At 41.4% G+C, this 115,557-nt stretch overlaps 3 protein-coding genes across 9 annotated transcripts; all 3 read left to right on the plus strand.

Moving 5' to 3' along the window:
- Positions 1–11,741: 11,741 nt before the first annotated feature.
- On the plus strand, positions 11,742–94,546 carry CPEB1 (cytoplasmic polyadenylation element binding protein 1). Of its 7 annotated transcripts, none has more exons than XM_081227336.1 (11): positions 11,742–11,819; positions 67,747–67,935; positions 80,035–80,261; positions 82,023–82,275; positions 84,639–84,752; positions 85,069–85,173; positions 86,050–86,186; positions 89,371–89,569; positions 90,881–90,975; positions 91,579–91,659; positions 93,088–94,546. In XM_081227336.1, the coding sequence occupies exons 2-11, from the start codon at positions 67,782–67,784 to the stop codon at positions 93,196–93,198; spliced, it is 1,476 nt and encodes a 491-aa protein (XP_081083462.1). In that variant the 5' UTR covers positions 11,742–11,819; positions 67,747–67,781; the 3' UTR covers positions 93,199–94,546. The 7 variants fall into 7 exon arrangements, with proteins under 7 accessions (XP_081083462.1, XP_081083464.1, XP_081083465.1 ...); XM_081227338.1 differs by having other exon boundaries at positions 11,744–11,819; positions 85,069–85,158; XM_081227339.1 differs by lacking the exon at positions 11,742–11,819 and adding an exon at positions 66,524–66,618.
- A 1,827-nt stretch (positions 94,547–96,373) lies between these two features.
- RPS17 (ribosomal protein S17) lies at positions 96,374–99,842 on the plus strand. Its single transcript, XM_081227761.1, has 5 exons — positions 96,374–96,496; positions 96,781–96,932; positions 97,512–97,617; positions 98,093–98,158; positions 99,715–99,842. The coding sequence occupies exons 1-5, from the start codon at positions 96,494–96,496 to the stop codon at positions 99,793–99,795; spliced, it is 408 nt and encodes a 135-aa protein (XP_081083887.1). The 5' UTR covers positions 96,374–96,493; the 3' UTR covers positions 99,796–99,842.
- Positions 99,843–104,274: 4,432 nt separating this feature from the next.
- On the plus strand, positions 104,275–105,118 carry LOC308614143 (dual specificity protein phosphatase 22-like). The gene is made up of 2 exons (XM_081228329.1): positions 104,275–104,940; positions 104,974–105,118. The coding sequence occupies exon 1, from the start codon at positions 104,357–104,359 to the stop codon at positions 104,906–104,908; it is 552 nt and encodes a 183-aa protein (XP_081084455.1). The 5' UTR covers positions 104,275–104,356; the 3' UTR covers positions 104,909–104,940; positions 104,974–105,118.
- Positions 105,119–115,557: the final 10,439 nt, after the last annotated feature.

A 115,557-nucleotide genomic window follows, 5' to 3' on the forward strand; every position in this document is an offset into this window, starting at 1 on the left:
GACAGAACACTTAATCTCTTACTACTTAACACCTGTGCTCTCTGCATTCTGGCTTTGTGCTCCTGGCTCTGACACCATCTGTCTCCTGAGTCTGCCCTTTCTCCTGAGACTTTTTTAAGCTGTAATTTTGGAATTGTTTTGAAGCTCAGGAGGTGTTGGAGACCTGTCTGCCTCCCAGGTATAACTTGGAGTTGACACCAAGCCCGGATTATAGTGTCTCAGTATGTTCACGGATGAGGAGAATTAAGCTTAGAACGAAAAATGGTTATTTATACAGTGAGAGGATGATAGAGCCAAAACTGGAACCCAGGTCTCTTTATTTCCAGACTAGTGTTATTTCTGGAATTCATGCAGCTTGCTCTTTGTTATATTGATCTCTCATTATCTTTCATTTTACTTAAAATTTCCACTTGGTTCATAAGACTCTGTGGCTTCCTAGTTTTTCTTCTTTTCTCTGGTCTTTTCTTGTCCTGGCACTCACAGGCTTCCTCCTCCTCCCCGTGGATGCCACATTCCTCGTGGCTCATTCTGTTGGCTCATTTTTGTTCTCTTTTACAGAGGGCCTGTGTGTTCCTATAGCACCAGGTCAAGTTTTAGGTTGAGCTCTTTTTGCCCTGATTGTTCTCAAGAACCATAGTTCTGATTAGCTTACTGAATGAATGTGTCTGTCTGAGGCATATTAAACCTAGAAGATCTCAAAACTACCAATTTCTTTCTTTTTGTCATCTTCTGGGGCTAATCTGATTCTATCCCTTCCACCCGATAACTAGTCAGTTTTCTTCTGACTAGCGTCTAGTGTCCTCTTGGGGGAAAGAACTGTGTTTGGGTGTTTTTTTGTTTTAATTTTTTTTTTAACCCTGAAGGCCCCAGTACAGATGGATGCTAGGTAAATACGTACTTGTAGCTTTTGCTCGGAAACCTCTCCCCAGTTTCTGTAACGATAAAGCCTTGATGTGATCTAACTCTTGTCTCCCTTAACCCCTGTGTATCCTTTTATCCGTTCTCCATTCCCATTGCTACCACTAGTTCAGGTCTCCCTTGGATGAATATTTCAGTCTGCTTTTCCTACCTTCCTCCTTAGTTATTCCTCCTATTCAACACCTACCGCTCTGTGTGGAGCTGTGCCATAGTAATGGTCTTATTGTTCTCAGACACATTCCTCAGGCCCACGGTCCTTGGGCCTTTTTTTATTTTTGGCTGTGTTGGGTCTTTGTAGCTGCGCACGGGCTTTTTGTAGTTGTGGCAAGTGGGGACTATTCGTTGCGGTGTGCGGGCTTCTCACTGCGGTGGCTTCTCTTGTTGCGGAGCATGGGCTCTAGGCTTTAGAGCGCAGGCTCAGTAGTTGTGGCGCACTGGCTTAGTTGCTCCGTGGCATGTGGGATCTTCTCGGACCAGGGCTCGAACCCGTGTCTTCTGCGTTGGCAGGCGGATTCTTAACCACGGTGGCACCAGGGAAGCCCTGGTCCTTGGGTCTTAATGGGTGGTTGTATCTCCCAAGCTGAATAGTGAGCTCTGGATGAGAGGGTATTTTCCTGTATCCCTTCTAATCCCCTACACACCTCTCCACGGAATAAATAGTGAGGTGTTGCTGATTAAATACAGGAATTTAAAAAAATTTAAAAATACAGGAATTTAAAAATCCAAAGTTCCTTTGGATTTTTGGACTTGAAGAGGCTGAATTTGTCTCTGCCGGTCAGGAGCTTACGCCAGCTCCACCATCCTGCTGCTTTTCCTGCTCATATTGCCCTGCCTGAGTTTGGGAGGCTCTCTTAATGCTAAAATTTCTGAATGTGTCAGATGAAGCTGAGAACAGTATTTCCCTGCCTTTGTAAGAGGCTCCCCCCACAGCTTCAGAGTTGGCACAGAGCAGTTCCCTAACCTGGTCTCTCCTCTCCTCCTCTCTTGTTTTTCAGGCTGCCTTGATGCAGAAGGAAGAGGAGAGCCAGGCTGGGATCCTGACTTGAGTACTAGTGCCCTGTTAACCTGGTTGACTTGGGGAAAGATTTTCAGTTTTGCTAAGCATGTCTTTTTCTATGTAATGAGACTGAGATAAGCTCATAAATTTTTTGTGACGAACAAAAGAAACTGGAGGGTCTGGATGGTTGGTTATATAGGCCCTTTTCTTGCCCTCTCCAGTTGGACTTAGCTTCCTTTACCATCCCTCTTTTCCGGTTATTGAAGGATTGTCCTCCTCCCTATTCAAAGAGCAGTTTTGTGTCTTGGTGTCCATCTTCTCTCATACCCTCAGGACCTCTTGGTCAGTTGTCCCTGCCACATCTTTTATCTCTGTCTGTCAACATGGTCATCTCTCTCTCATGTTTAGACTTTTCCTAGTACAATAGCCCCTCCAGCAACTAGCCTCACTGGCTTTTCTTGGCTTCCCCATCAAGCTTTTGTACAGAGTAACCTGTGGCCCCCCGCCCCAGTCTTTACTGCCTCACTCTTTATTCACCTCTTAAATCCTTGAGATCTGACATCATAGGATGCTCTTCCCTCTCACACATTCTGTTCTGAAACTCTTTTTAAAAGCAAATTCATTTTTCCCTATCAAATCTTACAGATGTTTCTTGAGCCTTTCAGGATGTTTGCATTCCTGCCGAGATGTTCTTATAAGATCTTTGAAAAGTGCAAATTGGATCACCTATTCTATGAGGCAGTGGTTCTCAAACATTTTCATCTCAAGATTCCTTTATACTCTTAAAATTTTGAGGACGTCAGGAGCCTTCATGCATGTGAATCATACATGTCAATATTTACCCATTAGAAATTTAAACTGAAAATAAATTTATCCATTAGTCATTTAAAAATAACAAATCTATTACATAGTAACAATTGTATTTTCCCAAACAAAAAAAAACTGAGAAAAGTAAGCATTTTTCTATATGTTTGTTAACCTTTTTAGTATCTGATTTAATAGAAGCTGGATTTTGTTGCCTGCCTCTCTAATCTGTTGCCGTGTGTTGTTTTGGTAGATGTATATGAGGAAAATTTGGTCTCTCACAGACATGTAGTTGGAAGAGGAGAAATATTTTAATAGCCTTTTCAGGTGATTTGGCTATTCCTCTTTGGCGCCAACAAGTGGTAACTTCTTAAAGGTTCCAGTTGTCCTTCCGTATCTATGGGGGATTGGTTCCAGGACCCCCCATGGATACCAAAATCCGGGATGCTCTAGTTCCCTATGTAAAATCACATAGTATTTGTTTATAACCCACGCAATCCTTCCATATACCTCAGATCATCTCTAGATTACTTATAGTACCTAATACTATGTAAGTAATTGTAAATACAACGTAAATGCCAATTAAATAGTTGCCCAGTGCATGGCAAAATCAGCTTTTGCTTTTGGGAACTTTCTGGAATATTTTCCCCTAATATTTTTACCCTGTGGTTAGCTGAATCTGCAGATGAGGAACCCAAGGATCTAAAGGTCCAACTGTAGTTGCAACATGAAATCTGAAGCCGTATGGATGTACTCTCCGTGCTCTGTTATGTTAAAATGCATTGGTCTGTCTTGCACTTTGGATGTCATCTACCCATGTCTGATCTTGTAACATCATGTTTTAATCATTTGACAAATGTTGGTTCACTGAGTTGTGCAGTATTGCAAATACTGGTTAATAGCACCACCAGTCTCATCAGAAAAGTCTTTTAAAGTATGCAGGAAGGTGTCAAGTTCAAGTGGTGGCAAATACAGTTTTTCCAGAATTCTTATTTTTTTCTTCCAAGTTCAAATTTTATCATTAGCAACAGATACTGACAATGATTTATCTTTTGGAACTTCTGGCTTACTTTGTTTTCAAGAGAATGTTTGCCAAATACCCAAAATTGATAACCATAGTATGTCAGTTGTTTCTTCAAGTATTACAAAAAATATTTCATGGGGAAAAAAAAAGAGGCTAATTATTCTTGAAACTCAATCACAACTACTTAAAAAAATTTTTTTTAAAAAATTCTTATTATTTGGCTGTGTTGGGTCTTCGTTGCTGCGCGCGGGCTTTCTCTAGATATGGCGAGCCGGGGCTACTCTTTGTCGCGGTGCGTAGGCTTCTCATTGCGGTGGCTTCTTGTTGTGGAGCACGGGCTCTAGGCTCGTGGGCTCTAGAGCGCAGGCTCAGTAGTTGTGGTGCACGGGCTTAGTTACTCCGCGGCATGTGGGATCTTCCTGGACCAGGGCTCGACCCGCGTCCCCTGCATTGGCAGGCGGATTCTTAACCACTGCACCACCAGGGAAGTCCCCTGTGTCAGAGAATATTAAAAGCACGTACTCAAGGGTTGAGATTTAATAAAATTTTTACTGTTTACCTAAGGACATGGTAAATCTGGCTTTTTCTGGGAATTCATACCATAAGGAATACGATAACTTTTGCTATAGTTTATTGGCGTTGCCTTGATTTCTGCTAAGGTGCCAGATTTACCTACTCCTATTGCTTTTGTATCATCAGTGCAAATGTCATCACAGTGAAAAAATAAACTGATATCTTAGGATTAAGAAAATAGTTTTGACTTCATGGACCTCTGAAAGGGTGGGTGCACAGACCCTGCTTTGAGAACTACTGCCACAGAATAAGGTCAAGTTCCTTAGTTAGTGTGTAAAGTCTCTCGTGGTCGGACTTCAGCTTAGTGGCCAAGTTTGAGCCCTTACTGGTCTATTCCTTGAACTTTTAAAAAATTGGGTAGTAACATACATTCAGTAAAAGGCACTAGGGTTAGTGTATAGCTTGATCAATTTTTACATGTTTATATAGTTTTATGTATTTTTACTTATTTATGTTTATTATTTTTATATATCACAAATCAAGATGCAGAACATTTCCAACTCTGTAAGATTCCTTTGTGCCTTTTACACTCTATATCCCTCCCCCTCTACACACACACACACACACACACACACACACACACAGAGTTAAATACTGTTCTGATTTCTGTTGTCATCAGTTGGCTTTGCCTGTTTTTGAACTTCTTATAACTGAAGTCATGTAGCATGTACTCTTGAGTTTGGCCTTCCCCCCCACCCCAATTTAGTGTCTGTGAGGTTTCTGTAAGTTGCAGTGTAGTACAGAAGTTTTGTTTTTGCTGTATAGTACTACACTAGAGATGTGAATAATTATTCATCTTACACATTACAGATGTGAACAATTTAGACGTACTTATGCTTATGGGTGTGCAGAAAAGAGTTAACATAGCAGGTCTCACTGCTGTCCTTTGGCTGGTGTCTGGGAACTTGCATTTTGAGTTCCCACCATTCCCAGAACTGGTAAGAATGATTTACTCTACATAAACTATATTAGGTTATAGTAAATCATTAGCTTTAAGTATAGTAATATGGTTTAGGTATAGTAATATGGTTTGTGTTGAACATCTGCTTTCCTCTTGGAGTCTGGAATTTTGGTATATTACAGACAGAGGCTGCCTATGTGACCAGCCCTCAATAAAATCCCTGGGTGCCAAACTTCTTTAGTTGGCAACATTTCACAAGTGTTGTCACAGTTTGTTGCTGGGGGAATTAAGCATGTCCTCTGTGACCCGTTTGGGAGGAAAACCCTTAGAAACTTGCACCTGGTTTCCCCCAGGGTTTGCCCCATGTGCTGCTTCCCTTTACTGGTCTTGCTCTGTATTTTCTGACTGAATATATGCTGAATACGCCTGAATGCTGACTCCTGTGAGTTGTCCTAGTAAATCATTGAACCTGGGGGTGGTCTTGGGGACCACTAATGCAACAAGCATTAATTTTTGTTCTTTTCAGATTTTGAGTATAATAATGAAACTGTTGTGACTGTTCTTGAACGTGCCTTTTTATTCTCCTATGTATTCATTTTTCTTGCATGTAGGAGAATGAGTGCAATTGCTGGGTCATAGGATAGTATCCCTTGCATTTAAAATTCTAGCAATAGTGTACTTCTAGTTGCCTAAAAGTATTCCTCTGTTTCATACCTTTTTGCCTTTATACATGTTACTCTTTTTGCCTAGAATGCCCTTCCCATCCCTAATATGCCTGTTTGGCTAAACCTTTTAACCTTTTTACCTACCTACTATCCTTTCTAATTTCTATGCATGTTTATTCTTAGGCTTACGATATAGCATATAACTTACTTGTTTATGTGCTTGTGTTCCCATTAGACTAATTCCTTGGGAGCTGGGGCTGTCTTATTTATCCTCTGTCCCCAGAATAGCTCCTGGTGTATGGTGAGAATGTAATCAGTAAATATAATTTTAATCTTTGGGTCCCCAAGCACGAGGTCATATTGTTCATGGGTTCCTTGTTTTTTGTTCATGTGGAATTGTCTCTGCTCCAAACTTAAAGTCCCAAATCCTGAAATGACTTTGAGTGGCCAAGAGCTTTGACAGTGAAAACAGATAGAATTGATGAGTGAATATTGGTTTTGTTCTTGTCTTAACAACTAAGAAAGGAGTCACTACAATTTATGGAGGTTGTGATGGAGGTGGTAAAAATACCTATGAAATGAATATAATATGGGTCTGCTTTTCCTGTGGTATCTGTATTGAGTGCCTGCAAATTTAGCAGATATTATGTTGGGTGCTACTTCGATAAAGGCCTTGAAAGATCTTACACTTTATCAAATGCAGAGCTAACTATGCATACAGCAGACAGTTTGACAGGTAAGTGTGACAAGAGCTACAGTTATAGTGACCATGTGTTTTACGTATTCTTGAGCAGTCTTGGTATTAAATATTCCCTTAATGTTCTCATAAACCTGTCCTGGAAATTGCAGTATTTCCTTTTCCAGACTGAGTTTATAGAGCGAAAAGAATATTGGGCATTAAATGCATTCTGTAGAAACTGAAGAATAATCAGAAAAGTAAAGGGAGAGCCAGGAGAAAGTGGTTCCTGAATTAAATGAATGGAGAGTAGCTGAGGATCAGATACCCAAAGATGTCAATCAAGTAAGATAGATTTGAGTATCGGTTGGGTTTGGCAACTCAAGTCATTAATGTAGTTTCTTTTGGGGGGAGAAGGACATGCTGGCAGGATATTATGGGTTGAGAGGAAGGATGAACAGGAGGTTCAGAAGTAAATACGGCATATTTTCTAAAAGATTGGTGGTAGAGCAAAAGGAAGAAGGCAGTGGCTTAACAGCGTGTTTTAAGTCAAGGAAGATGTGTTTTTTTTTTAAGATGAGAGAGCCTTGAGCATACTTACAGACTAATGGGAAGGAACCAGTGGAGAAGAGAGAGGGAAGAGAGATCATGAATGAAGAGGAGGTGGTATCTTGAGTCTTGTATCTGGTCTCTTTCCACAGATAAGGACCTGCAGCCTTATCTCCTTTATTCCTGGTGAGCCTCCCTGCCCAGTCTTGTTCCTGCACTCCCTTTCCTTGAATTTACTGTGTTCTGTATCCACTCTGTGCTTGTTCTTTGTCTATTGCGTTCTTCTTCAGACTTGCTTATTGAAATTCTGCTTTTTCATTAATCCCTAGCTTAAAAGTCTGAATTGTTAAACCATTCTAGGTACCTTAAATATACTCATCTCTTCTGTAGTATTTTGTACTTACCTTGATCTCCACTTACCTAGCTGGTTTTCTTTCTTTCTCCCACTTACCTCGTTCTCCCTAGGGCATGGATTATGTTTTACATATTTCACTAGTCTCAACATCTGACCTAGCAGGTTTTTAGTATTTATGAAATATTAGACTATGTGACACTGTCATTTTGTTGGTAGAAGAGGTAGGATATTGACAACTTCATATGGATCAACCTAATAAATTTTTATTCCTTACATTCTTGCACAGAAGACTTGAGGTGGAAGTTTAAGAATGGACAAGCAAGGACCAAGGAGAAAGTTAGAGAAGCATTTCTTAACAGCTGTAGAGTCATTGAAATTCAAACAGAAACTGGCTTTGAGTGACCAGGAGACTAAAGCAAACATGGAAACTTGGCTAGATTTACATTTTCCCATAATGTAAGGAAAACATCAATTCCTTAGGGGAAACTGTAACATTTCCTTATCTTGGTCTGAATGACATTTTTCTGAGTGGGTAGTCATACAAGTGCCGTTCACAATTGTGGTAAACAGTATCCTCAAAATCCTGAGTGTACATGCTAAAGAGGTTTTATTCAGCTTTATTATTACTTACTAAAAAATTAAGACCAAATTGCCAAAGTATGTCTCAGAACCACTTTTTTTGGGATATCTAAGTATATTACTTTCTTTTACTGTACAATAGGTAAAAAAACCAAAATGTTCAAGACCAGTGCTATTAACTAAAAATATCTGATTAATTAGAAAACTTTATTCTCAGAAAAATTTTTAGCATGAACAGTTTTTCAAAGGGAGTCAGTGGATTCCAATCCATGGAACCCCAGGCTTAAAACTCCATCAGGAGGAGTAGATAAACTGTGTCCCATTCAGACAGTCTTCCATAAATCTTTCAGCTGGCTTTTGAGGAATCAGGTAATAGTCTTGAAGTGGTCTGCAGTGTAGATATTTTGTTGTTGATTAAAGGCAAACTTAATGAAAACAAACCCAGAAGGTGGTAGAGTTGGCATTCATTTTTAACAAATATCCACAAACCAGGATTCTGACCTAAAGGAATGGTCATTTCACACCATGTTGATCCTGGGTTATATGGTATTCGAAGACAAGGCCAGGGTTTCCAAAATAGGGCAAATCTAGATTTGTTACGGCATACAAATAGGTATAACATTTTAGGATCTTATTCCTGAACTAGCAAACATAGCTGCATGGTGTGGGTTCAGATGTTAAAGAATTATGAGTGGTAGTTTCAAACCATAAAGGCAAAAAACACTCTAGTTATGTGCTGTAAGCTTCTCTGTGAACTTGATTAGGATAAGTTGAAAGCATACTTATGAGTAACAGTGTTGGAGTTGGGAGACATTTGTCCCTAATAAGTTATTGAGCGTATCCAAGCACTTTAATTTCTCATTACCACAAAGTCTGCAAAGTAGGTGGTACTCCATTTTCTACCTAAGGCAACCAAGGCTCAAAGAAGATAAACTTAAGTAGTAAACTTAATATTTGTACTCCAAAGCATATAGACCTTCTTTCCAGTCTGCTCTCTTCTCCCATACCTAACGCTCCGCCATGCTGGACCACTTTTGATAATGCTGCTCTGTTCTCTGTGTTCTTCAGACCTTCGTCTTACCCTCACTTCCCAGGCACATTCTCTTCCTCTGAGTCCCCTTGGCTCAGAGGACAGTGTATGTTTACAGCATATTGTAGCTTGTGTTGTGATTGTTCACGACATAATCAGGTCTTAGTTCCCTTTCTAGACTTCAAAAAAATTTTTTGACTGAGTCCCTGTCTAACCTGCCTATCCTTAGAATGCTGCTGTAGATAGCAGGCAATTGGTTAATGGTTATTAGGCAGGGAATGAATGAAGCATGTAGCCTTAAGATCCGCAGATTGATTATAAGTGCTTATTATCTTAGCCCTTGTGAAGTTGCCTTAGTGAAGTTGAAAATCATCTTAGAAATCTACAGTTGTGAAAAGGGCCTTGTGTCAGTGGATTTAACCATTCTCGGTGGGACCTCTCTGGAGGGCTTGGGAAAACAACCTTGCAAGCTCTTTCAAGAGCTTGAAAATGATACGGAACTCAAGTTTGTCCCTTTAAGGCCATCCTGCAGAGTTTATAAAATTGTAAATGTTTTGGTCATTCTCATGCTTATACTTGGATTTTAATAGGTTAAACAAAATAACACCAGGCTTTTAAAATTTTGTTTTGAAGTTATCACCTACAAGATCTTAGGTGCTAGTTTCCTTACTTGGTCTGTTTTTTTCCCCCCAAGGTAATTGGGAATGATATAACTGATGAGTCAGGCTCCCCTTAGAAGATTCAGTCTGTCAGCCAGTATCTCATTGCTTATATGTCAGGCATTGGATGTGGTGAGTGAGGGAGACTGAAAAGTGAAGAATGGTACCTAGATTTCTGTCTAGGGCACCTGGAGGATGGTGGTGGTATTTGCTGAGACAGAGAATACCAAAAGAATCACTTGGGTGGGGGTTCAGTTCATGTTTATGTATCTGGGAGTGCTTTTTTCATTCAGTAATGTCTTACCTGAGGTGTAAGTACTTTTAATGACCATGTGGAATTGTATAACTTATTTAAACAACTCCCTTTGGGTGGTGTTTGTACCACTCTTGGTCCTGACTGTGTCTTTTCCTGTGATTATATCTTAGATGTAAAAATGGTAGCTACCATATGCCAGCACCATGCTGAGTGCGGTAAACATCTCATCAAAAGGTTGGTAGGTACTCTTCTCCCATTTCACAAATGGGGAAACTGTGGCACAGAGATTAATAACTGCCAATAAATAGCAGAACCAAACTTTTTAAACAACTGTATTGAGATATGATTTGCATAACCGTAAAGTTCACCTTTCAACTGTAAAGTAGGTGGTACTCCATTTTGTACCTAAGGCAACCAAGGCTCAAAGAAGATACTTAAGTGGTAAACTTAGTATTTGTACTCCAAAGCATATACACCGTCTTTCCATACATATATTTACAGTTTTGTAACCATCACCGTAGTCTAATTTTAGAATATTTTCATTATCTCAAAAAGAAATTTTGTACCTATTAGATACGACCCTCTAATCTGCTCCCCACATCCCCAGTTGAAGGCAGCTAATCAACTTTATTTTTTTAATAAATTTATTTATTTTATTTGACTGCATTGGGTCTTTGTTTCTGTGTGCAAGCTTTTCTCCAGTTGTGGCGAGTGGGGGCTACTCTTCGTTGCGGTGCACGGGCTTCTCATTGTGGTGGCTTCTCTTGCTGTGGAGCATGGGCTCTAGGTGCACAGGCTTCAGTAGTTGCAGCACGCAGACTCAGTGGTTGTGGCTTGTGGGCTTTAGAGCGCAATCTCAGTAGTTGTGGCGCACGGGCTTAGTTGCTCCGCAGCATGTGGGATCTTCCTGGACCAGGACTGGAATCTGTGTCCCCTGCATTGGCAGGTGATTTTTTTTTTTTTTTTTTGCGGTAGCGGGCCTCTCACTGTTGTGGCCTCTCCCGTTGCGGAGCACAGGCTCCGGACGCGCAGGCTCAGCGGCCATGGCTCACGGGCCCAGCCGCTCCGTGGCATGTGGGATCTTCCTGGACCGGGGCACGACCCATGTCCCCTGCATCGGCAGGCGGACTCTCAACCACTGCGCCACCAGGGAAGCCCTGGCAGGCAATTCTTAACCATTGCACCACCAGGGAAGCCCCAACTAATCTACTTTAGATTTGCCTATTCTGGATGTTTCATATAATTGGGCTCATATAATCTGTGGTCTTGTGTGACTGGCTTCTTTCACTTAATGTTTTTGAGGTTTACTTGTGTTGTAGTATGTATCAGTACTTCATTCTTTTTTATTGCGCAATAATCTATTGTGTAGACAAATTCAAGATTTGAACCAGGTGTGTCTGGTTCTTAACGCTCATGTTGCTGCTACCGTGCCATTCTACTTCCTGTACACGTCCCATTATGTTAGAAGGTTCTTGAGGCAGCATCTTACATTGCAGTGTTTTTCCCTCTTACGGTTCTCTCAGGGTGCCTTGCTCAGAGTGAAGTAGTTTAATATATAGGCCAGAAACCCAAGTCCTTGTTACTTTAACTTGTGGTGTCGGATTAGAAGAAAGGAGGTGTGAAGTCTCTATATCTAAACATCTTTTTTCTGCGTCTAGGAGGAAGACGCAGGAAGGATAAAAGATTGCTGGGACAATCAGGAAGCACCTGCGCTCTCCACGTGTAGCAATGCCAATATCTTTCGAAGGATAAATGCCATATTGGATAATTCTCTGGATTTCAGTAGAGTCTGCACTACACCTGTAAATCGAGGAATCCATGATCATTTGCCAGGTGACTTAGATTTGAAAACTTGGATGTGCTAAGCATGTGTACACAGCTGTTTCTAGGCAGCTTCCTGGTGACGCCTATGAAGAATGACCTTGAATCTCTGACAACACTTGCCCCTTTTGTAGTTTGCCTTGTGGATTGGGTCCCCTTTGGGGTGAAGACTTCCTTCGATTATAATACAGAAATCTTTTTTATGATTCACAAGAAGATTAGGTGAAAAAGGATAGGTCAAAGTGACAGGGCTATTTATATATACAATTACAGTAGAGTCACGTATGTTAAGATAGATTTTCTTATAGCTGCATTAGGAAAGTTTAAAAAAGTGTAATACTTGATCTAACCCAACATAGTCAAAATATCGTGTCAACACGTAATCAACATAAAAAACTTTTAATGAGATATTCTTTTTGTTAGTACTAAGACTTCAAAATCCAGTGTATATTTTACATTTACAGCACAGGTCAATTTGAATTAGCTTCATTTCAAGTGCTCAGTAGCCACATGTGACTAGTGGCTACTGTATGGGATGGTGCAGCTCTTCAGTATTTTAATTTCTTTCAAAATGAGTACAAGTCAACAAGCATTTGATTTTTATGATATTTAGTATATTCCACAGAATAGTGGGGGAGAGAGGAGCATGTCCTGAAGATGATTCTTCACAAGGAGGCTTGGGTGTCCTAACAGTGTTTCATAATCTTTTTGTGGGAGTTGCAACATATTATAGGAATGTTGATGGAATATTTTTTGTTTGAATTATTTTAGATGAAAGTGAACATGTTTTTAATTTTTTAAACGGACCTTGAAAATATTTGGTAAAACACAGATTCTCAGAAACAAGGACTGGTAATTGTTGTTTTTTAGTTACAAATTCTTTGATTTATTTTTAACTTGGCCTTGGAAATAATTCCTACAAAGATGTAGGAGCATGTGAACTAAATGTAGCTAAATGTTTAAGGGAGAAGTCCATTAGGAAGGAGATGGCCCCATGGAATTTATTTATTAAATTGTGCTGGAAGGGAAATGAGAGAAGAGCATGGGGGCTGGGAGACACGGGTGGGTCTTGTCTCTTCTAACTTCCGAAAGAGTATACATGTAATGTTTTCTGTTGATTGGAGTCAGCTGTGAGCTAACCCTTATTCTTCAGCTTATGCTGAGTTAAAAATTCAGAGAACTTGCTTGGTTCTATGTATGCGTTGTTTTTTTCTTTTCAGAAAGTTGCATGAGTTATATTCCAATAAGAATGACACTCAACAATGACTTAAATTTCACTGGGTTGCTTCAGACATGCTGGAACTTCTGTGGTTTAAAGCAAAGTAATTTTCAGCTAATGCTAGGTTGTTGACTTGTGTGAGGGGAAGGCTCCTGGTCAGTGAGACAGGAGCTTTGAGGAGTGTTATGTTTGCAGTTGGCCAGGGCGCCCAGTGGCCTCACTGGCAAGATGCCAGGTGCTGGTGAAAGTGTTACCATCCCACTCTGCCCAGGTCACTGACTGGCCAGATTGCAAGGTACAGACTTCTTGGCCTTTTCAGGGCCTTCTCAGGGCATGAGTTCAAGAAGAGTACCTTGAAGAAATAGGGAAACCTGGGTTGTAAGGTTGACCTTGGGCAGTGAGATAAAGTAGATAGTTCTTCCAGCTGTAGGGCAGAATGGTACCTCCCCAAATGCCTCACAGAGTTCTCCTGGGGGGCTCAATAAGGAAAGCAGTACTGCAGTTTGAAGGGACCTCACGGGATTGTAGGGGAGGTTCTGGTCAAGGTGTTCTGGGCCGTCCTTCGCACATACCTGGCCCCCACGGTATGGTCACCTTTCTCCTTGTCCCCACCTGAGATGTTGGTGCAGGACTGTGGGCTCTTGGTCTTGAGTGGTGAGGCAGGGCTGCCTGGCATAGAGCAGAGAGCAGCTTTCCCAGGTTTCCCCAGCAGGAAAACCCACCTGTGGTTAATGAGCAAGTAAACTTGGGCATGTATTTTCCATGAGGAACTTTAACGTGAATTTGCAGCTTCTGGTCAGAAGTAATCCTATTACCTAAGGAGGTAATCAGAATTATAAAAACCTAAGAACAAGGGCTTCCCTGGTGGCGCAGTGGTTGGGAGTCCGCCTGCCGATGCAGGGGACGCAGGTTCGTGCCCCGGTCCGGGAAGATCCCACATGCCGTGGAGCGGCTGGGCCCGTGAGCCATGGCCGCTGAGCCTGCGCGTCCGGAGCCTGTGCTCCGCAACGGGAGAGGCCACAACAGTGAGAGGCCCGCGTACCGCAAAAAAAAACCCCAAAACCTAAGAACAAGATTGGTTATCACAGTATTATAACTAGGGACAATTTGATGACAACAAAAGCTGAAGTAACCATGCAGTGGAATGTTCTGCAGTTATTAATATGATGTTTGTAGAAGACTACTTAATGATATAGATAATCACAGTACCTGAAGTGAAAAAGCGAAGTGCAAAACAGTACGGTCTCAGGTATGTATATATGTATAGAAAAAGACTGGAATGACAAGACATAAATGTAGCAGTGAAGGTGTAGTGGGTAATTTGTTTTCTCTGTGCTTTCCCCTACTGGTTCTTCTGTGACAAACATGGTTTTTTTAAAATAAAAAAATTAATTAATATTTTCTGGCTGCATTGGGTCCTTGTTGCTGCACGTGGGTTTTCTCTCTAGTTGCGGCAAGCAGGGGCTACTCTTCATCGTGGTGTGTGGCCTTCTCATTGTGGTGGCTTCTATTGTTGCGGAGCACAGGCTGTAGGTGCGTGGGCTTCAGTAGTTGTGGCTCATGGGCTTAGTTGCTCCACGGCATGTGGGATCTTCCCGGACCGGGGCTCGAACCTGTGTCCCCTGCATTGGCAGGCAGATTCTTAACCACTGCGCCACCAGGGAAGTCCCCAAACATGTTTTATAATAAAAACAACTTGTTAAAAATGGTGTATCTTGGCACAGTGTTTCACATTGCTGTTTGAATTTTGCATAGGCGAATTTAATTTTAATTGCACACCTTGTTTCATATAGGTGTACCTAACTTTGCAATAGTTATGTCCCATTTATTTTTTTCATTTGAGCAAATGTTTGCATTGTCATTTGCAAGGCTGTGTGTTAGCTGTGACAAAATTTCATTGCATATAGTAGGCAGTGAGAGTAGTATCAGAAATACACGCTCAGTTGATAAGGTATTATTGGGAAAGTGCTGTGGCAGGGTCAAAGGAAGGAGAGACTGCACTGGTTAGGGAACTAGGAAACACTTTTTGGATGAAGCAGCATTTGAAACACGCCTTGAAGAAGAGAAAGCCATTTCATTGTAACTGGATGTTGAGTAGATTTTTTTTCTTTTCTTTTCTTTTTTTTTTTTTTCACTGTCGCTTCAGAATTAGCACTGGGGTCCAGAGCTGAAATTGAAGAGGTGTTAAATGACCTGTGGTACAATGACAGTCCCCAAGAGTTGGAGCCAGGTACACCTCACTGGCTTCACAGATACGAAGAGGCCACAGAGCTGTCCCTACTACCACAAACATCATCTCAGCCTTTCCCTGGTCTGTGTAAGAAGACTGCTTAGGGAGGGCAGCATTTGAAGTGATTCCCTCCCCTCTTAGTGGACCACAGTGGGGTGCAGTGCTGCTTCCGCTGTCAAGCCAAGCGAGGGAAGTGTCTTCCAAGAGAAGCATTTGTATAGATTGAGGGGGCTTCCGAGAAGGAAGGCAAGGTTGAGCCCATTGTTAGGCAGCAGACTTGCTCTCTGTCCTTGACTGAGTAGAGATGAAAGAGAAATTGAGAGAAGATGTGGGGCAGGGAGGGAGGAGGGTGGCTAGAGCTGTCTGATTCCCACCAGTTGACACACAGGGAAGTTGTGACTTCCTGTGGTTCAGGAGAAGTTGCAGAAGGCCTGAGCTTTTGGGCTAGCATCCCACCAAGATGGCCCTTGTTGTTGTGTATGGGGTCGTAGGAGTTGGGATGGGGCTGGAAGGTTAGGCTAGAGCTGGATCCCTTACACAAGCAACTCCTCATGAGAGGGGTGTCTGCTACTTAGAGGGCCCTTTCCCCACTCCCTAGTCCCTTAAACCGTAATCTGTCAATATTAAACTCTAAGGAAGGAAGGAAATGGGCTGTAAATGGACATGTGATTAAAGCATAAATGAACTGAGTATTTAGTGTCTTTAAAGTGTGAAAATTGGTAGGATGAGGTTAAGGGACATCTTAACTACTGGATGGGTTGGAGGCAGTGAGGAAAAAGTTTCATGTTAACTCCCTGAGAAAAGGGATAGATTGGTTTAAGTAGTTCACAGTAAGTAAGGTGTGGGACTGAAACACTGATTAAGTTTTTTTATTTAAGTGTAATACACATACAGAAAAGTACATATCATAAGTGAAGAGCTCACACAGTCTCCAACTGAACACAAGCGTGTAACTGGCACCCAGATCTAGATGAACTGCTGACTTTCAATTTAGGACCAAAGAAGTATATAATTGTAGCCAGATGTATTGAATTTCTCACTGAGATGGTTTCCTTTTTTATTCTGGAGTATCATCCCTAAATTGTCTGAAAAGGTATTCTGAAATAAATTTTACTATATTCAGGGACTTCCCTGGTGGCACAGTGGTTGGGAATCTGCCTGCCGGTGCGGGGTACGCGGGTTCGAGCCCTGGTCCAGGAGGATCCCACATGACGCAGAGCAACTGAGCCCGTGTGCCACAACTACTGAGCCTGAGCTCTAGAACCCGCGCACCACAACTACTGGGCCCGCGTGCCACAACTGCTGAAGCCCGCACGCCTGGAGCCTGTGCTCTGCAACGGGAGAGGCCGCCGTGGTGAGGGGCCCGCGCACCGCAGCGGAGAGTGGCCCCTGCTTGCCGCAAGTAGGGAAAGCCCGTGCGCAGCAACAAAGACCCAATGCAGCCAAAAAAAAATAATAATAATTTTACTATATTCAGTCCCAGCTAACAGGAGACAGTTGAAATTACTTTCGGGAAATGTTGTTTCCCACAAAATAAATTTTTTGTAGAACCTTAATGTATGGCTTTAACAGTTAAAAATTTAACTTTTAATCCAAGTATAGCATACATACAGAAAAGTATGTATGATACTTTTACTATGATAAATATGCAAATTCAGTGAATTTTTACATACCAAACACATATTGTATATATCCACTCATATATAGAGGCAATAGACCAGAAGCCCCCAGAAACCCTGCAGTCTCTTAACTAGTTAAGGGTAAACCACCATGCTGACTTTTAGATGCATACATTAGTTCTGCCTGTTTTTAAACTTACATAAATATAATCATAAATATGTACTCTTCAGCTGTGAGATTCATCCATATCACAGCCAGTGGTTGTGGATCATTTGTTCCCATTGCTGTACTGTATTCTGTTGTATGAATATTCATTCTGGCTTAGTCATTCTACTGTTAATAGACATTTGGGGCCATTATGAATAGTACTGCTATGAACATGTCTTTTGGTGAACTTATTTCTTTTGGGTGTACTCCTAGGAGAGGGTTGGCTTATAGGGTATGTGTGATTTCAGCATTAATAGATGCTGCCAGTTTTTCACAGCAAGTGCACTAGTTTACACTTGTGACAATGTCAGATGGTTTGGGTAAGTTTCCCATCCTCACTAACAATTGGTATTGTCTTTTTCACTTTGGTCATTTTGGTGAGTATATAATGGCATCTCTATTGCGGTTTTAATTTTCATTTCCCTGATGACTCATGAAGTTGAACACCTTTGCATATGTCTGTTGACCTTTGGATATCCTCTTTCCTGAAGTGCCTTTTCAGGTCTTACCCTAATATTTCTTTACTGTTACCTGCCTTTTTCCTGTTTACTTGCTGCTCTTTCCTGTTTATATATTCTGCATATGAGTTCTTTGATATATAGAATAGAAATGTTTTCTCCCAACCTGTAGCTTGTCTTTATACTTTTTTTTTTTTTTTTTTTTTTTTTGCGGTACGCCGGCCTCTCACCGTTGCGGAGCACAGGCTCCAGACGCACAGGCTCAGCGGCCATGGCTCACGGGCCCAGCTGCTCCGTGGCATGTGGGATCTTCCTGGACCGGGGCACGAACCCTCATCCCCTGCATCGGCAGGCAGACTCTCAACCACTGCGCCACCAGGGAAGCCCTCTTTATACTTTTAATTGGTATATTTTGAATAACATAATTTAAGTTTTAATGATGTCCAGTTTATCGACTTTTCAGATATGGTTAATGCTTTGTGTCCTGTTTAAGAAATGTTTCCCTATTCCAAAGTCATGAAGATATTCTGTGTCTTGTTTTAAAAACTGTATTGTTTTACCTTTCACTCTTAGATTTCCAACCCATCTGGGATTAATTTTGTCCATGGTGTAAGGTGGAAGGTCGAGATTCATTTTTTTCTGCATGGGTAGCCAGCTGACCCAGTACTATGTTGAAAAAAAAATCCCTTCTCATTGCAGTGCTGTCACCGTTCTCATAAATCAAGTATATGTGTTGTATGTGCGTATCGGTTTTCTTCCATTGAGCTGTTTATCTGTCCTTGTCTTAGTGACTACAACTTTATAGTAGATTTTGGTATTTGGTAGTGAAGTCCTCTGGCTTTGTCCTTCATGATTCTTGGTTTCTCTTGGATTTTTGCATTTCCACATGGTCATAGATTTAGCTTGTCAGTATCACGTCGTTCCACCCCACCCCCCAACCCCCACCCCCAAACTCTGCTGGAATTTTGATCGAGATTTCATTGAATCTATGAATCAATTTGTAGAAAATTGGTATGTTGACGACAAATCTTTGAATTCATAAAGCTGGTGTATCCTTTCATTTATCAGGTCTTTAATTTTTCTCAATGTTTTATAGACATGTTGGACATCCTTTTTTAGGTTTATCTCTAGGTCTGGGTAGGTGTCTGTCTAATGCTACTGTAAATGATTTTTGTGTGTGTCGTTTTCTGTTTGGTTGCTGCTGCCTGATGGTCTTTTCTAATGTGGGCTCCAGAGCTGGATATACATACTGTTGAGTTTTGGAAATTTGAGTCCCTCTTACATGCAAATTTAAGTTTATGGTATTCTGTTTTCTAAATATTCTGTAGGTTCAGTCTGTGAGTGGTTTTATTCACTTTTGTTGATCCATGTGGTTTTTGGAGGATATATGGAGAGATTTGGATTTAGGCAGCTGCCCATTTTCCAATAGGAACTAGGAAATCTGATCTTGCTGATCTTTTTTGAAAAAAAAATGCATGTGCGTGTACATACATATCTTGGCAAAATATACACCAAAATTTTTTATATTAAAATATTAATGATGTACACACCTTTTAGAATGTCTGAAATTAAGAAGACTGACCATGCCAAGAATTGACATGAATGTGGAAGATCTGGAACTTTCATAAACTGCTGGGGGGAATGCAAAATGGTACAACCATTTGTAAAACAGTTTGGTAGATTCCTAAAAAGTTAAACACTTACCTACCATACGACCCAGCAGTTCCACTCATAGATTTTTTAAAGAAACTTTTGTTTTAGAATAGTTTTTGATTTATAGAAAAATTACAAAAGTAGTGCAAAGAGTTCTTGTATATATTCCCATCCAGTTTCCCCTGTTGTTAACATCTGACATTAGTATAGTGAATTTCTGTCACATTTGTCACAACTAATGAAACAGTATTGACACTATAGTGCATATTTAATTTCGATATTCTTTTTTTTTGTCTAATGTCCTTTTTCTGTACCAAGATCCCATGTTATATTTAGTCCCATGTCTGTTTAGCCTCTTCTAGACTGTGACAGTTTCTCACTTTCCTTATTTTTGATGACCTTGACAGTTCTAGGCAGTACTAGTCACACTCAACAAAAATGAAAGCATGTATCCATAGACTGACTTGTACACAAATGTTTATAACCTCTTTGTTTGTGATAGCCAACAAATGGACACAACCCAATGTCCATCAGTTGGGAAATGGATAAACAAATGGTGGCATGTCCATACAAAAGAATATTATTTATCAATGTGTGCCACAGCATAGATGAATTTCAGGATAATTATACTCAGTGAAAGAAGCCTGACAAAAAAAAGAGAATATACTTAAAATTCCACTTACATAGAATTCTAGAAAATACAAACTAGTCTGTAGTGACAGAAAGCAAATCCGGGGCTTCCCTGGTGGCGCAGTGGTTGAGAGTCTGCCTGCTAATGCAGAGGACACGGGTTCGAGCCCTGGTCTGGGAGGATCCCACATGCCGCGGAGCCACTGGGCCCGTGAGCCACGGCTGCTGGGCCTGCGTGTCTGGAGCCTGTGCTCGGCAACAAGAGAGTGGTCCCCGCTTGCCTCAACTGGAGAAAGCCCTCGCACAGAAACGAAGACCCAACACAGCCAAAAAATAAATAAATTAATTAATAAACTCCTTAAAAAAAAAAAAAGAAAGCAAATCCGTAGTTTGCTGGGGAAAGGGGCACAGGGACCGGGAAGGGGAGGGATTACAAAGGGGCATGAGGAAACTTGGGGATGATGGATATATTCATTATCTTGATTGTGGTGGTGGTTCCGTGGAAGTAACATACTGAAACATCAAAATTTGCACTTTAAATATGTGCATTATGTCAATTATACCTCAGTAGAGCTGTCAACATTTTTAAAACAGCAGTTATCTCTGAATGGTGGGATTTAAGTGTAGTTGTTTTGCTTTTGTAGAGAATTTTTTACTATTAAATATTTCAAAATAAAGAGTAGAAAATCAATTATCTCTGTGTATCTACCACCCATCTTTAACAAATGTTAAGATTTTGACATGTTTGAAACTTTTTGAGGCAACGTGAAACATCAAATAAAACTTTGCGTTTGTTGTGTTTGTTTCCCCTACTCTCCTTGAGGCCAGCGCCATCTTTTTAAAAAAAAATTTATTTATTTATTTGGCTGCGTCGGGTCTTTAGTTGCAACATGTGGGATCTTCTGTTGCAGTGCAAGGGCTCTTTGTTGTGGTGTGCGGGCTTCTCTCTAGTTGTGGCGTGTAGGCTCCGGAGTGCGTGGGCTTAGTAGTTGCAGCATGCAGGCTCTCTAGTTGGGGCACGTGGGCTCTAGCGTTCACGGGCTTAGTTGCCCCATGGCATGTGGCATCCTGTTTCCCTGAACAGGGATCGAACCCCTGTCCCCTGCTTTGGAAGATGGGTGCTTAACCACTGGACCACCAGGGAAGTCCCCCTACTCTCTCTCCTAGAGGTAACAACTCTCCTAAAGTTGGTGTATTTCCTTGATACTTTTACGTATTTGTCCATAAACATTGCTTTGTGTGTTTTAATTTTTTATGTAAATAGAACATACTTTCAGGAAAGTACATAAGTAAGTATACAATGGGGTGAATTATCACAAAGAAATACACCCATGTAACCGTAGCTCAAATTAAGAAACAGAATGTTACCAGCACCTAAGAAGACCCCTTATACCTCTTCCTAAATGTCGTGCTTTAAAGCAGCGGTCCCCAACCTTTTTGGCACCAGGGACCAGTTTTGTGGAAGACAGTTTTTCCTCAGATGGGGTCAGGGGAGATGGTTCAGGCGGTAATGTGAGCAATGGTTCAGGTTGTAATGAGAGCGATAGGGAGCGGCAGATGAAGCTTCGCTTGCTCTCCTGCCTGCTGCTCATCTCCTGTTCCTAACAGGCCGCAGACTGGTACCAGTCCGAGGCCTGGGGGTTGGGGACCCCTGCTTTAAAGGTTTACATAAATAGCATAACATATATTGTCTTTCTGGTATATGCTACCCACCCCCAGTATATCATTACGTTTACAGTGTGTCCATATCGATATTTAAGTCAAACCAGTGCATTTGAATCGCTGTGTATTAGTATTTTACATAAATATATACATTATTTACCTGATCCTCTGCTGGTAGATGTTTAGGTCTCTTCCAGTTTTCTGCTGCTGTAAACAGTATTTTGATGAACATCCTTGTTTATATCTCCTTGTGTGCATGTAACAAGAATTTCTTTAGCATATGTGCCTAGATGTGAATTGCAGGGTAATTAGGTATACTATCTTTAAACTTTAAGTTGCTGACTTCTTTTTCGAAGTGAATTTATCAGTTTACAATCCAGTCAGGATTTCATGAGAGCTTTTCTCCATATCTTTGCAGACCTTAATTATTGTCACACTTCAAAATTTCAGTCAATCAGGGTATAAAGCTAACTTAATTTTGTTTTTGTTCATATTATAAAATATTTTCTTCAGTTAAAGAATACATGTAGCATATATGATCTGCTGTCAACCCAGAAAATGTCTCTAGAACTGTGCCCCAGGGTTCTTTTCCTTTATACTGTCTGGTGCGTTTCTTGAGATTCTTTCATGTATTAGTATATAATTAAAATCACTGAGTTAGATGAAATCATGGAGGGAATGCTATTCTGGTACATAGAAGAATTGTTAAGCAGAATATTTGAGTATTCTCTACCTAGAAAAAAATCCTACCCTTTTTCAAGATTGGCTTGGTTATCGCCTCTGAACACTTTTCACATTCTCCTGCTTAACGTGTTCCATTGTCTGTCTGATCTTGCTCCATCTAATAGAGCCATTCTTGGTTCTTCCAGATTGTTTGTTAACCCACTATATGGTGGTATAAATGTAAACACGTATTCTGAAGTGGGGAGGTTAAAGTATAGTTTTGAAAAAGCATATTCAGTTTGCCCATTTCATGATAAACCTACACAAAGTAAAGTGCGGGCTCTGGATGCAGGTCACTTGAGAACAAATCGTGGCTGTGTTACTGATTTGCTCTAACCTTAGAGATTAAATTTCTGTAACACAGGCATAGTAATAGTACCCATTTATAGGATTTTTGTGAAGCTTGAGTAAGATACGTGTATTGAGTACCTAGAATAATGCCTATAACTGCACTTACTAAATGGTGGCAGTGATTATGGTGGTGTGTGTATATGAAGAATGCAGTCATGAGAGCATTGCTGGGGTCATGTTTTGTTTTCTTTTTAATTAATTAATTCATTATTTGTTTTTGGTTGCATTGGGTCTTTGTTGCTGTGCGCGGGCTTCCTCTAGTTGCGGCGAGTGGGGGCTACTCTTCGTTGCGGTGCACAGGCTTCTCATTGCGGTGGCTTCTCATTGTGGAGCATGGGCTCTAGGTGCACGGACTTCAATAGTTGCGGCACATGGGCTCAGTAGTTGTGGCTCACGGGCTCTAGAGTGCAGCTTCAGTAGTTGTGGTGCACGGGCTTAGTTGCTCCGCAGCATGTGAGATCTTCCCGGACCAGGGCGTGAACCCGTGTCTCCTGCATTGGCAGGCAGGTTCTTTTTTTTTTTTTTTTTTTTTTTAGTTTCTGCTTTATAACAAAGTGACTCAGTCATACACATACATCTGTTCCCACATCCCTTCCCTCTTGCGTCTCCCTCCCTATCCCACCCCTCCAGGCGGTCACAAAGCACCGAGCTGATCTCCCTGTGCTATGCGGCTGCTTCCCACTATCTATCTACCTTACATTTGGTACTGTATATATGTCCATGGGCAGGCAGGTTCTTAACCACTGTGCCACCAGGGAAGCCCTGGGGTCATGTATTTTTAAAAGTTGAACTACTGGGACTTCCCTGGTGGTCCAGGGGTTAAGACTCTGCGCTTCCACTGCAGGGGGCGTGGGTTCAATCCCTGGTTGGGGAACTAAGATCCCTGCCTGCTGTATGGTGCGGCCAAAAAAAAAAAAAATTCAAATAAAGTCTGCTCCCACATTCAGTATTTTTTTTGACATCTTTATTGGAGTATAATTGCTTTACAATGGTGTGTTAGTTTCTGCTTTATAATAAAGTGAATCAGTTATACATATACATCTGTTCCCATATCTCTTCCCTCTTGCGTCTCCCTCCTTCCCACCCTCCTTATCCCACCCCTCCAGGCGGTCACAAAGCACCGAGCTGATCTCCCTGTGCTATGCGGCTGCTTCCCACTAGCTATCTACCTTACGTTTGGTAGTGTATATATGTCCATGCCTCTCTCTCGCTTTGTCACAGCTTACCCTTCCCCCTCCCCATATTCTCAAGTCCATTCTCTAGTAGGTCTGTGTCTTTATTCCTGTCTTACCCCTAGGTTCTTCATGACATGTTTTTTTTTCTTAAATTCCATATATATATTAGCATACGGTATTTGTCTTTCTCTTTCTGACTTCACTCTGTATGACAGACTCTAGGTCTATCCACCTCATTACAGATAGCTCAATTTCGTTTCTTTTTATGACTGAGTAGTACTCCATTGTATATATGTGCCACATCTTCTTTATCCATTCATCTTATGATGGACACTTAGGTTGTTTCCATCTCCGGGCTATTGTAAATAGAGCTGCAATGAACATTTTGGCACATGACTCTTTTTGAATTATGGTTTTCTCAGGGTATATGCCCAGTAGTGGGATTGCTGGGTCATATGGTAGTTCTATTTTTAGTTTTTTAAGGAACCTCCATACTGTTCTGCATAGTGGCTGTACCAATTCACATTCCCACCAGCAGTGCAAGAGTGTTCCCTTTTCTCCACACCCTCTCCAGCATTTATTGTTTGTAGATTTTTTGATGATGGCCATTCTGACTGGTGTGAGATGATATCTCATTGTTGTTTTGATTTGCATTTCTCTAATGATTAAAGATGTTGAGCATTCTTTCATGTGTTTGTTGGCAGTCTGTATATCTTCTTTGGAGAAATGTCTGTTTAGGTCTTCTGCCCATTTTTGGATTGGGTTGTTTGTTTTTTTGTTATTGAGCTGCATGAGCTGCTTAGAAGTTTTGGAGATTAATCCTTGTCAGTTGCTTCATTTGCAAATATTTTCTCCCATTCTGAGGGTTGTCTTTTGGTCTTCTTTATGGTTTCCTTTGCTGTGCAAAAGCTTTGAAGTTTCATTAGGTCCCATTTGTTTGTTTTTATTTCCATTTCTCTAGGAGGTGGGTCAAAAAGGATCTTGTTGTGATTTGTGTCATAGAGTGTTCTGCTTATGTTTTCCTCTAAGAGTTTGATAGTTTCTGGCCTTACATTTAGGTCTTTAATCCATTTTGAGCTTATTTTTGTGTATGGTGTTAGGGAATGATCTAATCTCATACTTTTACATGTACCTGTCCAGTTTTCCCAGCACCACTTATCGAAGAGGCTGGCCTTTCTCCACTGTACATTCCTGCTTCCTTTATCAAAGATAAGATGACCATATGTGCATGGGTTTATCTCTGGGCTCCACATTCAGTATTGATAACATCTAAGATTTTTTTCTTTTTTATTGGGGCAAAATAAAATTTACCATCTTCACCATTTTTAAGTGTACAGTTCAGTGATATTAGATACATTCACATAGTTGTGCAAAAGTCACCACCATCCATTCTGCATAACTCTTTTCATCTTGTAAAATGGAAACTGTATACCTATTAAGCAATAACTCCCCATTCTTCCCTACCCCCAGTCCTTGGCAACCCCCATTGTATTTTCTGTCTTTATGGTTTTGACTACTCTACCTCATGTTAGTGGAATCATACAGTGTTTGTTTTTTTGTGACTTATTTCACTCAGGATAATGTCCTCAAGGTTTATCCATGCTAGCATTTAGCAGAATTACTTACTTTTTCAGGCTGAATAACGTACTCCATTGTACATATGTACCACATTTTGCTTATCCATTCATCTATCGATGGATACTTGGGTTGCTTCCACATTTTATCTATTGTGAATAATGCTGCTGTGAATGAACATGGATGTACAAATATTTTTTTGAGATCCTGCTTTAACTCTTTTGGGTATATACCAAGAGGTGTTATTGCTGGATCACATGGTAATTCTATTTTTAATTTTTTGAGGAATTGCCATACTGTTTTCCACAGAGGCTGTACTGTTTTACATCCCTACCAGTAGTGCACAAGGGTTGCAGTTTCTCCACACCCTCACCAACACTTGTTTGCTTTTTTTTTTAATGTGGCCATCCTAATGGGTGTGAGGTGTTATCTTGTAGTATTGATTTTCATTTCTCTAGTGATTAGTGATGTTTAGAATCTTTTCATGTGCTTATTGGCCATTTCTGTATCTTCTTTGTAGAAGTGTCCATTCAAGCCCTTTGTCCACTTTTAAATTGGGTGGTTTGGTTTCTTGTTGAGTTTTAGGAATTCTCTATATATTCTGGATATTAATTCCTTACCAGATGTATGATTTGCAAATATCTTCTCCAGTTCTGTGGGTTGACTTTTTATTCTGTGGTTAGTGTCTCTTGATGTACAAAGTTTTTACATTTTCATGAAATCTGATTTGTCTGTTTTTTCTTTTGTTACTTGTGCCTGTGGAGTCATATTCAAGAAATCATTGCTAAACCCAATGTCATGAAGGTTTTGTCCTATGTTTTCTTCCAAGAGTTTTATTGTTTTAGGTTTTATATTTTGGTTGTTGATCCACTTAGAGTAAAATGGTGTTGGGTGAGGGTCTAACTTCATTCTTTTGAAGGTGGATATCCAGTTCTCCAAGCACCATTTGTTGAAAAGACTGTACTTTCCCCCATTGAATAATCTTGGCATTCCTGTTAAAAATCATTTGACCATATATGCAAGGGTTTATTTCCAGGCCTTCTATTCCATTGGTCTATATGTCTGTCTTTATGCTAATACTATACTGTTTTGATTACTGTAGCTTTGTAGTAAGTTTTAAAACCAGGAAACATGAGTCTTTGTGTTTTGTTGTTCTTCAAGATTGTTTTGGCTATTCAGGTCACTTGAGATTCCATATGAATTTTAGGATGGATTTTTCTGTTTCTGCAAAAAAATGTTATTGGGGTTTTGATAGGGATTACACTGAATCTTTAGATCACTTTGGGTAGTACTGACAATTTAACGATATTAAGTCTTCCAGTTCATGAACATGGGATGTGTTTACATTTACTTATGTCATCTTTAATTTCTTACAGCAGTGTTTTGTAGTTTTCATTGTACAAGTCTTTTATCTTCTTGGTTAAGTTAATTCCTAAGTATTTTATTCTTTTTGATGCTATTATAAATGGAATTGTTTTTGTAATTTCCTTTTCAGATTGTTCGTTATTTGTGTATATAATTGCAACTGGTTTTTGTGTGTTGGCTTCTTATCTGTTGCTTTGCTGAATTCATTTATTAGTTCTAACAGTATTTTTGTGGAGTCTGGGATTTTCTGCATATAAGAGTGTATTCTCCTCAGAGATAATTTTACTTCTTCCTTTCCAACTTGGATGCCTTTTATTTTTCTTGCCCAATTAATTGCTCTGGCTGGAACTTCCAGTACTATGTTGAGAGAAATGTGAAAGCAGGCATCTTTGCCTTGTTCCTGATCTTAAGAGAAAAAGCTTTCAGTCTTTCACCATTGAATATGATGTTTTCTGTGGGTTTTACATATATGGCATTTATTACGTGGAGGTAATTTCCTTCTATTCCTATTTTGTTGAGTGATCATGAAAAGGTGTTGAATTTTGACAAATGCTTTTCTGCATCAACTGAGTTGATCATGTGTTTTTTTTCCCTTCATTTTGTTGATGTGTATTACACTAGTTTTTTTGTTTTGTCTTTTTTGTGTGTGTGATTTTATTTTTGTATGTTGAATCATCCTTGGCTCTCCAGGAATAAATCCAACTTGGTCATGGTGTATAATTCTTTTAGTGTGCTGTTGAATTCTGTTTGCTAGTATTTTGTTGGGGATTTTTACATCAGTGTTCATGAAGGGTATTGGTCTGTAGTTTTCTAGTAGTGTCTTTTTATGATATCAGGATTATGCTGGTTTCATAGAATGAATTGGGAAGTGTTCCCTCTTCAGTTTTTTGGAAAAGTTTGAGAAGGGTTAGTATTCTTTAAATGTTTGGTAGAATTCACCAGTGAAACCATCAGGTCCAGAAGTTTTCTTTGTTGGGAGAGTCTTGATTACTGATTCAGTCTCCTTACTAGTAATACATAGATTCAGATTGCCTATTTGTTTGTGATTTAGTCTTTGTAAGTTATGTTTCTAGGAGTTTGTCCACTGCATCTAGGTTATCAAATTTTTCGGTATATAGTTGTTCACAGTACTCTTTTTTTTTTTTTTATAAATTTATTTATTTTTATTTATTTATTTTTGGCTGTGTTGGGTCTTCGTTTCTGTGCTAGGGCTTTCTCTAGTTGCGGTGAGTGGGGGCCACTCTTCATCGCGGTGCGCGGGCCTCTCACTGTCGCGGCCTCTCTCGTTGCGGAGCACAGGCTCCAGACACGCAGGCTCAGTAGTTGTGGCTCACGGGCCCAGTTGCCCCGTGGCATGTGGGATCTTCCCAGACCAGGTCTCGAACCTGTGTCCCCTTCATTGGCAGGCAGATTCTCAACTACTGCGCCACCAGGGAAGCCCCACAGTACTCTTTTAATTCTTTTATTTCTGTGGAATAGGTAGTAACATCCCCACCTTCACTGTTGATTTAGAAATTTGAGTCTTCTCTCCAGGTTTTCTTAGTCCATCTAGATAAAGTTTTGTTTCTGTTGATCTTTTCAAAAAACCAACTTATGATTTTATTGACTTTTCTGTATTGTTTTTCTGTTTTCTATATTGTTTATTTCTGCTGTAATCTTTATTTTCTTCCTTCTCCTAGCTTTGGTTTAGTTTGTTCTTTTTTTAGTTCCTTAAGTTGTAAAGTTAGGTTGTTGATTTGAGTTTTTACTTGTTTTTAATATGATCTTTTATAGATATAAATTTCCTTCACCACTTTTGCTGCATCCCTTAAGTTTTTGTATGTTGTGTTTTTGTTCTCATTTGTCTCTAAATGTTTTCTAATTTCCATTCTCATTTCTTCTTTGATCCATTGGTTGTTTAAAAGTGTGTTATTCAGTTTCCACAGTTTTGTGGATTTTTCAGTTTTACTTTTGTTATTATTTCTAACTCCATCCTGTTGTTATCAGAGAAGATACTTTGTATGATATCTTTTAAAATCTATTGAGACTTAATTCATGGCCTAACATATGGAAAATGTCCCATATGCACTTGGGAATGTGTATTTGTTGTTGGGTAGAATGTTCCATATAGGTTTCTTAGATCTAGTTGGTTTATTTTGTTGCTGAGGTCCTGTATTTGCTTATTTAAATGTCTTCTGTCTGGTTGTTCTATTCATTATTGTGAGTGAGATATTTAAATCTCCAGCTATTAGCATAGAACCATCTATTTCTCCCTTCAATTCTTAGTGTTTGCTTCATATGTTTTGATGGTCTGTCATTAGGTGCATAAATGTTTATAAGTAGTATATATATCATCTAGCTATATTGAGTCTTTTATTAACATATAATGTCCTTTTTTGTCTGTTTTAACCTTTTTTGACTTAGTCTATTTCGTCTGACATTAGTATGGCCACCACTGCTCTCTTTTGGTGACTGTTTGCATGGAATATCTTTTTATGTCCTTTCACTTTCATTCTGTTTGTCTCTTTGGATCTTGAGTCTCTTGTACACAGGACATATATGGGTCATATGTTTTTATCCATTCTGCATATCTGTCTTTTGATTGGAGAGTTTAATCCAGCGGTCCCCAACCTTTTTGGCACCAGGGACTGGTTTCGTGGAAGACGATTTTTCCACGGACAGGGCGGGGATGGTTTCGGGATGATTCAAGTGCATTACATTTATTGTGAACTTTATTATTATTACATTGTAACATATAATTAAATAATTGTACGACTCACCATAAAGCAGAATCAGCGGCTGTAAATACAGATGAAGCTTCGCTTGCTTGCCCCCCGCTCATCTCCTGCTCTGTGGCCCAGTTCCTAACAGGCCATGGACTGGTACTGGTCTGTAGCCCGGGGGTTGGGGATCCCTGGTTTAATCCATTTACATCATTTAATTGCTGATAAGGAGAAGATTGACATTTGTCATAGTGTTGTTTTTTTTCCTCTATGCCTTATAGCCTAAATCATGTAGAAAAAGGATACAGCTACAAACCATGTTACAATCAAACTAGCTTTTATAATTGTCTGTGTATTTACCTTTATTGAGGTCTTTTTTCCACCACGCAGCTTCAGGTTCCTGTCCAGTGTCTTTTCATTTCACCTTTGAAGACTCCCTTGAGTATTTCTTGCAGGACAGGTTGGTGGTCCTGAGCTCCCTCAGCTTTTGTTTATCTGGAGCTGTCTTGATTTTTCCCTCACTTTTGAAGGACAGTTATGCTGGATACAGGATTGTCAGTTAACAGTTTTTTTCTTTTAGCAGTTTGAATATATATAAGCCCTCAGTTTTCTGGCATCAAAACCTTCCGATAAGAAATCTGTTGATAATCTTACTGAGGATCCTTGTAAGTGATGATTTGCTTCTCTCTGCTCCTTTCAAGGTTCTCTTTGTCTTTGTCTCTTAAAAATTTGATTATAATGCGTCTTGATGTGAGTCTCTGAGTTCCCATCACTTGGAGTATTTTGACCTTCAGTATTTATATTCATTTAAATCAAATCTCAGAAGTTTCCAACCATTATTTCTTCAAATATTCTCTCCACTTCCCTCTCTACCACCCCACTCCTTCTCTTGGGCTTCCCATGATGCATTTGTACTTAATGGTGTCCCACAGGTCCCTGAGGTTCTGTTCGCATATCTTAAATCTTTTTTTCTTTCTGATCCTCAGCCTTTATAATTTTCATTGTCCCATCTTCAGGATCACTAATTCTTCTGCCTGCTCAAATATTCTTTTGAATCCCTTTAGTGAAATTTTCATTTCAGTTACTGCATTTTTTCAGCTTCAGAATTTCTTTTTTTTTTTTTAGGCTGTCTTTTTTTTTTTTTTTTTTTTTGGCTGCACTGTGTAGCTTGTGAGATCTTAGTTCCCTGACCAGGGATTGAACCTGGGCCATTGGCAGTGAAAGGGTGGAGTCCTAACCACTGTACTGCCAGGGAATTCCGTAGGTTTTCTGTTTCTTTATTGACATTTCCATTGTTCCATTTCACACATTGTTTTCTTGACTTTTCTCTACATCTTCCTTTAGTTCTTTGAGTATTTTTAAGACCATTGTTTTAAATTCTTTGTCTAGCATATCTGCCATTAGGTCTTTTTCAGGGACAATTTTATTGATTTCTGCTTTTCCTTTGAATGGGCCATTCTATCTTATTTCTTTGTATGCTTTGTGATTTTTCCATTGAACACTGGATGTTTGAGTCTAATAGTATGGTAATTCTGGAAAATAATTCTCCTCCTTCCCTGTGGTTTGCTGTTTTTTTGTTACAGTTTTGCTTTTTGTTTTTGATTATTGTAGGTTGCCTCTGTCGAGGATCAGCCTGAGATATAAACTGAGGTGTCTTCTCAGGTGTTTACTGAGCCCTTCCCTGGGCAGGGGCAGTCACATTCTAACTTCGCCCATATATGCAGTTGTTTTAGAATGTCCTCGTCTTTAATATCTGGCTTCCATGAGGAGAAAAAGTGAAAAATAAAGGATGAAAGTGGGAGGAAAAGCCGCGGGAATGGCACCAATCTTTTAAATCTCTGGAAGCCACTTCAACTGGAGGGGGAGGGGCTTGCAAGAATTGGGTTGTGCAAAAACGGGGTGCAAGAATGGCTGCCCACCTCTGTCTGCACCTTTGTGATCAGAAGGAGCAGTCAGTGATCAGAGCACAGATCCCCAATATTTGGAGGATGAAGTACTTTTTGCCCACCGTGACTCCCACAAACTATGTGCAAACTGCTACAGGAACATGTGGACAGCTGGTGGCTGCTGTTGGGAGATAGATGGCTGTTACTGTGCTGAGAACTGAGCTGAAATTGACCGAAATTAACAGTAATTTACCTCCAGTCTTCCCCTGGAAGTTGCAAGCCTTCAACAGACTCCAGAGTTCTGAAATAGTTATATCATACAGATTCTGTTAGTACAATACAGTTGTTGTCTAGCTGGGGAGACAGATTCCTGGTGCTTCCTACTCTTCCATCTTCCCAGAATCTTCCTAACATCTAGGATTTTAGTTGCAGTTTTGATGTGTGTGTGTATATGCATACATCACATATTTAGACTTTAATAACTTTCACTGGTTTCTTAGATTATTCTTTTTTGTTTGATTCATTTTTGGACTGGTTTGCTTGACTTTTCTAAATCAAGTGTAGCATATTTATCTAGGAAATTGCTAAAATCATTGTACACTCAAATTATACAGTAAACACCCACATAACTACTGCCTGCATTACCAGTACCCCCAAAGTTCCCCATGTTTTCCCTAATGATCACATCTCCCTTTCTCCAGATATAACCATTATCTTTCTGTGCTTTTCTTGATATATTTCATCCCCACACATATATCCCTAAGAAGTATTTAAAATTTGAACTTTCTTCCATATTGTATGCTTTTATGGCTGGCTTGTTATGAGACTCATCCATGTTGCATGCAGCTGTAGGTTGTTAACATTGATGGCTGTATACAGTGTCTTGAAATACCTAACAGTTTATCAGTTTTGATGTTCAACGTTTGGATTGTTTCTAGTTTGGGGCTGTTAAACAGTGGTGTAATGAATATTATTGTGCATGAATCCTGGCACACAAGTTCTCTAAGTTTGAGATTCTTCAGAGAGGTTGTACTATTTTACTTTCCCACCAGCAGGGTATGTTAGTGCCAGCTGCTTTATACCATAATCAAGTACTGGAGTTATAACTTTTTCTGTTCTTGTGGATGGAGTGGTATTGCATTATGGTTTAAACTTTGTATCTTCCTAATGTCTACTGAGATTTTTAGCATTTTCATGTTTTTGTTCGCCATCTCAAATACCGTTCTGCAGTGTGCTTATGCAAGGTCCTTGATGCTGTTTTCAATTGGGTGAATCAGATTTGTAGGCATTATTTATTTATTCTGGAGCAGAGACCTTTGTTGGATATATGCATTGCTAATATTGACCACTTTTGGGGCTTTTCTTTTTTAGTCTTCTGATGTTGTCTTTTGATGAAGATAAGTTCTTCATTTTAAGATTGTTCCAATTAATAGATTTTTTTAACAGAATTTAACAATATTTTCTGCCATACTTCAGAAATCTTTGTCTTTTTTTGAGAAAATGAGGATATTTCTTGTGTTGTCTTTGCGAAGCTTTCTTTGTTTTTTTTGGATAATAGTGTAAATGGAATTATTTAAAAATTTTTATTTCCTAATTGTTTGCTAGTACATAGAAAATCTTTTTATATATTGCTTTCAGTGACTTTGCTAAATTTACTTATAAATACTAAGAGTTTACTTATAGATTCTTAGGGATTTTCTATATACACAAACGTGTTGTCTGCAAATTTTGAATATTTTGTTCTTTTCCAGTCCTCCTACTTTTCTCCCCATTACTTATTTCACTGGCTTAGGTTATGCAGTAGAGTGTTGAATAGAAGTGATAATAACAAGCATCTGTGTCTTGTTTCTAGTCTTGGGGAAGGGTTTACAGGAATAGAAGGCTTCAGCATTTCACCATTAACAGTGTTATTAGCTGAAGTTTTTTAGATATTCTTTATTTGATTAAGGAAATTAATTTCTTTTTAGAGTTTGCTGAGAAGGTTTTTTAAAAATGATGATTGGGTGTTCAATGATTTCATGTTTTTCTGCATCTGTTCATTTGACTTCTCTCATTTATTCTAAAAAAAAATATGGGGATAACATTCAGAAAAGAAGACCAGAGAAAACCAACTTGACATTCCTGGAATAAACCCAACTTGGTCATTAAATATTTTATTTAGTGTATTGCTGGTATTGATTTGCAAATGTTGTCTTTAGGATTTTTGTATTGATGCATATAAGAGATTAGCTTGTAATTTTCCTTCCTTAAAATATACTTGGTATCAAGGTTATACTAGCCTCTGGAAACAAATGGGGAAGTTCCTTTTTTTCCTTTCTTTGGAAGAATTTGTGTAAAAGTTACAGTGCTCTTCCTTAAATTTTGGTAGTATTTACTGGGGAAGCAAACTGGGCCTGGAGTGTTTTTGTTCTGTGTTTTTGAGGGAATGGTTTAAATTATGGATTCAATTTAATAGATATAAAATTATTTATACTCTTTGTTTCTTTTAGGTTTTGGTAAGTTTAGTTTTTCTAGGAATGTATCCATTTCATTTAAAATTTCAGGTTCACTGGCATAAATTTATATATAATTGCCTCTTAATGTTTTAGAGTTACCAATATTTGTTTTTTCCTTTTACTTGTTGAGGCATAATTGACATATACAACGTTAGAGTCAGGTGTATAACATAATATTTGATATTTGTATATATTGTGAAATGATCACCACAGTAAGTCTGATGAACATGTCACCTACATAATTACAGAATTTTTTTCTTGTGATGACAACTTTTAAGATTTATTTTCTTAGCAACTTTCAAATATGCAGTACAGTATTTTTTTTTAACATTGAAATTTTTAAAAATTTATTTATTTTATTTATCTTTGGCTGTGTTGGGTCTTCGTTGCTGCACGTGGGCTTTCTCCAGTTGTGGAGAGCGGGGGCTACTCTTTGTTGTGCATGGGCTTCTCATTGCGGTGACCTCTCTCGCTGTGGAGCACCGGCTCCAGGTGCACTTCAGCAGTTGCAGCACGTGGGCTCAGTAGTTGTGGCTCACGGGCTCCAGAGCACAGTCTCAGTAGTTGTGGTGCACAGGCTTAGTTGCTCCGCAGCATGTGGGATCTTCCCGGACCAGGGCCCCAACTTGTGTCCCCTGCATTGACAGGCAGATTCTCAACCACTGCATCACCAGGGAAGCCTGCAATACAGTACTATTAACTGTAGTCACCATGCTGTACATTACATCCCTTTGACTTATTTATTTTATAACTGGAAGTTTATACCTTTTGATTTCCTTCACTCACTACCCACTTCCCCCACCCCACCTCTGATGACCACCAATCTATCTCTGTATCTGCGAGCTTGGTGGTAGCTTTTTTTTTTTCATTTTTAGATTCCACATGTAAGTGAGATCATACAGTATTTGTCTTTCTTTGACTTATTTCACTTAGCATAATGCCCTCCATACATGCTGTCACAAATGGCAAGATTCGTTTTTTTCTTAACAGCTGAATAATATTCTTTGTATACACACACACCCCACATTTTATTTACCCATTCATCTGTCCGTGAACACACGTAGGTTGTTTACATTTCTTGGCTCTTGTAAATAATGCCGCAGTGAACATGCTGGTGCATATATCTTTTCAAGTTAGTGTTTTCGTTTACTTCAGATAAATACCCAGAAGTAGAATTGCTGGATCATATGATAATTCTAGATTTAATTTGTTGAGGAACCTCCATACTGTTTCCTGTAGTGGCTACACCAATTTAAATTCTCACCAACAGTGCACAAGGGTTCCCTTTTCTCCACTTTCTCACCAACACTCGTTACTTCTTGTCTTTTTGATAATAACCATTCTAACAAGTGTGAGGTGATAATCTCATTGTGGTGTTGATTTGCATATCCCTGATGATTAGTGGCATGTAGAGCATCTTTTTATATACCACTTGGCCATCTGTATATCTTCTTTGGAAGATGTGTATTCAGATCCTCTGCTTATTTTTTCATTTAATTCTTTTTTTTTTTTTTGCTATTGAGTTGTATAAATTTTCTATATATTTTGAATATTAACGTCTTATCACATATGTGACTTGCAGGTATTTTCTTCCATTCAGTAGATTGCTGTTTCATTTTGTTGGTGGTAGAATTACCGACATGCTTGACGTTGGTAATTTGTGCTTTTTTTTTCTTTGTCAGGTTTATTAATTGTTTTAAAGATGAACTTCTGGCTTTGAATTTCTTACCCTACTCTTACACTTTTATATGGCATTAGTATTTTTCTTTTTTTCCTATTGCTTTCTTTGGGTTTTATTTACTGTTCTTTTTCTAACTTCTTGAAGTGGAGGTGCTTAGAGTATGACATTTTAGATAAAATTCATATAATGTCCACCATTTTTAAAATGTACAATTCAGTGGTTTTAGTGTGCTCGCAAAATTCTGAAACTATCACCACTACCTAGTTCCAGAACATTTTAATCACACCGAAAAGAAAACCCCTACCTGTTAAACATCATTCCCATCACAGTTCCCCCATTGCCTGGCAACCACTAAATTTACTTTTGGTCTCTGTGGATTTGCCTACCCTGTATATTTCATGTATGGAATGATGTAATATGTGGTCTTTCGAGTTTTGCTTCTTTCACTTAGCATAGTATTTTCAAGATCCATCCATGTTGTACCATGAATCAGTACATCATTCCTTTTTCTGGCTGAATAATATTCCATTATATGGACATGTTACATTTTCTTTATCCATTAAGATGATGGGTATTTGGGTTGTTTCTACTTCTGACTATTATGAATAACAAACACTGTTAAGAACATTCATATAGAAGTTTTTGTACGGAAATATGTTTTCAGTTTTCTTAGGTATATACCTAGAGTGAGTTTGTGGATCATGTGTAGTATCTCAGTGTTTAACTTTTTGAGAAACTGCCAAACTGTTTTCCAAAGTAGCTACACCATTTTACATTTCCACCAGCAATGTATGAGGGTTTGAGTTTTTCCATATCCTCATCAGTACTTTTTATTATCTTTTTGATCTTTGTTGTGGTGCTCGGGCTTCTCACTGCAGTGGCTTCTCTTTGTTACAGAGCATGGGCCCTAGAGCGTGTGGGCTTCAGTAGTTGTGGCTCATGGGCTCTAGAGCGCAGGCTCAGTAGTTATGGCACACGGGCTTAGTTGCTCCAAGGTATGTGGGATCTTCCCAGACCAGGGCTTGAACTCGTGTCCCCTGCATTGGCAGGCGAATTCTTAACCACTGAGCTACCAGTGGAGTCCCCCATTGTTTTTTTGATTTCTCTAATGATGTTGAGCTTATTGGCTCTTTTGTATTTTCTTTGGACAAATATCTCTTTAAATCCTTAGCTCATTTTATAATGAGGTGTTTTTTTTTAACTGTTGAGCTATGAGTTCTTTATACATTCTAGATGTTAGACCCTGATGAGATGTATGATTTGCAAATATTTTCTTCATTCCGTGGGTTGTCTCTTTGCTTTCTTGATAGCGTCCTCCTTTGTAGCACAAAAGTTTTTAATTTTAACGAAGCTTTATTCATCTATTTTTGCCCCGCTTGGGTTGCTAGTATTTTTGGTGTCATATCTGAGACACCATTGCCTGATCCAGTGTTGCAAAGATTTACCCCTATGTTTTCTTCTAGAAGTTCTCTAGTTTTAGTTATCACGCTTAGTTTTATGATCCATTTTTTGTTAATTTCTGTATATGGTGTAAGGTAGGTGTCCAACTTCTTTTGCATGTAGATACTCAGTTGTCCAAGAACTGTTTGTTGAAAAGAATATTCTTTCCCCATTGAATGATCTTGGCATCCTTGTAGAAAATCAGTTGACCATAAATACAAGGATTTATTTCTGAACTCGCAGTTCTATCCCATTGATAAAGCCAGTACCACACAGTCTTTATTACTGTAGCTTGGTAGTAAGTTTTGAAATTGGGAAATATGATTCTTCCAACACTGAGATGGTTTTGGGTATTCATGGTTACTTGCATTTCCATGTGCATTTTAAGATCAGCTTGTTAATTTCTGTAGAAAAGACAGTTGCGACTTTGATCTGTAGATCGATTTGGAGACTATTGCTATTTTAATAGTAAGTCTTTCAATGCATAAACGTGAGGTAGCTTTAAGTTTAATTTCTTTCAGCAGTGTTTTATAGTTTTCAGTGTGCAAGTCTTGCACTATGTAAGTCTTTTTATTCTTTTCGATGCTGTCGTAAATGAAATTTTTTTTCCTTAATGTAATTTTCAGATTATTCATTGCTAGTGTATAGAAATAGAATTGATTTTTGTATATTGATGTTGTGCCCTGCCACTTTGCTGAACTCATTTATTAGCTCTAATTGTTTTTTTGTGGATATCTTAGGACCTTCTATATCCAAGATCATGTCATCTGTGAATAGAGTTTTACTTTTTCCTTTCCAATCTAGATGTCTTTGATTTGTTTTTCCTGCCTAATTGCCTTGACTAGAACCTTCAGTACAATTTTGAGTAAAAATTACAAGAGTAGGCATTCTTGTCTTGTTCCAGTGGGGAAAGCTTTCAGTCTTTGACCATTAAACATAATGTTAGATATGGGGTTTTTGTAGAAGCACTTTATCAGGTTGAGGTTGTTCCCTTCTGTTCCTAGTTTATTGAATTTCTTAAATCAGGAAAGAATGTTCTGTTTTGTCAAATATAATACTTTTTATGGGTCAGTTGAGATGATTGTGTAATTTTTGTCCTGGTATGGTATATTTTACTGGTTGGTTAACATGTTGAATCAGCCTTGCATTCTTGGGAAAAGTCTCATTTGGTCATGGTGTATAATCCTTTTTATGTGCTACTGCATTTGCTTTGTTAGTATTTTGTGAAGGATTTTTGTGTTTATATTCATAAGGGATATAGGTCTTATTTTTCTGGTGATGTCTTTATCTACTTTTGGTGTCAGGATATACTGACCTCATGACTTGAGTTGTAAAGTGTTCGCTCTTCCCTTTTCTGGGAGGAAGATTTTATGAAGAATTGGTGTAATTTCTTTTTAAGCCTTGAAGAATTCACCAGTAAGGCCATTTGGTCCTGGACTTTTCTTTGTGGGAAGTTTTTGATCACTAGTTCAGGCTCTTCGCTTGTCATAGGTGTATTCAAATTGCCTGTTTCTTCTTGTGTCAGTTTTGGTAGTTTGTGTGTTTGTAGAAATTTATTTCACATCGGTTTTCTAATTTGACTTAACAGTTATACAATTTTACAAGAGATAGTAATCTCTTTTAGTTTCTGTAGTCCCTTTTTATTTCTGTAAGGTTGGTAGTAATGTCTCCACTTTCATTTCTGATTTTAGTAATAATTTGAGTCTTTGATCTTTTTTCATGATCAGTCTAGCTTAAGGTCTCAATTTTGCAGATGTTTCAGAGAACTAACTTTTGGTTTTGTTGATTTTTCTCTATAGTTTTCTAGTCTTTATTTTATTTCTGCTTTAACCTTTGTTACTTCTTTTCTTCTGCTTGCTTTGTTTAGTTTCGTTGCTTTTTTTCTAGTTCCTTAAGGCATGTCGGGTTATTCAAGAGCTTTTTTAATATAGGCACTTAGAACTATAACTTTCCTTGCAAGTACTGCCTTCACTATATGCCATAAATTTTAGTATTTTGTTTTTTTCATTCATTTTGCTTTTTCCCATGTGATTTCTTCTTTCAGCCACTGATTGTTTAATTTCTGTATATTCATGAATTTTCCATTTTTCCTTCTGTTATAGATTTCTAACTCCATTGTGTTCAAAGAACATTCTTTGTGTGATTTGAGGCCTTTCAAATTTGTTGAGACTTGTTTTATGGAATTACATATGATCTGTCTTGGAGAATATTCAGTATCAACTTAAAATATGTATTCTGCTGTTGTTGGATGGAGTGTTTTATAGGTGTCTGTTGGTTCTAGTTGGTTTATAGTGTTCAAATCTTGTGTCCTTGGTGATCTTCTGTCTTCTTGTTCTGTTCGTTGTTGAAATTGTGGTATTGATGTTTCCAACTATTACTTTTGAAATATCTATTCTATCAATTCTGTCAGTTTTTACTTCATGTATTTTGGTGCTCTGTTCTTAGATTCACCTGTGTTTATAATTGTTGTATCTTCTTGATGGATTGACCGTTTTATCATTAGAAACTGTCCTTATTTGTCTCTAATAACAATTTTTGTCTTAAGGTTTATTTTGTTTGATATTAGTATAGCCCCTCCAGTGGTCTTTTGATTACTCTTTGGAGGATATATATATTTCCATCTTTTTACTTTTAACCTATTTGTGTGTTTGAATCTAAAGTGTGTCTCTTCTGTACAACATATATTTAGATCATGGTTTTCTAAAATCCATTAAAAAAATCTGACGTATTTATTTATTTTTGGCTGCGTTGGGTCTTCATTGCTGTACGTGGGCTTTCTCTAGTTGTGGCGAGCGGGGGCTGCTCTTTGTTGCAGTGCGCGGGCTTCTCATTGTGGTGGCTTCTTCTGTTGCGGAGCACAGGCTCTAGGCGCACAGGCTGCAATAGTTGTGGCATGCGGGCTCAGTAGTTGTGACTCGTGGGCTCTAGAACGCAGGTTCAGTAGTTGTGGCACACAGGCTTAGTTGCTCTGCGCCATGTGGGATCTTCCCAGACCAGGGATTGAACCCGTGTTCCCTGCATTGGCAGGCGGATTCTTAACCACTGTGCCACCAGGGAAGTCCCTAAAAATCTGACTTTTTAATTGGACAGTTTAGTCTACCTACATTTAATGTAATTAATGGCAAGGTAGGATATACATCTATCATTTTGCTGTTTGTTTTCCATTTATCGTATGTTTTTTCTTTCTTTATTCCTCATTAACTCTTTTAAGTAGATATTTTCTAGTGTACCACTTTAATTTCCTTGTCTTTTCTTTTATAATATTTTTAGTTATTTTCTTAACGACTGCCCTGGAGATTACAACTAGCATCTTAATTCATAACAGTCTAGTTCAGATTAATACCAATTTAATTTCAGTAGTACAGTTGACCCTGAATGTGGGTTTGAACTGCATGGAACCACTTATATGCAGATATTTTTCAGTAGTATATACTGCGGTATTACACAGTCTGTGGTTGGTTGAATTCTGTCAGTGTGGAGGAACCATGGATATGGAGGGCCGAGTATAAGTTACATAAGGTTAACCTCCACATTGTTCAAGGGTCAACTGTAAAAACTTTGCTCCAGTATTGCTACATTCCCTCTCTCTTTTGTGCTGTTAATGTCATATGAATTACATTACATGCATTGTGTGCCTATCAACACACATGTATAATTACTGCTGTATTCATTTATCTTTTCATGAGATATAAAAATTATGAGTTGCCTTTTTTGGTGTCTTTGTTACTTTGTGTGGATTAAAGTAACTTTCTAGTTTATCTTTTCATTTTAACCTGAAGGACTACCTTTAGTATTTATGTAGGGCAAGTTTGCTAGCAGCAAACTCTCTCAGGTTTTATTTGGGAGTATCTTAATTTATTCATTTTCAAAGGATTGTTTTATTGGCCATAGAATTCTGGGTTGAGTTTGTTCTTTCAGCACTATGAATGTGTCATCTTACTGCCTTCTGGCCTCCATGGTTTCTGATGAGAAATCAGTTGTTAATCTTATTGAGGATATATGATAGGTTGCTTTTCTTTTGCACATTTCAAGATTTTCCTTGTCTCTGGCTTTCAACAGTTTGAGTATGATGTGTCTCATTGTGGCTGTCTTTGAATTTATCCTACTTGAAGTTCATTTAATTTCTTGGATGTGTAGATTGATGGTTTTCATCAAATTTGGGATATTTTCTGTCATTTTTTTCTTCACATATTCTTCTTTCCCCTTTTTTCTCTGTCCTCTCCTTTTGGGACTTCTAGATTGTATCCCAGAGGTATCTGAGATTGCTCATTTTTCTTTATTCCTTTTTCTTTCTCTTTCTCAGACTGGATAATCTCAGTGGACTTATCTCCAGGTTCACTGATTCTGTCTTCTGCCTGTTTAAATCCTGAGACCCTGTAGTGAATTTTTCATTTCAGTTACTGTACTTTGCAGTGCCACAATTTGTAATTGGTTCTTTTTTATAATTTCTCTTTCTTCATTGATATTGTTTGGCATGTCTACCACGAAAAACAGGCTACAAATCAGAGTTTACTTGGAGTCTTAGTAATTGCAATTCAGGAGACACAGACTTAGGTAAAACTGAAAGAGTGTTCAGGGAAGAGCAGCAGTCAGGGGATTATAATGGCAAAAGCCACAAGGGCTACAAGGTTGTCACAATTGTCTGGCAAGAGTTATGATTGGCTCTGATACAAGAAAGATGTTTGCCCTTAAGGGATAGGCTGTCATGAGTTATTTTAGGGTAAGCGTTCAGTAAGGATCTTGAGTTCTTGGAACACTGAGCAGATGTTCTGGATGCCCATGTTAAGACAATGAGTGGTCAAAAGGTCAGGTTCCATCCAGGCTGAGGCATGCATAAGTCACACTTCTCAGTGGCCTCCTGGCTCCATTTTAGAGAGCTCCCTTAGCAATACTGACTCGATTTTGATTTTCCTTTCACAGGTGAGACATTGTTCTTATGCATCCCTTTAGTCTTTTAGACATTTTTTCCTTTGGCTCTTCAAACGTAGTTAAAATAGCTGATTGAAGTCTTGGTCTAGTACTTGAAATGCTTAATCTAAAGTCATTTATTTTGATTTATTTTTTATTTTTCCCCCTGTGAATGGGTCATATTTTCTTGGGTGTTTTTTTTTTTTTTTCTTTTTTTTTTTGCGGTACGTGTGCCTCTCACTGTTGTGGCCTCTCCCGTTGTGGAGCACAGGCTCCGGATGCGCAGGCTCAGCCGCCATGGCTCATGGGCCCAGCCGCTCCGCGGCATGTGGGGTCTTCCCAGACCGGGGCACGAACCCATGTCCCCTGTATTGGCAGGCGGACTCTCAACCACTGCGCCACCAGGGAAGCCCTCTTGGGGTTTTTTTTTCTTTGCATATTTTGTAAATACTTTGTTGAAAAGGGGACACTAAATAGTTTAATATGACAGGTCTGGAAATCAGATTACCCCTTTTCCCCAGAGTTTGTTCTTTCTGTTTGTTGTTGTTTAGTGACTTTTCTCAACTAATTCTGTAAAGTTTTTCTTTTTACTTTTTAAAAAAAATTTTATTGCGGTATAGGTGCTTTAGAGTATTGTGTTGGTTTCTACTGTACAGCAGTGTGAATCAGTTATACATATATGTATATCCCCTCTTTTTTGGATTTCCTTTCCATTTAAGTCACCACAGAGCATTGAGTAGAGTTCCCTGTGCTATACAGTAGACTCTCATTAGTTGTTTATTTTTTTATTTTATTTTTATTTTATTTTTTTCTGGTACACGGGCCTCTCACTGTTGTGGCCTCTCCCGTTGCGGAGCACAGGCTCCGGATGCGCAGGCTCAGTGGCCATGGCTCACGGGCCCAGCCGCTCCGTGGCACGTGGGATCTTCCCGGACCGGGGCACGAACCCGTGTCCCCTGCATTGGCAGGTGGACTCTCAACCACTGCGCCATCAGGGAAGCCCTCATTAGTTGTTTATTTTATACATACTATCAATAGTGTATAATCTCTCTTTGGTAATCTTAGTGGTCAGCTAACGATTGGACAGAGGTTTCCTTACATGCCTGGAACCACTAAGTCTTTCGTCCTTTGCCAAGGGGTCCAGCATGCCTTCCATGCTGATCCATACAGCTTATTGAGTAGCCTTCACTTCCCTGCTTGTGCAGAGGCTCATGGTTAATCAGAAGTGAGAACTTAGGGCCTTCCAGTTTCACAGGGATATGTTGAACTTTTTAAAGCCCTCTGTGTGTATCTCATTCCTCAGCTTTTCCTTTTAAGCTTTTTTGGTAGTCTATTGTTTGCCTAAACTGTTACTTACTACCTGAGGTACCAGATGTTTAATGCTTGCCTTTGATTGTTTAACAGACTTCTTCTAGAGAAAGGCTGTTCATACTGGGTGAGCTCCAAAGCAGGACAAAGACAGCCAAGAAAAATGGGAGCTTCCATGGAACGACTGCAAAAGTCAAGTAATGACAGTCTCTGGGGATGGGACTTGACCTCCAATCCTGTTCTGCCCCTTTTGGTGGCTTCCAGGATGCTAATTTTCACTGTGATTGTGGGCTCTTGGTTTTTAAGGTTACTGCAGAGCTAGAGAGAAGGTGGGAGTAGTGCAAGTTAAAAGGCCTGACAGTGTACTGTTTTTACCAGTATTCAGCTACTTTGTATTTGTGATTTAAATAAATGTTCCTGATTACTGCAAGCCTTTGTTTAATTTTCAGAGTTCTGAAAAAGTTCAGTCTGACAGTTTTTGCTGGTGTTCTCACTTCTTTTATGGAGGAAAGAATTTTCGAAGGGGCTTCCCTGGTGGCGCAGTGGTTGAGAGTCCGCCTGTCGATGCAGGGGACATGGGTTCGTGCCCCGGTCTGGGAGTATCCCACATGCCGCAGAGCGGCTGGGCCCGTGAGCCATGGCCGCTGAGCCTTCGTGCCTGGAGCCCATGCTCTGCAACGGGAGAGGCCACAACAGTGAGAGGCCCGCATACCGCAAAAAAAAAAAAAAAAAAAAGAATTTTCAAGAGGTCCTTGCTCTGCCATTCCACTGACATCATCCTGATCATTGATTTGTAATCTTTTGAATACATGCACCACAGGCTGTACGTTTCCTCCTAAGCATGGATTTAAGTGCATTCTGGACCTGTGATGTGTTTTTACTTATCATTCAGTTAAAAATATTTTCTTAATTCCATTGGATTTCTTGTTGATCCCTGAAGAAGTGTGTGGTTTAACTTCAAAACATTTGGGACTTTTTGTTGTCTTTTTATAATAGAGTTTTACCTTAATTCTACTATATTCATAGAAAATCTTCCACGTGGTTTTAGTCTTCAGAATTTGTTGAGACTTTCTTTATGCCCTGCTTTGTTAAAGGTTGTATGTACACTTGTGGAGAAAGTGTGTTGGCCACATGTTCAATGCAGTGTTGTGTTTATGTCAGTTAGGTTTGTTAATTTTATGTTTGATCTTCCATATTCTTATTTGTGGTTATCTTATTCTATCAGTTACCAAGAGAAATATGTTAAAATCACTAGCTTTTATTGTAGTCTTGACTATCTCTCATTTGAGGTTTGTTGATTTTTTTTTTCTGTTATAGATTTTTATAGACTGTTGAGTTTTAGAATTATCCCTCTAGTGGATTGGTCCCTTTATACTCATGAAATGCCCTTCTTTATCTCTTGCGTTTTTGCCTTAACAGTATTTTGTTTGATATTTGTTTAGTTACACCAGCTTTCTTTGGTTAGTTTTGGCATGGCGTATCTTTTCTTATATTTTCCAACCTGTCAGTAACCTTCTGTTTTTAAGACACGACTTTGGTAAGCAGCATATAGTTGAAATTTTGATTTTTAACGAATTCTACCAATATGTGTCTTAATTGCAGTTTGGGTTTTTTAAAAAACATGTAGTTGAACTATTAATATACTTATATTAAGTATATCACCTTTATTGGGTCTTTGTCCTTCATGTTCTGTGTGGCCTTCTTTTGGATTAATCAAGTGTTCCTTATTCAAACTTAGCCTTCCCGTTGTATGATTAAACATTCTTTTACTGTTCTTTTTGTGGGTGCCCTAGGGATTACAGCACACATATTTGACTTATTAGTATCTCACAAATTAGTGCTTTCATCATCTCTGGAAAATGTGAAGACATTATAGAACTCCAATTACCCTGTCCTCACAGTTTTTATGTTGTTGTTACTAGGCATTTTAATTGTGTGTGTGTATATATATATATTTTTTAATTTTTTTTTAATTTTTTTAATTTTTTTAATTTTTTTTTTGTGGTACACGGGCCTCTCACTCTTGTGGCCTCTCCCGTTGCAGAGCACAGGCTCTGGACGCGCAGGCTCAGCGGCCATGGCTCACAGGCCTAGCTGCTCCGCGGCATGTGGGATCTTCCTGGACCGGGGCACGAACCCGTGTCCCCTGCATCGGCAGGTGGACTCTCAACCACTGCGCCACCAGGGAAGCTCTGTATATACATTTTTAAATCCCAGAAGGAATTATTTTATATAATTATTATTTACTTAGTCTTGCTCACATATTTCCTATTTTCATTGTTCTTTTTTTCTGAATTTCTGTGCTTTCACGTGGGTTCATTCTCCTTCTGGCTGAGGAACATCTTTAGTGTGAGTGTACTGGTAATGAATTCTTTTTTATTTTCCCTGAAAATGTCTTTATTTCATCTTCCTTTCTTAGGCTATATTTGCTGGTTGTAGAAGTCTGGCTTGGCATTTATCATTCAGTCTGTATTTGTTGTTTATCTTCAGGCTTTCAAGGTTTTGTTGACAAATCAATCTTTTTTTTGAGATCTCTTGTCTTTGTCTCTTGTTCCGTTTCTTTTAATTTTCCCTGTGTCTTTTCTGCTATTTCACTCTTAGTCTACATGTGATACCTTTTTTGTTTTTGTTTTTTTTTGCTTATGAGTTCTTGGTCTTCTTTTATGTATGGATTAGTATCTTCGGTACTCAATTTACAGCCATTATCTCTTCATACATTTCCTCTGTTTCATTTTGCTGTTTTCTTTTGCTATGACTCTAATTAAACATTTATTCTACTTTCTCATTCTGTCCTTCTCGCATCCTCTCTTTGGTATTTTCTTTTTTTTGTTGTTTCTCCCCTTCATTTTGAATATTTTGGTGCTATGTTCTAGTTCACTTCTTTTCCCAAACTGTGCCTCATTTGCTGCCAAACTCCACCTTTAAGATTTAAATTTCCAGTGTCTTGGCAGAGGTTTTGGGCCTTGATTTTATTCTGGTTCATTTTTACCCTGAGGTACTCTTGGAGATCTCAGCTCAATAGATACAGTGTCCTATGAGACTCTCTGCTGGGGCATGCTTTGAATCTTCTCTCCCTTTGCCTCTCCAGGCCTTAGAACCAAAACCCAACTTTGCTGAATGGGCAGATTCATTCATAGGATCAGTGATTTTGGTGCTCTGGTAATTTGCTTTCTCTTCTGGATTTTGGCTTTTCTTTTTTCCCCAGAATTAGACTGGTTTTCCACTATCTTCTAAGATGTAAGATGTCTTTTTTATTAATTCAGGATTTTCTATTTTTAGGAAGATTAATCTGAATAACCTTGTCAGGCATTACTGCAGATGAAACTTGAATGGTTTAAAATTTTTTAAACTCTTTATTTTAATTGTCCTCTGGTACTAGTACCTATTGTGAACAGTTGCTATAAAGAGAAGTGAGATAGTACATGTAAAGAGCTTAGGAAGTGTCCAGTTGAATGGTATTTTTGCAGTTTTCTTTCATTTTTCAACATATATTGTCCTCCTGCTTAATATAATTCTGGGAAAACTGCTTTGTCTTTCCACCTTACTATTAAGTTTTCAGGCTCTATCTTTTCTGTCAGTCAGACCACATATTGACTTTACTTACATAATCACATTTTAACTTTCAGTGTCTCCAGTGGATCTTCTAGGATCTTTCTGGGAATACAATATTTATTTTAAAGTCTTGTTCTTGGCTTTATTTTCCTTTATTTTGTCAAGTATAGGTTTTATGTTAAGATTGCTGCCTCATTGAATCTGTTGGTTTCCTGAAAATATTTGGTCAGTACTGGTTGTAATTTGTATTTAAAAATGGGCTTTGTATTTGAGAGTGCCTGAAAGTGTGTTTGCATGCACTATATAAGTTTACTCCAGCCTGCCCTCAGAATGGGAAGAATACTTCACAGGTGATATTGGGTACTTCTGTAAATTGATCTTAGCAGCTATTGATCATTACTACCTAGTTGCACTAATTTATTAGGGGTTGCCAAATAGCAGTTTTCTAATTCTCATGCCTTCATTTATTAGCTGGTATACTTTTACAGAAGTAAACTTACTTTCATCAACTGTTTGGTTAACCTGAAAAATAGGACACTTAGAAAAGGGAGATAAACGCTTGATGATTATTCTCTATTTTCTTTCATAATATTGACCTGATTTTCCAGAGTTCTTCAAAGCTGACCAGTAAATTGTTTTTCAGTATCATTGTGGACTCATGGATTTAGCGTGTTTGATGTGTCTTGATCCATTGCAGTCATTCTTTTTTGCTCAGATTATCTAGTCTTTGAACAGTTGAGCTTCTTCACGTCCAGTAGGATGGCTGTAAGAAAAAAAAAAGGTAATAACAGTTATTGAAAAACTAGTACTCTCATACATTGCTAATGTGAAATATTATAGCTGCTTTGGAAAACAGTTCGGCAGTTATTCCAAAGGTTAAACATAGAGTTACTGTATGACTCAGAAATTTGTTCCTGGGAGTAGACTTAAGAGAAATGAAAGCATGTGTCCATACAAGACTTGTACATGAATGTTTACAATATTTTTCATAGTACCCAAAACATGGAGACAATTCAGATGTCAATTGATGAGTGGTATAACAAAATGTGGTATATCCATACAGTGGAATAGTTGGCAGTAAAAAGGAATGAAGACCTGATTCATACTAAAGCATGGATGAACCTTAAACAATATGCTAAAGTGAGAAAAGCTAGTTAAGAAAGATCACATATTATACCATTCCACCTATATGAGTTGACCAGAATAGGCAAATACAGAGATTAATGGGTTGCTTAGGGCTGGGAGAGGTAGGAGGGAATTGAAGTGACTGCTGAAAGGGTATGGGTTTCTTTGTGGGGTGATGGAATGTTCTAAATTTAATTGTGATCATTGCACAACTCTGTGGAAATGTTAAAAACCATTGAATTGTATGCTTTTAATGGGTGAATATGTGATCAAGGAGAAAAGATATTTGTACTACATAACAGAGGGTTAACTTTCTTAAATTAGAGTATTCTTATGAATTTAATGAGACTAACAACCCTGTAAAAAGTTAAAACACACATGAAGAGACAGTTCTTTTAGTCAGCATATAATAAACTGCTTAGATGCTGTGAATACAGTTGTGAACAGATATGTTCCTATAAAAGAGGTGTGAACTATATGTAACTACAGAAGTATGGTGGGGAATAGGAACAAATAATATTTCAGGTTATGCTAAGTAATAGGAAAGAAACTAAACAAGGGGATGTGATAAGGAATGACTGGGGTAGGGGATTAGTGGTTACGTAAATTATTTCTCCACACATTATTGAGGGAAGGCCTCTGTCTGAGGAAGTGACATTTAAGCTGAAGACCTGCATGATGAGCCAGCCATGTAGAGAAACTGGTTTAATACCAGGATAAAACTGTTATAAGCAGAGGGAACAGGAAGGCCTTGGAGTGGGTGGATGGGCCTGAATTTGGTATATTTAAGGGGCGGCAAGGCTTTTAAGGGTGTGGGAAGTGGTAAAGCAGAGAGAACGGTTAGGAGACTGCTGCAGTAGTCCAGGCGAAGTGTGTTTGGCTTGGACTAGTATGGTAATAATGGAGACAAGGTAAGTGGACAGATTTAGTATGAATTTCAGAAGTAGGTTTAATAAGACTTGCCGATTGTGGGGGGTGAAGGAGAGCAGAATCAAATTTTGTCTGGCAGACTTAAGTGGATCCATTTTTTGAAATGGGAACTATTAGGGGGAAATGGGGACAAATAACAAATGAAAGAATGCTGAATTTTTTAAAAGTAAGTTAAGGAGATATGGTAGACCCTTGTCATTCAGTCTCAGAATCTTATCACAAATTTAAACAATGGGATTTTATTTTTTACCTGTCAGATTCATAAAAAGTAAAGTTTGGCAAGGGTGTGGAGAAACAGTCCTCATGTGGTTGGAAAAATTTTTTAAATTTATTTATTTTTTGGCTGTGTTGGGTCTTCGTTGCTGCATGCGGGCTTTCTCTAATTGCGGCGAGCAGGGGCTACTGTGTTTTGCTGCGTGGGCTTCTCATTGCGGTGGCTTCTCTTGTTGCGGAGCATGGGCTCTAGGCACGCAGGTTTCCGTAGTTGTGGTACACAGGCTCAGTAGTTGTGGCGCATGGGCTTAGTTGCTCCGCGGCATATGGGATCTTCCCAGGCCAGGGCTCGAACCTGTGTCCCCTGCAATGGCAGGCAGATTCTTAACCACTGCACCACCAGGGAAGTCCCTGTAGTTGGAAATTTAAACTGGTATGACTCTTGGGGCAATTTTGGCCAATGTCTTACTGATTTAAACCTATTGGATCATGAGGTATTTGCACTTATCAAGTATGTTTGCCTGAGAAAGTCAAAAATAAATAGATGTTTATTGCCCTATTTTTACTTATTTATTTATTTTTTTGAAGAACATGACCAAAGACATATGATTTATTTGATTTGGAGTGGCTATAACGTGACACCAAAATTTGATTTTTCCCAACAACTAGATTTGAGAAATTGGGGTACCATTATTATAAATTCTAATCCCACCTTTGATACATTAAAAATACTCCAGATGATACCTCATTATGCAATTATTTTATTACTTACAATAATTAAATAACTTGCTTCTGTGAGCAAATGGGTTTTACCATACACCTAATCATATTACCAATTTAGTTAACGCAGAAGTCCTGCCCTTAGGGTCTAGTATTTTGAAAGACTGTAAATGGAATTTACAATGTTTCAGGTAGACCAACATGGAGGTAACAAAAGAAACAATTTCCTACATTATCTTGGGTTATCTGCTAACCTCCTGAAGCATAAGATCTTATTACTTCTATCATTATTTTTTGCCCTATTATTTTAGAAGAAGAAATAACAACTACTGGGAACAACCTGAATGTTCATCAATAGAGAATATATTTATTATGTTCATAAAATGGACTACCTGTCACAAAAGAAAGTTGATCTCTATGTACACATCTGGAAAGATATCCAAAATACATCATTTGAAAAAATTGTGAAATAGTATATTTGACTTTTGGTGTATATTTTAAAATCTTTATTTTTTAAACTTTTTTTAGTATTTATTTTCCTTATTTTTTGGCTGTATTGGGTCTTAGTTGCAGCACACAGGATCTTCGTTGAGGCGTGCGGGATCTTTTGTTATGACGCACGGTCTCTGGCACACGGGCTTTTCTCTAGCTGTGGCGTGCGGGTTTTCTCTCTGGTTGTGGTGCATGGGCTCCAGGGCCTGTGGGCTCTGTAGTTGTGGCACACGGGCTCCAGAGGGTATTGGCTCTGTAGTTTGAGACATGTGGGCTCTCTCGTTGAGGCACGTGAGCTCAGTAGTTGTGGCACTTGGGCTTAGTTGCCCCACGGCCTGTGGGATCTCAGTTTCCCGACCAGGAATCGAACCTGTGTCTCCTGCATTGGAAGGCAGGTTCTTTACCACTGGACCACCAGAGAAGTCCCAGGGTTTTTGTTTTTGTTTTTAAAGAAACTGTGTATTTACATGTTTGTGTGCATGAAAGAATCTTCAAAAGGCACCTTGGGGCTGGGGAATTTGAGGAAGGAGATGATTCTCACTTCAGGTAAGAAAAGAAAATAGGAAGTTGTGCGTGCTATTACCAGTAACTTTAACGTGGCAGTGAACTTTCCTGTAAGTCTTTGTATCTCATTCTCCTAATAGAACCCTAGAAGTACTAGACTACTAACATTTGTTCTGGATATAAACATAAAGAGATGAAGAGCATCCCAGAAGTTTTACCAAATTCTTTTTTTAAAAGAAGACAGTTTGTTTTTATTTAAATGTTCTGTGTGCGGTTTTTGTTTTTGTTTTTACCATATTGTGAGTTCCTTTGTCAGAGAGCCATACCCAGGTTTTAAATTCTTAAAACCATTTTCTGAATTCTTTTTTGTAATTTATATTTGCTGTAGACAATTTGGAAAATTCAAGTACAGATATATCCTACTACATATAGTCTATTTCAGTTGTTTAGATGCTGTTAGAGTGTCTTTCTACATATTTCTGGATATTTTCATGCAGTTGTAATCTCTTTCCCCAACACTTGAGCATTCTCCTTTATCATGTACTGAGATATGAATTTTAATGTATAAGTTCCTACTCCATTATGAGAGAAATAGTTTATCACCATTAATAGCTTTGTGACAAACATATTTATAGGTAGATATTTCTCTGCACTTATGAGTATTTAATTAGAGATTTTTAGCAGTAAAGTTACTAGGTTGAACAGTTAATATTTTTAACGTTTTTGATGATTTATGGAAATGCTCCCTTTTAATGATCCCTCTAGCAGGTTAGAATGCTTACCTCACCATATATGCAGAGAAGGAAATTATCAAAATGACTGAGCACCGTTGAAGATTATAGCTTTAATTTTTCTAGTTTGGTAACCAGAATTCTTATTTTAATATCCAATTCTTTTAAAGTGGAATAAAAACTAAAAAAAAAAAACCACTACAAGTCCTGTATCTTTTCCTTGTTGAATTTCCTGCTGACCTTTTTTTTTTTTTTTATGGCCATGCCATGTGGCTTGCAGGGATTCAGGGATTGAACCCGCACCCCTTGCAGGGGATGCGGGGAGTCTTAACCACTGCACTGCCAGGGAAGCCCCCGGACCTTTTTTTAAATTTTTTCTGTTGGGGTGGAAACTCCACAGGCAATCTGAGAAATCAAACTACCTTAAAGACAGTTGTGATTCCTTCCTTTGTAGTGAAGTTAAAAGAAGATATGTAGCTTTTTAATTCATTGTTATATAATTTCTAATGAATAAAATCCCAGAGGGAAAGTGCTTTAAAATGGGTTTAGACTGGCAAATATTCCTTACAGGCAGCTTTAACTCTGAAATGTTAATGATGGCTAGGAATAGTAATCATCTTAAATTCACACCTGTGTAGTTCTATATCTCTGTGTACAAAGGTGTCTGTACAGGGGAGAATCCAAATTTAGGATAGCTGTGAAACCAGTTTGAACATATGTCCCTAGATTCTTTCCCCATAAACACAAAAGTACAAACTAACTTATAAGTGGTACTATTTATTCTTATGTGGATCAGTTTGGTTATTACTAGCAGTGTGACTATCCTAGACAAAATGTAACTTAATTAACTTTTCTGACCAAAACCCAGAGAGGGAGAGATCAAATTTATTTAATGTGCCCGTTTTTTGTTTTTTAAAGGGAGGTAATATTTAAAACCAGAGACCTCTACAGACAGTGCCATAGTTTTAAAGTGCTTTAAATCTTACCAAGTGCTTAGAAAAATGTAGTCATAATATTTTTAGAAATTCTTCTTCTTCTTTTTTTTTTTTTAATCCTTACAGAGCACAATAATACCAGCTTGCTAATGTAGAGGAAAGGCCACTGGATAAGAACTCATCCTCAAAGAAAAGAGGGCAGAGGAAATGAAATTGATAGCTACTGGCTGTTTTTATTTCTTCTGTTTGGGAAAAAATGCTTCAACTATCTAATAATCAGATGTTGTAAATTAGATTAACAATATATTTGAAAAGCATACTTAAGGAAATCTTAACCAACACTCCCCCATTAGGCCAGGAACCCCCTTAATACTTCAATATCATCATATCTCTTTCCTTCCTAGCTCTTCACTCACATTATAGTTTATATAATGTATGATTATATAAACTATATATGATTATTTAGATTGTCTTTGCCACTAGATTGTCAGTCCATACAGGCAAGAGCTGTAGCTGGTTTTCCTTACTTATCATATTCCTATTGCCTAGCTAGTGCCTGACACGAGACTCTCATTTAATAGGTAAATATTTTTTAACCTGTTATTTTGGCAGACCTTAAAAGTTGGATATTATCAATATTGATAAAGGTGTTCACAAATGCATAGAAAATGGTATGAGAAGAATATATATTAAACTGTTAATTCAGAGGAGACTATAAGATTGAGGATGGAGGAGTGCTGCAAGAATGTGAAAATGGGGCTTCCCTGGTGGCGTGGTGGTTGAGAGTCCACCTGCCGATGCAGGGGACGCGGGTTCGTGCCCCGGTCCGGGAGGATCCCACATGCCGCGGAGCGGCTGGGCCCGTGAGCCATGGCCGCTGAGCCTGTGCGTCCGGAGCCTGTGCTCCGCAACGGGAGAGGCCACAGCAGTGAGAGGCCCGCGTACCGCAAGAAAAAAAAAAAAAAAGAATGTGAAAATGATCTTTTCCTTTTTACTCTGTGTGTTGTCTTGATTTTTACCTTTTTTTATTCTTTTTTAACACATGAAGTGTACGTCTACACTGAGTGCTAGCTGTGTCATCTTGCTTACATTTGCTTTACTTCTTTTGAGCCTTGGTATCAATACTTGTAAAATGGATGTAGTGCCTTCTCCATATGGTATTTTAAAATTTTAATAGTATATTTTATTATATTCATTAATTTGGGTTTTTTTTAGATTTCACATAAAGGTGATATCATATGGTATTTATCTTTCTCTGTCTGACTTACTTCACTTGACACAATACTCTCCACGTCCATCCATGTTGTTGCAAGTGGCAAAATTTCATTCTTTTTTATGGCTGAGGAGTATTCCGTTGTTTATATGTACCCATCTTCTTTATCCATTCATCTGTTGATGGATACTTAGGTTACTAATAAAAAAGAAGCAGGCTCACAGATACAGAGAGCAGACTAGTGGTTACCAGCGCAGGGGATGGGGGAGGGAAGGGACAAGATAGGGGTAGGGAATTAAGAGGTATGAACTATTATGTATAAAATAATCTACAAGAATATATTGTACAACACGGAATATAGCCATATTTTATAATAACTATAAATGGAATATAACCTTTAAAAATTGTGAATTACTGTGTTTGTATATATATAACTTGTGTAATATTGTACATCAACTGTACTTCAATTGAAAAATATATTTTTTATTTAATATAAAATATTTTAACGTGATTTATATAAAAAATTATTGAGGTATTTTATGATTTGATTTTTTATACTAAGTCTTCAAAATGCAGAAATTAAAAAAATTTGAGATTATAATTGATGTACAATATTGTATTAGTTTTAGGTGTACAACATAGTGATTGTATACATGTTTATTGTGAAATGATATACAGCCTATTTTCCTGATATGCATTATATTTTATACTCACAGCTCATCTTGATTTGAACTATAAATTTTCATCTGAAGTAGTTGATATGTATTTAGGTGTCATAATGTTGAAAATGTAGATTCACATATTCAGGTTGTTCTGAACCATACTTAAAAGTTTTCCAGTAACAGACGAGAACTACCAGTTTTTTAATTTAAATTTCAATCAGTTAAAATTTAAAATTCATTTCCCACTTGTAACAGCTACTTTTTAAGTGCTCAGTGGCTTCCTCTTGCTAGTGGGTTCTGAATTGGACATGACAATTCCAGAGGAATATGTATTCGATTGACAGGACAGTGAGTGGTGTCCTTTTGTTCTCACTAGGGCTCTTCAATCCAGGTTTGCTCTCGTCCTTGGCTCTCTAAGAGAAATTCCCAGCTACCATATTTACCGTGGGGATGATTTCCATTGCGCCAATGTCCCGACAGACATTGATCAGGAAGCAGAACCACAATGAGTGTTGTGGACTAAGGGATTTATTATAGGACTTAACTCATTACACAGTTGAGGGAGGAGTGGGGTTTGGAAGATCAGGGAAGCTTCACTAACCAGCCCTCCTGAAGCACTGGCATAGGTGGACAGTTGGGGCCCACAGGGCACTCCAGAAAGCCAGGCCCATCCAGCTGCTAGAGTCAGGCCTGAAGGGTTGCTGGTGGAGAGTCTGTAGAAGGCTGTTGCCACTGCACCTGGTGGTGGGCCTGGGCTTGCTTTTGTCTTCAGGGCCTGTTGTAGGGCAGAGGAGTTGGATGTGGAGTGGAGGAGAACAAGCAGAGCTGGAACCTGCCAGTGTCTCAGTGTCTGTTCCTGACTGTGTCAGTGCTGCCCACCTGATGTTCTTGTACTTTCTCAGCCAGTTCCAGGCACAGTCACCTGTGGAGAGTGGGACAGAACAATACTTGGACTTGAGGAGTACAAGTGTGAAAGAGCTGCAGAGGAAAGTGAAGAGGGGGTGTGTGCAACCTTAAGACTCCAATCCGTGAAAAGAAATAAACCTTGTGCGATTGTTCTAGAGCCTTTTCACAGACTCTGCTCTTTTTCTCACTTTTTGAAGTAGGGAATGTGATGTTTAATTTCCGAAATCCTTGGTATGCGTAGTACCATCCCCATCTGCTGCAATGTCAGGGCTTTGCCACTAAAAGCTTAAGGCTTGATTATGTCTTGATCACAGGTAAGATTACTCCCACTTTAGTGTGTGCATTCTAGTTTCTGAATGTAGATGTTTTATATCTTTTTGACTGAAAAAGAAGTGAGTACAATTAATGGGGGAAGAGGGAAATGTCAAGGATTAAGGCTTCTGGAATCAATCCAAGAGAGGGTGTTCCTGCTGTGAGATGAGGGGCTTAGACTAAGTAGACTCCAAAGTCTCTTCTATTTTTAATATTCTGTGGTTTATTTTACTTTAATTGAATTTTAATCCTAATTTTATATTGTCATTGAACTCCTAATGTCAAATTTAAAATCTCTCTACATGAACTTTTCTTTGTAGAAATGTTTAATTTTTCAAATTTATTTAGGGGATGTTAAGTCTGAGTTACCCTTCTTAATAACATGTATTTTTTTCTTATTATCATAATATGTTCATTGTAAAAATTTTGAAGAAAACAGATACATTAGAAGGAAAAAAATCATATGTAATCCCACTACCCAGATACAACTACTGTTAACATTTTAGTATATCTCTCCAGTATTTTTCTTACATTTCTTACAGAAAGAGAAAGCTTTCTGAACATACTATGTAGTAATTTGCCTCTTTCTCTTCTTTTATCATTTTGTGTCACTAACTTCCCATGTCTTTTTCAAGGTTACATATCATTTTACTTTGTAAGATTGACGCATCATGGGATTTTTAACCTGAGTCTGTGGATAGAATTTAGGAAGTCGAGTATCTTGGGCACGGAAAAACTTAGATACTTATTCTCACCAGTGTTTAACTGAAATGTAGCATTTCCTTCTAAATGTGGACAAAAAGTCACAATAATATTAGCAGGACCTAATTCTTTGGCAATAATAATAATAATCAGTAGGATGATTAGACATTTCTTGTCTGATTCCTTTATAGTCATTGCACATATCTTGAGGTGTTTACATTCATCACTACAAAATTATGATCACTATTTTATATATTTAACATTATTTTTAGAAGGTATCCATTCATAGGCTTTAGCACATTGCCAAATGGTTCATGGAATGAAAATTCAAGAATTTCAAACTGTTGGAGATAGTTTGCTTAAATAGATGTCTATTTTCAACACTAGTAGAAGTGCCTGAAGTTAAACTTTTGCTTATATCTGTGATTATTTGGACATAGGATAACTCTCTAAAAGCAAAAATTTTTCATCAGATAAGTACTTTTAAAGCATTTAGTTAGATCGGCTTCCAGAAATGTTGTATTAGTTTACTCTCTTACTATACTATTTGAAAGCACCCAGTTCTTTCTAAATCACTAGCTTTTATATTCTCTAGATCTGTTATGATTGGCACTGTAATGGGTCTCCAATTTGGTGTAATGTTCAAGGAACTTCTGCAGATCCCAAAATTTGAACCACTATAGCATCAGGCATAGTAACATTTTGTTGTGTTTAGATTATGCTAGTTTTATTTATAACTTGGGGACACCACCTGGACAGTACGTTGTATTCCAGGACTCTGTACCAGAGTCTTCAAAACATTCTGCTTCAGGAACTCCACACCAGAGCCATAGATGAGGTGGAGCTAGACTTGAATCTGCAGTTTTCGTTTTTGTTCTCCATGAGGAAGAAATTGTCACCGTCAAAAACTATATATGTACATGGCAGTGGAATCTTGAAAACACCAGAATGTGAAATTGACATTTTACTGAATAAGTGGGTGTTTAGGGGAAGGATGATAAGAAGGGGGAGGAGCTAGTATTGAGAGTTGAACTCCTGGTAGGATGGGATAGGTTTAGAACAGAGCTCCATAGGGACCTAACTGGAGAAAATGGAATCCATTAATAATTTACTGATAAAGCAAGTCTGATTTGGGGTATGTATGAGTGTAGACCTGGACCTGAGAAAGTGCCCTGGAGCAGGGGAGGGGCAGGAAAGCAGGTTGGTCCCTGGATTTGGATCCCACTTCTACCACTTAGTAGCTTTCTTGCTTTGGCCCTATCTGATCCTTGTTTGCTCACTAGTTTAAAAAAAAAAAAAAAAAAAAAAAGATGATTTAACCAGGTGGTCTTTTTAGCTCCTTTCTTGCTTTCCTTTATTGCTGACTCTCTCATCTGGTGCTGGCATTAGGGGCTTTTGTCCAGAGATTCTCATCCTGCTTGTAGTAATTACTTGTTTGGTCAGTCCTTGCTGAAGGGCTTGAATTACACAGAACACTCTTATTTGCAAATGATCAAACACCTAATTAGAATTAACTTTAGCAAAACGTGGGATGTGTTTGGAAGGCTGTTGGTATATAGCTCACAGAACAGGAAGAAATTTTGTTGAGGTTCTGTCTCTTTGCTGCCTCTCTCCCAGTGTGAGTTTCATTTTCTCCTTTTGCATAATTTTCTGTTATCTAAGGAAGGGGCTGTGTTCACATCCTCTGGCATCATGAAGTCAGGAAATGATTCTTTCTTTCCAATACCCAGTTAGAAAAATCTTAGGGAAGAAGTCTCAATTAGCTTGGCTTGAGTTATGCCCATACCAGGACTGGTCTCTGTAGTCATAGGGATGAGTTACTATGACCCAGGTTGGGTCAGATGCCCATCTGTGGACCATCACTGTAATCAGTGATGCAGAATCCAGCAAGAAGATGGCATTTGCCATTAGGACCACTTGGATGGTATAGAAAGAAAAACAGTTCAACAAAAACCTGGGGTGTGGGAAATTTTAAAAAACATGATCTTGGGGTTTCATGGACTAGGCAGCAGCAGTCTTCAAACATTTGTTTGTATCCAATTTTTAAAAAACAATGTACCCCACAATGAGATCCAGTTCACACCCATTACGATGGTCATTGTCCCCCCCCAAAACAAAAAAAGCCCAAACAAACCAGAAAATAACAAGTGTTGGCAAGGATGTAGAGAAATTGAAACACGCTTTGCAGAATGCAAAATGGTATAGATGCTGTGGTAAATAATACAGTGGTTCCTAAAAAAATATTAAACATAGAATTACTGTATGATCCAGCAGTTCCACTTCTAAGTATATATATGTAAAAGAAGTGAACTCAGGACGGGAACACATATTTGTATACTGATACTCATAGCAGTACTATTCACAGTAGCCAGAAGGTGGAAAGAAATGGCCCAAATGTCCATGGACAGATAAATGGATAAACAAAATGTGGTACATACATCCAGTGGAATATTATTCATCCTTAAAAAGGAAGGAAAATTTGATACATGCTACAGTATGGATAAACCTTGAAGATATTCTACTAAGTGAAATAAGCCAGACGCAACAGACAAATATTGCATGACTTCACTTCTTGGAGGTACCTGAAATAATGGAATTCAGAGGCAGAAAATGGCTACCAGAGACTGGGGGAAGAGTTAGTGAGGAGTTAGTATTTAATGGGTACAGAGTTTTAATTTGAGATGAAAAAGTTGTGGCAATGGTTAGTGGTAATAGGTGCACAAAAATGTGAATGTACTTAATGCCTCTAAATTGAACACTTTAAAATGGTTATGATGGTAAAATTTTATGTTAGATATATTTTACCGCAATAAAAAACATTTAAAAAAATACAGTGTACTCCTTGCACATTTAACTTGGTATCTAAAATTTCATCGAAAAATGTATCCAGTGGAATCAAAATTTGTAGAGATTTTTATCCATATTATCTGTTTAAAAAACTGTAAATTAGCTCTTTAACAGTGGGAAATTTCTCATTATTCCTTTTCTCCTTTACTTGTATTTCTAGTCTACTTCTCCCACAGAATATTATACTAATGAAATGTTTTACAGTTTAGTCTTCTGTTGATCACATGTTGTACTTCTCTGCAACAAAAACTACATAAATTGAAATTTTAAATTACTTCCTGTGACTAAAAGGCTGTGTTTTGGATTGCTGTGGCCATTGATTGCTAGGACAATTGATTAAGACTTTATTGTTTATTGGAAATGCTTTTTAATGAGAGAAATGAGGCGTTTTTATAACTCATGTAATTTTGGATGACTCACTTATTGCCAGAATGACTCAGCATTTTCAACACCAAATACATTCCTCTTTTCTGTTTTTATAGATCTGTGCCCTACTGAGTAAACTTGTTCACATAAATAAGTAGATGGGAAATGAAAGTATTGTTAGAGCAGTGTCACTCAGTTGTTTGAACTCCTTCTTGACTTGTATGCAAAAAATCAGTCATCTATCATTATTTTTAGTCATTTACTTGGCGACAGTTCCATTCACTCCTTCATATTTGTTGAAAAGAAGGAACTGGAAACCATCTAAGTTGTGAAAAGATTTGTTACCTGAGGCATCAGTCATTGAGTTTCTCAGTTTTTTGGAAGTATACCAAGAATGCTTATGGAGATTTCAGATGACTGTGTTATTCTTTCACTTAGAGACCTGTTTAACTCATTACCTGAAGGATTGAGAAAATTAAAATGCTGTTAAGTTAAAAAATATGCCCTTATGCATACAGTGTTTTTAAATGCTTTTTTTTTTTTTTTTGGCTGTGCCGTGTGGCTTGCAGGGTCTTAGTTCCCCGACCAGGGATTGAACCCAGGCCCTCGGCAGTGAAAGTGTGGAGTCCTGACCACTTGACAGCCAGGGAATTCCCTTAAAATACTTTTTATCTTATCACTTGCTTTACGTTTTGTCAAAACCTTGGGTCTGTAGATTTTAACTCGTTCTGCTTATGGAAAATGTCAACCATAAAATCTAATTTAATGAAGTTGGTAGTTGGTTTTTATCATCAAACCAATTACTTCAGGCTTGCTTTTAGTCAGAAAAAGTCTAACTTCATTTTCCCCCAACATTTTATTTTGAACATTTTCAAGCATACAGAAAACATGAATGAATTATAAAGTGAACACCCATAATACCCATCACCTAGACTCTGCAGTCATCATTTTGTCATATTTGCTTTATCACATAGCCGTTTATATATCCCCCTAACCATTTATCAGTCCATCTCCTTTTATGATGCATTTCAAAGTAATTTGCAGACATGGATATAATTCACCCTTAAATAACTTCAGCATGCATATTAACTCTAATGTTCAGTATTTGTTTAGAGGTTTTTGGAGGTAAAATTAATAAACAGTGAAATGCACAAATCCTGTGTGTATCATTAGATGCATTCTGACAAATGCACATACCCAACTCCCAACAAAATGTAGTACATTGCCATCCCCTCAGAAAGTTCCCTCATCTCCTTCCTAGTCGGCTCCCACTACTACCCCCTGGAGGCAACCACCTGATTTCACTGTATATTAGCTTTGCCTCTTCTAGAACTTCAAGTAAGTGGAATCATATATGCTATGTTACGTGAGGTTTATTTCACTCAGTGTAATTGAGATTCATCCATGTTGGTGTATGTATCAATAGTCTATTCTTTTTTATTGCTGAGTCATATTCTAGTATATGTATGTATACACCACATTTTATTCTTCTGTTAATGGTCACTTGGATTCATTCCAGGTTTTGGTGATTATGCATAAAGCTGCTATCACCATTCATGTACAGGTCTTTTTGTAGACATACACTTGCATTCCTCTTAGTTGAATACCTAGGAGTAGAATTTCTGGGTCATAGGATAGTATATGTGTAATTGTATAAGAAATTGGCAGAGCTTTTTCAAAAGTGATTGTACCATCATAAAATAATATATGGAAGTTCTGATCAGCAACACCAAATGTTGGCAAACTGTGGAGCAGTCTTTTTAATTTTAGCCATCTGGTGGGTATGTAGTAGTATCTCATTGTGGTTTAATTTGCATTTCTTTAATGACTAATGATATTCAGCATTTTTTCTAGTGCTTATTGTCCAGTTCTATATATTTTTTTTTTGCGGTACGCGGGCCTCTCACCGTTGTGGCCTCTCCCGCTGCGGAGCACAGGCTCCGGACGCGCGGGCTCAGCGGCCATGGCTCACGGGCCGAGCCGCTCCGCGGCATGTGGGATCCTCCCAGACCGGTGCGCGAACTCATGTCCCCTGCATTGGCAGGCGGATTCTCAACTACTGCGCCACCAGGGAAGCCCCAGTTCTGTATTTTTGTGTGAAATGCCTTTTGAAGATTTGTCTGCCCTTTTAAAAATTGTTTTTTCTTTTACTTTTGAGTTGTTAATATTTCTTATATACTCCAGATACTAGCCATTTGTCAGGTATGGTTGCAGATATTTTCTACCATTTTGTAGGTTACTTAATTATTTTCTTAATGGTGTCTTGATGAGCAGACGTTTTTAATTTTGATAAGTCCAACGTATCAAAACTTTCTCTAATGATCGGTGCTTTCCGTGTCCTCTGTAAGAAACAATGCTATGCATCCCCCCGGCCCCCCCCCCCGCCCCAGGTCAGAAAGATAGTCTGTATTTTCTTAGAGAAGCTTTAAAAAGTTAAAACTTTTACCTTTAGGTCTCTCTGATTAATATTAAATTAATGTTTGTAAATGGTGTGAGATAGGGGGTCAAGGTTCATTCCCCCCCCATATAGGTATTTGGCTGTTCCTGCACCATTTGTTAAAAACGTCCTCACTGGGGCTTCCCTGGTGGCACAGTGGTTGAGAGTCCGCCTGCCAATGCAGGGGACACGGGTTTGTGCCCCGGTCTGGGAAGATCCCACATGCCGCGGAGCGGCTGCGCCCGTGAGCCATGGCCGCTGAGCCTGCGCATCCAGAGCCTGTGCTCCGCAACGGGAGAGGCCCGTGTACCGCAAAAAAAAAATAATAATAATAATAATAATATTGAATTTTCCAGTATGTAAACATGGTATATGCTATTTTAAAATCTAAACATTGTTAATATTTATTTTCAGAAACATTATAGAAATTGCTTTGAAATAAATTACAGAATTCATTTGAAGATCATTAATGTGGTTGAGACTAAAATGAGCCAATGATCATATTTTTATGGTGGGAAGTACAAAGTAAACCTAATGTTCTCTCATACCTTAATCTGTAATGTGGTTAAAGCATAGCTGAAATTATAAGGAAGCTTTCTTTGAACATCCTAGGCATCATGCATTCCTTCTCTTCTGAACTACTGTTATTAACACACAGATTAAGAGTACATGGTTCTCTTAGAGTGTGAACTTCTAGGGAGTTGTGATTGACTCAGGTTCAGCCTTTAAAGTTTGATGAATAGTGTGAGAGAAAGTTAGTAAGCCTGGAGATTGGCTTTGATCTGAGAGGCTACAGGGAACCGTTGAAGGCACTTGTTTAGGAGAATGAACACCATGAAGAGGGGGTGTTGTGTAAGAATGGGATGAATTACCTGGAAGAGAGAGTCTGGGGTAGGAAGACCATTTTAAACTCTTAATGCTCACAGTGTGCTCAGCAAACCAGTAGTGTAAGATATCACTTGGGAGTAGGTTAGGAATGCAGATTCTGGGACCTGACCCACACCCACTGAGTCAGAGTCAGTGTTGTAAAGATTCCCAAGTCACTCCTATGCCCATGAAAGTTTGAGAAGTACTGCTTTAGGGAAACGTTCAGTCCCCCTGGTGTGAGTGGTTAAGGGCCCCAGTGCACACAACAGTTGACATGATCGTGGCAGATGTCTGATTTCTTGCATGTTGGCTCTTTTTCTTTAGATCGTCAAAATGGATTTTTAGAATCATTTCTGTTTTCTTGAGTTGGCGGTGTGGGGGCAGGGGAATAGTCTTTTAAACAGTCTTTTTAGAAATACATTCTTAGAAATGCTACCTTATGGGCTTTTTAAAACTTCAGGAACCATAAATCATTGATTTAAGTAGCCTCAACAGACTGTAAGTTCAGGTATTTAAAAGAAATTTAATGGGGACAAGTGATTCAATGTCCTTTCTTTGCTATTCCCAGGGACTGGAATTTGGGGATGAAGTTGAGATTTTGTAAAAGATTTCAAGTGTAGTTGTCGTACAAATTGTAATAGTGTGCTTGTTGAAAGTCTAAAGAGAAAGAAAGGAGAAGACAGCTTTCGTTGTACTGTTTGTGCAATAACTAAAGGACAATAAATCCACTAGCAGCCTGCTACCCTCACACATAAGCTGTTTGTATTTTTCTGTATTCCCTTACCAACATCATCTGTCAACATACAAAATTTTCACATAGTTATATAATCATGATATAGATGCAACTTTGTAGTCTGCTTTATGTCATTTAACATATTACCCTGCTCCCCAACTCCTCCTCTTCCCTCCTTATCCAGCTGTTCTGCCGTCGTCTTCCTCCTCTTTCCTCTCATCCCTTACCTCCCTGGCTGGCCTCCCTAGCTCGGATCTCTGGTTCATCTTGGGCCCTCTACCACATTATTTCTTGTTTAAGAGGGTACAGAGGTTTTTCACTGCATGCCTGAGCATCAGTTTGATATTCCAGCCTCAGTTCTTCCTGGCTTGGCTAGCCCAAACACACGTTGCTTATTACCTTCTCCCCTATTACCTCCTCCGAACCAGGTCCCTTTCTGCCGAGGATCAGCTCGTGATGCATCTACTGTGTGAAGCCATCTCTGGTTTCCCAGGGGCCTCAACAGACTTCTTGCAGTCACCATCTACCTTTATACAATGGAACCTGACTTAATGGTTTCATAAACGGGGGCCTGAAGTCACTACTCTTTTCTTGTTTCACTTCCCTACTTGGCAGATGCTCAAGAATGATAGCTACAGAGAACCCTGAGCAGCTTCATGCTAAGTTTTGTTGGCAGAGGAGTCATCAGAGGACAGACATGTTCTTATGCTGAGGATGGAAATGATTAGAGTTGAGGCTATACTACTCTGAGCCCTAGAGCCAGAGCCCCTGGGTCACCTCTGCATTTTGAGTCTACCAGGGGTTACTGTATTTTAGACTGTGGCAAACTTTGGACTTTGGGTCAGTTTACTTGTTTCCATGAGTTGTCCAGTTGCTAAGAAGTTTGGGAGATTAACTATAAAGAAGATAACTGATATTTTCAAAGGGAGATGATTTTAAATTTTTGAACCAAATTAAGAAACTTAAATCGGAAACGTTGTGTAGGTATTGATAGAAACTTGTAGGGTTAGGGTTAGGGTTGATGTAGAAAGCATTTAAGCTGAGACATTATTCAAATAGATAGCCTTAGAAGGAGAAGTCTCACTTCATCATGTGCTTGTTCCCAGTTTTTAGTATCTTCGAAGTGTCTAGTTTGTGCTTGGCTAAAGGTTATAAAGAATATCTTCCAATAAAAAGGGTCAAGTTCCTGTCAGCATCAGATGTGAGTTTGAGAAGCAAAGATGGGCTTTACTCAGTAAAATCAGGCTTTGTGTTTCAGACCTTTCAACTTACTGAATGTTAGCCTGTGTTGACAGTTAACTTCTCAAACTTTATGTCAATATAGATTGAAGAGGTAGAACAGAATGGGCATGTTTGGAGAGCTGGGATCAGGAAGCCGTTAGAAAAGAGGCTTTTTTGGGTAAAATGTTTTTGAACGCAAATGGCCGCAGATAAGAGTGATCATGCCTACCATTTCACCTAGGACTGTCTCTGTTCAAGCTTGCTGTCCTGGTATGATTATTAATATCTGCCCCCTTTCTCTCTCAAAAGTGCCTTTGTTTGGATGATAAATTATGTGGTCACCTACTAAAAGCAACATACTGATAAAATACTTTGTGCCAGGCACTGTACCAAATGCTTTATGTAATCCTTGCAAAACACCTGAAAGATAGCTGCTGTTGCTACTTTACAGATGAAAAGATGCTCAGAAAAGTTTAGTAACTTGACCGAGATCACACGGTGGCAGACCTGGTGAGTAAAGCAAGCTCTATCAGACTTTTAAAGCTACTTAATTTTTCCCAGCCTGCCACACCAAGGGGTTAACAGGGTCTTCTATTAGTTTGAGGAACTAGTGAAAGAATCCTACAATGGTAGTGCAAGCCTTTACCTAAAAAAAACAGTGGAATGGAGAATGTCTGGATAAAGATAAAGGTGATGTCTTAGTGCGAATGCTGTGATTAAAGGGAGAGAGTTACACTGTATTTAGATCTCCAGGCTCCTAGATGCTTGTAGCCATTTGTTTCTAAACGGACTTAAACTGATGTGCTGCTCAGGCCTGGGGTCTTTCTGCTTGGGTTTGGAAGTTCATGGTAGTTGTATAGATCAGTGCTACTCAAACTTTTATGTGCATTAATATCAACTGGGAGTCTTCTTAAATGTAGATCAATTCCATAGGTCTCAAGTGGAGTCTGAGATTCTCTGTTTATAACAAGCTCCTAGTGATGCTGATATTGCTGGTCTGCCACACTGTAGTTTGGGTAGCAAGAGTATAGTTGATGATTAGATTCTCTCTGCCTGGGGCATGAGGGTACCCATATCCACAAATGCCTTGATTTTAGATGGGGAAGGGAGGAACGACTGCTTCTAGTTGTAGGTGTGCTCACATTGTGATGGAAGGGACTACATAGATAGTTGGTGTAGGTGGGGAATGGGTACTTAAATATGGATTTTTTAAAGGAAGCATTGTGTTTTTATAATTAATACATATGGATTATTTTTAAAGTATATCCTTAGCTTAGGGGAAGGGTGGACAGAGAAGCAGGAGGGAGTGGTCTGGGGTGGGGGCAACACCAGCATGGGTGAGTTCTTGCTCAGCCTGTGCAGTGGTGAAGAAGGCTTTGATAGACACAGACAGGGAGCAAGCAGAGTATCTACAGCCAGACAGGAATAATGTGGATGGATGACACAGCAGCAAAGCTCTTTAAAAAAAAAAAAAAAAAAAACCCAAGGGGAGGAGTCCCTCCCACAGACTGGCCATTTTCCCCCTCTAGGCTATGCCTGAGTGCCTGTGGACAGAAGGGTATACTCAGGAGGCTCTGGCCAGCTGTTCCTGTGGATAACAGCATTATCCTCCACTCTGCCCACTTCGTAACCCTGTCCTGGGCGGTCCCAGGTGGGCATGCTTCCCGTATCTGGTTACTTCTTCTTGTAACATGGGAAAACAAGCAGGGTGGAGTGCTGCTTACCTGGTCTAGGTGCGAGCAGCCTGCTTGCTGAAGCTGGGACCTTCGCTTTACCCTCCTTTCTGAGGAAGAAGCCTTGTGACTGGAGGGCATGTTGGAAAAGGACTGGTGCAGGAGAGTATGTTGGCAGACAGGAAATGGCAGTTTCCAGAAGCTCTGGGCAGAGCTGGACTTGGTGCTGGAGCTGTGAGTGGTCACTGAAATAGGGCTTTGGTCCTGGGCAGCACCCCTAAGAGGGGGCCTGAGCAGCCAGCGGCATCAGTGATCCTTACAGCTGGCCAGTGTATCCTGAGTGCTCCTGGAAAAGCAAGAGAAACAGTATTGACAGAACCAGGTGATGTGAGCTCCTGTACATGGGGTTTCTGATAAGGCATAATCCTGCTTCTGAGACTGTTTCTCTTATTTTGGTCTGTCAGACACTGTTTTGGGAGTGTTTCCTCAGTCTGTACCTACACTTGCAGGAGGGAGGAGCTGGTCCTGCTGTATCTGCTCGTGATTGATGCCCATCCTTTTGGGGTGAGAGAACTTGGGAACAGGGAGTATCCTAGTCAGGACAGATCTTACTCTGGCCTGTGGGTTGCCCAGTGACTCACCCTCCCCCTGCCGAAGCTGACCCCCTTTCTCTGATCAGCTGCTCCTGACAAGCCTGGAGCACCAAGTGTTGTTCCCCAGGGTCCGAGTGTACAGTGTTTTTCTGAAGGTTGTCTCATCCTCAGTGGTAAACACTGCTGTGTCAGGGTACTGCTCAGGGGCCACTTGGAGCACATAGATTTTTGCTAGCAGAATTGTGAAGCTTTGCATCGGGCTGCAAAACCAGGGCTTGAGCAAGCAGCTGGAGAGAGTCCAGGACTAGAGTGTTTTTGGGTTTGGGGGGTGGAGAGCAGAGGGAGGGAAAGGGAGGGGCAGGAGGGCAGAGCTACACAAGCAGGCAGTCTGCTGCTTTGGCTTTGCTGTCGGCAGAGAGGACTTCAGTCGTGCCTGAGGGCCGCTTGCCCACTATTGCTGGAGACCGGAGGGCGCTGCCTTGCAACCCTGACTTACCGGCACTGCACCCGGACTGTTGCAAGTAGCTGTTGTGCTGTCTTTTCCCTGGGAGGCAAGTCTCCTCCCTGTCGTCCCCTCCTGCTCCTCCCCCGTTCTGTGAGGGATGATGCCGCTCTCTATTGCACGGCTCAGCCGGCTGATGTCACTGGCAGCGGGAAGCATCAGCAGCCTGATCACATGCTGGCCCAGTCTGTAATGCAGACGGGATAGGGGTGTGTATGTGGGGAGGGGGGCTGTATGGCAACTGCTCTTGCTCTAATACCCCCAAAAGTGCAGAGGCAGCGGCTGCAGCATCCAGCCAGCTTGGATGTTTGGTCCTTGAGCCTAAGGAAACTATTATTAATATTATTTATTGTTGATAATACTGGGGAAAACAGCCCTTAACTCTGGGGTTCTGCTGTCCTCCTGTCCAAAGCAGACTTCCAGGACTCTGAAGAAACAGTTACAAGCAGGATGCTTTTCCCCACCTCTGCGCAAGATTCTTCCCGTGGCCTCCCAGATGCAAATGACTTGTGCCTTGGCCTGCAGTCCCTCAGTCTCACAGGCTGGGACCGACCCTGGAGCACCCAGGACTCAGATTCTTCAGCCCAGAGCAGCACACACTCAGGTGAGTGCTAGAAAATGAGTTGGCTTTGGGGGGGTGGTGGTGTATGGGGTAGTGAGTGAAGATATCCACAGCAACAGTTGTTCTGTTCACCTTTGCATCTCCCCCACTCCCCATACAACATGGAGCTGTTTTGCAAAAGATGGAAATGCTGGCTGTGAGTGTGGCAGGACAGATGGTTGCTCGTAAAGGCAGGCATGGCTTTTCCACTTACCCTGATAAATTCCCTGGAGTTGTTAGTCTGTACCTGAGGTGGCCCCGAGAAGGGTCCACAAGGTGACAGTCTTATGCAGAAAAGATCCAGCTAACCCCCTAGTGCCCAGGCCTGTCTTGGAGATGATGAAGCAAAACACTTTTAGGCGGGGGAGGGGACTTAAGGGGCTGATTACTGGATGTCCAGACTCTATTTCTCAGTGGCTCTTAAAACTAGGGAGCTATGTGTGAAGGATGGGTGGTCCCTGAATCATGGCAAGGGAAGAATTTTAACCGTAAGTGAGGCTGGGTAATACTGGGATATTGGAATTGGCTTAACATAAGGTTAAGAGCATTGATCCTGGAAAGGGGTAAGCAGGGTAAGTGGGGTGGAGTAACTCTCAGCTGCGGAGGCTTTTTTTTTTTTTCTTTCTTTGTGTTAAGGGTGACCAAGTAGATGAAGGAAGAATCACTCCCCTTTAGGATCCCTTGTCATCTTGGAAGGATTCAATGGGGACAAGTTGAAGGGGCTGCTTGGCAACCCCTTGAACTGCTTCTGCTCAGACCTTCCCATTGCCCGTTTATTTCCCTCTTGTGGTTCGAGGGGGAGGGTTGGCCAGATGCAAGTCTTGGAGTATTCAGGAAGAAATGTGAACTTAAGAAATACTGTAACTATACATAAAAATCTATGTATTTCGCTTTATGTAAATTACACCTTAATAAAAAGAATATTGGCAGCAGGTACTTTAAAAAGATGGAAGGGGGGGTGGGGGCGGCCATTTGCTGTTGGTGCTGACAGTGGGGTTCACAGAGCCTGCCATCCTTCCTTGCCTCCCATCTCCAGAAGCTGGCAGTCATGGCAGCAAGGTACTGTCTTGTTGATTTCTCTGGCCTCCACCCTGTTTGGCGCAGGTCTTTTTTTAGAATGCTTTGCAGAGCCTGGGACTGTTGTGTCTGTTGGCATTTTAATGCCCAGTTTTTTGGTAAATCCCATTTGATTGGGGGTAGAGGGTGGATTATTTTTATTTGGCTGCAGGTGGGGAAGAGCTTCACCTTAAGTAACTACCTCTGAGTTGAGGTAGAATTTCTTGAAGTACCAGGCTTTAGCTGACTCAGGTTCTTCCCTGGGCTGGGAAGTGTGGTGTCACTGTTTGGTGTCCTGTGCCTGGAGATCTTGGCTTGGAGGTAGTGGTAGTTTCTTTTATGTGGTATTCTGAAGCCAGCCGGGGGCCCTGTGAAGCTGACCTTGTCCCCACCCTCACTGCTGTATCTGAGCAAAAGACAGGGGAGCCCACCCAGGAGGCAGGCACCTGTCTGTGGTGATCAGTGTTTGACCAAGACACTGTCTCTCACTGGTATCACGTTGGGTGTGGCCCTTCTTTGGCTCTGGTTTCTCTTAGCTACAGGGGTCCTTCTGAAATGTATTATAACAAATAGAAATGCAGGAGGGGCCAACTTGGGGCTTGGAGAGGGCCTGAAAGTCATTCTGAAATTAGGCTGTTAAAAAAAAAAAAAAAAAAAGCTTGGGCCCAGCCACGATGTCCTCAGTTTCCCCACTACCTGAGAGGCCTGTTTGTAGTTATTTGTCTCTGAAGTGTGGATGGATTTACTTCTCCATGTTCTGTCTCAAGCACTTAGGCAATAAATACTTCATGATTTTTTGGATCAGGGAGGGCCTGTAATCTGTGGCCCTGGCATTCATGGGAACCCAGAGAGTTGCCCCAGAGGTGTGACTTAGCCATGGGCAGGGTTAGTGTGTGTATGTCTTCCTTTCCGAGAGTTGAGGGCACAGCCATCCCTGATCCCCACGTTATCCTTGGGCTTGGGAGCTGTGGTGATGGCCATCTCTCTCCTTTCTCTGAGCCTTCTTGGAAAGCCCACATGTGGGTGCCGCCTCCTGGAGTAGGACGCAGCCCTCCCACCAGCCAGCTGCACCCTTGCCAGCAATGCAGGAACATGCAGCCCACATTCCAGTGCCTACACTGCCTCCCCATCTGAAGACCAACTAGCTCAGTTTATTCAGGGAGGGAGGAGGTATTTCAACAGCTCTGGACAGTCTGGGAGTCATCATTGCAGACAGCCTGGTAGCTTGCTGTCTCTGCGTGGAGCACATGGTGCAAGCTTCTTGTTGGCCCTGCTGGGGGATATATTGCCCCATGTGGCTATGGGTTTACATCTGACCATTTTCCACAACTCTTTAAGTTTTCAGCAATGTGTAGGGGGCAAGGTTGGAGATAGCAGGGCTCTTGCCTGAAAAACCTTGGCTAAATTCATTCAACAAATACTGAGCACTGGCTGTGTGCCAGGTACTGTGTTAGGCACTGAATATACATCAACGAATAAAATTGTTGCGCTTAAAAATCCCCTTGGGCCTCCCTGGTGGCGCAGTGGTTGAGAGTCCGCCTGCCGATGCAGGGGATACGGGTTCGTGCCCCGGTCTGGGAGGATCCCATATGCCGCGGAGCGGCTGGGCCCGTGAGCCATGGCCTCTGGGCCTGCGCGTCCGGAGCCTGTGCTCCGCAACGGGAGAGGCCACAACAGTGAGAGGCCCGCATACCGCAAAAAGAAAAAAAAAAAAAAAAAAAAAAAAAAAATCCCCTTAACTATCAAGGGGAAATAGATGAGAACGAATACCAAATGTAGCATGATAGTTGCTGTGCTTGGGGGCTTCCATTTTCTCCCCTAAGGATTTTTTTGGCATTGGGGCAACATTTCATTGGATTCTCAGCATGAGACTGGTACATGGAGACCTGTCTCCAGGGGCTAAGGTCCATCTGCTACATGGATTTCATTGGCCTGGGAGGCCTGCAGGAAGACCCTGGGGTGTAATCTGTTTTTGAGAGTTGTGCCTATAAGGCCAGCATTGGTTTGGGTGTGGTACTCTGTGAGGTCCCTCCCTTCTAGACTCTGCCTACCCCTAAGGCCTCATCTCACGCTGGGAAGGAAGCCTTCCTTCCCATCAGGGCAAGATGAATGTTAGAAGTGACCCCAGTGACATGTGTCTGGGGCTACCTTTGTCCTGCCTCCAGTGTCCTAAGTCCTGTAATGGAACAGGAGGGCTTTGAAAGCTATCCTCAATGTCCTGGGATGGGGGAGAGAGTGACTAATCACCATTTATCGACTACTTCCTATGTGAAGTATATCACATGATTTAATGCTTTCACAGTCCTGTGAAATGGGTACTATTATTGTTCCTATCTGAAAGATGAGGAAATGATGCTCACAGAGCTCGTGAGGTGCCAAAAGTGAAACAACAACCAGATTTCGAGCCTGGGTTTCTTTGATTCCAAGCCTCTTACGCTTCCTATCACACCTGTGTTCCTGTGGGCAGAACCCTAACATGCTGAGCAAGAACACTTCAGGTAAGGTATCTTTGTATATACAACTCCAGGGCTGTTCAGCCATGATGTTTTCCTTTGCCGAGGGTCCCTCAAGGCTAGGGTACGAGACAGTTCTGACTCCCTCTTCACCCTGAGTCTCAGCTCATCAGCTGTGCCCCCCGATGCATTTGTGTTCCTGCCTTCCCCCAGTGACTCTTTTGCATGCAGCATTACTCAGCAGGAAGTGGGGTGACTGAGAACCTACTTTAGGGGACCTGGAAACAAGGACTCCTAATGAAGGCCTTGTGCAGAAGCCCAGTGGGCAGACCAGACGCTCAGTCTAAGGATGCCAGAGGACATGTCCTGTTTCCTCCCACTCTCCTTAGAAGTCCCTTGGAGATTAACCTGTTCACCCTCTTTGATTTCTGCCCTAACCGCTAACCAGTGAAGAGTATGTATGTTCCCTGTGCTTTGTCACTTACAGGCTCCCCATTGGTCTGCAGGCTGAATCAGCCTGGGATGAGAGGGGAGTCTTCAGCATTTTGCTTCTGCTGCTGCTCTACTTGCAAATAACCTTTCTGAGGCAAGCGTTCAAAGTAGGGTTGGGTTCCTCCTCTGTGGAACATGGACTTCTGGGCCCAAGCAAGTTCTCCTGCAAATCTACCTCAGCTGTCCAAGTCTTCACTGCTTATATTCCCAGTATGTAGCACAGAGCCTGGCTCCTGTCTTTTTAGTAAGTATTTACTGAGTGAATGATGAGTGCTGAGTTAATTCCGGGTAAGTTTGAACTACAGAGTTCAGAAAAGTCTCTTTCTCTTCTGCTTCCTACTTGTGTTGATCATCTGGACGGACAGATTGTTCAGTGATCAGTATCTCTGAGCCCTCATAGCTTTTAGGGCATGATGATGCATTTACAGAAAGTTTTTTTCATACACCGGAGCATGAATTCTGTCATAGAGTCAGGTAGTCTACTGAAGAGAATAGCTTTTAGTGCAGAGAGGAGGGGAGGGCCTGAGAAGCAGTGTGACAACATGGTACCTCCTAGGTGAGAAGTTGAGGTGGTTGGGTCCAGGGACCGAGTATTGCTGACCTTACATGGGACTTGAGCATGTCATTTCTTCAGGTTAATGAAACTTGTCCAGTGATCAAGATCGGGGAGAAAGGCTATGTCGGGTACCACCTTGGACCTGTGGGAGTTGGTGGAGGGAGTTCAGACTCGCAGGATCACCGCCTGAGTTGAGGTGTGTTGTAGAGTTGCAGGGTTGGGGTCATAGGCAGAGAGCGTTCTGTTATACCTGCAACGAGTGCTCCTCTTATGCCTTTAGGTAGATTTTGAGCAGGCAACCCAGGACCAAGGGTTGGGATAGGGAAGAAGGGTTCCAGGCGCAGCCTTGTGTCTTGGGCTGGAAATAATGGCTCCTGGTCTGGGTTTTTCCCGTGATTACTCCTGTTAGACAGACTATGATGTCTCAGGCCTGGGCTGTCCCTGAGCTGAGCTCAAGCTCAGTGTCTTGCAGTGCAGGCATCCGGTGCCTGGCTCCTGCTGCCATTGCTGCTGCCGCCATCACTCTCGGGTGCCTTTGTACTCTTGGGGAAGGCTTCAGAAAATTCCAACAGTGACTCAGCTGTAAAACCCACAGGAGCTGGCACAGAAGGGTGAAAGTGGAGAAAGTTAACAATCAGTCTAAAAATAGTACTGCTGATTTGGTCTCTTGTACCCTCTGAGGTAGCATTAATGAGCTGGAACCCTCTGCCAGGTCCTCTTCCCCCCGTGACTTCCGTTAGAACTGTCTGTAGCTGATGCGGGTTCCTGCCGGCATGTGAGTGGGGATGGGTGCCTGTGCTCCAGGGAGAGCATACTGTTTTTCTTAGTCACTTTTGGAAGATAAGGATTTGCCGTACACTTGGCCACCAGGGCTGGAGGCACCTGGTAAACCTCAGACTTCCTTTGATCCCTGAGTTGTAGAGGTCAAGATAGGAGCGGAGCAGAGAGGTCGGGGCCTTGGCCACCATTGAAAGGGACCATGGGATGTCTCTCCCACACTCTCCCCCCGTTTAGTCCATCTAGGTTAATACTCGACATCTGACTTTGATGACGTTCTGTGCCGTATGATGGGGAGTGTAGTTTGAGATCGGTCACTGGCCTACAGCATAAGGAACCTGTCACTTCCACTGGGTTATATGGCTTGAAGAGAGTGTCTTCCCAGGAGGTATACTTTATATTTCAAGTTAGGAAGACGTGATTGCTCCTTCCCTCCTGATTCCCAGCTGGTGGGAATCAGTGCTCCTTACTCAGCAGACGTATATAGGGGAATATAGTCTCATGGGCTGAGCTGGGAGCAAGACAGGCTCTGTCTCTTGAAACGAGGTCCCACCTTCCCAAGAAGCCCACTGTCTCTGCTGCTTTCCTCCCTTTGATCTGTAGATACTCAAAGAACTACATAGCCAGGTCCTTTGTGAGGTTGGGCTGTATAGAGGGACAGTCAGGTCACTGTAGGGCATCTGACCATGAGTGACAGTTTCCAGAACTTGGCTCCTTCTGTGGGTTGAAGAAACTATCTCAAACCACCTAGAAAATCCTTGGCCTCTTGATACAGGATTTCTTGTCTTCCCTGTATCTTCTAGTCAAACTCCTGTATTCTTGGCCTCTTCCAATTTAATATTTGCAGGAAACTGATGTGGAGGTGCTGATGTGACCCAGGCGTGTTAATTCTGGTACACTCTGATGTTTCATGTTTGTCTGACAGCACTGCCCCTTTCCCGTTTTCCTGTGTGGTTGGAACAGTGTTCAGTGGATACTCCTCCCTGCTCCTTGTATTTGAATGTAGAAGTATATTTCAGTGGTTGTGAGGATCCCAGGGAGAGTGACTCTCTTCAGCCTGTATCTATATATGTTTAGTTCTCTTTGAAGAAAGTATTTGAAACTAGTGGAAGGAATATTGTCACAAATTTGATATGGCAAGTAACAGTACTTTCAACCTCTGTTTTGGTGATGGGCTGGGTTGGGATGAACTAAGGTTTTTTCCCTCTAATTCTGAATTGCATCTCAGTCAGCACTGTGTCCTTAAATTGAATAACCTTGATAGAAGGGGAGTAGCCTCAGTGAGCATACTGGCTCCTAGGGATATGATACTCCCTTTCTTTCAGTACTATTCATATTCAGCAAGCGTTGATCACCTGCTTTCTGCCGGGTGTTGAGCTAATTACTGCTGGAGTGGGGTGGTAAGGATGGCCCTTGGTGTGCTTGGTTGAGAAGGCAGAACTTCGTACCTATATGTGTCTGCAAATATCTATGCAAGTGTTTCTGATGCTTTAAAAAGCTTGTTTAAAGGAAGGTGATTTCTCTTATAGGCAGAGACTCCAAAGGTGTACTCAGTTACCATTTTTTCCCCTGGGATTCTAGTCCCTATTAGTTGTGCTTGATTTCTGTTTTCTGGTCAGATCAGTTGCCTTGAAAAAGGTGAAGAAAGTCAAATGGGCATTGACTGGTTTTCCTTCGGTCATAAAAATTTTTTTTTGTTTGGAAATTTCAAACTTACAGAAGTCACAAATACAAAATAAAAATTATACAAAGGTTACTTGTATTTCATTTATCCAGATTCTCCTGTTGTTGACATTTACCTCATTTGGTTTATCATTTGCAATTCTCTCTCTATATGTATATCTCTATATATAATTTCTTTCTGTACCATAAAGAATAGAGATGTTCTAACGTACATTCATGTACAGCAAAAGCTATGAATTTCAGTCAACTTAAAATTGATATAATACTCTCACTAAACTGTTGTTCATATTCCAGTTTTCTCTGGTGACCCAATAGTGTCCTTAATAGCACTTTTCTCTCCTTTGTCTCTCAGCAGTTGTCTGCCTCAAGCAGTAGGCCCGCTCTCTTTGTATTTGCTTGATATGAGCTTAGAGTTCTTGTCTTGAATGTTTTTCACAATGTTCAGCTTCTTTCTGGCCGTCATTTTTCCTGAAATTATTATCACAGTCCATGCCAATTTTTTTAATATTCCTTATTTGTTCCTGGTTAGGTTTCTTTCCCTCTCTCCTCTCCTCCAGCACCCCCTCCCCACCCCGGTGGGGGTCGGGGGGGTTGGGGGGCATGTTTCAGAGATCAGACTCTTTGGGAAATGTCCTACATAGCCACCTTGGGTTCTTTTTTCCTCCTGTGTATTAGTTGCCATCGTGCTGTAAGAGCTGTATTTGAATAACAAGGAAGTCAAGGAAATAATTACATACAAAAGGTTCTGGGGTGTGGTAAGGGGACTGATTAGAAGCTTGAAGTAGCAAGCCTCAGATTTTCCTAGATTAGTGCCTCTCAGACTTTAATGTGCACACAAATCTCCTGGGGATCTTGTTAAAATGCAGGTTCTGATTCAGTAGGTCTGGAGTGGGGCCCAAGATACATTTTTAATGAGTTCCTGCAGCAGCAAGGTCCTAGAGAAGTTTTAAGACCTGGATGATTTAGATCCCAGGGTATTGACCTCTGGAACCCGAGATGGCTTGTCTGTAGTTGATGGTCTTACAGGAATTTGAACAAAAGAGAGGTGTCAAGAACATGAAGACAAGAAGATGTAAAGTCCTGAGTATTAAAAAAAAAAAAAAAAAAAACTAGGGAATGGTGTGTTACAAAGAATAAAGCAAGGAATCAGAAAGAATTGGGTCCCACTCTGTCACTAATTAGCTGACAAACTCACTACAAACACTTGCCCTTTAAGCCTTGGTTTCCCTTTGTTAAGATGGGGTAATAATACCCACTTCTTAGGATGCAGGGAAGATTATTTACCTAAAGTGCTTCTGACACAGTATCTGGCATATACTAGATGTGCAGTATGTGGAAGCTGCTATTAGTGAATGGTCGGAGCTTGACTGCACCTGTTCCAGACTGTAGAACAGATGATTGACCATGAACTCTGAGCACTTAAGGATGTGGAGTTCGTTAGTGGCCATTGTGGGTTGTCATGCCATTTTCTTTTTAGACAGGCTTATTATCAGAGTAGAGGAGTGTTACAGACATAATCGCTAGTTTTGACACAGGAATTTGACAAAGCCTCAAGATACCTTTGTGGGCATGTCAAAAAAAAATTGTAGGTTAGTTGAGGTAGATGGATTTGTGGGTGTTAGAACAGATGTATCAACACAGTCATGAATACAGGTTGTTGTGAATGAGAAAGGTGGTCTACACTGGCACCCATGTTGCTTTTTGACTCTTTCAAATACACTATTTTAAAATATTGGGTAAAGACGTAGTTAGTGTGGCCCATATTTATCCTCCTTGATGCCCCCTGACACAAGTCCTTTGGGCCAGCCATCTCCTTGAGCGTTTTTCTACATCCTGCTTAATGCTGTGTTTCCCTGACAACTCTTGGAGCTCTGCTGTGCCACCCTTCCTTGGATTAACAAACTGCCCTTTATCTTGTTTGTCTCTGGCGAACGCTCCTGCCAACTTCTGCCTCCGCTGAAGGTTTTTTCCTTCAGGATGTCACTTTTTCAAGTGGAGGCTGCATGTTCTCCCAGCCTTATCTACCTCAGGGTCATTCTTTTTGTTCTTCTTACCAATTCCCCAGTCCTTACCCTTTTCTGAAGAGCTCAGTATGTGTTTTTTGTTTGTTTTAACCCCAGGCCCACTTGTCACTGTGGGTCCCTTTAACGTCCATGTGAATGACCTATCCAGTCTTAGCCTCCACGCAGTCCACCTCAGCCACCTGTGGTCGCACACCCTGGATCGCACCGTCCTCAGGACTTCGGTCTTCACTGTTCCCCTCTTCCTGTTTCTCCTGTCTGCCCCTCCCCTCCTCTGGTAGCTGTCAGCACATGGCCATTGCTGCTTCTCCATTTGCTTCCAGCATCTTGACTCTCTCCTGTCTTTCACCTGTAATGCATGACCCCTTCTTCATCTCTGTTGCTGGTACCATCAACCCTGTTGTCGGTACCATCAACCCTGTTGTCTCATTTCCTCCTTCACACCCTCTTTGGGAACAACCCACAGCGCTGTATGGGTGCAGTGTCCACCCAGGTTCTTGACGCTGCTGGAGAGAGTTGCCCCAGTCTGATTTAATACTCAGTCCCAGCTGGGCATTGGGTACCAGCACTGTCCTCCACAGTGTCCCTGCTCAGCCTCCTTGGCTGTCCCCATGGCAGCTCCCCAGTATCTCCCACTTACCTTCAGGATAAAATCTAAACACCCTAATTTGGTTTTCGAAGCTCTCTGTGATGTGATTGTTACCTCACATTCACCACCCTAACCTCGTTTCTGTAAAATGTGAAGAAAGATGAGGCCCTCTTAGGGCAGTGGTACCACTTTTAAGACCAATACATGTGATATGTTAGTTTTCACAGTGCTTTTTTTTTTTGGCACGTCTTGCAGCACCAAGGAGGAGCCTGGAATAAATCTTCACAACTCCTGCCCTCTCAGGGCGTGAATTCCAGGGGCTTGGGCTCGGTGTTTCATTGAGGTAGGGGTTTGTCAGGAGTATTTGAGAAATTTGACAAAAGTATTTCTGATGGGTGTCAGAATCCAAGCGTTGAGGGACACTTAGTTTCAGCATACCTGTGCATATTCAGTGCCTGTGCTTGGGAAGCTGCTTTGAAAGTCCTAGTTTTAAAAGAATGTCTCCTTAAGAAAGGAAGTCATAAACTAAGTAATAAACTCCTTGCTGAAGGTGGTAAAGCTCCCCCCTCCCCAGCACACATACATGTTAGACTGGCTAGATTTAAAAACGAACCCTGCTGAGTGTTGGCCAGTATGTGGAGGGACTGAAATTCATCAATGCTGGTGGGAGGGTAAAATGGTACATCTACTTTGGAGAACAGTGGGACAGTTTCTTTAAAAATCAAGGATAGGGCTTCCCTGGTGGCGCAGTGGTTGGGAGTCCGCCTGCCGATGCAGGGAACGCGGGTTCGTGCCCCGGTCTGGGAGGATCCCACGTGCCGTGGAGCGGCTGGGCCTGTGGGCCGTGGCCGCTGAGCCTGCGCGTCCGGAGCCTGTGCTCCGCAACGGGAGGGGCCACAGCAGTGAGAGGCCCGCGTACCGCAAAAAAACCAAACAAACAAACAAACAAAATCAAGGATAAATAACCACAATAAAGTAAACACATGCACACTATTCCCTGCATTTAAAAAAAAAAAAGAGTTCATACACCGTCCTTATTTTGAGCTGAGAGGGAAATGGTTGGCCAACGGAGAGCAGGTTGGTCTGATCTTGCACATACCCTCTGTCGTGAATACCCTGAAAGAATGCTTTCACTTTGATTTCATGCTTGGAGAGGTTTATTCCTGCCTCAGGAGGCTCACCACAGCCCCAGCCAGATATTCAGGCTGACTTTCAGGCTGACTTGGACCCTGAAAGAAAACTAGCTCTGGTGACCTGTGTCTCAGGTACTAGTGAGTAATTGTGAGGTAGAGCCAGTCACAGCCACTGTTTATTGAGCACTTTCATATGTAAACGCATTATTTTGGTTTCACCTCACAGCCTTTTTGAGGGGGATGTTTTCCCCTTTCTCCAGATGAAAAAACAAAATCAGATTAATATGGCTTCTTTCTTACCTAGCTTTGGTGCCACCATAGCTCCATGGCCAAAGCCCTCTTCCACCCCCTCCTCATGGATAAAAGGGTGTTTTGCTTTGCTTTGGATTCCTTATTTCCCCAAGGTCAAGTGTGGGAAAATGCTGCTCTCCCCTGCTGTCCACTTTACCTCCCTTATCTTTCCTGGCCTCTGCTTCACTCTTTTTTGATGTTTAATATTTAAATATTGTGCACTGGGTACTGCTGTGCTGAGCACTTTCCATCTGTTGTCTTAATTGTTGAACCCTCCTGACAATGTTATGAAATAGTTGGTATTCCACCCAAGATGCCATGAGAAAATGGAGACTCAGAGAGCTTCCCAGAGCACACAGCCATATAAAGGTGCGTCAGACCCAGGGTTTCACCCCAAGATTGTCGTAAGCCAGAGCCGGCTTAACCACAGCATCACTCTGCTTCCATCCTAAACGTGTGAAGTCCAAGGGTGCATAGAAGAGAATCTGCATATGCTAGAACTTTGCATAAAGGAATCTCTTAGATGAGATGGTATGCTTATGCTCTACCAGACTGCTGGGGTGTGCCATGAAGTTCTGTATTTTAGCTCTGTAGTGTTAGAAAGGTGGGAGTTCCTCTAATAAACACAGTAAGGAAGGAGTATGGTTTGGGCTTCCTAATTGTGCTGAAGGCATCTCCTATGGCAACACGGGCATGTGTGTCCAGACATTAATAGCAGTTGTGACCAGGGTCCCCAGTGGTACAGGTTCCCAGATGCTGGCCCTGACCTGTAAGCCTGGGTGGCAGAGAGCAGGAGTTTTGCTGCTTCTGTTGCAGCAGGAACTTGGGTCTTCAGAATGCCATCCTGTCCCTTCCACTCATGGACCCCAGGTGTCTGTCTGCTCGTTACACTCTTAACTGCGGCTCTGTCATGCTTTCGGTGGTCGTGGCTTGGTCCATCTTGCTGGGTGGCTGTGGGAGGGAAAGTCAAGGGCTCTTGGCTGGAAAGAAAACTAAGAGGTCATGAGACTTCCTTTTTATTTCCTCCCTTTTTTTTTTTCTGTCTTCCTAGTATTGAGCATGCTCCACAATCCATTGGGCAGTGTCCTGGGGAAACCTCCCTTGAGCTTCCTGCCTCTGGACCCCCTTGGATCTGACTTGGTGGACAAGTTTCCAGCACCCTCCGTTAGAGGATCCCGCCTGGACACCCGGCCCATCCTGGACTCGCGTTCTAGCAGCCCCTCTGACTCAGACACCAGTGGCTTCAGCTCTGGATCAGATCATCTCTCAGATTTGATTGTATGTAACTTGCTGCAGAGTGGGGTGGGGAGAGCACGTGAGCTGGAGGTGGGATGCATGTCCACTAGAATGCAGGCTGCGAGGTGGCATGATGGGAGGTGTGGAGACATGTATAGAACTTGCCATCCTTGACAGAATAGAGGGTGCCTCGTATACCCATTATACACATTGAGCAGTACATTTCAGGACCTGACCTGAGGACTCTACAGGTTACTCCAAGAGCTGTTGGGAAAGTTAGTTTCAAAAGTAAATATGGGAGTCCTGGCAGTGTTCTGTTTCTTGACCTCCGTGGGTGTTTTCTTAGCCTTTAAACAATATCATTTATGTACCTTTATGTATGATACCTCAAATATTTTAACTGATGATTTTAAGAATCACAAGTTAGTAATCAGTGGGGCTAGGGTTTTAATCCAAATCTGACTCCAACTCTTTTTCAGAGGCCATGACGAATCTATGAAATAATTTCTCAGAGTTAATCTTTGCACCTCCTGCTCTGCATCTACAGGCACGTGTGACATGTGTGGCACTCGTGCTAAAGGGAGTTGGAAAGTGGATTACGATAGATGAGGAATAGGGGATATTAGAAGTAAATATATAGGAATGGCAGGGAGAAATCATCCTAAAGTAAAATGCAATTTAAGGTGCCTCTGAGCCTGCTTCTCTACTACCAAAGCCACTGACCTGACTGTTCAATGAATATAATGGCTATTTTCCTTCCCCCTTCTCTTCCGTATCCAAGACTGGCAATGCTGGTTGTTGCCATGTCCCATTCATAGCATGACCTCTTAGGGCCCACCTTGCCTCCCGCCAGTCTGTCCTAGGATATGAAAGCTGGCATTGGTGTCCCCACTACTCCCTGGTTTTATCTGTTCAGGGTGTGTTTCCAGAAAGGTAACTACAAGCAGGGCTCCTTTGATTCTCTGGGCTGCAGTTTTTATTCCCCTATAAAATGGGATTAGATGGGATGTTTATAATTCTTTTTTTTTATATAATTCTTTTCATTACTTTATATGGGCCTCAGTCTTGGAAATTTGCCTCATAACCAGCTTTAATATTTTGGGATTTCGTTTAAAGAACTTTTCTCTGATTCCCACCCCAAAGGTTAATTGATGAAGGGGTATGAACAGACAAGTCACAGAAGAGGAAATAGAGGCAGTATTTGAACTTACAGGAAATATTCTATTGAGTAATTATTTTAGTTTATTTTTTGATAATGTGGTATCATTTCTACCCACTTAAATTAGTAGAATTTAGAGCCTTGACGCAAGCTTGTTTTTTTAGAAACTTGTGTTCTCATACATTTCTAATAGAACACAGAACCCTCATAGAAAGCATTTTAGCATTCTACGTCTAGGAATCTGACCAGAGAACACACAAAATATGAAGAAGCTACATTTTATTTAAATGTTTTTAAAATAAAGTTTAAAGTTTTTATTTATAATCCTGAAAACTTGCAAAGTATCTAAATGTTTAACAGTAGGGGAATAGGTCAGTGAAGTGTAGCGTGTTCCCTAAATAGAATATCATCAATTAATTAAAAATGGTTATGAAGACTGGCAACATGGAGAAAAAGACTGAACTGGGGGCAAAAGAATTTGTTTAAATTATGGTATAGGGACAGCTAATCTTAAGAATGCATAGGAAGAAAGTCTAAATGAAAATATATCAAATATTGGTATTTTTCATAATTTCTGTAGTGTGATTATTACTTTTGTAACAACTGTCCTTTAAAAACCTATATCTTCCTTTTTTCTTCCTTAGTCAAGCCTCCGAATTTCTCCTCCCCTGCCCTTCCTGTCTCTGACGGGGGGTGGTCCCAGAGACCCTTTAAAGATGGGGGTTGGGTCCCGGCTGGACCAAGAGCAAGCTGCTCTGGCTGCAGTCACGCCCTCCCCAACCAGCGCATCAAAGAGATGGCCAGGAGCTTCTGTGTGGCCATCCTGGGACCTCCTTGAAGCTCCCAAAGACCCCTTCAGCATAGAGAGAGAGGCCAGGCTACACAGGCAAGCTGCAGGTGAGTGTGGCTGTGGGCCTGCTGGGGGCCTGGGGCCTCGTTCTCAGGCAGTGAGTAAGTGACCTTTGTTCACAGACTGGGGAACTGTCTACAAGAGAACTTGACTGTATGGTGAAGTTTGCTTCTGCACAGAGTGGTCTATTCTGAGGAGTGAGTGCTAATGGGGACACACTCGGTAACTTTTTTGAGGCTGAGCAGAGAGGAACAATAGATAATCTGGCACACCGGGTTGTACCTATTAGGGGTTGGATCCATCTCTGACTTTTGCTCTTCTGTGGAGATTGTGCACTGCTTTCGCTTTTGGTTCTTTTCACAGGTGCATGTGTTCAAGAGAAACCCTGGAAATGGTGCCTAAAATTTTGTCTACCTCCCCCTTTCTAATTCAAAGACATGTCAGGCACAACACACACTGGAGCTTTCTTCCCCAGGGCTTTCTGATTGGTATACACAGGGATGCACGGTGGGGTGGGGGGTCCATTTGTCAACCTCCAAGGTAAGGGATGTCCCCAGGTGTACTGGTCTCTCAGGAACCCTTAGATTCTGTCGTTTAAGTTACCTTAAATCCATTATTAAGTCTGTTCTTCATCTTACACCAGTACTTGGAAGCAAATGAGCTGTATATGTCATTGTTTACTAGTGCTTCAGGGAGATGCTCACTGACCACTATTTTAAGGTTCTGGAATTGATTAAATGAATGTTCAGTTTCTCCATTCCCTTTGTTTCCATAGGTTTCAATATGTCTGTCTTTCTACTCACAGAGCTAGACCTGATATTCTCCCCAGCAGTGCTGCTGCCCTATTTTAATGGTTTCGGCAACCTGTGTTTGTACTTTCTCTGTTGCCATTGTTTTCCTGTGAAATGACTTTACTGTGCTTTTGGATGAGGCCATTATATAGACTTCTGTTTTTGTTTGCAAAATATTGCTGATGGTGCCTAATTTCTTGCTCTAGCAACACATTGGGCCTATGCCTTTTAGAGAATGGCCTTCCATGTTATTGTCCTGAATGAAAATGGTGGTTCATTTCATTAGCTATCTGCTCCAGTGCTGGAGGAGGAGAGTAAAATAGGCGAGGACTAGCCAGTTCCCACTAGGGTCAGTCTCTGATCTGGAAGGGCATGGACTGAGTGGGGACAGGATTAAAGACTGATACGATAGAAGGCCCGGTGGTGTCTCTTTAGGTACCATAACGATGGCTTTGGAAATGATGGGGAATTGTTCTGACTTGGATCAGTTGTGACATTCTTATCTTGTTGGGTTGCTGGTGCTGGTTTTTATTGGCAGTGTCCTAACTTCTGTGACTGATGAGTTCAGGGAAACAGTATAATGTTCCTTATTTGAACTTTTGGGGAGAAGGTCCATCTGGACCAATAAGCATTTAGGATGTTGTATGAAAAATTGTCCTGTTTACTTTCAAGTACAGGCATACCTTGTTTTATTGAGCTTCACTTTATTGCACTTCACAAATACTGCATTTTTTTAAAAAAATTATTTTATTTTGGAGTGTAGTTGATTTACAATGTTGTATTAGTTTCAGGTGTCCAGCAAAGTGATTCCGTTATACATGCATATGTATCTATTCTTTTTCAAATTCTTTTCCCATTTAGGTTATTACAGAATATTGAGCAGAGTCCCCTGTGCTATACAGTAGGTCCTTGTTGGTTATCTGTTTTAAATAAAGCAGTGTGTACATGTCAATCCCAAACTCCCAATCTATCGATACTGCATTTTGTTTTTTTTATATACAAATTGGAGGTTTGTGGCAACCCTGTGTTGTCAGATGATGGTTAGCGTTTTTTAGCCATAAAGTATTTTTAAATTAAGGTAGGTACATTGTTTTTTTTTTAGACATAATGCTATTGCACACTTAATAGACTACAGTATAGTGTAAATGTAACTTTTATATGCACTGGAAAACCAGAAGATTTGTGTGACTAGCTTTATTGCAACATTCATTTTATTGTGATTTGGAACGAAACCCTGCAGTATCTCTGAGGTGTGCCTATAAATTATAAATTTAAATTAATTAGTATTGTAAGCAATGACTAGATAAAACTGCTTTCTGGTTATATGTTATATGTATGAAAATAGCTTGAGTTGTGATCATTTTTACCCTACACATCTGGTTTGCTATTCCTCTCAGTTTTAGTGGAGACAGAACTAGTGAATTAGGGTTGTCATACTGGGCTGACTGGTTTGGTGAGGTGTAAGTTTTCTTGCTTTCAGAGTAGTCAGGGATGTTCTTGCAGGCAGCCAGACTAGGACTGTGGCCTCTCTCCTCCTTCCTGGATAAAAGTTCACCACAGAGAAGGGCAGTGACTTTGTTAATTCTCTGACTCCTGTTTCTCTTTGTCTTCTGCCAAAGCTGTGAATGAAGCCACCTGTACCTGGAGTGGCCAGCTTCCTCCCCGGAACTACAAGAACCCCATCTACTCTTGCAAGGTGTTCCTAGGAGGTGTCCCTTGGGATATTACGGAAGGTGAGCTCTGAGACCTTCTGCTTCAAGTGTTGAAGGTGGGGCATGTCTTTCAGGAACAAGAAACTTGGACTGGAGGCCAAGAACTGAACCTCTGCCTGGGCACAGGGTATTACAGGAGCAACTGTGATGGGAAAGGTGCACTTCATACACTCCTACAGTGCTTCTATGTCTGTTGCATACAGTTGTCACCTGAGACCAAAGGTCAATTCTGAGTTGTCTGTCAAGGAGGATGAGCCCAAGAGAATACTAGTGGTCCTGTGCCTTCCTGGGGAGGATGGTGTCTCAGTTTCTGCCATTCTTTTCCATCTCTTTGCAGCTGGATTGGTTAACACCTTCCGTGTTTTTGGCTCTTTGAGTGTGGAGTGGCCTGGTAAGGATGGCAAGCACCCCCGGTGTCCTCCCAAAGGTAATATGCCTAAAGGTAATAAAGACATGGTAGGAGCTTTTATTCCCTCCCTAGTATGTAATTGCACTGAGGGATGCTGGGGTGTCACAGCTGCATGATGATAACGAGGTTCGGTCACTCCACAGCACAGAACTTTCAGCTCTCGGCACTCCTTCTCAACCTCACACATCCTTCTGTTTCTTCGAAGCCAATGTTCCATCTGTCCAAACTCACACTGCAGTTGGAGATGCCTGTGAAACTGCCTTGTGCACTTCCCTCCAAACCTGAACCCCAGCTGTTCCTGACCTCTCAAAATGAGGCGTTTGAAAAGCTTTCCTTTACTTGCCTTTCCTTCCCAGTTAGGTTGTTGCCTGACCTAATTCTGAGCTCCCTTTGGAGTTAGCAGGAATGAGGACCAAGCATCTGATTTCTCACTGGTCTGAAATGAGATCCCTTCCCTGTAGAAAGGAGCCAGTGCTATTTTCACTCTGCCCCATCTTCACTGAAAGTGTTGCGATGAACTGAACCAGTGGTCTAACTAGGCTTTTAAAGGAATACCTCCATCCCCTGGCCCCAGACCTGTCATCGCTCCTGCCCCCAGGAAAGCCAGGCTTGCCGACCTGAACGTGCTTTGTGTTGTGGGATAAAGAGCTATGTGGTAATGATGGGATCCTCTGTCCTACTTTGCCAGTCCCTTCCCTTACTAGGGTGGGAGATGGAGTGCTTCTCCCTCCGTTGGCCTGGTTGTCCAGCATAGCAAATGCTTCCATTCAACAAGACTTTCAGGAGTAGGCAAAAACGTGTCTCACCCATAAGGCATCTTTCTCGGAAGAAACTCCCTGCCGCAAAACCAAGGCTGAGGAGTAGCCACCTGAGGGATGTTAATGCAATTTCTCCTTCCATTGGGAATAGGGTATGTATATCTGGTCTTCGAACTAGAGAAGTCTGTCCGGGCCTTGCTTCAGGCTTGCTCTCATGACCCGCTGAGCCCAGATGGCCTGAGTGAATATTACTTCAAGATGTCCAGCCGGAGGATGCGCTGCAAGGAGGTGAGTTAGCACAGCGTCCTTTCTGGATCTGGTGATTGGCATATGAGGCAGTGGATTTCATGGGGTGGGTGGATACACAGGCTGCAGACAAGTATCCCTACTGAGGCAAGAGGGCTGCTCTTCTTGCCCCACGGTGAATACAACAGAACACTCTCAGCTGCATTGTCCCCTCCCCGCACCTTTGGGCCGTAATGGTATGTATGTGCTTCTGCCCATGGAAATTAAACTGTCTCCCAGATCTCCTTCTATTCTAGCCAGTGCTTCTGTCCCAAACCTCTTGTCTTAGAAATGAAATTGAAATTAGCAGCTTTCTCTGCTTGGACTTAACTGAAAAATCTACAGTTGTTTCTCCCTAGTCCTGCTTCAGGCTGTGCCTTCTCACCTCCTAATCTGTGGTGGGTAGATCCCTCTTTAGCCCACATCTATCCATGGATGACTTCTTCACTGCCATTCAGGGCTTTATTACTGTGTAGTTTCCTCCATCTGGTTCTCTCTCCTTAGGCCGTCTCTGATATCAACCTTGTGTACCCTCAGCATCGTGAGTCTCTAGCATAGAGCCATCCTGCCTGGGAGCCTCATTGCATATTCTTGGACCCTATCTCAGGCTTACTAAGTCAGTTTCGGTGGAGTTTAAGAATCTCCGCTTTAGGGCTTCCCTGGTGGCGCAGTGGTTGAGAGTCTGCCTGCCGATGCAGGGGACGCGGGTTCGTGCCCCGGGCCGGGAAGAACGCACATGCCGTGGAGCGGCTGGGCCCGTGAGCCATGGCCACTGAGCCTGTGCGTCCGGAGCCTGTGCTCTGCAACGGGAGAGGCCACAACAGTGAGAGGCCCGTGTACCGCAGAAAAAAAAAAAAAAAAGAATCTCCACTTTAACCAAGTTCCCCAGTGGTGCTAGTGGGTGGTGTTTGAGAACCGCTTGTCAAAGGAAGTTTCGAACTCAGGAATCAGTGTTGTTTTTAAAAATTTGGTTCCAGAGTACATTACTTTTGTGATATTGGGTGAGATATTTAATATCATGAAACTTCATTTCCTCATCTATAAAATGGAAAATTGAAATGCCTCTTTTAGTAAAAAGATTAGCAGTTGCCAGGGGTTATGAGGGGTAGAGGGGAAGAATAGGTGAAGCACAGAGGATTTTGAGGATGGTGAAGATACTCTCTGTGATACTGTAATGGTAGATACATGCCATTATACATTTGCCAAAAACCCATAGAGTTACAGTAGTAAAACAAACCCACATTACATGTGAACCCTAATGTATACCATGGATTTTGGACAATACTGACGTGTCAGGGTAGGTTTCCTGATTGCAGCAGGTGTGCTAGTCCCGTGAGGGGTGTTGAGAGTGGGGGAGGCTGTTCGTGTGTGGAGGTGGGGGGTTATACAGGAACCCCACATTTTCAGCTCAGTTTTGCTGTGAACTGGAAGCTGCTCTAGAAAGTAAAGTCTATTAAAATCTGTAGGGTAATGGAGAAAATGCCTGTTTTTTTGAGATAGTCACATTGGATTTAAAATAAATGATGCATGTGACAAAGATGGCTCTTTGTTTTACAGTGTTTCCTGGTGTTAGTTCACATTTTGTCCTCTGGCTGCGCACGGTGCCCCACAGCTTCCCTGCCTTCTTTCTTGCTGTGTGGAGCTCATGTAGTTATCACAGCTTATGATGCTCTGGGACTTAACAACATGCTCCTTCTTCCCTGTCCCCTGCTTTCACAGTGAGAGGCTGCCATTGCAGCACCACAGGCCCTCACCCTCCTCAGTGCCCTGCAGACACCTTCCTGCTCCTAGTCCCTCCTCATCACCACACCGCACAGTGTTTGAATAGCTTTCTTTGATGCATGGACCGTAGGCAGCTCTGGTTCTCATCTCTCTCTGACCCTCTATTTCCTTTGTGTTTCCCCCTCCATACCAGAGTAGTAGGTATTTGATTCCCCCCTCTCTTCTTCCCCATATCAGACAAGTTACTCACTTGTGTGACTCTGCTCTTACCTTTAGACCCAGACTCACCTCTCTAGTCTCATGTCCTACTTGAGCCCCACCTTCCTGTGGGGCCTTTCTTTGGTATGTCCTATAATTATAAACTCTTAACGTTTAAGAAAGCTTGGAAAGCGTGGTGGCCGTTGGGATGTGGACCAAGATTGTGATACTTTCCCATGGTAATGGAAAAAGCAAGATGGCTTTTGCCTCTTCCAATGAAATTGGCTCCCCCTGGTAACTTCTCCCAGGCTCTCTCGTCTCAAGGTTATCTAGGTCTAGGACCCATCAGACCTGATTCTTGTTTTCCCACCATGCCCAGGCAGTCTGAATTCTGCAGATTCTCCTGTTGAAGAATCTTCTTGATCTTGGCCAGTTCTTTGCCCAGTACCACCAGCCTTCTCCAGGTCTTCATCAGCTGTCCTGTGAACTACTTTTCTGCCTCCTTGCTGGTTTATGCCTCAGATCTCTTCCTGCTTTGAGACCTTTTTTTTTTTTTTTTTAAAAAAAAGATCTTCACTGATTAATCTTCCAAAAACACTTACTGATCATCTTTCAACTCACTTCATTCTGGAGCCTTTTGCCTGCTTATGCCAGATTTTGTTCTAGCCTCAGGATTTGGAAGCAGAGGACATGGTCAGTTCCTGCCCTAGTGTCACTCTGCTCTGCAGAACCTCAGTGTTCTCCGGTGTGTGACTTTTCACAGTACCTCTCTCCAGTTACTCCCACTGCTCCTGTCACAAGCCCTCTAATGAGTACATTGGGCCAGTAACCATCTCATACAGATACCTTCAGCATCCCCACCCTCTGTCCTTCAAGCTCCTATCCTGTCGTTCTCTGTGAATCCTTCCTGTCCCAAGGACTCCAGACCATGCTGTCTGTTCATCAGTGTCCATGGTCCTTCATTGGAACCACATGGTTGAAGGTTGTAACAGTGCTAGGTTCCTGGGTATGACAGTTGGGGACTATTTTGCTTACTCTTCAGAATGGGTAGACTACTGCTCTACCATTTTTAAAAAAAACCATTTTGGACTCATGGACTCAGTAAAATTCAAGTCTAGTTGTGTTGGGGTGAGGGTGGCTTGCTGAGTACCTGTGTGCCTGGGACTGTATGGGGCTCAGGTTAGCATCTCCAGAGCATGTGCCTCTCCATACAAGAGGCTTTTTCTGGCTTCCTACCAGGGCTCATATACCTTTGGGTGGTTTTTAGGTACAAGTGATCCCCTGGGTCTTGGCCGACAGCAACTTTGTTCAGAGCCCATCTCAGAGACTTGACCCCAGCAGGACGGTATTTGTCGGTGCTCTGCACGGGATGCTCAATGCCGAGGCCCTGGCAGCCATTCTGAACGACCTATTTGGTGGTGTGGTGTATGCTGGGATTGACACAGATAAGCACAAGTATCCCATTGGTAAGTGTCCCACTTCTGTGTGGGAAAGCTGGGTGGCCCCTGGGATGTAGACCAAGATTGTGATACTTCCCTATGGGAGTGGAGGGGGAGACCTGACTCAGACCTGCAGATCAGCATATACCAGCAGTATAGCATCTTTTTCTAGGTAAGCCACCAGTACTGACCCCTCTGTACCCATCCCTCTCCCACCACTTCCCTTGAAGGGGAGAAAAATTGATAGGAGCACTATAGGAGGTGAAAGTGAAACAGGAACTTTGGTTAGAAGCTCAGAGTTCACAGCCAAACCAGTCTGAGACAGACAACAGGTAATATTTCATTAAAAGGCCAGGACTTTCCTGAACTTGCTTGGTTTCCTTTGTTAAGAGGCCTTGAAAAGCGGCCTTGTCTAGGGTCAGAGACCATATGAGGCTGAAGGAAGACTCTGGGTGACTCAGCCAACAGAGTATGGTCATGGCCTGTGCTGTCCTAGTGTAGGGGAGTCTGGGGGCCTAACCACTGGGTTTCGGTCAGCCCCACTGGGAAAAGAGGGCAGTTTCCCAGTCGTGGTAGAATAATCTTAGTGGTGGGGTTTGGAGGTGGAGCAGAACCTCAACTTCCTGATGAACACATGGCTAATCCACCTTCCCACATGCTTCATCTGCCCACCCACACAGAATCTGGTCAGGAAGGAGCATCGTGTGCCTTTCAGTGCCGCACCGCAGATTGAGAACAGGGACTTCAGAGGCTGCAGGGGCAGAGGCGGCACTTGGCAGGATGAGGCTGCTTCCGGCTCCCCTGCTAGGCTCTGGAGTACCTCCAGGCCAGGAGGGCCTTGACTGCTGGGCCTGCCTTCAGAGAGGTGTTCTATCTGCATCTTGCTGTCCACTCTGAACCCTTGTAACCGTGCCTGTGCATCTGCCTACACGGAGGAGTCTTCTTCCCTCCCCCTGGTGGTCAGCAAGTCCTCCCCCCATTCCTGAGGAGGTTGTGCCGTCATGGTCTACAACTACACTGTCTGATACAGTGCCACCAGCTAAATGCGGCTGAGTGCTTGAAGTGTGCCTAATGAATGCCACATGTTGAAATGATGATATTTTGGATATATTGGGGTAAAGAAAATAAATTAATTAAAATTAATTCCACTACATTTTTCTTCTTCATTCCACTACATTCATTAAATGCAGCTACTAGAAAACTTAAAATTACATAAGTAGCCCACATTATATTTCTATTGGACAGCATAGCACTGATCTAGGAACAGGGTTTCCTGAGTGTTGACAAGTGGTGTTTGGGAGAGTTTGGCTTGAAGGTAAGTTTTCCTGTTTTTCCTAGGGTCTGGTCGCGTGACTTTCAATAACCAACGTAGTTACCTGAAAGCAGTCAGTGCTGCTTTTGTGGAGATCAAAACCACCAAGTTCACCAAGAAGGTGAGTGGGCTGGTCTGTACCCTCACTCTGGGCCGTCTGAGAGGGGTCTGGGCCAGCCACTACCCAGGGCAGGCCTGAGACGGAAGCTGTCCCTGTGCTGGATATGCTCTGGGGAATGAGCCAAGCTTCCGAGGTCACACTTGAGGTGAGGTTTGGGTTTGGGGGGCGCCTGGTCTTGGTCGACTTGGGGGATGGGAGCTTGGGACTGTTGAGCCTCCTCAACTTGTGGGATGCCTTCCTGTGCTGTGTTATTTGGCCAGCTTTGCGAGGCAGCCTGACTTCTATTCTCCAGCCTGACCTGCATTTTCTGATTGCTTATTTGTTGTTGGATGATAGAGTGCCATGGTCCGGTTTGCCGAGAAGACCAGGCAGTAGTGTGTGTGGTTGCACACACTTTGTAGAGCCAGCCTGGCAGCTTCTGCAGTTTGGGCACCTGCCATCAAGGATCTCTGTACTCTCTGCCTATAGTTCTCTCTGGGCCCCCCTTAAAACAGGAAACCTCCTGTATTCATATGGATGGCCCATAACATGCCCTTCTCTTCTGGCCCATTTGGCCTCCTGGTGAGAAGCAGCCACTTCATTATCCTGTTTTGCTTTGTGCAGGTTCAGATTGACCCCTACTTAGAAGATTCTCTGTGTCATATCTGCAGTTCTCAGCCTGGTCCTTTTTTCTGTAGAGATCAGGTGAGTCCCCTGGGCACTTGAGATGTTTATAAAATCCCCGCCTTCAATTAAAGATCGTCGTGTCTCATTTCTCACATGGAATGTTGGAGTTCTCAGGTACCTCACGGCTGTCTTAAGAGCATAGAACAGGCAGCAGTAATGTTTGCTGATGATCAGACCAGAGACACACTTGACCCAAAACCGTTGGGAAAGCTCGTTGAGTCTTGATACTTTGGCCTTCTCCTTGCCTGGGATGTTGGTTTTCAGTGTGGCACTGTTGGTAATGGTGGTTTTTGAGGATGATAGGAACCTGCTGGGCGTGGTCAGCAGTACCTATGAGCCAGGCACTGTTGTTCTAAGGCTAAGGCCTTCTAGATTGATTTTCCCCTATGCATGGAAGCTTGCTTTATTTACTTCTGAACCTCTGGACTGTTTTGATATTTGTACCTGGTTTGTACCCAGTTGTCAGAAGCAGGCAGAAAGCAGTATGGCAGTTTTTGTTGAATGTTTCTGGGTGGTGGAGCACAGATCTGGATGTATTTGGGCAGTGCTTCTCATAGTCTAATGTATGTACGCATCACCTAAAGATCTTGTGTAAATGCAGATTCTGATTCAGTAGGTTTGGAGTGTGGCCTGAGATGCCTTGTTTCTGACAAGTTTCCAAGTAGTGCCAGTGTTGCTGGCAACAAGACAAGTTTGGGACGTGTTCGAATACTAGCAGTGCGTCCGTACTTAGTTATTTTTGCAGTGGTACTGTCACTCAGGTTTGGAGTCTCTGGGTAGACAGTAGTTAAACTGAGGCTGCAAAATGAGGATGTGAAGTAAGTTTGGGTTGCTGGGTAAAGCCTGAGAATAAGTGTATCTCTGAATAGCCCCTTCTAGCAGGCTTTTGTGTGTGTGTATCTTCCACAGATGATCCCCATTTTTAGATAATTGCTCAGAAGTTAGTGGCTTGCCCGGGCTTACACAGGCAGCGGGAGTGTGGGCCTGGGATTGAGGTAGTGCCCAGTGACCTCTCCTCACTTAGTGTGACGAGGGAGCTGTGCTGCCCAGCATTAGGATCCGGAGTCACTGTCTTTAAATGTTCTCCCATGTTAGCAGGCGTGTGCTACAGCTGCTCCATAGGAGGTGGGAAGGGCAGGGGACTGGAAGAGCAGCTGTGGTGCTAAGAGGAGATGAGGGAAGCTGGCACAGTCTCTCTGCACAATAGGAGCCCAGCATGCTGGATTAAGTCTGGGCACCCATAGAAACAGGCAGTGGATTTGCCATGGTTTGGTCAGGCCTCTGTTGGGGATGAGAGGGATTCCCAGGACCATCTCTTCTAACCCCACAGAGGCCATCAGGAATCCCCCACTCGCTCTCGGGCAGAGCAGGCAGCTCATGCAGCTGCCCCCCTGGCTGGTGCTGACACAGGCCTGGATTCCCTCTGTTTTTCTCCACTCCACCCAGGTGTGCTTCAAGTACTTCTGCCGGAGCTGCTGGCACTGGCGGCACAGCATGGAGGGCCTGCGCCACCACAGCCCCCTGATGCGGAACCAGAAGAACCGAGATTCCAGCTAGAGGAGCTGGCCTTGCCCAGTGGCCTGTGGCGCCTGAGGCTGGCAGGTCAGGCAGTAGCCTGCACCACCCTGCCACTGGCCACCAGGGAGCTGGCTTCCCGAGGACAAGGGAAAATCGTAGTCACCTTTGCACTTGCTGAATCTGTCTTTGTTTCTGCACTAATTAATGCACAATGAGTTTTGTCGGGTTTTGTTTTCAGGGGGTGTGCCAGGGCAAGGACCCTCAGGCTCACCCTCCAAGCGACTCTGTAGTTTTCCCAGATTTTAGTTCCTCATTTTGCCGATGAAAAGCAAAAAAGAACTACGTGTCCAGAAGGTGTTGACACGATGCCTACATCTAGGTTTATTTATTAAAAGCGCTTTTTTACATTCCTTGCAATACTGATGGTGATGATGTGCAGGTCTCATTGGTTTCATTCTTGCAGTTGCCATACAGTGCCTTTCCATTTATTTAACCCCCACCTGAACGGCATAAACTGAGTGTTCAGCTGGTGTTTTTTACTGTAAACAACAAGGAGACTTTGCTCTTCATTTAAACCAAAATCATATTTCATATTTTACGCTCGAGGGTTTTTACCGGTTCCTTTTTACACTCCTTAAAACAGTTTTTAAGTCGTTTGGAACAAGAGATTTTTTTTTCTTTCCTGGCAGCTTTTAACATTATAGCAAATTTGTGTCTGGGGACTGCTGGTCACTGTTTCTCACAGTTGCAAATCAAGGCATTTGCAACCAAGAAAAAAAATTTTTTTTGGATTTGAAACTGGACCGAGTAAACGGTGTTTGAGTGGCTGCTGTATATAGTTTTAAATGGTTTATTGCACCTTCTTAAGTTGCACTTACGTGGGGGGGGAGGGTTGATAGAAGTTTTTAATCACAAAGTCACAGGACTTTTTTCTTTTGTAACTGAGCTAAAAAGGGCTGCTTTTTGGTGGGGGCAGATGAAGGCTCACAGGAGCCCTTTCTCTCAGAGGGGACAAGTACCCTTCCCTTATTTCTTTCATTTGAGAAATGTTTGAAGCAACAGTTGCAGTTGACTGAAGTGCTACTGGAATTTGAAAACTTGACCTTTTCTTTTCTTTTTTTTTTTTTTTAAAAAAAAAACAAAAACCGACTTGCCCCTCTTTGGGAAGCTGTGTGCCAAAGAACCAGTGTCATAACCCCCCCTCCTCCCTCCTGCTGAGCTGACGTTGCATTGTTGCATATCCCAGCTACTCTGTGGGTTTTGTGAAGCTGTGTGTGAAGTCTCTACCTCATTGTAGTATATGCAGGCAAGACTGCACTCTCCTACAGATGTGTGGAGTAAGCTGTGGTGTAGTTTTTTTGGCACATAATAAACACGTTGCAGCAGAGTTCTGGTTTTGTCTCTGTGTCTGAGCTGTGGGAAAAAGGGGGCAGTGGGACACCAAGATTCCAGAGTAAAAACCCACATTTCCTTGGATCTTCTGTGATGAGATTCCAGCCCAGGTTGATAGTGGGGCCATGTGGGGACTTGCCCCTCTAAGTCCTTCTTGGTCACTTCCGTGGTCAAGTGCACCTCGGAGGTGACTCTGTAGTAAGTGGGTACCTCTAGTCCAGGTATGTAAAAAGCCCTCACAAATAAACTTCTTGGGGCTCTTCTTCTCATAATCCTAGACTCAGCTTGGAGGAACTGGAGGCATAGCTCCCCAGAGATCGGCACGAGCCGCTTGTTCTTAGCTTCTCCTGTAAGCCTCAGAGCTGATTCTTCTTCTTGGGAGGCTTCCTATCTCTTGGAGTCAGCTGTGCTGACCTAGCTCTTTACTGAGTGGGAGTAAATTTTTGCTGTTCTTCAGGACTGTCATCTGGACTCTTTCTCACAGGCGGGATCCCAGGATTTGTGAAAGGGTCTGCTGATGATTTTTTCAGGTAAGTTGTTCCTGGGCCCAGCTGCTGGAGTGATCTTTGGAAGATTCCATTTTAGTCTGCGGTGGAGGGAGCCCTGCACACTGAAGCATCCGTTCCGTGAGAGGTGCAAGAAGTCACTATCTTAGGGGGTGGGGAGTCCCTTCAGCCAAGAATGAGAGGCCTCATCTTTCCCTTAAGGCCTGACTGGCAGCAGCATAGTTTGAAGTGTGCTGGTAAAGTAAGCTGCATCTCCTTTGAAGGAGAGTCTGACTCTCCCTTTTGGTGTCCTGGTCCGTCCTATCCTATCCTATTCAGAGAGTCATCTCTTCTCCCCTTTGGTCCCTCTTTTGTCCAGGTGCTACTTTCAGGGCAAGGGCTTCCTGTCCTTCCGCCTTCCATTCTCAGTCAGTTCAGAGACTGACTGGACTGTCCAAGGTGACCAGGAGTTGAGTTGGGGGATGAAGCACAGCTTGGTGCCCCTTAACTCATCCAAACTGGGCAGCCCAGTCTTTAAGTCAGGCGGGGGCCTGGATCCCACTTCAGCAAAGTTGGAGATAAGGAGCAGGGCACTCCCCACCAGGGGTAGCCTGTGCTGGTGGCCTCAGAAGGACCTGGTTTGTGGTTGGGTACAGCAGGAACAGCCTTAAGACGGTGGTGGTTGGAGAGAGTGCCTCAGCTGGGAGCGCTACAGGTGAACTGGGCCCTTCACTTAAACATTTGAGAACTTGTTTTGTGCTGGGCACTGTTCAAGGCAAAACAGCCATACTATCATGGAACTCATCCCTAGCTGAGAAAATTGAGACAAGTCACTGTGACGTGCTAAGAAATACTAGAGCAACTTTAAAAGGATAGCAATGCTAAAAAAAAATGATAAAAGGATAGCAGTGTTACTTTGTATAAATTGGAGGGAAAGCTCCTCTGATAAGGTGATGTTTGAGCTAAGACTCGGAAGAAGTGAGATAATTCTTTCCCAGTTGTACCTGTGTCTCCACCAGGCTAGACACAAGTCTGTGACCCATGGATTGGGTGGGGATCCTGTGCACGGCGCCATCCCCTACTTCCTCACTTTTCCGCGCTCCCGCCTTCCCGATGGCTCTTAAGCCTTCATCCCTCTCCCCAGCATGTGTGGGAGAGATGCGCCGCCGTTCTTAGTCTAGGGCACTTAGTGGGCGACCTAACCACTGAAGAAGGGTCTAGAGAAACCTGCGTAAGACCACCCGGGGCGGGGCGGGGCGGGTCAGCCACTCGCCACGCCTACTGGATGGCGATTGGCCATACTTCCGTTCCATTCCGCCCCGCCCCGCTAGGGGTCGCTGTGCTGCGCTTACAGTCGGCTCAGCGAATCTCAGACTAGGCGGAAGCGGCTTTCTGGCCTGCGCTTTATAGGCCTCTCTGGTGCTTCCTGTTTCCTCTTTTACTAAGGACCCGCCGACATGGTAGGTGTTTTTGTTTCCAAGCTGGTATCCCCCACAATCGTGCTCCATCCGCCGCTTTGCGCGGCCCCCAGCCCGCGAGGAGGGGCGCAGTACCCTGTGAGGCCGGAGCCTCCGTGGGCCGCTGGCTTCCGCGTTGACCTCGCGCTCCAGCTCTGCCCGCCGGCCTTCTCCCCTCCTGGGCTCAGACCCAGCCCACGAACCCCGCTCCGGTCAGGGCGTGACACTGTGCTGTTCCCCGGAGGGGGTTCCTGAGTCGCGAGTGATCCTGTGTTCTCCACCTGCAGGGCCGCGTTCGCACCAAAACCGTGAAGAAGGCGGCCCGGGTCATCATTGAGAAGTACTACACGCGCCTGGGCAACGACTTCCACACCAACAAGCGTGTATGCGAGGAGATCGCCATCATTCCCAGCAAGAAGCTCCGCAACAAGATCGCAGGGTGAGTTCAGTCGGCGCTCGGCCTCCAGGGCCTGCTGGGAGACGGAGAGTCGTGCCCCCGCGGGTGGGTCGTGGGAGCTGGGTTAGCACTAGTCTCCCGCTGCTCCGAGAAGAGCGCTGGAGGTGTGCCTTTGCCGGTTTTCTTGGTGGGGTGGTTTTATGTTCGCGTTGTATTTGGCGGTTTGACTGGCGGTGGCGCTTGGATGAGGTTAGCCACAGTCGACCACTGGAAGACTAACGTTAAGTAAGGGCGTACGTGATTTAATGCTAACTTATGTAAATTGGAATTCGAAGTAAAGAAAATGAAGGCTAGGAGGAGGGGTCGTGAAAGTTTGTTGGGAGTACTTAACAGCTTTGAAAGCGAATTTGAATAGAGAGGATGTGCGACACCAGAGGGACAGCATGCCTAGGTAAGCGGAGCTGCGTGTGGAGGTTTTGTGTGTGTAGGAGGTTCGGAGTCAGGGCCCCCAAGGTGAATCCTGTCCCTTCTCACTGCGGGAAGAGAACTAAAATACACATCCGGACCTTCTGGGTACCAGTGGGAGTCAATGTGTGTTCTTGGGCATTTTGTTCTTTGTAGCTATGTCACACATCTGATGAAGCGGATTCAGAGAGGCCCAGTGAGAGGTATCTCCATCAAGCTGCAGGAGGAGGAGAGAGAGAGGAGAGATAATTACGTGCCTGAGGTAAACTTTCTGGGTCTTATTCTGGACCTCTTGTTCATCCTGAAAGATAAAGCAGGTTCCTGAGAACCGTTTCAGGTACCTGGTTTTTCAAAGGTACCTCAGCTGAGTCTCCATATACCCCTTGACCAGCTGTAGGTGCCTATAATTTACCTGCCTGTATGTTAGCTTCTGTTCTGCCCTGTTGGGATCATGTAAGTCCATTCTGTTTTATACATGAGAGCCTTTTAATGATGTTTGTTTGGTGACTTAGGTCTTCTGGTTTGATTATTTGCCCTAGCATAGTATTTCTGAAGTATAAACCCAATCTTAAGGTTTTCTAAATACTGAATTCGAGGGATCCTATTGTATTCTCTCTATACCACCCATCCCCATCCCCCACCCCCTTTTTTTGTCCCTCATTTAAGAATCTTGGAGAGAAGGCAGGGAAGGTGAGAGATAACTCATTGCTATTTGGGGCCTGCCTTGTTCCTTCTAGGTCTCAGCCCTGGATCAGGAAATCATTGAAGTAGATCCTGACACTAAGGAAATGCTGAAGCTCTTGGTAAGTGTTTGCTGAATTCCTAAAGGAGGGCTTCCCTGGTCACCAACCATCAGTAGCTTTCTACTATGGGTAATACCTCTAGGTAACACTTACTGAGTCTTTAAAATATATCAGGTAATCTCAACGTTTCTATATGGCGTTTCCCTTTTCCTCAGTATGTCCCATGAGGCACATCCTGTTGTTTACATTTTATAGATGATGAAATGGTAACTTCAAGGTTAGTAGGTGGCAGGGATGGGAATCCATCCACCCTTCCAACCACTAACCTAGACTGCTTCCGAAGTGGGCTTAGCTAGTTACTGAAGGTTCAGTTTGCTCTCCACACGAGGATAACTCCCAAATCCAGTGGCTGTTCTCCCAGGACTTCCAGAACACCCCTTCTCTCAGTTCCTTCTGTTCTCTTCTCGATTTTGTGGCTGGCTTCTCACATTTACCCCCTTGGTTCCATCCCTAGTTCTCTTTTCAGTCTGCCTGCTTACTTCTGTGTCTGTATGCTAACCACTCAAATGAGCTGTGGTCTCATTTCCAGTTGCTAACTGGGCACTACTTGGGTAGTTCAGCTGTCTTCAGTACAATTTGATAAGTGTCTCTTCTGTGACATATCTTAGTACTTTAGCAGTTTGGGGAAAGCATGAGCTTCAAAGTCCAGGAGGCAGTTGGTGATTTAGAGCAACTTTATTTTTCCTTTTTATGATCATGAAATGTCTAAGATGTTCAAAAAGATAATGAATAGAATGAACTCCCATATACTACCACCTAGTCTCAGAAAAACATAACCAGTACAGCTAAAGCCTGCTACAGATCATTTTCTCCTGAAATACTACTCTGGAATGCATATTTTTAGTTTCAACTGTAAAATTGGTTTTTGAGGATAAAATGAGGAATTAAATTCTGGTTATATGGTGGGCCCTTGGGTTCTTTTTTTTTTTTTAACATCTTTATTGGAGTATAATTGCTTTACAGTGGTGTGTTAGTTTCTGCTTTATAACAAAGTGAATCAGCTATACATATGCTCTTGGGTTCTTTGCACTTAGGTTGAGCCACCTTAAAGGCGGGCCCTGACCTTGTCCTACCACTACTCTACCCGGGCCCTTCACAAATGTTGATTGCATAAGTGATGCCTCCTACCTGAGGGCTGGTCTTGGAAATGAAGTGGCACTGTATATGCCTTAAGAGTAGTGATTCTCAAAGAGACAGATTTTGCACCCTCCAGGGAACATTTGGTAATATCTGGACACATTTTTGGTTGTCGCAGCTGGGGGATACTAGCAGACATTAGTGGATAGAGTCCAGGGATGCTGTTAAACGTCTTAAAGTGCACAGGATAGCTCCTTCGTGGCTGACTGTGGAGGATCCTTCAGATCGCAGGTAGACCCCCTACAGAGTTTATTGCTCTGGGGTGGGAAGGAGAAGGTTCTCTTGGTTTTCTGCAGGGTCCCACCAATCTGACCCCAAGGTTGTTGAGGCTGACAAAAGCATAGACTAACGGTGGTGCTGGGGCTCTGGACACAAATCTCACCAGTACAGCCACACTAAGCCCCTTTTTATTGTTCCAGGACTTTGGCAGTCTGTCCAACCTGCAGGTCACTCAGCCTACAGTTGGGATGAATTTCAAAACACCACGTGGAGCCGTTTGAATCTTTCTGCTGTGCTGTAATATTTTCAATAAACCTCGGACAACAACCGTGCCTGTGTCATCTGTGGGGTTGGGTGCCGGTGGAGCTAAGGGCAGGAATTCTTTCTCAAGGGAGAAGTATCCTGAAGAAGAGCAGTCTGCAGTGTGACGCATCTGTAAGTGGCCTATGGGCAGCGCCCATACAGATTATGGATGTATTAGGAGGCCTGAGCCTGGACACCTGCATCACTGCTTTGGTTGCCAGCTCTACCCTTCTTGGTCCTTCCAGGCCCTGAGCACGCACTCTGGCTTCAGAGAAAAGTCAGGGGATTCCTTTCTCTCCTCACCCTGTATGCCCTGCTTGTTTGCGCTTCAGCCTCTTCTGAGTACATGCAGTTTGGGTTAATGAACCTGCCGGTCTTGAAAGGGTAACGCTCCTCACGTGTGTGAGGGTTGGGCTTTGTGGGTGGGTGTGGAGGCCAGTGCCTGGAGCATAGGAGATTGAATGAGTGTGAATGGATGTGTGGGGGAGGATCAGTGAGACACAAGGGGATGTGTCAGTTCAAGGGAGGCCGAGCTCACTAGGTGGATCCCACTGGGTGGATCCCGGGTGGGTGGATCTGAGCTTGGGGAGCTGCTGAGGCTGTGGGTCCAGCTCTGTTGTGGAGAGTGCTGGGTTGGGCTGGTCCCTGCTGAGCAGTGGGAGGACAGCTTGCAGCACAGGCTCCTCTGCTTGACTGTCCTGGGCTGAGCTGGGCCTGTTTGTGTACGTGTGCATGTCAAGATCTCTGCAAGGTAGTGGCAGGACCTAGGTCAGTCTGGCTCTCCATTGATCCTTGCACATCTGGTTCTGTCAGGCAGATATGTGCAACAAACATCCTAAAAATGTGTATTGTAGCAATACAAAAATTGTAACAATTTTGATAAAATTTCAAACTTGAAAAGTTGCAAGAATATGTAGCACAAAGAACTTTAAAATACTCACCCGACCTCAGCTCACATTTTGCCCCAATTGCTTTATATTCTGTCTCTATACACACTTTTTTTTCCTGATCCATTAGGATCAAGTTAGAGATGGGCCCTTTTGTTCCAAATATTTTATTGTCAGTTTGCTAAGAACAAGCATAACTGCAGATCAGTGATCATAATCGGGAAATCTAACATTGATAATCATACTGTTACCTAATCCATAGTCCATTGTAAAATCTTGCCAATTTTCCCAATAATATCTTCCATAGTTTTCTTTCCTGGTTCAGAATCCATCCCAGAATTACTACATCTAGTTCTCATGTCCTTCAGCCTTCTTTCCATGTCTGTCTTTGAAAAGTATTGGCTGATTTTGTAGAATGTCCTTCAATTTGGGTTTGATGTTGGCTCACAATTAGATTTAATTGAGCTTTTTTCTGTAGGAATACAGATGGTCCCTGACTTAAATGATTTGATTTAAGATTTTTTGACTTTAGGATGGTGTGAAAGTGATATATATTCAGTAGAAACTACTTCAAATACGGAATTTTGATCTTTTCCCAGGCTAGTGATACGTGGCAGGGCTCATGATTCTGGGCAGTGGCAGTGAGCCACAGCCCCATATCAGCTATGTGATCTCAAAGGTAAACACCCAATACACTTAACTATTTTTTTGTACCCATACAAACATTGTTTCACTTTCAGTACAGTGTTCAATACGTGAGATACCCAGTACTTTATTATAAAATGGGCTTTGTGTTAGATGATTTTGCCTAACTGTAGGCTAATGTGTTAGGACATTAAAAATAGCCTCAGCTAAGCTATGATGTTCAGTAGGTTGTGTATTAAATGTATTTGTGACTTAGGGTATTTTCAATTTACGATGGGTTTATTGCAACATAACCCCATCATGAGCCAAGGAAGATGTGTACCACAGAAGCGATACTGTGTACTTGATGCATCATATTGGGAGGCACAGAATACTTGGTGAGTTTTAGTGATGTTTACTTTGAGCACTTGGATTAAGGGGCATCTGTCAGGTTTCTCCACTGTAAGTTGTAAGGAAGTATTTCAAAGCTAAATATCCTGTTCTTCAACTTTTCACTCACTAGTTATAGCATCTATTAATATTTTATCTCCATTATTACCTTTATATTTATTAGTATTGTACAGTAAGGAAGAGCTTTCTCTTAAAACTTTTTCTTTCCATTTTTTGGTGTGGAGTCGGGCATTTTCAGCAAATACTCTTGCCTTCTAAATACAGCTCCGTATAAAGAAGCCTTTCCTCTTGGTTTTTGGTGTCAGTGATGAGGAAAGGGGTGGGCTTTCTGTATGGGGGAGAAATTAGAGCTGGGTTAAAATTACCAATGGGTAAGAAAATTAACAAAATGCCAAACCAGCAACAAGGCCGTTTGCCGTGATGTTTGCCACACTCGCCCACTAGGAGGCAGTGTCATTGCTATTCCACATCTGCGTGGCTCCTCTACCTCTAAGCCCTGTGCTCTGGATAACTTAGATGAGGGATGGGAAGGGTCGGGGGAGGAGGAGGGAGCCGACTTGGGCACGAAGAAGCTGTTTATCCTCCATCAGAGTCGAGGAGCTTCTCTAGGCCTTAGTTCTTTCATCTGTAAAATAAGACCTGTGCTCATAAGAACTTCCTGTGGAGCTTGTTAAAAGCAGGTGGCCAGGCCCTGCCCCTGATTTGGGCCGTGATTTGTGCTTCAGGAGGTGGGTGGGGCCTGCGCGGGTGTTCTCACAGGTACTTGCTGGCAGTTCCAATCCCAGCTGGGTTTGGAAGCTGCCAGCCTAGCGACTAGCACTGGCTGGCCCTCGGTGCCGTCTCCCATGTTTGGGGTCAGATAATGCTCTTCGCATAAAATAGACAAGAGAGTCTTCTGCCTTCTGTGTCACAGACTCTGCTTCTTCAAGATTTGAAAGTGCCCCAGGAAAGTTTTGGAGGTAATTATCTTTTTTTTTTCTATATTGCCCTTAGTTGTGTTAAAGTATAATTTTCAACAAAGTGAAATGGCTCTCATACAGATGGATATAAAATGAACACATGTTAAGCATTTTTAAAAACTCAGAGAACTGAGATGTTACAGTCAGTTCAAAGGAGAAGTCAAGGACAAATTTGGAGTAAAAGAACGTTGAAATGAATTTATAAATGGACACAAGACTACCTCCACAGGAGGGAAGTCAGCTGAACCTCTACCCAACAGAATTTATTTATTTGCATTTGTCTATGGATAAGAATTATTTGTATTATCATGTATCTACAACTTACAGAGTTGTAAAATAGCTCCAAGGCAGTGAAAGGTGCAGAGCCTCTCTGTAGAATCCAAATCAAAACCCAGGTTGTTGCTCTTAACAGTTGAAGCACAAATTTTTCCCTCTATCTGTAAATTCATATTCTCTGTATTGCCTATGTTGTTAATATTTTTAACTTTATTAGTATTTAATTAATTATAGTTTTTCTCTCATAATTAGGAAAACTCCCTGTTATTATGTGTCATTTTAAATGTTATGTTTGGCTTCTTTTCTAAATTAAACTTGTCAGATGTTTGATTATTTTATCCATAGTTTCAGAGAACTAGCACTTGGAGGTGTAACTTTTTTACTTTACTTGAGGTTGCCGCTTTTCCTCATTAGATACTGGAAAAAAACAACCGGATTCAATTGTGAGGAATGCGAGTAAAGCTCATTTTCTCTTTTTCAACTGCAGGGGTCAGCAAACTATGCGCAGCTGCCTGTTTGTGGGTAAGCCATGAACTAAGAATGGTTTTCACATTTCTAAATGCTTTAAAACAATAGCAACAACAAGAGGAGAATACTGTGGCCTGTGGAAACTACGAAATTCAGTGTCTACATACAGAGTTTCATTGGGGTGCAGCCACATTCATTTGTTTACAAATTGTAGATGGCTGTTTTCCTGATGCACTGGCTGAATTAAAATAGTTGCCACAGAGACAGTACACAGCAGTGTTATCACTTTGCACTACAGATTGCAGTTATACATTTATAACTCAATCGTGTTTTGAGGGCCATACCTATCACCATATCGTGACATTTAATTTTTAAAAAATTATTAGTGCATACTTAACGTTAAAGAAAAAAGAGAACCCCCTCCGCCCGACCCCGTCTCGGAACGCGCAGGGCAACGTCTCGGAACGCGCAGGGCAACGGCGGCCGGGGCGGGGGTGCGAGTGTGCCCTGGGCCCGGGCCCCCCAGGAGCCATAATCCTGGAGGGACCCGCTCCCAGGAGTCATGTCCCTGTGCCCCGGCCCCCGGGAGACATAATCCCTGTGCCCTGGCCGGGCCCCTAGGAACCGTGTCCACAAGTCCCGGGGGCCGGCGTGGCAGGCGCTGGGCTCTCTCCGGGAGGGGGAGGGGAGGGCGCTGCAAGCCCCTACTGCAGGGGAGCCTGGGCCGCGGCCCGGCGGCCGGGGAGTGCGGGGGGCGCGGGGGACAGGAGCTCAGTGGACAGAGAGGCCTGGGCGCCGCCGGTCCGTGTTGCTGTTTACGCTGCGGGCGTGCAGTGCCCCCCGCCCGCCCGCTGCTCCCCCGCCCGCTCCAACATGCCCTCAGTGCGCCCCGGGTGCTAGACCGCGCGGCCGCCATGGGGAATGGGATGAACAAGATCCTGCCTGGCCTGTATATCGGCAACTTCAAAGATGCCAGAGATGCAGAGCAATTGAGCAAGAGCAAGGTGACACACATTCTGTCTGTGCACGACAGCGCCAGGCCAACATTGGAGGGGGTTAAATACCTGTGCATTCCAGCAGCGGATTCACCATCTCAAAACCTGACAAGACATTTCAAAGAAAGTATTAAATTCATCCACGAGTGCCGCCTGCAAGGTGAGGGCTGCCTTGTTCACTGCCTGGCCGGCGTCTCCAGGAGTGTGACTCTGGTGGTTGCATACATCATGACGGTCACCGACTTCGACTGGGAAGATGCCCTGTGCACTGTGCGTGCGGAGAGGTCCTGTGCAAACCCCAACCTGGGCTTCCAGAGGCAGCTCCAGGAGTTTGAGGAGCACCAGGTCCATCAGTTCTGCCAGTGGCTGAAGGAGTACGGAGAGAGCCCTTTGCGGGATGCGGAAAAAGCCAGAGGCATTCTGGCCACCCCAGGGATTCTCAAGTACTGGGCCTCTCTCAGAAGACTGTAATGTACCTGAAATATTGCAAAGCCAGAGTTTACGTGCTGCCCAGAAAAAAAGCAGCCAGAGTTTAGGTGCTGCCCAGAAGAAAAGCAACCAGAGTTCATTTTTCAGTGTCCAGAAGTAATTTGTGAACTCGCCTGTTTTCATTTTAAACAATATATATGCAATTGTGTCATCAAAAAAAAAAGAAAAAGAAACTGCTTTAAATGTTATGTTTTTAAGGTATGAGTGGCCCATTCATTCGGTAGGCAAGGGAAGCTGTTTACCAATGGTGAGTTAATTTCTCTGGAAGAAACGTGTGCAGAGTAAGTAAACTTATTTAAAACTATTAGCCTTTGGGTGAGAATGGTTGCTTAAAGGGGTGAGAATGGTTGCTTAAAGAGTTGAGAACATTGGGAGCAATATCAGTAGTCAATTCAAAACAAGGCAAATGATTTTGAATGGTTTTCCTTGGTTCTTGATGAGTCAAAAAATGTTACCAATACTGTTCAGCTGTTTATGCAAGAGTCAGTGCCAACTTTGAAGAGTCTAAAGAACTAGCCTCTAGAATAATCTGCATAGAACAACTACAGGTGAGAATATTTTTAAAGATGAGAAATCACTGATTCAGTATAACCTGAAGTGGGAATTGGCTGAGCTAATGTTACAGCTGATTTTGATAGAAATACGTGCAGAGCAGAAAGGGCTTATTTGGACAGACTTCAAAGCTTGCAGAAATGTAAAGTGTTTAAAACCTGTGCTATTCATTATGTTACTCATTAATACGTATTCTGTAGAAAATATCTAAATCTGTCAATTGTTGAACCAGTACTGTTAGCAGTGAATTTTACTCACTCTCATAGAGTTAACCATCATCATCAGTTCTATGAATTTTGGTAGTTGTATTTAACTGTGGTAAAGTTTTTTTTAACATATAATATTTGTTATTTTAACCATTCATAATTGTACAATTAGAGGCAATAAATATGTTTACAGTGTTATGGTAACCATCATCACTATGTCTAAAACTTTTTCTTCATCCCCAACAAAAACCGTGTACTCGGTAAACAATAACTCCCTATTCCCCATATCACATTTTGTTTATCCATTCATATTTTGGTGGACATTTTGGTTGCTTCTGCTTTTTGGTTGTTGTGCAGAATGCTGCTATGAACATGGGTGTACAAATATCTGTTTAAATCCCTTCTTTCAGTTATTTTGAGTATATACCAAGAACTGGGATTGCTAGTTCATGTGGTAAACCTATGTTTAATTTTTTGGGGAAATTGCATACTATTTTCCACAGCAACTACACTGTTTTACATTCCTACCAGCAGTGTACAAGTTTCTCCACATCCTTGCCAAAACTTGTTACTTTCTGGGGATTTTTTTGGTTTTGATTTTGTTTTTTTGATAATAGCCATCCTCGTGAGTGTGAAGTGGTATCTCATTGTAGTTTTGATTTGCATTTCCATAACGATTAGTGATGTTGAGCATCTTTTTAGGTGTTTATTGGCCATATGTATATCTTCTATGAAGAAATGTCTGTTCAAGTTCTTTGTCAGTTTTTAAATTGGGTATTACTGAGTTGTAGGAGTTCTTTGTATATTCTGGATATTAATTCTTTATCAGATATGATTTGCAAATATTTTCCCTCATTCTGAGGGTTGTCTTTTCTCTCTGTTGATAATGTCCTTTGATACACAGAAGTTTTAACTTTTGACGGAGTTCAATGTGTTATTTTTTCTTTTATTGCTTATGCTTTTGGTGTCATATCTAAGAATCCTTTGCCAAATCCACAGGCATGAAGAATTACTCCTGTGTTTTCTTTCAAGAATTTTATGGTTTTAGCCCTTATATTTAATCCTTTGATACATTTTGTGTTAATTTTTGTATATGGTATGAGGTAGGGGTCCAACTTCATTCTCTTGCATATGGAAGTCCTGTTGTCCCAGCATCATCTGTTAAAGAGACTATTCCTTTCCCATTGATTGGACTTGAGACCCTTGTCAAAAATCAGCCATAAATGTATGGGTTTGTTTCTGAACTCTCAATTCTATTCCATTGGTCTATAAGTCTGTCCTTCTGTCAGTCCACAGCGTTTTGATTACTGTAGCTTTGTAGTGAGCTACGAAGTGTGAGTCCTCCCACTTTGTTCTTTTTTGATTTTTTTTTTTTTTGTCTACCTGGGCTGTATAAGTTTGCTAGTGCTACCATAACAAAATACCACAGACTTAAACAGAGATTTATTTTCTTACAGTTCTGGAGGATAGAAGTCCAAGATCAAGATGTAAGCAGGTTTGATTTCTCCCGAGGCCTCTCTTCTTACCTTGGAGCTAGCTGTCTTCTTGCTATGTCCTCACATGCTCTTCTCTATGCATGCATAGCCCTGGTCTCTGTGTATCCAAATTTCCTCATCTAATAAGGACACCGGTCAGATTAGACTAGGGCCCACCCTAACGGACTCATTGTAACATAATTACCTCTTTAAAGGCCCTGTCTGCAAATATAGTCACATTCTGAGGTACTGGAGGTTAAGGCTTCTGCATATGAATTTTGGGGAATACAGTTCAGCCTATTACATGGACTCCATGCACTGAATTTGAGAATCATCTTTTCCATTTCTGCAAAAAAAGCCCACTGGAATTTTAATAGGAGTTGCTCTGAATTTTGTAGATGGCTTTGGGTAGTATTGACATCTCGACAGTATTAAGTCTTCAGTCCATGAGCATGGGATGTCTTTCCACTTATTTAGATCTTCTTTAATTTCTTAGAGGAATATTTTATAATTTTCAGGGAACAAGCCTTTCACTCCTTGCTTAAATTTATTCCCAGGCATTTTATTCTTTTAGATTGTGCTATTGTGGTATAATAAGAAATATATATTTGGTCTTTCTCCCCAGTTCTTGGCATAAAATCTTCTAAAACCCTTGGAATTTCCTGAGCGTTATTCATAATAAGCCCCTTTCAACCATACCTGAGTTTATGCTAATGAGGTGACTCTTGGTGGGCTGTAGATCGCTTCAGGATGGGGGCTAGTTGCTAGAGGAACCAACCATGTGAATAGAGGATTGGAACTTTTTAGCCCCACCCCCTGACCTCTGTGGAGGGGAGGGGGCTGGAAATTGAGTTAATCACCAATAGCCAATGATTTAATTCATCATGTCTACATATTTGAACCTCCATAAAAACTCTTAAGTGATGGGGTTTGGAGAGCTTCCAGGTTGGTGAATGTGTGCTGGGAGGGTGGCACATCCCAAACTCCTTGGGGACAGAAGATCCTGTGCTGAGGATCCTTCCAGACCTCACCCTATGTACCTCTTGGTCTGGCTGTTCATTTGTATCCTTTATAATAAACCAGTAATAGTAAAGTTTTTCTCCGAGTTCTGTGATCTGTTATAGCAAATTACTGAACCTAAGATGGGGTCATGGGAACCCCCAATTTGTAGCCGAATCAGACAGAAGTATGGGTAACCTGGGGACTCAAAACTTGTGACTAAGCCTCTGAAGTAGGGGGATTGAGATTTTAATCTGTGGGGTCTGCGCTAACTCTCGGTAGTGAGTGTCAGAAGTGAAGTAAGTTGTAGGGCACCCAGTTGGTGTCTACAGAGAACTGGTGAATTGCTTGGTGTGGAAAACCCACACATAGATATTATTGTAAATTGAATTGATTTCTCAGTTTTCTTTTCTAATTATTCATCACTGGTATATAGAAACAACTGATTTTTGCAATTTTGCTGAATTTGTTGATTCGCTCTAGTAACTTTCTTGTACATTCCTTGGGATTTTCCATGTGTAGGATCATGTCACCTACAGATAGAGATAGCTTTACTTCTTCATTCCCAATTTGGATGCCTTTTTTTTCTTTTCTTGTTTAATTGCTCTGCTAGAATTTCTAGTACAGTGTTAAATAGCAGTGGTGACAGCAGGCATTCCTGTCTCATTCATGAAATTACAAGTAAAAAGCTTTCAATCTCTCATCGTGGAGCATAATGTTAGCTGCGGTTTTTTTCATAAATGCCCTTTATCATGTTGAGGAATCTTCCCTCTATTTCTAGTTTTTCTGAGAGTTTTTATTATGAAAGAGTGTTGGCTTTTGTAAATGCCTTTTCTGTATCAATTGAGATGACAGTATGTTTTTTTTTCTTTCCTTCTACTACTGTGATATATTACATTCATTTTTCTCTTATGTTGGACCCTTGCATTTCTGTTATAAATTCCGCTTTGTCATGGTATGTAATCCTTTTAAGGTGCTCAATTTGGTTTGCTAGTATTTTGTTGAGGATCTTTGCATTGATATTCATAACGGATTGATTTGTAATTTTCTTTTTTGTGATGGTCTTAATATGGCTTTGGTATTAGGGAAATGCTGACCCCATAGAATGAGATGGAAAGTGTTCTCCTCGTTTATTTCTTTGAAGAGTTTGAGAAGGACTGGTGTTAATTGTTCTTTAAATTTTTGGTAGAATTTACCAGTGAATCCATGTGGTCCTAGATGGGAAATTTTTGATTACTGATTCAATGTTTTTACTTGTTATAGGTCTAGTGAGATTTTCCATTTCTTCAGTTAATTTAGGTAATTTGTGTGTTTCTAGGAATTTGTCCATTTCATCTAGGTTATCCAATTTTAGAACCCAAAGAAGGATTCCAGTTTTGTTGTTGTTGTTTGTTTGTTATATTTATTTTTGGCTGTGTTGGGTCTTCGTTTCTGTGCAAGGGCCTTCTCCAGTTGCGGCGAGCGGGGGCCACTCTTCATCCCGGTGCGCGGGCCTCTCACTGTTGCAGCCTCTCCTGTTGCGGAGCACAGGCTTCAGACGCGCAGGCTCAGTAGTTGTGGCTCACGGGCTTAGTTGCTCCGTGGCATGTGGGATCTTCCCAGACCAGGGCTCGAACCTGCGTCCCCTGCATTGGCAGGCAGATTCTTAACCACTGCGCCACCAGGGAAGCCCTCCAGTTTTTTCTTTCGTTAAACCTTGGCTGTTAGGAGCTAGGGAGTGAGAAGATGTGTATGTATGTATGGATAGTTGAATATAAATATATAAAAATATATTTTTATTTATAAAAGTGCAATTTGATTTAGGACTTCAACCTAACAAATTAAGCTAGCAAAGCAAGTTATTTTCCTTCTTAAAAGAAAATGAATTAAAAAATGTTTAAGATTGTTTTTAATTATTTGAACAGGCAGCATGTCACATGGTTCACAATTCAAAAGATAAAAAGGAGCTTACAGTGAGCAATCTCCATCCAACTCATGTCCTCCAGCCTTCTAGTTCCCCCTTTGCACATGGAGCCCTGTTGTCAGTTTCTTTTGTGTCCTAGATATGTTACATGTATATGTGATGGGTTTTAAAGTGTGTCCACACATTATTAAAGCCCCCTCCCTTCAAGAGGTGTAGGTTTCATCCCTCCTCTTGGTTATGGGCTGGACTTAGTGACTCCCTTATAACTAATAGAACATGACAGAAGTGATAGTGTGTAACATCCAAGACTGAGTCATCGATATATTTTGTGACCTCCTCCTTGCTCTTTCTTGGATCAATTGCTCTGCGGCAAGCCAGCTGCCATGTTGCAAAGACACTGAGGAACTGAGGCCTCCTGGTAACAGCAATGTAAGAAACTCATCTTGGAAGTAGACAGACCCTCCAGCCCCAGTGAAGCTTTCAGATGACTGCAGCCTGTATAACATCTTTTAAAATTTTATTTTATTTTTAAAGATTTCCCGGGTTTTTATTTTATTTTATTTTTTTGGCCACGCCGTGCAGCTTGTAAGATCTTAGTTTCCCAACCAGGGATCAAACCCGTGCCCCCAGAAGTGGAAGCATGGGGTCCCAACCACTGGACCGCCAGGGAAGTCCCAACATCTTATTTTAAAAAATTGATATATAATTCACATACCATATAATTTTCCCTTTTGAAGTATAAATATAGTGGTTTTTAGTATATTCACAAAATTGTGCAACTCTCACTGCTGTATAACTTCAGAACACGTTCAGTACCTCCAAAAGAAGCCTCATACCAATTCACTCCCCATTTCCCCACCCCCAGCCCATGGCAACAACTAATCTACTCTTAATTTCTATGGATTTGCCTGGAAGTTTCATACAAATGGAATTGTATAATATATGGCCTTTTGTGTCTGGCTTCCTTCACTTAGCACAATGTTTTCAGGGTTCATCCATGTTGTACTTCATTCCTTTGTATGGCTGGATAATATTCCAGTGTATGGATAGTACCACATTTTGTTTATATATTCATCAGTTTATGAACATTTGGGTTGTTTCAATTTTTTAGTTATTGTGAATAATGCTGCTATGAAATGTATGAAAATTTCTGTGTGAACATTTGTTTTCATTTCACTTGAGTATATCACCTAGGAGTGCAATTGTTGGGGTCACATGGTAACTTGATGTTTAACTTTTTGAAAAATTGCAAAACTGTTTTCCAAAGTAGCTGCGCCATTTTACATTCCAACCAGCAACGTATGGGGATTCCAGTTCTTCCACATTCTCACCAAAACTTGTTATTAACTGCCTTTTTTGATGATGCCATCCTAATATGTGTGAAGTGGTATCTTACTGTAGTTTTGTTTTGCATTTCTTTGGTGGTTAAGGATGTTGAGCACCTGCTCATGTGCTTATTGACCATTTGTATATATTCTTTGAAGAAATGTCTATTCAAATCCTTTGCTCATTTAAAAACTGGATTATTTAGATTTTATTGTTGAGTCGTAAGAATTCTTTATATATTCTGATTTCTAGGACCTTGTCAGATACATGATTTGCAAATACTTTCTCTCATTCTATCAATTGTTTTTTCACATTTCTGATAGTGTCCTTTGAAGCACAGAGTTCTAAGTTTTGATGAAATCCAATTTATCTGTTTTTTTCTTTGGTTGCTTATGCTTTAAGTATCATATCTAAGAAATCATTGCCTAATCCAAGATCACTATGATTTACAACTATGCTTTCATCTAAAGGTTTTGTAGTTTTAGTTCACATGTTTAGGTTCTTGACCTGTTTTGTGTTAAGTTTTGTATGTTGTGTGAGGTAGTGGGTCCAATTTCATTCTTTTGCATGTAGATATACAGTTATCCCAGCCCCATTTGTTGAAGACTGTTCTTTTCCCCATTGAAAGGTCTTGGCACCCTTGTAGGAAATCAGTTAATCATAAATATAAGAGTTTATTTCTGGACTCTGAATTCTATTCCATTAACTTATGCCTATCCTTATGCCAGTATTACACAGTCTTGATTACTGTAGCTTTATAGAAAGTTTTAAAATCAGGAACTGTGTGTATTCCAACTTTGTTATTCTTTTTCAAGATTGTTTTGGCTATTCAGGTCTTCAGTATTTCCATATGAATTTTTAAGATCAGCTTGTCAATTACTGCAAAAAAAAAAAAAAGCAGTTGGGCCTTTAAAAGGGATTGCATTGAATCCATAAAGCAATTTGTGGACTTTATTAGTTTCCTAGGGCTGCCATAGTAAAAACCACAAACTGGATGGCTTAAAACAATAGAAATTTATTGTCTCATAGTTCTGGAAGTTAGAAGTCTGAAATCAAGGTGTCTTCAGCGCCATGCTTCCTTTGAAACCTATAGGTGAATCCTTTCTTGTCTCTTCCTAGCATCTTTTTATAAGGACACCAACCATATTGATTTAGGGGCACACTCTATTCCAGTATGACCTCATCTTACTAATTACATTTACAAATGACCCTCTTACAAATAAGGTCACATTCTGAGGCGCTAGGGTTAAGATGTGAACGTATCGTTTTGGGGAGGACACAGTTCAACCCTTAACAGGGACTACCGTCTGCCTAACAGTATTAAGTCTTCCAATGCATGAACATGGGATATTTTTCAACTTATTTATTTCAGTGATGTTTTGTAGTTTTCAGTATACAAGCCTTGTACTTCTTTATTCCTAAGTAATTTTATTCTTTTTGATGCTATTATAAATGGAATTTTCTTAATTTCATTTTTTAAAATTGAAGTATAGGGCTTCCCTGGTGGCGCAGTGGTTGAGGGTACGCCTGCTGATGCAGGGGACATGGGTTTGTGCCCCGGTCCAGGAGGATCCCACATGCCGCGGAACGGCTGGGCCCACGGGCCATGGCCGCTGAGCCTGCACGTCCGGAGCCTGTGCTCCGCAGCGGGAGAGGCCGTGGCAGTGAGAGGCCTGCGTACGGCAAAAAAAATAAAAAAATAAAAAATAATTGAAGTATAGTTGATTTACAATATTGTGTTAGTTTCGGGCATATAGCAAAGTGATTCGGTTATACGTATATATATATTCTCTTTTTCGATTCTTTCCCATTATAGTTTATTACAAGATATTGAATATAGTTCCTTAACTTCATTTTTTGATTCTATAACAATAGACTTGACTTTTTTTCTTTTTTTTCTTTTGGCTGCACTAGGTCTTATTTGCAGCATGCAGGATCTTTTAGTTGCCGTATGTGAACTCTTAGTTGCCGCATGTGAGATCTAGTTCCCTGACCAGGGATCGAACCTGGGCCCCCTGCATTGGGAGCACAGAGTCTTAGGCAGTGGACCACCAGGGAAGTCCCTACACTTGATTTTTATATTATTGAAATTGTATCCTGCAACCTTGCTACTGTTGGGGAGAAGGACATTTCCCCCCTACCCCTCTTGAGTTCTTCAGGCTGGTATAATAATTAAGTTGACACAAAACAGATTAACAGGAGGAAAAAAAAATTAATTTGTCCACATGGAAGTCTCATAGAAATGGGACCCTCAAAGTGACCAAAGCAGGCTGTTTAGATATCATTTTTAAACAAAGAAACAATTATTTGTGAAAATTTAACAAAGGGTCTTGTGCTTGGGATTGCAGAGTAATAAAGAAGTAGCAAAATTTGTTTATATAGCTTTCTTAGCCTTGAATTCTCTAGCTCTGATGATAAGGATGCTTTCTATCTTCCTGGTATAGGGAGGATACTTACACATGGGAGATTTTTTTCCCCCCTTTCAGGGGGAAATAGGGAGGTCAGAGTATTTTTTTATATCATTTTTTCCGCTAGCTGTTTCTTAAGTAATTTTAATTCAAAATAATCAATATGCCATGGGACATATCTTGGGGTGGCCTGCTCTGAGCCCCAACCCTAGCTCTAATGGGGTTTTGTATGTGTGTATTCCTTAGGATTTTCTATATACAAGATTATATTATCTGCAAATAGACATAATTTTTCCTTTCCAATCTGTAGGCCTTTTATTTCTTTTTTCTTTTTTTGCCTGTTTGTCCTAGTGAGTACCTCCAGTGCATTGCCTCAGAACAGTGTTGAATAGAAGTAGTGAGAGTAGATATATCTTTGATCTTAGGGAGAGAGTTTCCAGTATTTCACCATTAAGCATGATGTCAGCTGTGGGTTTTTTGTGATGCCCTTTATCAGGTTGAGGAAGTTCCCTTCTATTCCTAGTTTATTAGTGTTTTTATCATAAGAGAGAGTTGAATTTTGTCAAATGCTTTTTCTGTGCTTATTGAGACAATCATGTAGTTATTCTTTATTCTATCAAGAAAATGTTTTACAATGCTTTTCCTACATTGGACCAATCTTGCTTTCCTGAGATAAATATCACTTTTTTGTATGTTGCTGCATTCAGTTTGCTGGTTTTTTGTAGAGGATTTTTTACATTTATATTCATAAATGATACTAGTTTATAGTTCTCTTGTGATATCTTTGTCTGGTTTTGGTATCAGGGTAATACCTCACAAAATGAGTTTGGAAATGTTCCTTCCTCTTCTGTTTCGGAAGAATTTGAGAGGGATTGGTGTTAATTCTTTTTTAGATGTTTGGTAGAATTCAGGGGTGAAGCCATCTGGTCGTGAGTTTTTCTTTGTGGGAAACTTTTTGATCACTCATTCTGTCTCTGCTTATTGTAGGTCTATTCAACTTTTCTATTTCTTACTGAGTCAGTTTCATTAATTTGTGTCTTTCTAGGAATTTGTACATTTGTACAAATTTGTACATATCTAATGTGTTGATATATAGTTATTCATAGTATTCTCTTATAAAACTTCTTATTTCTGTAAGGTTGGTAGCAGTGTGTCCCCCCATCTTTCATTCATGATTTTAACAGTTTAAGTCTTTTCTCTTTTTTATTTGTCAGTCTAGCCCAAAGTTTTTCAATTTGTTCTTCTTTCAAAGAATCAACTTCTGGTCTTGTTGATTTTTCTCTGTAGTTTTCCTATTTTTATTGCATTTACTTCTGCTATAATTTTTATTATTTCTTTCCTAATGTTTGCTTTGGTTAGTTTGCACTTCTTTTATTGGGTTGGCCAAAAAGTTCATCGGGGTTTTCCCATAACATCTGAATAAACTTTTTGGCCAATCCAAACACTAATGTATTAAGAAGCTATTGATTTGAGTTGTCTTCTTTTTTATTGTATGATTTACAGCTGTAAATTTTTCTGTAAGCACTACTTTCACTCCATTCCATAAATTTTAGCCTCTTATGTTTTCATTTTCATTCATCTCAAAGTATTTTCTAATTTCTCTTGTGACTTATTCATTGATCTATTGGACTTATTCATTGATCTATTGGTGATTTAAGATGGTGTTAATTTCCGCATATTTGTGAATTTCCAAATTTTCCTGTTATTGATTTCTAGTTTCATTCATTTCATACAAAATACTTTGTATGAGTTCAATTCTTTT

This window comes from Mesoplodon bidens (assembly GCF_964165515.1).
Source record: "Mesoplodon bidens genome assembly, chromosome: 3".
NCBI lineage: Eukaryota > Metazoa > Chordata > Mammalia > Artiodactyla > Ziphiidae > Mesoplodon > Mesoplodon bidens.

Excerpts from the sequence above, each read along its gene's own strand:
- CPEB1 (XM_081227336.1), top strand. The coding sequence starts at position 67,782 with ATGCTTTTCCCCACCTCTGCGCAAGATTCTTCCCGTGGCCTCCCAGAT. Across the intron at positions 82,276-84,638 it reads GCTACACAGGCAAGCTGCAG|CTGTGAATGAAGCCACCTGT; the intron begins GTGAGTGTGGCT and ends CTTCTGCCAAAG. Across the intron at positions 89,570-90,880 it reads TAAGCACAAGTATCCCATTG|GGTCTGGTCGCGTGACTTTC; the intron begins GTAAGTGTCCCA and ends TGTTTTTCCTAG.
- RPS17 (XM_081227761.1), top strand. Across the intron at positions 96,933-97,511 it reads CTCCGCAACAAGATCGCAGG|CTATGTCACACATCTGATGA; the intron begins GTGAGTTCAGTC and ends TGTTCTTTGTAG. Across the intron at positions 98,159-99,714 it reads AGGAAATGCTGAAGCTCTTG|GACTTTGGCAGTCTGTCCAA; the intron begins GTAAGTGTTTGC and ends TTATTGTTCCAG.
- LOC308614143 (XM_081228329.1), top strand. The coding sequence starts at position 104,357 with ATGGGGAATGGGATGAACAAGATCCTGCCTGGCCTGTATATCGGCAAC.